At 40.7% G+C, this 128,099-nt stretch overlaps 6 protein-coding genes across 9 annotated transcripts; 4 read left to right on the top strand and 2 right to left on the bottom strand.

Moving 5' to 3' along the window:
- Positions 1-21,040: 21,040 nt before the first annotated feature.
- LOC146570238 (uncharacterized) lies at positions 21,041-25,316 on the bottom strand. Its single transcript, XM_085283145.1, has 3 exons — positions 24,399-25,316; positions 23,883-24,113; positions 21,041-23,295 (listed from the first exon to the last, which is right to left on the bottom strand). The coding sequence occupies exons 1-3, from the start codon at positions 24,589-24,591 to the stop codon at positions 22,343-22,345; spliced, it is 1,377 nt and encodes a 458-aa protein (XP_085139271.1). The 5' UTR covers positions 24,592-25,316; the 3' UTR covers positions 21,041-22,342.
- Positions 25,317-30,530: 5,214 nt separating this feature from the next.
- Positions 30,531-36,257, top strand: LOC146570237 (uncharacterized). The gene is made up of 2 exons (XM_085279419.1): positions 30,531-31,718; positions 35,843-36,257. Exons 1-2 carry the CDS (start codon positions 30,811-30,813, stop codon positions 36,255-36,257), a joined length of 1,323 nt encoding a protein of 440 aa, XP_085135545.1. The 5' UTR covers positions 30,531-30,810.
- Positions 36,258-41,102: 4,845 nt separating this feature from the next.
- LOC146570236 (carbohydrate sulfotransferase 1-like) lies at positions 41,103-55,637 on the top strand. Of its 2 annotated transcripts, XM_085283150.1 has the most exons (7): positions 41,103-41,466; positions 42,492-42,694; positions 42,800-42,877; positions 44,000-44,213; positions 44,305-44,531; positions 52,562-52,779; positions 53,954-55,637. In XM_085283150.1, exons 2-7 carry the CDS (start codon positions 42,530-42,532, stop codon positions 54,288-54,290), a joined length of 1,239 nt encoding a protein of 412 aa, XP_085139276.1. In that variant the 5' UTR covers positions 41,103-41,466; positions 42,492-42,529; the 3' UTR covers positions 54,291-55,637. The 2 variants fall into 2 exon arrangements, with proteins under 2 accessions (XP_085139276.1, XP_085139275.1); XM_085283149.1 differs by having other exon boundaries at positions 42,492-42,877.
- Positions 55,638-57,863: 2,226 nt separating this feature from the next.
- On the top strand, positions 57,864-69,684 carry cfdp1 (chromatin remodeling protein CFDP1). Its single transcript, XM_085283151.1, has 7 exons — positions 57,864-58,092; positions 58,874-58,997; positions 59,235-59,460; positions 59,933-60,042; positions 61,666-61,797; positions 66,633-66,791; positions 68,514-69,684. Exons 1-7 carry the CDS (start codon positions 58,023-58,025, stop codon positions 68,602-68,604), a joined length of 912 nt encoding a protein of 303 aa, XP_085139277.1. The 5' UTR covers positions 57,864-58,022; the 3' UTR covers positions 68,605-69,684.
- A 3,006-nt stretch (positions 69,685-72,690) lies between these two features.
- bcar1 (BCAR1 scaffold protein, Cas family member) lies at positions 72,691-119,206 on the top strand. 3 transcript variants are annotated; one of them, XM_085283147.1, is made up of 8 exons: positions 72,691-73,345; positions 101,362-102,072; positions 109,957-110,106; positions 110,817-110,912; positions 112,726-113,100; positions 114,363-115,232; positions 116,500-116,589; positions 117,630-119,206. In XM_085283147.1, the coding sequence occupies exons 1-8, from the start codon at positions 73,334-73,336 to the stop codon at positions 118,173-118,175; spliced, it is 2,850 nt and encodes a 949-aa protein (XP_085139273.1). In that variant the 5' UTR covers positions 72,691-73,333; the 3' UTR covers positions 118,176-119,206. The 3 variants fall into 3 exon arrangements, with proteins under 3 accessions (XP_085139273.1, XP_085139274.1, XP_085139272.1); XM_085283148.1 differs by lacking the exon at positions 72,691-73,345 and adding an exon at positions 86,229-86,579; XM_085283146.1 differs by lacking the exon at positions 72,691-73,345 and adding an exon at positions 93,052-93,241.
- A 162-nt stretch (positions 119,207-119,368) lies between these two features.
- Positions 119,369-125,056, bottom strand: LOC146570233 (uncharacterized). The gene is made up of 7 exons (XM_085283152.1): positions 124,565-125,056; positions 123,707-123,761; positions 123,095-123,291; positions 122,739-122,796; positions 121,286-121,401; positions 120,877-120,987; positions 119,369-120,259 (listed from the first exon to the last, which is right to left on the bottom strand). The coding sequence occupies exons 1-7, from the start codon at positions 124,709-124,711 to the stop codon at positions 120,146-120,148; spliced, it is 798 nt and encodes a 265-aa protein (XP_085139278.1). The 5' UTR covers positions 124,712-125,056; the 3' UTR covers positions 119,369-120,145.
- Positions 125,057-128,099: the final 3,043 nt, after the last annotated feature.

Genomic DNA, 128,099 nt, shown 5'->3' with positions numbered 1-128,099 from the left:
GTGGCGTCTTTGGTACAGGGACGAGGCATGATGTCTTCCACATCACCGGGACCCTCTGCAGACTCAGACTCAGCATAAACAGTTTATGAAAGACTCCACACAGCTGGGGGGCACAGGTCTTGAGGACAAGGGGACTCACTCCGTCTGGTCCAGCAGACTTGCCTGAGTGAAGTCTCCTCATTTGCATCTCAACCTGGTATTGAGTGAAGGTGATGGGTGGGGGAGGGGTGTCAGGAATCTCACAGGAGGCAACATGTGAAGAGAGAGGCTGGCACAGTGGTGTGGCTCTGGATTCCAGGCTGACTACAGGTGAGGTTGTGGGGGTGGGAGCAGACACTGTGGTGTCGAATCTATTGAAAAACAGATTCAACTCATTGGCTCTATTCTCACCTCCCTCAGTTCCCCTGCTGTTGGTTGGCCTGAATCCAGTGATGGTCTTCATGCCCCTCCACACCTCTCTCATGCTGTTCTGCTGGAGTTTCCACTCCACCTTCCACTTGTAATGATCACAGTCCTAGCTTTAACCCTAATAACACTAGGCAATCAGAATATCTAATTTTTGTTTTTTATTAATTTAATCTCCCTTGTCTTGGCAACCGGGGAACTGACACACATCAAAAACTATTCTATTTTTTTCTTTTTTCTTTTTTACCTTATCCCTATATTTTGGAGAAGGCCCTCTCTAAAATATAGGGATAGGCTGTGTTTAGGGTTACCAACTATGATCAATATGACTTCAGAGAATTACATGTTCACCAGGTATCATTGATCAGAACAAATCACTTATAATGGGTGATTGTAGAAACAGGAAAAGATCTAAAAGGATAGAACCAACAGTAAACCGTTTTTAAACATTCCTACCTGATTGTCACATAACTCGCAGAAAAAGCAGCATCACTGTCACCACAGAACAGATGAGTAGACCTACAATTACTGCTGCTGTCAGAGGTCTGCTTCCTATCTGCAGATGAAGGGTAGATTAATTCCCTAGCACTCTCTGATGGACAGTAGCTGAAAGAAGAGACAACAACCGCTTGACCCTGGCTGACAGAAACACATGTCAACACTCTGCTCTCTGTCCTCAGCTCCTCCTTCTCCACCCCAGCCACTATTTCTCCTCTATCTTTTTTATTCACCCTTACCTCCCCCTCTACCCTACCTACCCTACCTTTTTAAACACCTTTCCTGTTTGCGCTTCTATTTCGGTCACCTCTACTCCTACAACTATTTCTGCCTTTCATATAGATATTATTTTTTTTATTTCTACTTTCCTCCACCTCCATGTCCTCCCTATCCTCCTCCTCATGTATCAGAATCTGAGATTCTGTCTGATGCTGACAGGTAACAACTAATTACAGATAATCATCTAAATGGACAGTAATTAGTTGAAGGAGGGAGGGGTTGGAGTTCTTCTTTACAATATTGTGAGTTGGTGCCTAGCCTTTGACTTGCTTTGGTAAGTCCATCACCTAGAACCACCGTACATATGTACTTAAACACATGCATGCACACTGCTTTTATTATGTTACTTTCATGCTTTCAAGAACATTGTGTAATTTCATTTGGCAATTCCAACATTCACATAATGTTAAAAATGCCAAATGCCTGCTTTTACAAATACAGCTATAATGTTGCGCAAAAAAAAAAAATAGTTGCAATCAAGGAAAAATGGCAATTCTTTTGGATTGACTGATGACTTTCAGTGACCAAGCATGCTGACCTTCCCATTTCAGATAGTCATTCATTTATGTTAGCATTAGCTGTCTTGCCAGCTCAAGCTAGCTATTCAAATCTTCCCTGACATGGCAGACAGCAAACTACCACTCAGAATGTGTCCCTGTAGTTGCGATATCTCAGGATCAGACACCTATAATAGTAACGTGCCTCATCTTCAACACACCCCAGCACTATTTCCACACTGAGATCATGTGAACACTCTCTCTTTACACTGAAAAGTTTTTGCCAATGATGACTTCAGCTGAGGCGCCAATGATTGAGGCAGCCACACTGGACAACAGTTGTGGTGACAAGATAAATGCTGTCTTTCCATTGCTGGAATATGCTGAAGCAGCTGTGAAGCTGTGATTCCTCCGAGTGAGCCTCAACACACCTTGTATCAGATGAGACAATGGATTCTTCGCACCCTCTGGCAAGGTTTCTTTGGGACAAGAGACTTGTGGAGATAATGTTTTCTCCATTGGTAACCTTTGGTAATAGGCTGCGCAAAGCAAATGCGTAACTAAGCATTTGGTGCCAGTATTCTCCAAATGCACTGAAAACCCATTTTGGTCTTCAAACCCTTTTCAAGGAGCAGCCTCATTTGAACATCTTGAAATAAAGGAGCTATAGGAGGAGTGAAGTGTGGGCCCACACACCTAGGCAGTGTCAGTCAGATGATGTTTTCTGTCAATGCAGGAGTCTGCATAGTCCTAGTTATCTCACTATGGAGATGTGGTTGAAAGAGAACTTGAAAGTACTAATCTTGTAACCCCTGTTCTTAGATAACTTCATTGATGTGTCTTTCTAGAATACTCTCTTCATATAAAATGGGGAGGAGGTCATTCAATACTACAAGAGGCAAACTCCTTTTATAGGGAAAGCAATAGCTTTGCCTTGATAAAATTAATTTCAGCACACACAAATATATCAACAGCAGTGATCACAAAACGGTGTATAACTGAATACAGTAGTGAGATCTTTAACCAGGTCTTCCCATTAACACCTGACCTGTCCAGAGGTTCAGTCAATGAGCTCATCAATAGCTTCAATGTTAAAATGTTAAATGTAATGGACACTATTGCTCCCATTAAGGTGAAGGTTATCTCTGGAAGGAAAAAGTCTCCATGGAAAAACTGTAGGAAAGCTGAGCGCAGATGGAGAAAAAACAAACCTCCAGGTTCATTATGACATCTATAAAGAGAAACTTCACAATTATAATTTACAACTGAGGAGTGCAAGAAGGTCCTACTTCTTTGACATCATCACCAAAAACAGTTGACAGGCTAACAAACCCTCCTGTGTCAGTGGCAGCTGCACTTCATTCAACCATGGCCTGCAATGACTTTGCCAAATTCTTCACAGAAAAAATCCAAAAGATTAGACAAGCAATTGGTACATCAACAGCATATTCAGGATATGTACTGTGTCCACCGAAAAACTGTTTAAACGCCATCAAACAGTTTCACCCTATTAACAGCAAAGACCTGGAGGACATCTTAGGTCAACTGAACTCCTCCTCTTGCTGCTTAGATGTCCTGCCAACAAGTTTTTTCAAAGAGGTCTCAAAGACTTTGGAGTCAGACCTGTTACAGATCGTCAACTTTTCTTTAATATCAGGCGTGTTTCCAGAACCACTAAAAACTGCTGTAATCAAACCTATACTGAAAAAGGACAATCTTGACAAGACACAAATGAACAACTACAGGCCGATCTCAAATCTCCCATTTTTAAGTAAGATCATTGAAAAAGCAGTTTCTTAACAGCTCAATTACTTCTTAACACAGAATAACTGCTATGATGCCTTCCAGTCAGGTTTTAGACAGAACCACAGCACTGAAACCGCTCTGACCAAAGTGTTTAATGACATATGTCTGAATACAGACAGTGGAAAAATGTCAGTCCTAGTTTTACTGGATCTCAGTGCAGCATTTGATACAGTTGACCACAACATATTACTCAAACAACTGGAGAACTGGGCAGGTCTTTCAGGAACTGTACTAAACTGGTTCAAAACATATTTAGAAAACAGGAAATACTTTGTATCAATAGGTAACTTCACATCTGAGCAGACAAGTATCACATGTGGAGTTCCCCAAGGTTCCATCTTGGGACCCCCTCTGTTTAACATTTACATGCTCCCACTGGTACAGATTATAAAGAACAACAAAATAAACTATCATAGCTATGCAGATGACACACAATGTCACCAGGAGACCGAGGCCCTGTACAGGCTCTTGGTAAATGCATTGAGGAAATCAATGACTGGTTGTGCCACAATTTTCTTCAGCTAAACAAAAACAAAACTGAGGTAATAGTCTTTGGCGCCAAAGAAAAACGATTACAGGTCACCAGAGAACTTCAATCTATACACCTAAAAACCACAAACCAGGCGACCACAAAATTTGGGTGTAGTGATGGATGCAGACCTGAACTTAGAAAAACACATTAAGACAATAAGAAAATCAGCTTACTATCACCTCAAGAATATTTCAAGGATAAAAGATCTGATGTCTCAACAGGACCTGGAAAAACTAGTCCATGCATTCATCTTTAGCAGGCTTGATTACTGTAACAGCATCTTTACAGGTCTACCTAAAAAATCAGTCAGACAACTACAGCTCATTCAGAACTCTGCTGCTCGAGTCCTCACTAAGACCAAAAAAGTGGACCACATCAGTCCAGCTCTGAGGTCTTTACACTGGCTGCCTGTCCGTCAGAGGATAGACTTTAAAGTTCTGATGCTGGTCTATAAAGCTCTGAATGGTTTAGGACCAAAATACATCAGTGACCCCCTGACCCAGTATGAACCTTCCAGATGCCTCAGGTCATCTGGATCCGGTTTTTTATCAGTTCCCAGAGTCAGAACCAGACATGGAGAAGCTGCATTCAGCTTTTATGCTCCTTATATCTGGAACAAACTCCCAGAAAGCCTCAGATCAGCTGAAACACTCAGTTTATTTAAATCTAGGTTGAAGACTCACCTGTTCTCAGCTGCATTTGAATAAAACACCAAATCCACACTTTTAAGCTTAAATTTCAAAACTTACATTTTAACTACTGATTTTATCTACTGTCATGCTTTGTGTTTGTTTTTGTTTTTAATGTCTCTGTAAAGCACTTTGAATCACCTTGTTGTTGAATTGTGCTATATATAGCCATTTGTATCTAGAATCAGTCAGCTCTCTTTTTTGGTCTTGCACCTCATTGAAAACAAGTTCTGTTTTTCTTTACACTGGCACGCCAAAAATAAAGACTTACTTTGGTTTGAAACATTTAATTCTACTTCCTAATCAGATATAGCAGGGACCCACAACTTGATCAAAGCATAAATATAAGTCAGGCATCATAACAGGACAATTCTTAAATAAACATTGTATATAACATGAGAGTTATTATTATCAATCACATTAGAGAGACTGTGTGAATACTGCTATAAAAAACTATCTAAAAGAGTGTCAATTGTGTACCTAGCTAATCAAGGTTGAAACCCTGTCTCTTAAAACATGTTCTCATACAGCTGAAGTTCATTCTCTGCAATCGCTTTCTGAAGCCCTACAGTAAATACTTCATTTACAAATTAACACAATTTTAATAAAAAATTAACATGGGGTAATTTGAATCTTAAAACAATCCAAAGGTATTTGCTGAAATAGGCTTAGAGAAATTTAAGTATATGATCATTCTGTAGTTTGTCGTATTGCTTTGTATTAGGTGATTATTGGTCAATCTCGAACCTTCCTTTTATCTCAAAAATTCTTGAAAGAGTAAAACAGCTAATTGATCATCTGCAAAGAAATGGTTAATTCAAAGAGTTTCAGTCAGGTTTCAGAATTCATCCTAGTACAGAAACAGCATTACTGAAGGTTACAAATTGTCTTCTTATGGCCGCTGAAAGTGAACTCATATCTGTGCTTGTCCTGCTAGACCTCAGCACACCATTTATTACTGCTGACCACAATATTTCATAGATTAGAGCAATATGCTGGAATTAAAGGTGCTGCAGTGTTTTCCATCAAATCTATTTAATAGACTCCAGTTTGTTCATGTAAATGGAGAATGCTCTTCAACCACTAAAGTTAACTATGGAGTTCCATGCTAGGACCAATTCTGTTTTAATTATACATCCTTCCCTTTAGAAGGCAAAACATACTTTTACTGCTATGCAGACTCAGTGCCAAGCTGAAGTAAAGACAGTGTGTTACATTAGCAAGCTATTGCTACTGAGCTTCAGTTTGGTATACTTTCAGATGCAACATGTACCATTGTGCCTGCTGCAGATTGTCCTTAGTCCTTAACAGTCCTTTTTCCTTCCTCAAAACACTTATTAATGCTTCCACAACAATTTTAGTATGTTCCTACATCCACGGTGCTTATTAAGGGTTTAACGCTGGTTTGTCTTGTACGGTCCATTTGCCATCCTTCACCAGGTACGAACAATAAATGGTCCATTTCCTGAATTGTCTCTTGTTGCTTACTCTTTAAGTAAAGTCTCCACCTTCTCTTCCAAAAGGTTGAAAATTCCACATCCTTCTAAAATGGGCCCGGGAGCCACCGCCAGTCCCCTCTGGGGGCTTCCCCAAACCTCAGCTCAATTTATGTTAAAGCCATTCACCTTTATCTACTAAAAGCACTGTCAAACTTTGAGGACGTTGGCCCACCTAGTAAAAGAAAGATTTACAAATGTATGAGGTGATTTGTGTGCAACTTTTGAGGACTCACAAGAACATACGCCAGTCCACACACAAATACGAAGCAAGTTTGCTGGCACGTTCAACTCCTTTTCAAATGCATGCATCCAAGATGGAAAAAATAGTGATTGTTTATGTAATAATTTTGATATTATCAGTTTCACTGATAGTATTATAATTATCAGGAATTGCATTTTTGTTTATTAAAATTCATAATGACATTTTCTTCCTTTGCAAGTCAGAAAAATAGAAATTTAGTTTCAATATTTAGATGGTAACTGATACTGATACTTAAGTAACACTTGTTATTTCCCTGGAATAGCTGTTGGATAAAAACACTGTTTGGAATTAATGCACAGCAAAATTGAAGGGCATACGAACAGAAACCCTTCCCTCCAACAGACAAAGAGATGGGGGAGGTCTTTGTCTGTTGGTTCCTTGTCTATTAGAGGGGACGTCTGTATAGTTGTAAGTTGAGAAGTGGAGTATTTAACTATTTTCTTCTTGATAGTCTTGCTACAAAACATTTGTTTATTTATTTTATTTTTGGCCTTTTATTGACAGAGACAGTGAAGACATGATATACGGCAACACAAAACATTTGTTGACACTTGCCTTTCTGCCTTTTATCACCTTCCTTGTTATTCTTTTTCACATAGGCTAACTGAAATTGTAGACATGTTAGTATGTATAGCAGCTTGAGCAACTTGGGGAGATATCAATCCATCCATCAGCTATATCCATCTTTTTAAGGGTTGTAGACTACGTAAGATTATGGTAAATGGCCTGTATTTATATAGCGCTTTACTAGTCCCTAAGGACCCCAAAGCGCTTTACATATCCAGTCATCCACCCATTCACACACTGGTGATGGCAAGCTACATTGTAGCCACAGCCACCCTGGGGCGCACTGACAGAGGCGAGGCTGCCGGACACTGGCGCCACCGGGCCCTCTGACCACCAGCACTAGGCAACGGGTGAAGTGTCTTGCCCAAGGACACAACGACCAAGACTGTCCAAGCCAGGACTCGAACCTGCAACCTTCTGATTACAAGGCGAACTCCCAACTCTTGAGCCACGATCATCATGTCATATACTGTGGACATGATGCCAGTCTGTCATGCTTACATCCAGGCCTGTTGCAAACCTACATGTGACAACTAACCTTTCCTGCATGTTTCTGTGCTATAGTGAGGCTGATCCATCTGGAGAGAAGTGTTCAAACTTGGGAGAGCTCTCTCCCTCTCCTTTGCCTCAAAAATGTTACAAATGCGTACAATATGATGCACAAGTAAGTATGATGCATGTAAGATATAAAAATGTGCAGTTATTTGTGCGTAGCGCTTGAGGACTCACAACCACACACTCCAATCTACACGCATACCAAGGAATCAGACCACACCTAAAACCTTTACAAAAGTTTGCATCCAAACCTAAATAAATACAGTAGTGATTATTTATGCATAAAGTGATTACCCACAATTTATGCAGTTGGGTTTTTTTTGCTCATTTGAGTCATGCCTTCACTAATTTGTTCCTGAAGCGTGCCAGCTCTAGACTTTTGTCCTCTCTTAAATTTTTATTTTGCAATTTTTTTAATGTACTTTTCATCGTTATATACTGAAATATTTTGTGTTTTAATTTTATGTCAGATAGAATTAAAGAAACATATTTAGTTATATTCATACAGCTCTTTGCACTGTAAGCCTAATGAAGTCAGAGATCTGATGTATTTTTTCTATAAATATATATATAGAATCACCACGTGATCCCCAGTCAGTCAGTATGATTTAATATGTAATATTAATGTCATTTACACCTCCTGGATGAAAACATGCAACAGTCACGCTAAAACCCATTTCATATTACTATCAAGACCTACTTGAGGTCAAATTGTACCATTAATGTAAATTTACTATCAGTAGTAGTAGCTGAAGTCAGTGTTGATTTGGATTTATATATCAGCATTTACAAAATGAATAACATTTATAAAATTAACTCAAATCATTTTGACAGAAAGCTTTAATGATTAATTCACCCAAGCTATAATAATCTTAATGTAATCCTGTGACATGACCTATTACATGCACAGACAAAGCCTGCAAATTACAGTGAAATATTCCTCTGTGTGTGTGTGTGTGTGTGTGTGTGTGTGTGTGTGTGTGTGTGTGTGTGTGTGTGTGTGTGTGTGTGTGTGTGTGTGTGAGAGAGTCTGTGTCCTAGGCATGCCTTCAGGCAAGCTTGTCAAGTTAAAAAAGTTTCTTTTCTGTAAACAGCCGTCCTTTTTGTCATTTTCATAGGTGTGTCATTCCCCCATTGATAAAAGCTGGAGACCAGGAAGCTGAGGGGGGAAGCACACCTGTGGGCAGTTTGTGTATTTGTGCTGTAGATGTGCTTTGCTCTGATGGGAGCCCAACAGGAGACAAGCAGCAGAAAAGTTGAGTGCATTATACATGTTATATTATGCACATTATACACGCAGGTAAATAAGCAACAACACTGTAATTCATCATCTCAACAGCTAAGCTGCCTCCTGCTAACCATTATTATTGAGATATGTGATGGGAAGCAGCCTTTAACAACTCTTGTAGGATTTTAGTGAGAAAAAAAAAGCCTTTAAAGAAAAGATTCTGGGAACTCGGAGAGGACCAACCCCCATCGATGCCAGGTTTGATTAAAACAGGCAATTTCAGAACATTCAGGTCTCACCACACCGTTTCAGATCAACACATATAAGAAATCAGTTGAATTGGCCAGGTGTGCTAGGTTTAACTAGTTGTTTTGCTAAGAACACAAATACAAGTTTTAAAAACCCATGTAGGCATCTGAAATTAACCATACTGCACAGTCCTCAAGCTCTTTAATTCTCTACAGTGTTTGTAATATTACATCTATACATTTTAATATACTTAATGATGTAGGCCTTGTTAAAAGTTATATTTTTATAGCTATGTGCTCCTATCTGTACTACTTTACTAACAGTTTTTTCTTTATTATTTTTGTTTGATTGCTTTACTGCACAGGTAGAATTATGTGGCGCCATCTTCATCCATTTTTTCTTTCATTCTTTGTGCCGTGGTGCTCCTGACACTGAGAGTCATCATTCATCTTTAGAGCTGTGACATCTTCTGTCTCAGTATGATGGGTGATCTCTCTCCTCACTTCAATGACTATTATCTTTAATTTGCAGAGTCTCAATTAACAGCTTATTGCAGGTCAGTGATTAACAATTAGTTGATTTTTTTAATGCAGAATATTTACAAGGAGGCTCACAGTGGTGCCCATAGCTTTAATATGAACAAAAATTTAGAGGCACAAACTTTTTTTTCCTTGCTTAATTTTATAACATGTTAAATGTTAGACATTTTCGCAATTAAATAATAATATTATATTGCATGATTTTTTTATTTTTGTTTTTTTAGATTCTTTTTTTCCCACATTTTTATCTTTATTGGATAGTGAAGCAGTAAAGACAGACACAAAAGTGGGGAAGAGAAGGGAAGGGGAAGACATTCAGCAAAGGGCTGCAGGTCAAACCCGGGTCTGGCCTCTCCACCAACGTGGGGTGTGGACCAAGCCCCATACTGCACCACTGACTCCCAAAATGCACTCAGCAGATTAATGTATAAACTAGGTGCATTTTATCACAACTACATATTCAATTCATTTCTATTTATAAAGTGCCAGATTACAACAGCTGCCATAAGGCCCTTCATATTTTAAGGTATATACCCTTCAATAATAGTGCTTGACTGTGCAACAGAACCCCTCAAATTAACAATATTGGAATTTTTGTGTGTCTGTAATGGTTAGTTTGTCATTTGCAATTTACTTGAATCAAAATGATATAATGCTAAATCATAAGTATGTTTGTTGTCCATGAATTCTTTTAAATATTTAATTAACTTTTAATTTTTTTTGCCAAAAAAAATTGGAAACGTAAAGCACGTGTTTTTATTACAATGTTAAGTTTCAGTACTTGTATTCTTGAACACAAAAACATGTTTTATTGGTAGAACTTTGGGCTTGATTAGTTCTGAAATTCGGCGTCAATAAAAATATAAATTTTCATTTTAAATGTGTTTTTTTTTTAAGATTTCTAAAATATATTTATTTTCTTGTTTTTATGAGAACTGTTAATACATTTGTTAAGCACTGTATTGTTTAAAAATGAATTTGCTACATTTTAATGTAGTCTGTGTGTGATATTGTTGTTACCTATGATTTTAAAATAAAATAATAATGCTGCTATGCTCTAATGAGAGAGGTCTAATTCTCAAGCTTAAACCTTTTATGTTTTCTAAGGTCTTCAGCAGGAAACTTGTTTGGTAAAAACATTGTAAACTGTAGGAACAGACATACCCACGGCACATTATCAACACGTAAAGAGTTGATTATAGTGGCTTTTTTCCTTTACAGTGTTGTTATGGAGGGACAAAATGCATAGTCTGCATCAATCCTAAAGATGGAGCCATGCCGCATCAGAGCGTAGAGTAAAAGAGATCGGTGTACACGGTGCCTCCTTACTGCACTGAATTCTTCGTAGTAAGTTTGACACCCACAGATGTTTCAGTTCCTGATCCAAATATCTTTCAGGACAATCAGTACATTTGCTCTGTCTTTGTGTTGCCTGCAGTTTAGCCTCTTTTAAAGCTAATGTTTCCAACCTGAGAACATGAGACTTTGGTATTTGGTATGCTCACACAGAGCGCGAGAAGAGCTCTCAGTCCCTCACTGCGTCTGGAGGGAAGGGGGCCGATGGGGGAGGGGACGTACGTACATACATCACACGCAGAGTTAATAGCTGCTAAGAAATCACATTTGGTAAATTGCATTGTGGCACTAACCTTTTCTGTAGTAATTAAATGAGTGAAGAGAAGAGGCTTGCCTTAATGAAGTCTGCAATTTACTATCACACACACACACATACACACACACACACGCAACAGAGTCTGTGAGAGATCATCAGTTTATGAAGCCTTGCAGAGTAGGATATTTTAATTTCTTGATAATAAAATGTAGCTGTTTAAGGGTTTTTTTTTTAGTTGTTTGCTCCTTGTATATGAAGAGCTGCATCTACACTCTCACGTGGATGTCCAGTGGGCTCTCAGGAAGTGATGGTTTCCACCAGAGTTATACCAATCCTTGATTTTGTTATCTGGATGAATTGCTAGTCAGAAAAATGCCTGAAATATGATGATGGCAGATTTAGACTGTAACAGGATTTCTGTGTTGGCACATACTCTCCACTGATTTTGTGCTGTCTCTGGGTCAGTGGGCCTCCAGCTGTCCCAGCAGCCCCTCAGCTGGTGTATGTGCTCAAGGTTTCAGTGCATGTGCAAGAGTGTAACCATATTGTGAGGGAACTGATGGCATGATTCACTTGGCATGAACCAACTCAGCAGCTTCCATTAGTTTGTTGTCAGCAGTAAAATACTGTGAAATACTGAACCACAGTTTCTCTGGATTAATTTGCTGAACCTGATTGGGTGTAAAAGTTAAGCAATGTAAACTCAGACTGTGATGGTATCAATGAAGCACACAACAGTTTTCTCACAGTCAAAATTTATTAATAATGAGTGAAGAAAAAGACCTAACCTGAACTGATGAATTGGTGCTCTAAACAAGGAATAACTGGAACAAAAGAGAACACTACAGGGATCTTTATTATGGCAAGCTGTCTGCATTTGCATCGCCCAAAACTGACTAACTGCATGCTGGTCTGTTTCTTGTGTGTGTTTATGGACTCAAATTGTCAATTTTTTTCATGTCAGTAAGGATAAATCTGTGAGAAATTTATTTCAATAGGAAATATATTCGTGTCAGAGCTAGTATTTTTTTCGAGAGAAACTGTGGAGAAATTACCATGACAACAAAGAAAGTAAAGCTTTAAAAAAAACATGGCAGCTCTTGTATTTTAACCCAAAACATGATTTTTTTTTCCTAAACCTAATCCTGTAGTTTTAAATTCTTGATTTTAACCTAGTCTTATTTTACAAATCAGTGGACTGGAAAGTTGTGTCAAGGCACATAAAAATAATAGAAAATTTGCATCCAGGAGCACGAATCAGGGGATTGTTACTGTTTCATTAACTACAGTGAGAAAACAATGAATATATTTATGCATATATTCACTGTAAGCCTATTTGGCATTGCATATTATTAATATTAGGGAAGACAAAATGTTTCAGCCAGTGTTCCCAGGCCAAATGTTTCCAACGTTACACAATAACCACAACCAGCTACATGAAAACAAAGTGAGCAAATGTCATGGTGATGCTGTGTGGCAGGCACAGCTGGAACCCAAATGCAGTACTCAGGTGAAAAGGTTTAACTGAGAGAGGCAGCTTTTATTTGCTACTGTTACAGAATAAATATATATTCTTAGTGCTTATTTTCTGTTTATGTTGTTTTAAAGAGGCCAGTATAGTAAAACCCCACTTTGAGTTATAATGTGTGCTAAAGGTCACAGAGTACTGTGTAAGACAGGAAACTCTGCACGCTTTGTGCAGGCCTGCAGAGTACAGGAAGTGAAACTGGGTAGAGTACAGCGCAGGAGTTGTTTTGATCGAAAATATGTGTGACTATGTGTGACGTATAACAGAACTATATTATATGCATTTGGCTTGTAATGCTTTAGATTTGCTCAGGATTTAGCCTGTGCTCATACCTTTCCAGAAAGGGAACAAAAACCCAAACACTAAATACAAGAAGAAAGAACATATCCTAAAACTGAATCTGAATCCTGGAAACTAGAACTAGGAACAGACTAGGAACATAACTGAGGAGCGCTGGGAACACACAGCTACAAGGGACAACACGACAACAGGCAGAGGAAGACAGAGGATAAAATACACAGACGATAACGAGTGGATGGGAAACAGGAGGGAAACACAGCTGAAACTAATCGGACATAATGAGACAGGGAGGAAGCAAAACTGAATACACGCAATATTGGACAAGGGACTATCAAAATAAAACAGGAAACATGAGACGCACACTAAGACGTGAACTGACTGAATACAGGGAACAGAGGGAGCAAGAGACACGACTGAGCACAGATGAACATCAGGAACATCAGAACTCCTAAGCACAAGAAAACTAAACACAAGTCACCCAGAAAGAAAATAAACTCAGATTATAACTTTGAGCAGATTCAAACTGTAGAAATACAGAAACACTGGGTCACAGACCCAGTACCATGACAGTAAATTTTCTTCTTGAAATACTTATTGCTACCGTTTGTCTGAGTTATACAACGAATTCGCAAACCAGACAGCAAAAGATGCAGCTACTCAGCTACAATCATCTCCCAAAGCCTTTGCATAATTCACACTCTGTTTGGATACACACCTTCAAAGCAACTTAACAAAAAGTTAACTGCTTATTACCTCTCACCTAATCTCATCTAACATTTAAAACTAAACAAAAAATCAGAAAGTATTAATGATGTTACTGTAACGTCCCCAGCCCTCAAAGCCGGCAGTGTGGTGGTGTTTACAGTGTGGTTTGTTACACAGAGCAGCTTTCCAGTCGCTCCCTGTTGTCCCTGTGCTCATCACCCTCCAGATCCCAGCGTTTTCCCTTACTTCCCAATGAGAGGTAGTGTGATCAGGTGACTGCTGTAAGATGTGATAGCCAACCACACCCTGAACTGTCTGCTCCACCCATCTCCTGCAACCAAGCACAAACCACACACCCCATTCGCCCATCTTAGGCCTGGAACTTGCTTGCTGACACTGGGAGAAAGTGGTTGCAAAGACGATGCTACAATAAAAGGCTTTTTACAGTTGCTTTGGTCTCTGCTTTGGCAGACTGCCACAGTAACTCGTACTTTGCATGAAAAACAATTGCTTACCTGACTACACTCACAGTTCTGACACACTGTGAAATTGAAAAAGTGCAACACAAACTGGAAACCGAAAAGTCTGCCCTCAAAGAAAAAGTTGTCTCATTGCTTCAGCCAAGACTTTTCAAAAGCTAAGTTTACTTTAAAGGCAAATAGTTTCTGCACTATTATGTAGAAACAGCAGATAGTAAAATTATTACATTAATACAATAATTCACAGATAAATACACTGTTGATTATCTGTGTCCTTTATACCCATATCACGTAAGTGTTTAAGAAACCAAAATGTGCAAATAAAACTTGAACATGACAAATCTTTTTTACAAAGCTAAAGCTGTGGCAGTCATGCCTTATCTTGGACTGTAACCAATCTTATATAACAGCTATTTAATCTGATATATTCAATAAATATTATATCTATATTATTCTTGTATTACACACCACCTCAGTGCATGTTTAATGAAAACATTTCAATAACTTGATCCATTTAATTCAAAACTGAAAATCTAATTGGGAAACTGCTGTGATAGCTGTTTATGTGTAAATCCATATTTGTAATTGTGTGCGTATATGTGTGTGCTTGTATGTCCAGTGAATAAAAAAGCATTTAATTGCATTGTTCTTTGATCAAGGCATGTTTATAGTGGGTGAAAGTTACATTAACCTTTTCATCAGCCCTGACATTTCCTCTCCTCCAAAATGGAAAATTAAAGACCATTGGAAAGTCATTAGTGAAATTTACTGCTTCTGTTGGCTGGTCAGCCATTAGAGAGGCTGTGGGACTGTTCACAATCTTCTGCCAAGTCACTTTTTATTGTTTAAAGGAGAAGTACATGTAGACAAAAGGCTTTTAAATATTAATGCAATTAAAATTATATATATAATGTGCACAGCAAAAAATGTCATCAAAGATGAATTTCAATTATTTTTCTTGTACCAGCCTGGGTGCTGTGTGCTCTGGGCAGTGGTGCCTACACTGTTTTTGGCAAGCAGACAGCCAGCAGTATCACATAATTCAACTCCATTCAATTTAGGTTAATTTATATATAGTGCAAAAATTACAAGAACAATTGCCTCGAGGCACTTTGTACGGAGGAAGTAAGAACAGGAACAGGAAGAAGCCTGTGACAGAACCAGGCTAAGGGAAGGGCGGCCATCTCAAAGCACATGCAAAAGCGAAAACAGTTCTTATATGACACATAATAATACACATACTGAATGAGGTAGCATCAAGTATGAGCTAAAGGTGCCAGATAAAACTGAGAGATTTGAGTGCATAGCACAGTGTAGCTGGTCAGTGCTGATAACAATTCACAGATGATCTAGCAATCTCATCTGGGATTTTGTGAGATTGGTGAAAAGATGCTGAGTCCATTTTCAGCTATTCCAATATTTATTCCAATGTTTATCAAGTCCTTGCACCTATTGAGAGCTACTGAAAACAACAACCACACCTATACGAGAAAACATCAACTAGAGAGCTACAAGCTTCTAAACTGACTGTTACTATGTGCAACTTAGGAACATAATTAGCACTTATTAGCACTAACTCAGAGTAACATGTCTTTTTATATTTCTGAAATATATTTCTTATATTATTTTATAAGTCCAGCTGGCACCTTCATGGATAATATTGTGATGGAGTTCATTTTGTAGCCCTTTTTTATACTCTGAGCACTCAAAACGCTCAGCTTGCCTCATTCACCCATTCACACAAACACTTTCTTCTATGCTCTTTTGATGTAACATTCACACACATTTATACTCCAGTGGATGCATCAGAGAGCAACTTGGGGTTAGTATCTTGCCCAAAGATGTTTGCATGCAGACTGAAGCAGATGGCAATCGAACCACCAACCTTACAATGAGTAGGCTCTCTATGCTGCTCTACCACCTGAACTGCTCTACTACAGCTACAGCCACGCCCACACCATCCACACACACTGGTAATATCACTCCAGTAGAGGAAGTGCTCTAAAAAGACGTTGCCTCTCGTTTTTTAAAATGCAGCAGATTTCAGGACTGGCCCATCTCTTCATGCAATGCTGGATTGTTGTTGCTCCTCTAGAAGAAATCAGACCCTGGTTTTTCTATGCATAAGTTGCTTTTTCTTCCTGTGTTTAGCTGCATGTTTAGCCGTTGGACTGTTTGGCTCTTCAGAACTAGTAGTACTGTCACCCAGAAAGCGAAGGATGTTTATCACTTAAAACTTATTTGTTCCCCACAGCTTGCAGCTTTTCCTTAGAAAGAAAAAACATATTGCACTCTTGCAAGCGCATCTCACCTCCTTTGTACTTAAAACTTACCTAAATACTTACCTTGCAGTGAATGTGATCAGGTGTTATTACACTCTGCTTGTAGAAAACCTGTTAAACTTGCCACTGTGTCTGTTTCTGAGTCTGTGTTTTGGTATGACAGTGTATCTATAACAAGAATAAAGTTACATTTTATCTTTTGACTTATTTGCCATAAATAAGAATTATTATAGTGCCTACTAAATAATGAAAGCATTGGTGAAATGTCAGCTACTGCTCCCTTTGAGTACTTTCACTGCTGTATTTGGCATTTGAACACTTCAGGGATACATGCATTCAGTGCATGCCCACATGTTTGAGTAAAATTTCTCAAGTGCCAAAAAGAGTTTTGTATTTTCTAATCAGTTTTTCTTTTTTTTAATTTAGATTTTCTGCATTTAATTCAGTTTATTACAGTTGGTATCTAGAGCAAATTCTCTCTGCTCAGTTAAGATTTTAGTTTCAGTGTTAATTTTCAATGATAATTGTATGAGCTAACTCAGAAGATCACAGTTCAGTGCATTTATTCACACTGACTGAATAGATTTACAACAAACACAATCCAACAAAGTGGCTAGAGATCCAGAGGGCCCAGGGAGTAAGGGAATCCACACATCTTGTATTTACAGGTCAAAATCTCAGTCAGACTCTCGGGGTTAGGATCACCACACCAATGAAGGGAATGGAAGGGAAACCAGCCAAGGAAACACATGGTCAGAATCCAAAGACGTCAGAAGCAGAACAAACACACAGCACCGCAAGAGTGCTGATATAAATTCCAAGGTATAGTATCACATTCATCTTTGCACCTGTAAGGTAAGAATCTGACTATTCTGTCTTCTTCCAATCAGATATCCCAGAATGACTGTGAAGAAATACGGGCAGATTGATATTTTAAAGCTCCCACTTTAGCTGGGGTGCTATTTGGGTGGACAAAACAGATCCTATCACAATATAACTATTAAAGACATAACTAGACACATGTTCAAGTTTTGTAAGCTATCCACTGGAGTGGGTAGCTCCAGTGGATACATTTTTGTTGGCAGGGGACTTACTGGAAGGCGGAAAAAAGACGACCCCACTTTTATTTCCAGTGGCCCTAATCCTCTTCCATACTTATGTTCTGCAATTTACAGTATAAATTAACTCTGAAAATTTAGGGTTAAATATATCGTTACATTGCAAAGTCTGAATTCTACTTCATGGTACAGACCTCTTTCTGCAAGAAAGCGGGAACAAAGAGCAAAGTGCACTGTAGTATAATGTTGTGCAATGCTGCCACCTTGTGGTCCAAGTCGAATGGAAAGTTGATTCAGCTCCAGCTTTAATGAAGCTTACAAACAATCTTCTTATAGCCTCTGACAGTGGGCTCATCTCTGTGCTTGTCCTGCTAGATCTCAATACTGCTGACCATAATAATTTATTACAGCAATTACGGCATGCTGCAGTTATTAAAGGTACTGTGCTAATTCAAGAGAGGTTGGACAGATAGTGAAGCCCCCCTGGCTTTCCTCTGTCATCATATCTGAGAAGAGGTAAAAATTCTTAACATCCAGCCTCATCTGTTAAGAATGATACCGAGCACTACTGGCAGATTTTGGAGCATGTTTTTACTCATAGAATATCATCTTTATTCTTAATCAACGATATAAATCAAAGTCTAAGTCTTTTGGTATGTTAAATGAGAAATAATTGTGAGTAATGAGATCAAGTGTTCTAATGTGTGAATTTTGATTAGTGTCTGCAGTGAAAAGATAAGACATGTGTCACCAACCAGTTATTAAACATGATCCTGAATAAGAGAAATGGTATTAAGCGTATTAATGGTTAAACACAAAATTATAATACATATGTGAGTTTGCTGGTGGTTAATTATGCTTAATTGCTTAATACTGATCATTTACACCAGCGGTCCCCAACCCCCGGGCCTCGGGCTCAGGCGTGAAATGTATGGTTTTCAGGGTTTTTATCGGTTTTCAGCGTTATTTTTTTATCGTTTTTATCGTTAACTCAGTTTTCCTGGGTCTTTTCACGTGTGTTATGAATAAATCTTCTTTTTTTCGGTACCGGTACTAGTTTTATTTTGTTGTATTTATCCGCGACTTAAAGGCCGGTCCGTGAAAATATTGTCGGGCATAAACCGGTCCGTGGCGCAAAAAAGGTTGGGGACCGCTGATTTACACTACAGGTCAAAAGTTTTAGAATACCCAAATTTATGCAGGTATTTATTGCAGTTCAAGTCATTCAAGTCCAATGAATAGCTTGAAATGGTACAAAGGTAAATGGCAAACTGCCAGAGGTTTAAAAAAGGTAAGGTTACCCAAAACTGAATAATAATGTACATTTCAGATTTATACAAAAAGGCCTTTTTCAGTGAGCACAAAATGGGTTAACAATGTAAAGCTGTTCTGCACCAATGGAGGTTAATCAGGTCTTGAAAGCTGTTGCTATTAATTCCTACAGGTGTTCCAACTTTCCTTCATTACTTGCAACCCCCTCTGTCTGCATAAAAGTGGTGTTGGAACACAGGTGAGCATCAGCTGAGCAGTATTGTACTGTAGAAAGTAGTGTGTTGGTCCAAAGATGTCGAAAAAAGGCAATTAACAATAGAAGAGAGACAGACCATCATAACATTTATTAAATTCCGTTCTTTTCATCATCCTAGTGCAAAGACAAGTGGAAGCAGACAAAAACAACAAACACACACTCTACAAACTTTACCAGAGTCATTTAGACAGCCGTTAGCACATGATTGTCCTTATGGGGACCTGATATGTTTAATATGCTGCTGAGAATATAGCCCAGATGAAGCGTATAGTATAGCTTTTATTTTGGAAAGAGCCATTTCTCTGTAATAAACTCTCTTTTCCAAAGATGAGTGTTTTCCCAATCAGATAGATTTTTTTTTTTTATTATTTTGTAGTTTCAGCAACATTAAATTTAAAACTGTACTTTTGAGTTAAAATATATATTTATAATTTTAATAAATAACAAATTAAAAAGGTATCAACATTTTTTTGTATCGAAAAAATATCGAACCGTGACACCAAAGTATGGAACCGAACCAAACCGTGAATTTTGTGTATCGTTGCACCCCTAGTATTTTGCCTGGCAAGGCTTTCAGAACTGGGGTACGTCTTCGTCTGCAGTTCTCAATTTTCTGGAAATGTAAAAATAAAGATCATTTTTTGAGCTTGACCACTCTGAGTCCAGTCTTTCTCTGTCGCCAAAAGAATTCAAAAGAACTGTGCACGTTAGCATATGCTACTTCCGGTGCGGAAACTCCTGTGGGGAGCTTTGTTTCCGGTGTCTTATTCGCGCCTGGTTTACAGTCCAAAATAAGTTAAGCAAATGAATGAATCAAGCGGCGATTTACATTTCTATAGATGTCTTGGGCATTTACCCAATATATCTGTAAATGATGTTCATCGACTTGTCGATATTTTTCCCTGCGCCTCAGAGCAAAAGAGAAAATGGATTCAAATGTTATATTTCTCAGCTGTCCCTCGTTTATCGCGGGTGTTATGTTCTAAAATAACCAGCGATGGGTGAAATCAAGTAGCCAATTTTATTTTTTGACGGTGCAAAACGTTTCGTGGACATCGTGGACATACAGTACTGCACTTCAGAGTCACACTGCTAACGATCGATGCAGCGATTCTGTACTGTACAGGAGAGACGTCACGGAGGAGATCGTCTGCAGCGATCAGGACGCAGGACACAATGTGACGTAAAAATAAGCATGCAAACTTGCACTAAAAAATCTGCGAAACAGCAGGTGAAAGATGAACCGCGTTAAAGCGAGGGACCGCTGTAATTTTGAAGGTCACAACATACCCTTCGTAAATACTAATGTATAGAAATCCTTACCAGCAATCATTCATTTTTTGTGGGGCTTTTTTCACGGTTTGTTAACATGCTGTGTAGGTGTGTACTTGACTAGCTGATCTCGACATAACGGGGAAACATCTGGTTTGACTATTCTTCACCTGTAGTTTGAATACTGAACATTTGCCTGTTTAAATCATAAGACCAGTCACTATACAGAGATGTGCTTCTGAATGTGAAATGTGTCTTCTGCTGCAGTGATGCAGTTCTGCTTGTGTTGAGTGATGTAAACAACTGATCGATCTAAACTCTTTAAACGTCAAAATTGATCATTAGATTTTTTATGACACAACAGTGGTGAGTGTTCCCACCTTCTCCTCTTTGTAACTTAACGCGATCTTTCCGTTTTCAAGTTTTGGACATGATTTTGGGGTATATCTTTGCAGTAGCGATTGACCGCAAAGTAAAGCTACCGGAAATGTACAACCCCACATCCGGTCTCAAACCAGGAAGTTAGCATTTCCTCGTGCACAGGGTCATTTACAAAGTACAAAAAACAATATAATCAGAAAATAAGCACTAAGAATATATATTTATCTTGTAACACACTTAAAAATGTAGGTGTTTCCTATAAAGAAATTGTAAAGAAAGTCAATGTGTCAGTGAGTACAGTTTCCTTCAACATCAAAAGACATCAAAGTGACCCAAAGTGCTTTATAGGCACATTTATTTACAGTCAGGTCTCCTATGAAGTGGTGACAAATTAAAGGGGAAAACAGTCAACAGTTGTGGGTAGTAGTCTAACATTTCAGTTCAAATCCTTCCAATATGCTCAGCTGAAATTACATCTGTGATTCCAATAGCCATAGCACATGACCCATATTTCTACACTCCATAAACCACGTGAGGTGCATCATCACCTGGAAAGACACCACTGTCGTCTGGAGAATAATGTTTTCGCATAGGATAAAGATTATCACTACAAAATAAAAAGGTCAGTACAAAACTATAGTAATGTTAATGTGTCAAATGACAAGTGGACCCAAACCATTTCAGCAAAGTGATACCATCCTGTAAAAGAGCTACCATCTATCTAATGGGCAAATACTCTTGACGCTTTATTACATACACCTTGCAGATATTGAGATCCATCAGACCAGGCAATGTTTTCCAAACTTCTATTGTCCGCTTTTTAAAATCCTGTAGCCACGGTTTCTCGTTTCTGGTTGATAGGAGTGGTACGTGTTGTGGTCTTTTGCAGCTGTAGCCCATCTGCTTCAAGGTTGGATGTGTAGTGCATCCAGATATGCTCTTCTCCATACCTTTATTCGAAGTGTTTGATTTTCTGTTACTTTCCAATCAAATTAAAACTGGCCATTGTTCTCTGACGTCACAGGCATTTTTGCCTGGAAAAGTCCCCCCCGACTCTGATTCTCAGTTTGAACTTCAGCGGTGCCCTAGCATTTTCAACAAACAAGCATTAAAAGAATGTAAAGAAAGCCGTGGCTAACATTTATGTTAGGAAGCAGTTGAACAGCAGTACCTAGTAAAATGACTTGTGTCTATTCTATTTAAACTACTCACAAACTTTTGACACATTTAATTTAGACAGAAGATGTACAAAAAAAAAGAACAAAACATGGAATAAGCTCATTGGTCCTCTGTGCAGACGAGCTTAAGAACAGAGTGAACTTCCTAATGAGCAATTGAATGGGCAGGTTTTGCAGCCTCAGCGATAACAAAAAAAAGTACCAGTAGCTTTGCACTTGTCTTTGTAACATTTTTTACATTTTATTGACCTTTGGGTCCATTAAAAAACAAAAATAAAAAAATATTTTATTTCTGAAAATTCTGTAGATAGTTGGTTATCATTAGTTGGAATGCCATTCACTTAACAGTAAGAAAAAGGTTAACAGTGTTCCTGGATAACAAAAGGACAAAATGAAACAAGCCATTCCTGGATACTACACTGGCTTGTTTACACCACTAATGTTAGGATTCTCTTTATGCATTTTCATATGTTGAATCAGGTGTGTTTTCCTTTGGAAACTTTTATTACAACTTGAACATGTGAAGCATTTGTCCTTGGTGTTCTGTGCCTTCGGAGATGCACTTTCTTCACGTTTCTTGGAGTCGCTTAAAAGTCGTTCTGTAGAACTGGTTCTCATACCTGAGTTTGCTTTGTGAAGAACAAGTTGTGAACCCTGGATAGAAATCTGTGCTGTTTGTGTACCTGTGTGATTATTCAGTTGCTGCCTACAGTTAGATTTCTTCTCAGTATGCATTTTTGAAGAACTTGCAACAAGAGCATGTTTAAATGTAACACTAGTTGAACCTTTCTTAGATTTATCGCTATCCATCAAATCATTATCACTGTCCTCAGTCTCAGTTTCAGATGAATCAGAAGTCTTCTCATCACTAACTGGAGTTGGATCTAATGTCTGGACAGGTTGTGAGTTAGCAACTCTATTACCTATCATTACTTTAAAATGGGACTGCTTTGTATTTATTCTTTTCCAGTCATCATCGCTGTCTTCAGTCTCACTGTCTGAAGAGTCGGAAGTCTTGTCACTAGCTGCTTCGGTCAGTGGTTCTGCTCCTCCACTGTCGTCACCATCACTCTCTACTTGCATATGTTCAGTGGACTGGCAGTCTGAAGACTCTGCGTTGTTGTGAAGCTGAGCCGACAAAGCTTCCTCTTCATCAGCCTCCCTCTTTACAGCAATGAATGGCAACTCTGTGACTGAATTCTCTCCCAGTCCTATACGTGTCTCTCTCTGGCTTCTCCTGAGTTCCTCCTGTTCAACTTCAGTTTGTGAGCATTCAGGCTCCTCTTTCAGAGCAGGTCTCCACTCGTGCTCCTGAGACGGAACCTCTTCATTACACTTCTGCTGCGGCTGATAGTCTCCACGTAACACTGGACAGAAATTAAAAGTTTTAGTTTGGTAGATAATACATCACCAATTATAATAATAATATATCACCTCTATGTGTGTGTGGGGGGGGGGGTCACTTTTTTATACAGGGCCATGTTTAGATTTTTTGTAATAAGCACCTTCATTTAGAAACTGCATTTTGTGTTTACTTGTGTCATCATTGTCTAACATTTACATTTTTTAGATGATCTGAAACATGTAAGTGTAACAAATTTCTTTATTCGATGTATTGATCTCGTATTTTAACCAATCACTTTAGTAACAGTAGTATCACATTGTCACTAAGGTTAGCTTCCCGAGTGGGCCTTTTGCTCTATCACACCTACACACAGACATACTGGGGGCCGTTTAAGTTCATGGGAGACGTTAAACACATAGTGAGACTCCTGCTTATCAGGGATGTAAATCTATAGGTGACAGCTAAGCAAGAAAAAGGTTATAATTCTCTCTGTGAGGGGGAAGGTTTTAAGGATGGGGATGAAGGTATAGCTGCTTTGTAGTGCAGATCAGACAAATGAGCTAATTACTCTTCTCCTGCTGTTACATTTTATTAACAAATTAAACTTACATTTCACAAGGTATGGAGAGCTGACCTCCGACTCCTCTCGGCTCTCAGTCTTTAAAGGGATAAAGCCAAAAGAGAACGTCTCCACTCCTTGAAGTTGCTCTCCCTCATGGCTACTCCACATTTCTTCCTGTTCCTCTTTGATGTAGCGAGCACCTATGTGCTCATGGTTCAAGCTCACTCCCAAAGTTTGTTGTTTCGGTGCTGTGTCTATTTCCAACGCCGGCTGGGATTCTGCAAGAAACGCAGATACAAACAAATATTTGGACAGCACTTTTCTGCATGTGACCTTCCTATAAAATGCATGCTCTCGTGTTATGGTTAGATTTTGCTCCCAAGCAGTCAGACTTTCTTGTAATTTTTGTTAAAGTGCTCTTGTGATGATGTCTTTATTCTGATACAACTTACACAATCTCAGCGACGTCTGATACTTGATTTCCTTTTACCCGTTAAGACTCAACTATAGCAACTGAATTACAATCAAGCAACGGGAGCAAACCGAGGACACGCTGCACAGACCTGTGTGTGGTGAGGGAGCTCCCGGGGTTTTTACGGATTCCAGCAGCCTGCGCTGTCGCTCTGTTTCCTCCACCAAGCGAGCCACATTGTCTCGGTACTCTGCAAAGGTTTTCTCAAACAGTCCCACTATCTCTTCAGCCACTGCAGTCAGCCGCTGATTCACCAGCAGCTTTATTACTTCCACTTCGGACATTTCCGTGCTATAGGCGACGGTGTCGTTTGAGACAAAGTTAAAATAAAAAACGAGCTAAAAGCGTTTTTTTTTCTGGAGAGAAAGACTCACTGAGAAAGACTGAACACGCAAAGAAACACTGACGGTGACTTTTTGCTGTATGATAAATCAACTTCCGAGTAAAAAGAGCGGGGCAACAACGTTTAGTAGGTGCCGGGCGCCATATTACTCCAGCAGCTCTTTCTTCTTCTGTTGGATTTCCGGTAGTCTAACGAATCCAAAGCCTAGAGCTGCCCCCATCAGGCCATTCGTAGAATTACAAGATGATCAAATCCTGACATATGTCTGGTACTATGCAAAAAACCTAAATATTGATTTTATGGGTCCACAATGATCCAAATTGAATACTGATCTAAAGGAGTAGTCTGTAATGTCCACTCTGATGATCAATGCAGATAGTTTCTGTCTTTCACATGTCCATTTTCTTTCAGGATGCTTTCTCATCAATGCCAACCGATGATTCAAAGCACTCATTGTTACATGGAGCAGATGGTGTTTCTGTATCTTGATAGTCTTTTGCAATGAAATGTAATCACACCCTTTTCATTTTCCCATTGCTTCTGCTGCAGAGCTGTTACGCTTTCTACACTCTGAAGTCCCTGTGTCTAATCTGAGGTCAATACCAATCCCTTCCATGCCAGTTCTACTGATTCTCTGGCTTTTTCAAGCCTGTACGATAGAACCAGGAGCTTCACCTTTACATCTGATCAAGCGACAGGTAGTTTTTCTTTAAGTCTCATCAAAACTGAGCTGAAATCATCACTCTTCTTAACCTGACCTCCTGCACCCACTTTAGCTAAGTACTATTAACAGAAACTACTTCAGCTGAGCTTTGTGATGTCGAGGTCTGGGATGTCAGGCAAAGTCTGATTTGCCACTTCATCATGGGCCACTTTGTATAAATCTGTAGGTGAGATACCCAGCTCCTTCTTAACTTTTCCTCCACCATGGACACAGAATTAGAATTTGCTCCTGTGTTTTCTAATGTACTGAGATCGTTTTCTGGTGTGGAAAGAATCCATGTCAAAATCACTGCCCACTGAATTTGAAGGGCTACAACCAACTTTAGCATTTTCTAATAATACTATGTTGTTGGATGTTGTGGTTGATGTCTCCTACGTTTGATTGTGTATCACATTGCTGTTTTTCCCTTATTGCTTATTCCTGGTGGTGTTTATCTAATTTCTACCAATAAAGGTGGAGGTGTATGCAGGGCCCCAAAGCATAAAACTGGGGCTTCAGCCTCAATTACATTCAGTCTTTTTAAATTAGTTTGAGCTGCTGTTCCAAAACATAAACAGCTAAGTCTTGATCCAATTTCTGATTGCTGCTATTTGCTTTTCCCAAGTGAACCTTCTATCAAAATAAACTTTGATTCACCCTCTTTCTCAAGGTTTCTATATACATATTTCTTTCTATTCAGATATAAGCCATGATATGTCTGTGAAGGTTCTCAGTCATCCAGGTCATCGTAGTCGGGCTTGGAAAGAAAAGCGTCTGGACTTCTTTAAGTTTCCTTGAAGATGTTTCACCTCTCATCCGAGAAGCTTCTTCAGTTCTAAGAGCAACTGGTGGGGAGTTCCAGATTTTAACCCTAATGGGAGTGTCCCCAAGAGTGTTATGGACTCAGGATGTGAGTGGGCGTGAAGATGTCTGGGAAGGGATCTCAAAACTGGATTATAGATCGCAGACAGTTAGTGTCATAAGCCACCGCCTCTGTGGTCATTCACAGTGGACATAGATGGCTTCTTTCACTCCTCTTTCAAACCAAAGTGTGAAGTGTGAACACTGACATCCTCAAAAGAGTGACCATTGTCCTTTAGATGCAGTTGACCAGCCAAATCTTGACTCTGCATAAACGCCATGCATTTCATAATTATTAATCTCTGTCTTTATTCCACAGCATGTCTTTGTCCTGTCTTCGTTCCCTCACCCCAACTAGTCATGGGAGATGGACACCCCTCCCTGAACCATATTCTGCTGGAGGTTTATTCCTGTTAAAAGCTTTTTTCCTTCCTGCTGTCACCAAAGCATCTGCTCATAGGGGGGTCATATGATCATTGGGGTTTTCTCTGTTTTCTTTGTTGCTGTGGGTTATTTACTGTACAATATAAAGCACCCTGAGGCAACTGCTATTTATTTTTGGTGCTATATTAATAAAATTGACTAGAATTTAACTGACAGTTGAATAGAACATCTCAATGTCCGCCTGGATGAACTGGAGCAGGTGGCTGCAGTGAGGGAAGTCTGGGCTTCTCTGCTTACCCTACCCTGTGTGACCCAAACCCACATAACTGCCAAAAAATGGGTGAATGGATGGACCTTACCTGAAATTAAAAATCATCTAGGCTCAGTTCATTAATCATGAGATGAAATATCCTCATGAACTGTCCAGTTCAAGAGGATAGTTTTCTTAGCGATTCATGAGGCAGTAAGGACTATATGTGATGTACTTGGTTCCGTACCTAATTTGCTTTCGTCACCTAAGATGCACAGCTTGGGTGATGTTGGAAAAAAAGAGATTTAAAACTAGTGGACGATGTTGCCTGTCTGAGATGTGTTTGCAGTAATGCAGTTTCCTGAAGACTCTTTATTGGATTTTGACAGATCTGCGTTCTTTGTTATATACTTGTATTCTGAGGGGATAGTTTGTTATTCATATCTCGGAAATATATATAACCACATGTTATATGTATTCTCTCCATAAATGTTATGAATATGTGCAGATCCATAAACCTGTACGGATTCTGTTTATCACGTAGATATAAACTACACATATAAAAGCTAGTAGTCAGCTTTGTACGCATTTATGACACATGCCCTACTTCAATATCAGCTGCAAGTATGATGAAGAATAAAGAGCTACTTGCGCATTCATTGATCTTTCTAAGCCATATGGAAACATGAACCACAGAGGCACTCTCACCCAGCATCCCCAGTCTCAACTACAAGCCCTCCTTTCTTATTTTTTAATCACCAAAGCATTAAGCTTCATAAAGGTCTGGTCTGTGTTTGATAAACAAGTGCAAGTGTAGTTAAATTAACACATGGAAGTAGGCAAACTCTACACAGTGATCTAAAATACTTTTTCTTATAAATATACACCCACAGTTTTCCACCTTGGTCCCACAGGCCAAAGACTGTGTGGCTCGTGACTCGGTGGATTAGCTGATGACTAATTTAGCCGTAGGTGTCGCTCTGTGATGGGGTGCTGGGCTGTCCAGAGTGCACCCCGCTTTTCTGCTACATCCTTCATGTGCTGTCTGTTATTTCATACAATAAATATTAGATAAAATGTTGCACAGCAGAAATAACTCCATGGTAACTGTTCGGCATCTATTCTTTGAACAAACACAAACGATTGTAATTATTGGGCGTAAAAATGATGAAGCATGCAGAGGTGGCAGAGAGGGGGTGGTGGAGGCTAGGTAGAGCAGGAGAGGGAGGGTAGCTGTGGAGTATGTGACGTCTCACGACCGCGGTAAAGTGAGCCGTCATTTGTGAGCCGCGGTCAAGCCAGCCGCCTCCTATCCGCCGCATAAATTTCCTTGCGCTTTTACACCAGTCTTTACGGTAGCGCCTTTTCGCTTTATCTGCCGATTGAAAGCCTATACCCGCGCACACGTGCACGCGCGCGCACAAATTACAATGTAACGGCCCGATACAGTCAATACAATTATGGAAATGTCAGAAATTCATTAAAAATCATCCTGAGTAGTTGATGTACAACTTTCAACACATCCCCCCTCTGGGACACCTACTGTACCTGTGTGCCAAGTTTCATCCAGATTTACTGTAGAATTCCTCAGAAATTAATGGAAACATTTATTCAATCTAATACAGCCAATACACTACAATTGTGTCAATTTTCAAAAATTCATTAAAAATCATCCTGAGTAGTTGATGTACAACTTTCAACACATCCCCCCTCTGGGACACCTACTGTACCTGTGTGCCAAGTTTCATCCAGATTTACTGTAGAATTCCTCAGAAATTAAAGGAAACTTATATTCAATTCAATACAGTCAATACAATAGAATTATGTCAATTTTCAGAAATTCATTAAAAATCATCCTGAGTAGTTGATGTACAACTTTCAACACATCCCTCCTCTGGGACACCTACTGTACCTGTGTGCCAGGTTTCAGCCAGATTTACTGTAGAATTCCTCAGAAATTAAAGGGTACTTGTATCCAATGCAGTCAGCCAATACAATTTAATTATGTCAATTTTCAAAAATTCATGAAAAATCATCCTGAGTAGTTGATGTACAACTTTCAACACATCCCCCCTCTGGGACACCTACTGTACCTGTGTGCCAAGTTTCATCGAAATTTACTGTAGAATTCCTCAGAAATTAATGGAAACATTTATTCAATCTAATACAGCCAATACACTACAATTGTGTCAATTTTCAAAAATTCATTAAAAATCATCCTGAGTAGTTGATGTCCAACTTTCAACACATCCCCCCTCTGGGACACCTACTGTACCTGTGTGCCAAGTTTCATCCAGATTTACTGTAGAATTCCTCAGAAATTAAAGGAAACTTATATTCAATTCAATACAGTCAATACAATAGAATTATGTCAATTTTCAGAAATTCATTAAAAATCATCCTGAGTAGTTGATGTACAACTTTCAACACATCCCCCCTCTGGGACACCTACTGTACCTGTGTGCCAGGTTTCAGCCAGATTTACTGTAGAATTCCTCAGAAATTAAAGGGTACTTGTATTCAATGCAGTCGGCCAATAAACTACAATTATGTCAATTTTCAAAAATTCATTAAAAATCATCCTGAGTAGTTGATGTACAACTTTCAACACATCCCTCCTCTAGGACACCTACTGTACCTGTGTGCCAGGTTTCAGCCAGATTTACTGTAGAATTCCTCAGAAATTAATGGGTACTTGTATCCAATGCAGTCGGCCAATACACTACAATTATGGAAATTTCAGAAATTCATTAAAAATCATCCTGAGTAGTTGAGGTCCAACTTTCAACACATCCCTCCTCCGGGAAACCTGCTGTACGTCTGGGCCAAGTTTCAGCCAGAAACTGCAGGGAACTTATGTTCAGTGCAAGAAAGGCTGAAAGACGACCACCACTGAACAAGACACACAAGCTGAATCGTCAAGACTGGGCCAAGAAATATCTCAAGACTGATTTTTCTAAGGTTTTATGGACTGATGAAATGAGAGTGAGTCTTGATGGGCCAGATGGATGGGCCCGTGGCTGGATTGGTAAAGGGCAGATAGCTCCAGTCTGACTCAGACGCCAGCAAGGTGGAGGTGGAGTACTGGTTTGGGCTGGTATCATTAAAGATGAGCTTGTGGGGCCTTTTCGGGTTGAGGATGGAGTCAAGCTCAACTCCCAGTCCTACTGCCAGTTTCTGGAAGACACCTTCTTCAAGCAGTGGTACAGGAAGAAGTCTGCATCCTTCAAGAAAAACATGATTTTCATGCAGGACAATGCTCCATCACACGCGTCCAAGTACTCCACAGCGTGGCTGCCAAGAAAGGGTATAAAAGAAGAAAAACTAATGACATGGCCTCCTTGTTCACCTGATCTGAACCCCATTGAGAACCTGTGGTCCATCATCAAATGTGAGATTTACAAGGAGGGAAAACAGTACACCTCTCTAAACAGTGTCTGGGAGGCTGTGGTTGCTGCTGCACGCAATGTTGATGGTGAACAGATCAAAACACTGACAGAATCCATGGATGGCAGGCTTTTGAGTGTCCTTGCAAAGAAAGGTGGCTATATTGGTCGCTGATTTGTTGTTGTTTTGTTTTTGAATGTCGGCGAGGATTCCGCACGGCACTCCCCTCCATTCACCTCGCGAATCTCCGCTCTCTTCCAAACAAAGTCGATGAATTACTGCTCTTAAACCGGACTAACAAGGACTTTGCACGCTCTGCTGCCCTCTGCTTCACTGAAACCTGGCTCAGTGAGCGAGTCCCAGACGCTGTCTTAAATCTGCCGGGCTTCCAACTTCACCGGGCGGACCGCGAAACAGAGCTCTCAGGGAAAACAAAGGGTGGTGGAGTCTGCTTCTACATTAATGAAGGTTGGTGTACTGATGTCACAGTGTTACAGAAACACTGCAGCCCACACTTGGAAAGTTTTCTCATCAACTGTAAACCTTTTTATTCACCGCGGGAGTTTTCTTCCTTCATGCTGGTCGGAGTTTACATCCCTCCACAGGCCAACGCGAACAACGCACTGTGCGAGCTGGCTGACCAGATTACTACCCTGGAGAGGAAATTCCCGGATTCCTTTACAATTATTCTTGGGGATTTTAACAGAGCAAACCTAAACTACGAACTCCCTAAATACAGACAGCATATAGACTGCCCCACCAGGGACAACATCATACTGGATCACTGCTACACCACTCTAAAAGATGCCTATCGCTCTGTGCCCCGGGCAGCTTTGGGACATTCTGATCACTGCATGGTCCATCTTATTCCAGTTTATAGGCAAAAACTCAAACGTGCCAAGCCTGTAGTCAAAACTGTGAAGAAGTGGACTAACGCAGCAAAGCAGGAACTGCAGGACTGTTTTGACTCCACTGATTGGACTGTTTTTGAAGCTGCATCTGAGAACCTAGATGAGCTCACGGACACTGTGACATCATACATCAGTTTCTGTGAAGACGTGTGTGTGCCAACAAAGACCTTTTGCACATACAACAACAATAAACCATGGTTCACTCCTAAACTCCAACATCTTCGCAAGGCCAAGGAGGACGCTTACAGAAGTGGTGACAGGGTCCTGTACAAGCAAGCCAGGAACACACTGACCAAGGAGATCAAAGCAGCTAAAAGGATCTACTCCCAGAAGCTGGAAGAACGGCTCTCAGCCAACGACCCTGCGTCAGTGTGGAGGGGCCTGCAGGAAATCACCAGCTACAGACGCCCCCCACCCACTATTGAAGCAAACAAAGACCTGGCCAACGAGTTAAACACTTTCTATTGCAGGTTTGAGACGGACAGACTCCCACGCCCCACCCTCCCCTCCCCAGGGACATTGCTTCAGACATTGACGCCCAACACACCTTCCACCTCTCCCCCCTTCACCCTGCCCCTCCCCAATCAAGACTCAACGACCACCCCCACCCTCCCCAATCCAGACTCAACGACCACCACCACCCTCTCCAACCCAGACTCAATGACCTCCACCACACCTCTCACCCCCCTTTCCTCCTCCCTGAAACTAAGAATACACACTCAGGATGTGAGCCGACTATTCCAGAAACAGAAGCCCAGGAAAGCCCCCGGACCAGATGGCGTCTCACCCTCCTGCCTCAAAACCTGTGCTGAACAGCTGGCTCCCATCTTTACTCGCATCTTCAACAGATCCCTGGAGCTGTGTGAAGTTCCCTCCTGCTTCAAACGCTCCACCATCATCCCTGTTCCCAAGAAACCCACCATCACAGGACTGGATGACTACAGACCTGTCGCCTTGACGTCTGTGGTCATGAAATCCTTCGAACGACTGGTGTTAGCCCATCTGAAAGACATTACAGGCCACCAGCTGGACCCTCTGCAGTTTGCCTACCGGGCAAACAGGTCGGTGGATGATGCAGTGAACACGGGGCTGCATTACATCCTGCAACACCTTGACTGCCCGGGAACTTATGCCAGGGTCCTGTTTGTGGACTTTAGTTCGGCTTTTAACACCATTGTGCCTGAACTTCTTTCCTCCAAACTCTCCCAGCTCAGCGTGTCACCAGCTACCTGTCAGTGGATCACCAGCTTCCTGACAGACAGAAAGCAACAAGTGAGGCTGGGGGAGATCACCTCTGAAACCCGGTCCCTCAGTATTGGTGCCCTCAAGGATGTGTCCTCTCACCACTACTGTTCTCCCTCTACACTAACGACTGCACCTCCAATAACTCTGCTGTCAAACTCCTAAAGTTTGCAGATGACACCACTGTCATTGGCCTCATTCAAGATGGTGATGAGTCTGCATACCGGCAGGAAGTTGAGCGGCTGGTACTCTGGTGCAGTCAGCACAATCTGGAGCTGAACACTCTTAAGACTGTAGAGATGACAGTGGACTTCAGGAGACATCCCTCAACTCTGCTCCCCCTCACCATATCAGACAGCCCTGTGTCGACTGTGAAGATCTTCAAGTTCCTGGGTACAACCATCTCCCAGGACCTGAAGTGGGAGACCAACATCAACTCCATCCTCAAAAAGACCCAGCAGAGGATGTACTTCCTGAGACAACTGGGGAAGTACAGTCTTCCACAGGAGCTGCTGATCCAGTTCTACACTGCGGTCATTGAGTCTGTCCTGTGCTCCTCCATCACAGTCTGGTATGGAGCAGCCACTAAACAGGACAGGAGCAGACTGCAGCGGACTGTACGGGCAGCAGAAAGGATCATCAGCACCCCCCTGCCCTCCATCCAGGATCTGTACCTCTCAAGAACCAGGAATCGGGCAGGGAAAATCATCGCAGACCCCTCACACCCTGCACACAGACTTTTTGATCTGCTGCCCTCTGGCAGACGGTACAGAAGCCTGCAGACCAGGACCACCCGACACAGGAACAGTTTCTTTCCCCTCGCCATCTCCCTTCTTAACAGTTGACCTGTCACACTGCTCCCACTGCCAGACTGCAACTGCACCTTATGTACATTTTGTAGTATTCATTCCACCTCATTCATTTCTGTATTTTATGTATATAAGGTTAGATTCGTTATTTATAGTTGGTTTACAGAGCTTTGTGTATGTATGTGTAATGTGTATATATAGACACTTGTGTGTGTGTGTGTGTGTGTGTGTGTGTGTGTGTGAGATTTACATTGCTGTGCTTGAGAGCCACCATCTACCGGAACCAAATTCCCTGTATGTGTCTGCACATATACAGTGGGGCAAAAAAGTATTTAGTCAGCCACCGATTGTGCAAGTTCCCCCACTTAAAATGATGACAGAGGTCAGTAATTTGCACCAGAGGTGCACTTCAACTGTGAGAGACAGAATGTGAAAAAAAAATCCATGAATCCACATGGTAGGATTTGTAAAGAATTTATTCGTAAATCAGGGTGGAAAATAAGTATTTGGTCACCTCAAACAAGGAAAATCTCTGGCTCTCACAGACCTGTAACGTCTTCTGTAAGAAGCTTTTCTGTCCCCCACTCGTTACCTGTATGAATGGCACCTGTTTGAACTCATCATCTGTATAAAAGACACCTGTCCACAGCCTCAAACAGTCAGACTCCAAACTCCGCCATGGCCAAGACCAAAGAGCTTTCGAAGGACACCAGGAAAAGTATTGTAGACCTGCACCAGACTGGGAAGAGTGAATCTACAATAGGCAAGCAGCTTGGTGTGAAAAAATCAACTGTGGGAGCAATCATCAGAAAATGGAAGACATACAAGACCACTGATAATCTCCCTCGATCTGGGGCTCCACGCAAGATCTCATCCCGTGGGGTCAAAATGATCATGAGAACGGTGAGCAAAGATCCCAGAACCACACGGGGGGACCTGGTGAATGACCTGCAGAGAGCTGGGACCAAAGTAACAAAGGTCACCATCAGTAACACACTACAACGGCAGGGAATCAAATCCCGCAGTGCCAGACGTGTTCCGCTGCTGAAGCCAGTGCATGTCCAGGCCCGTCTGAAGTTTGCCAGAGAGCACATGGATGATACAGCAGAGGATTGGGAGAATGTCATGTGGTCAGATGAAACCAAAGTAGAACTTTTTGGTATAAACTCAACTCGTCGTGTTTGGAGGAAGAAGAATACTGAGTTGCATCCCAAGAACACCATACCTACTGTGAAGCATGGGGGTGGAAACATCATGCTATGGGGCTGTTTTTCAGCCAAGGGGACAGGACGACTGATCCGTGTTAAGGACAGAATGAATGGGGCCATGTATCGTGAGATTTTGAGCCAAAACCTCCTTCCATCAGTGAGAACTTTGAAGATGAAACGAGGCTGGGTCTTCCAACATGACAATGATCCAAAACACACCGCCCGGGCAACAAAGGAGTGGCTCCGTAAGAAGCATTTGAAAGTCCTGGAGTGGCCTAGCCAGTCTCCAGACCTCAACCCCATAGAAAATCTGTGGCGGGAGTTGAAAGTCCGTGTTGCTCGGCGACAGCCCCAAAACATCACTGCTCTCGAGAAGATCTGCATGGAGGAATGGGCCAAAATACCAGCTACTGTGTGTGCAAACCTGGTAAAGACCTATAGTAAACGTTTGACCTCTGTTATTGCCAACAAAGGTTATGTTACAAAGTATTGAGTTGTATTTTTGTTATTGACCAAATACTTATTTTCCACCCTGATTTACGAATAAATTCTTTACAAATCCTACCATGTGGATTCATGGATTTTTTTTCACATTCTGTCTCTCACAGTTGAAGTGTACCTCTGGTGCAAATTACTGACCTCTGTCATCATTTTAGGTGGGGGAACTTGCACAATCGGTGGCTGACTAAATACTTTTTTGCCCCACTGTACTTGGCCAATAAACACGATTCTGATTCTGATTCTGATTCTGAGATGTATATTTGTGAATGTGGAGATGTTATATTGGTTTCACTGGTAAAAATAAATAATTGAAATGGGTATATATTTGTTTTTTGTGAAGTTGCCTAATAATTATGCACAGTAATAGTCACCTGCACACACAGATATCCCCCTAAAATAACTAAAAAAAAAAAAAAAAAAAAAACTACTTCCAAAAACATTCAGCTTTGATATTAATGAGTCTTTTGGGTTCATTGAGAACATGGTTGTTGTTCAATAATAAAATTATTCCTCAAAAATACAGCTTGCCTAATAATTCTGCACTCCCTGTAGGTCTGTTGACAGAGCTCTGTACAGGTCTGCTCGAGCTGACCTGAAAAGGGGTCCCACCTGTCCAGCAACAACACATGGCATGGAATAATAGACATCATAAACCACAGAGGCAGAACTGTGAAAACAGAAAACCTGAGTGTGCAGCTAGCAGAGGACATAAACAGCTTCTTTGCCCGCTTTGAAACACCACAACAGCAGCATTCATCTGCCTCAGCCCTGCTCCCATCCTCATCCTCACCTGGTTCCTGCACCGCTCCATTCACTGTAACGGAGCACGATGTCAGATGAGTGTTCCTAGCAGTGAACCCCAGGAAGGCGTCCAGACGGAATACGTGGTAAAGTGCTAAGACCATGTGCCCACCAGCTCACCCTCATCTCCACCAGAATCTTCAACCTCTCACTGGATGAAGCAGCCATCCCATCCTGTCTAAAATCAGCCACAATCATCCCAGTACCAAAGAAGTCTCCCATCACCAGCCTGAACTATTATTGCCCTGTGGCCCTCACACCGGTAATCATGAAACTAGTCCTTCAGCACACCAAGGATTACCTCCCCCCAGAATTCGACCCCCACCAGTTTGCATACCGTGCAAACAGATTCACAGAAGATGCCATCACCCTCCACTCGGTGCTGAGTCACCTAGAACAGCGGCAGAGCTACGCCAGAATGCTCTTTGTGGACTACAGCTCACCCTTCCACCACTCGCCCATTGAGAGCCTACTAACTTACTGCATCACAGTATGGTACAGCAGCTGCACTAAGGCGGATAGAGCCACCCTCCCAGCATGTTTGCAATGAGTAGGAGATGCTCTGTATCTCACTGTACAACTGTATAGTGACAAAGGTATTGGGTTCTTTTCTAAAAATTGCTATAAACAGAGGAACCCAAACTGATGAAAAGTGGTGAATATTTTTTTTCAAATGACTATTTTTAGTGGATTTTTGATATAGAAGCAGAATGACAGAATGTTAAAAGAAGTTACTTTTAGTCATTCTAAGCTGGGCATTGCATTCTCTGGCTGTTCAAAGCCATGGAACTTTAGACTTTCCAAGCAAATAATGATGGCCATACTGATGTTCTTTAAAAGTACATTTTACTTTATGTTCATTTTCATTTTTATGATGTTTCTATTTTTACATAATTCCTCCCACATAGCAAAATTGGTATGGCCTGGATCTGTCCCACACAATGTGCTTACACATGGCCTGCGTACCGCAAAGAATGACGGCCCTATGGTGGCCCAGAGGTGGCCCACACATGAGCCAGCACAAGGCCAGTTGCAGACACACTGCTGGCCCTGTGCTGGCCCAGAACAGTTTCAGCTCTGGCCCCAGATGTCAGCCTAATGTGTACCTTAGCCATGTAAGCCATGTAATAACAACATGTGCTGGAACATAATAGTGCAAAAGTAACATGACGAAACTCTGTTCAGACAGTGAATGGACTGATTCTTATACAGCACTTTTTTACTCACCCATATTACTCAAAGTGCTCTATACAACATGTCACATTCACCCAATCAGGCCAAATGTGGCATGCCATCACATAAACAGTGCCATCTTACCATGCCAGAAGTCAGCCAGCAGTGCCGGCTTGACACCAGATCCAGGCAAGACCCGTCTGCTATGTGGGATGACTTGTTCTTTTGGCATTTTAGTTGTGGATTGTGTTTGGACTGTGTCTCTTGCCCTTTCAGTATTGTTTCCTTGTGCTTCTAAGTGTCCCTTTGTTTCTTTTTAGGTTATGTAGTATGGGTTAGAGATATTTTGTATGTTGTTTTTGTTTAATAAATCCGCCTTTTGGATTATTCCCTGATGTGCCTGAGTTCTGTTATTTAGTGTCACTTTGAAAGGACACACAGCCAGCATTTACATAGAATTGTTCTTTAAATTTTTGATAAAGATTACAGTGAATTGAGATGTAACTTGGCCCAGAGGTACGGTAGGACGCCCAGAGTAAGAAAGTGTTGAAAGTTGGACCTCAACTATTATGGGTGATTTTTAATGAATTTTTGAAATTTCCATAATTGTAGTGTATTGACTGTATTGAATTGAATAAATGATTCTATGTTTCTTTACCTTCTTTTAAATGTACAAAGATGCCTTTTGTCTGCCCTTTGCCTATGGTTAGATTAGTTTAGAATTATCTTTTTAGACTTTCTCAGCAAAGACATACTGTTTTGGGACATATTGTTTTAGATTGTTTTATCTCTCACAGCCTTCTCCCAGCTCTCTGCTGACGAGACTAGCGCCACATATGGAGTTGTTTATTTTATTTGTTTTGTATTTTCTTATCCTGTTCTCACTGTCTTTCCTATAAAAATTACCAAGCCACTGTGCATGGTGTGAGTTGTTCTTAGCAGCTCACCCGTGTACACGTTTGATAAAGAAAGTAACTTTGTCTCATTGTGTCTTTATTTCTCCTGGGTCTTTTACAGAGTTTTCCCCCAACATTTCTTGGTCCTTCGAGCCGGAGTCGAACCAGCGACCTAAGGATGTGTTCCGTCGTCATGAGGTGGTGGCTCTTATCAACTGCAGCGGCCCTGACCATGGCCGGGCTCCTCACCTTTGCTTCCATGAGGGACAACAAGTCACGCTATATGGAGAAAAGGCAGACACTGTATGACAAAGGAAAGTACACCAAGTTTCCCCATGGCTACGCCACTAACTTCTGGTGGCAGTTTATGAACACTACAGCTCACTTGAATAACAAAACTGACTGCTATGCATGTACCCATATGCCCCTATCCTCACAGACGTCTGGCCTGTGGCCGTACAGCATACCTGAAGATCGCAGTTGGTGCCTGTTGGGCCTGGCAACACATCCAGGCTACGGTACTCTTTGGTCCAAAGCCAACTACAGCATCCCAGCGAAAGCAACCTGGAGGTCATCATCACTCACAAACGTGAACTGTTCCGGACAGACATACCTACTGACCTGGCCCCAAGTCTCAGACCAACTGCCTGATGTAATTCTACTGAACAAGCTGAACGCATCACAACTGCCAGTATGTGTGATGAACAATGGATCGCGGGCAGTGGGGGAGCTGCCTACTCACCTATCTACTGGATGATACTACAAACAAAGACTCAGTACCAGACAGGATGTGCACGGACGGCACCAAGCAGTAAAGGAACCAGAGTTTCGCATCTGAGGAGGAGTGAAATTCTTACAGAGCTTGATCCCCGGCATTGGAGTTGCCGAGGTGCGGGATCATGTGGAAATCAACCGATATGCTCTGCTACGACACATCAACTTGACTAAGACCCTGGGAACCGCCTTAGCAGGAGAACAGCAGGCCATCAGAACGATGGTGCTGCAGAACAGACTGACACTAGACCTGCTAACAGCATCACAAGGAGGAGTTTGCAAGCTGATCGGGGAAACATGTTGCACTTTTATCCCTGATGGATACGAAACTGGAGGAGACATTTATGAAGCTTTGCAGAATTTGACCGCTCTGCAAAAATATGTCACTGAACACACACCTGGAGCAGCTACAGCACAAAGCTGGCTGGACTGGCTGTTCAGCGGTTCATGGCTGGCTGCTGTAGCAAAGCCATTTTTCCTTCTAGGTCTCATCATGATAGCACTGCTCATATTAGTGTTGTGTGTGTTGCCATGCCTAAGAGTAATGATTTCACAGATGATAACAACTACAATGACTGCTTATGTTGCCGTGCCTGAAGAAGAACAACATCCCGTTGCAATTCTGTTAGAGGAGAACTTGTACTAGCTGCTAATAAATGACGTGGTGATTAAAAATGACTTGTCAAGTGATCATGCACTGATTAAAACATTAGTAGGTTATGCAAGTTTTCATGCTTTTATTTTTTTGAAGTCTTGACTTTTAAACATAAAGTTTTTCATTTTTATAACGTTTTCATACTCTTATTTTTTTGAAGTCTTCAGTTTTAAACATAAAGTTTTCATTTTAAATATGAAGTTTTCATTATTTTACATATAAAGTTTTCAATTTAAGGTTTGCATCATTTTAAAATATAAGGTTTTCATCCTTGTAATTTTTTGAAGTTTTCATTTTACATATTAGGCTTTCATCATTTTTAAATATAAAGTTTTCATTTTACTTTTCATCCTTTTATTTTTTGTAAGTTTTCGTTTTAAAATATAAGGTTTTTATCCTTTATTTTTTGTAGTTTTATTATTTTTTCTTGTTTATTCCACTTGTTATTTCATTTACTATGATTTTCATTTACTATGTTTTTCTTTTTATTATTTTCTTTTGTTTTATTCTTTAGACCAAATGACTGCCATTTCTGCTATGCTGACATTTTGAAGATTTTGGAAATTAAAAATTGCCTAAGATACTTAATAAATAACCTTCATAGACAATTGTTGTATACATTTAAAATAAGTTAAAACAGGAGGGAATGTTACAGGAAAAATGATTCTATGTTTCTTTACCTTCTTTTAAATGTACAAAGATGCCTTTTGTCTGCCCTTTGCCTATGGTTAGATTAGTTTAGAATTATCTTTTTAGACTTTCTCAGCAAAGACATACTGTTTTGGGACATATTGTTTTAGATTGTTTTATCTCTCACAGCCTTCTCCCAGCTCTCTGCTGACGAGACTAGCGCCACATATGGAGTTGTTTATTTTATTTGTTTTGTATTTTCTTATCCTGTTCTCACTGTCTTTCCTATAAAAATTACCAAGCCACTGTGCATGGTGTGAGTTGTTCTTAGCAGCTCACCCGTGTACACGTTTGATAAAGAAAGTAACTTTGTCTCATTGTGTCTTTATTTCTCCTGGGTCTTTTACAGAGTTTTCCCCCAACAGTTTCCATTAATTTCTGAGGAGTTCTACAGTAAATCTGGATGAAACTTGGCACACAGGTACAGTAGGTGTCCCAGAGGGGGGATGTGTTGAAAGTTGTACATCAACTACTCAGGATGATTTTTAATGAATTTCTGAAAATTGACATAATTCTATTGTATTGACTGTATTGCATTGAATACAAGTACCCTTTAATTTCTGAGGAATTCTACAGTAAATCTGGCTGAAACCTGGCACACAGGTACAGTAGGTGTCCCAGAGGGGGGATGTGTTGAAAGTTGTACATCAACTACTCAGGATGATTTTTAATGAATTTTTGAAAATTGACATAATTCTACTGTATTGGCCGACTGCATTGGATACAAGTACCCTTTAATTTCTGAGGAATTCTACAGTAAATCTGGATGAAACCTGGCACACAGGTACAGTAGGTGTCCTAGAGGGGGGATGTGTTGAAAGTTGGACCTCAACTATTCAGGATGACTTTTAATGAATTTTTGAAATAAACATAATTGTAGTGCATTGACTGTATTGCACTGAATATGAGTTTACTGTGATTTCTGAGTAATATTACAGTAAATCTGGGTAAAAACTGGCCCAGAGGTAAAGTAGGTGTCCGAGAAGAGGATTGTGTTGAAAGCTTGGCATCAACTTTTAAGAATGATTTTTAATGAATTTTTGAATATGCAACCAGACTGTCACGATGGCTGTATTGGGCTGTTCCATTGTAATTTGTGCGCGCGTGCGTGTGACTGTTCACGCGCGTGCATGTGTGCGCGAGTCTAGGCTTTCAATCAGGATATAAAGCGAAAAGGCGCTACCGTAAAGACTGGTGTAAAAGCGCAAGGAAATTTATGCGGCGGATAGGAGGCGGCTGGCTTGACCGCGGCTCACAAATGACGGCTCACTTTACCGCAGTGTCTCACGCAGGCTGCCGATCGTTTGTGATGCTGTGGATTTGACGGGCTTTCATTCAAACATTCGTTGAGATCCTAATCATAATCTCTATGTGGTCTCTGCTCCGATCCGTGATGTTTTGATACCTGCTGTGGATCACAGACAGGAGCAGCTTGGTTTCCTGCCTGGCGTCTACATCGTGGTGTCAGCCCTCCGCCCTCCTGCAGCCGAGAGGCAGCTGAGCGCTCCATCAGGCCGCGGGGAAACCACTCTGTCTCCGGTACTCAGGGATGAGGCGGGCCCGTGGATGTGGTGGGTATGGCGGCATGTCGACAAGGGTTAATATTCCGCTGTGCTGTAACAAAAAAGACAGTGTTAGCCAGCCTCTTTATTAAGAGGCGCGTAATGACAGACTGGGGTAGCTCGTACAATGATGTGTAAACACATAATATCACTGATCTGTTGTTTCTAGCTTGAGATATGCAGCACTATTATCGAGCCTTCGGATATTTATGAAGCAATATATGTTGAATGTTCAGTGTGAAAGATATGTCACTGTATATCACAGGCCTTTAAAAGAAACTATGAATCTCTTCCAACAGTAATAAGTACTCCAGAACTATTAATGCTTTCTAATGAGTGCACGAAACAAAAGATGTCCAGCATGCAAATAAGGCCATACAAAATTAAAGGGGATGCACAGTGGTTTATGCTCTTAAATGGACTCACTCAAGTTTAACTGACTTTTTGTTATGATGATTGAGCACTCCATTTATTTCTTTTTACTGTAGTTCCAATATATTAAAACAACAACAACAAAACAAACAAACTTTTGGCTGGATCATACCTTTGCTTTCTATATTGCAATAATATGAACGATACTGATCATTTTTGACCGGAGAAATTTCTGTCAGAATTGCAAAGAAAGTTAGAAAGCTACTAGTAAAGGCAAGAGTCTGATCTTTGAGAAAGAAAGAAAACTTGAGCAGCCTGTCCATGAGTATTAACAGCAATGCAAGTTGGCTATATTTGATCACTTGTGTTTGTTTTTTACTCTTATTTGTTATTGTGTCTGAGAGAAAAATGATATCTGCCATCAAACAACTGCTATTTTCATTTTCTTTACATACCTAAATATATATTTTTCACGGTCTCAATGTGACGTCACTTTGTTGGAATCCAATTTGTGAAATTCAGAAACATCTGCCTTCAACTCAAAGTCAGCAATTGGCTACTTTAGCAAGCATTAAGACAACAAATTTGAGACTTTACCAACCGTAAGTCTTAAGAGCTCTTTGTCTCTTGTCTTCTGTCTGTTGTGTTTCCTTGTGTTGCAGACAGTGCTGTGGGATCCTGATAAACCAGTCCAATCATCATGCAGTGTTCTTGGAAGTCCATGGTATTGTTAGCATTGGCCTCCATAGCCATCCAGTACACAGCCATCCGCACCTTCTCCAGCAACCCCTTAAGCTTTCTGTGCTCTGTGGGCCTGGCACCTTCAGGTTTGACTGTCAACTGCAGCCCCAAAGAGTTGATGCAGGTGGGCCAGGAGACACCCGTGGACTTGGATCATAGCTGTGATAGAAGCCCCTCCCATGCTAATTCCTCCCCTTCTCTCTCCAATCCTTCCTATAATGTCACCAAGAGAACCCACATCCTCATTCTGGCCACCACACGGAGCGGGTCCTCATTTGTGGGTCAGCTGTTTAACCAGCATCCAGAGGTTAGAAATTATATAGTTTCTGTGACCTGTCGGATTATGATGAAAAATCATGAAGTCATGCCCTTTCTGATGCTTTTGAGTCAGTGGTTTCTAAATGCACAAAGAGCCTTTAATTTAACAATCCAGACAAAATGTATTTGATTTCATTAACATAATTTTTTGTCTACATATTTAATAGATCTTACATCTACAATAACTTCAAGTTCACAAACAGAACAATTAAATAAAAATAAACTTAGAAATCTAAACACAAACTAATTTTTAACAGATTTAAAATGATTTCTAAATGAGTTTTTAAAGGTTACAGGATCAGCACTTTTCAAAATAAATTCTATGTAATTAAAACATTTACTACAGTAAAGCATTTCTTCATTACATATTGCAGATAATGTGAAAGGAGAGTCAAAATGTCAAGCATGGTCAGAATTTGAACAAGCATACCAAACTTTGTTCAAGCAGTTTTGTAAATAGACCAGCAATGAATTTATTCAAATATATAAATACAAAGCAAAATCAGCGTCAAAGGAAATACAATTTACAAACTCAAAAGCAATTAAAAACTTTCAAGACTGAGGATGTTAGTTAAAAGTGGCGGTAACGTATGGTTAAATTAAGGAGCATCGTTAATCACGAAATGCAGAAAAAGTATGCTTGTGTTATAATGTTTGGAAAAATCAAGCATATGTTAGTAAGACACAGGTAGAAATACAGACTGACATCCTGGTACTTCATGTACCAGGATGTCTGGACATATTATTATTAATCCTTTATTTATCCAGGTAAAAAATCTCATTGAGATTAAAAATCTCATTTCCAAGAGAGACCTGGCATCATAGCAACAAAAGTCACATACCACATATTAAACCCATCAAGAGACTGATAATCTACAAAGTGCCTGATCAGTATTTATGCAGCTTTAGACTTCAGAGGATTCTCGGCAAATACACATGCTAATTAGCTTAGCAACTAGAACGTGTCTGAAATATTACAAAAACCACTGACTTTATGACGTTTCTGTATTTTGTTTTTAAAGAACCGCCAAAATCTAAAAGAAAATTCTGGTGTGTAGTGTTTTTGTGTTTGGAGTGTGCTTTAATGGCGATATGCTGTTTTTCATAACAGGTCTTCTATCTGTTTGAGCCTCTGTACCATGTCCAGTTGGCACTGCTTCCTCGGTTGGCACAGAGCCGAAACCTGGCTGAGAGGAGGGTCATGCTGGGAGCAGCTCGAGACCTGTTAAGGTCTCTGTACCATTGTAACCTCCACAGCCTGGAAAGTTACATACAACCCCGTCCTGCTAGGCACTCCACTGACAAGCTGTTTAGACGAGGAGCTAGTAAGAGACATGAGTCTGCTACTTTTGCATCTGTTTTTGCAATCCAGTTCCTGTCTGTCACAGTTTTTGTATGGTACGTGTCCTGTCTTAGGCCGTTCTCTGTGCTCCCCACCTGTATGCGAGGCTCCACTGGGCTCGAAGGAGCAGGTCCTGGTGCTAGCTGATGAGGGGGAATGTGTGAGAAAGTGTGGGCCACTAAATGTGTCGGTGGCTGCTGAAGTCTGCAGAGCAAAGCGCCACGCAGCCATCAAGACTGTTCGGATTCCCCAAGTCAGTGACCTCAGGGCGCTCATTGAGGATCCAAGACTCAACCTGAAGGTAGAGAAATCATTTAATTGAAAGCATTCTACTTAATTCATAATGAATTTTAGTAATGCAGTTTGTATTCTTTCAGATCAGAGGCTTAAAGACTTGAGTAAGATTAAATGATGATTATGACAAGCCACTTAATTTAGACTTGATGACAGAACACAGACTCGACCTCTTGACATAAAATAAATTCATAAATTGAAAAATATCAGTGTTGTGCCTAGTTTTCCCATTATGAATAATTAAAACACAGTTTGTCTTGTCATATCCAGCATATGGCCATTTTTCAGCCTGTAGCTGAGAAAAGACATGCTAATGATTTTTTATATGCTAGTTCCTGTCGGGTCAGATTTAGTAAAGGTCTGCATCAGTGAAGAAAAATGTGTTTTGGCTTTAAAACATTATGTAAAAACAGCTACTGCTGGGATTGATGAAAGGCACTGACAGGTTTGCAACTGGAAGGCATTGACAAATATTTCTGTGGTTAGCCTTAGGGTATATACTAAAACTTGGGGAGGAGAGTATTTGTTTAAGTCACACGAACACGGTGGTTTAGCAGAGGGCAATTTACTGCAAACTGAACCATATTTAATACAGGAAGAAAGCGTGTCTTACTTTGCACCTGATGTGGCTAGTCGTGTGATACCTAACTGCATGCATTTATGTGGAACCACAGGAATAAATGTTATAAGAACACATGCATAAGTGGCAAAGGTTGATTCCTCAAAGCTGTGATCGTGGTACATATTTCTGGTCTTTATTGCAATTTTATTGTAACAGAGAACTGAGGTTGAGATGGTTTGGATATGTGCACAAAAGGCAAAATATTGTAAGTGGGAAGTTGCTGTGCAAGAAGAAGAGAGGAAGACCCTGAGACAAGATCTGTGGATGTAGTGAAGGAGGACGTGCAGAGGCTTGGTGTGATGCAGAAGATTGTTAGAGAGACGAGACAGAGGCAGATGATCTGCTATGGCAACCCCTAAAGGGAATAGCTAAAAGAAAAAGTAGACCAAAACTTAACGTGAAGTGTTGGAAAACATAAAAATTCTTGTTCAGCTGATTCTCACTGAGACAAGAGAACAATGAATCTCTTGACCGTGTTTGTAGTGTTGGTTCTCTTTGCAGTGTTTTTTGCAGACATATGACAAATAATATGGCTTGTTGTGTGGTTAATTCAACAGTACTAACAGACTGTCCAAGACATCTGCGCTCCTGTTTCGGTGAGTGAAATAAGAGCGGGGTGGTTTGCATTTTTGTTAATGAAATCAAATCAATACTGTAGTAAAATTTCAAATAGAGTTTAGTATAGTGTTAAAATGAAAGAGATTTTATATTAACATACGAGGGCAATCCCAAAAGTAATGTCTCCTACTTTTTTAGGAAATACAAACAACCGTTCATTTTCTCTTTTACATCATTTTAAAGGTTGGAGAATTATTTAATTTTCTACATAATCGCCATTTTGGTCGATGTCTGTGAAGGTTCTCGGTCATCCGGGTCAACTAGTCTAAGGAGCTTGGAAAGAAAAGCATCTGGACTTCTTTAACTTTTCTTTTTGTAGACGCTGTGGCACTTTTAGAATGCCCATGTCATACCAGCTCGCCGCCATGTCTTTCAGGAAGCACTGAACCTCATCTTTCACCTCTTCGTCAGAGCAGAATCACCTTCCGCTGGCTGTAAACTCTTTACACCACTTGCAAATGTTTTTGACATCCATGCATGACTGTCCATACACTTCCATCAATTGGCGATGAATTTCAACCAGTTTAAAGGAGCCAGCTGAGGTGGTTCGGGCATCTGACAAGGATGCCTCCTGTGCGCCTCCTGGGTGAGGTGTTCCGGGCATGTCCCACCGGGAGGAGGCCCCGGGGCAGACCCAGGACACGCTGGAGAGATTATATCTCTCAGCTGGCCTGGGAACGCCTTGGTGTTCCCCCGGATAAGCTGGAGGAGGTGGCTGGGGAGAGGGAGGTCTGGGCCTCTCTGCTTAGGCTGCTGCCCCTGCAACCCGGCCTCGGATAAAGTGGATGAAGATGGATGGATGGATGGATTAAAGCCTTTTGCATTCAGAAATTGAATAACTGCGCGAACTTCGCACTTGGCGGTAGCGTTCAACGGGAGCTCCATTTTCAAGGGCTGCCAAGCCATGATTGAGCATCCCAGCGAAGCGGCGCATGCTTGTTTGGGAGTGGAGGAAGCACCAATCACAACAGTGTGGCCCACAGCCGTACGAACAGTTTCTCTACGTCCCCACCGCTTTAGAGACCTTACTTTTGGGATTGCCCTCATATAAATCATGGAAAACACTGTAATATTGAAATAATGACAATCCAAGGTTCTCCACAACTACATTTTCACCAGTTAATGACAGACTTTACTAGTGATTGGATAAGCAGACCCATTCAACAAAGACAGATGTGATCAGAAGCTGAATATTTATTTGTAACTGGTTATTGTATTGGCAGATTGTGAGATGGCACTTAACAGGTCTTTACTAACTGAGGACACGGTAGACTGAATGATGGATGGTTAGATGAACAGTCAATGCTACTCTAAATTGGAATTGATTAAACATGTGGTGTCAACAGCTGCAGTCCCTCAGAATTACCCTAAACATGTGTAGAGACACATGGGCTTAATGTACCTCATTCAACCTCACAGGGCAGTAAAAACATTTTGCCAGTAGCCTTAGTTTGACCTTAATTTATGTATGTTATGTTAAAACACGCTTTTTATTCAAGTTACCACTGTGGATGGTGGCCTCAGTTTGTTATTTTGTCTTTTTTGTGTCCAAATAAATCATGGACGTCAGAGCTACAACAAATTTACGACTTTCCAACTGTCATGACCTCATCTGTAGAATTAATGAACACTCCTTTCAGTGGTGCTCTTACCTTTGTATATAAAGAGAAAATGTCTGGCAGTTGCACACATTATTGTCACAGATATTTCTCTGCATTTAGTCCATCCACAAACAAGATAAACTTCTGCTACTGGTGGGGATGATATCACCAATTTCTTGGGATAATGAGACATGCCCCCTGTAAGCCCACCGCTCATGAAAGGTCATCTGATTATGGGGGTTTCTCTGCATTATTATAGGGTCTTTACCCTTACAATGTTATTTTGTGTTTTATAAGTAATAAGTAAGTAATATGAAATTGAACTTTTGAATAGAGCAGATTTCATGGTTGCATTAGTTACCACAAGTCACCCAGGGCCTGGACCACCACCATGTTTAACTGTTGGTATGATGTTGTCTATAGGTGTTACTTTTATGTCACATGTAATGAGACTCAAAGCTTTCAAAACATTCAGCTTTTATCTCGTCAGTCCACAGAATATTTTCCCAGTAGTCTTGGGGATCATCAAGATGTTTTTTGGCAAACGTGAGACGAGCCTTTGTGTTCTTTTTGGTCAGCAGTGGTTTTCTGCTTGGATTTCTCCCGTGGACGCCATTTTCCCTCAGTCTTCTTCTTACTGTTAAATCATGAATTCTGACCTTACCTAAGACAAGTGAGGACTGCATTTTTTTGTTATTATTCTGGGTTCTTTTGTGACATCCTGAATGAGCCGTCAAAGTGCTCTTGGAGTAATTTTTGTAGGAAGGCTGCGTCTGGGAAGGTTCACCAGTGTTACAAGTTTTCTCCATGTGTGGATAATGCTCTCTAATGGTTTTGTAAACCTTCCCAGACTTATAGATGTCAATGATTTTATTTCCCAGCTGTTTCTTTAGATCGTGGCATGATTTGTTACTTTTTGAGAGCTGTTATCCTATTTTACTTTGTTGGACAGGTTCTATTTAAGTGATTTCTTGATTTATCAGGTCTAGCAGTAATCAGGCTTGGGTGTAACTAGAGAAATTGAACTCGGGTTTTCAAATAATATGGTTATTAACAGTTAATTTGTGTATAACTTTCTTAGGGATTTAACGAAGGGGCAATTACTTTTTCCCAGAGGATCAGGAAGCCTTGGGTAGCTTTTTTTCCTAAATAAATGGAATTGTGATTTAAAACCTGAATTTTGTATTTACTCTAGTTATCTTTGTCAATTATTAAAATGTGTTTGTTTAAAAGTGTGTCAAATATGAAAAAAACAAAGCTTCTCTAATGACAATGTAGTTTGGGGGAGACTTTTTTATGACAATGGACATACTAGCAAAACCAAATTGCACTATAGGGATACTTCAGATACTTAATTATTCTTACTTACTAGAGGTCTGTAAGTAGTTGTGAAGATGGTGGGGGAAAACTTCTCATTAACACATTTGGATCTGGATCGTCCTATAAGTTAGAACTGAAAAGGAACAAAAGAATAAAGAAATTTAGAGAATGTACAAAATGTCATGCCTAAAGGCTTTTAAAAAGAGTTTCAAAGAGAGAACATGGTCAATTAAATACAGAGGACAATCAGAAATAAATTAAAATGGGCAACAAAATTAATTGCGTATGCAGGCCTGTGAACTAAATTAAGGTTGAATCCTTGAACAGAGGCCACTGGACTTCTATAGCTTCCTTACAATATGAATTCTGATTCATATCGTAAGGTTACGAGCCTCGAATAATACAGAGAAAACCCCAACAATCAGATAACCCCTCTGAGCAAGTGTTTTGGCAACAGTGGGAAGGAAAAAATCCCCTTTGACAGGAAGAAACCTCCAGCAGAACCAGCAAGTTTTAAGCCTAATGTTAAAATTAGAGAGATTGTCCGTCTTCTGAATCTAAACTGTGAGCTTGTTCCACAGAAGAGTTGAATGGAAGCTGATGGGTCTGTGTTAGGTTTATATTGTGGATTGTCATTTATGCTTAGAAATATATACTCATATATGCGTAGAGTTTTATAATCGATTGCATATCGATAGGACGTCTGATCCTTAGCAGTCTGCAAAGACTCTGTGTGCCTCCCAGAGCACTCTGGCATACACACACACACAACTTAAGGTCATGAGAGAGGTCGTACCTTCTCTTACTGATTTATGGTATAGGACAGCGGTCCCCAACCTTTTTTGCGCCACGGACCGGTTTATGCCCGACAATATTTTCACGGACCGGCCTTTAAAGTGTTGTGGATAAATACAACAAAATAAAACTAGTACCGGTACCGAAAAAAAGAAGATTTATTCATAACACACGTGAAAAGACCCAGGAAAACCGAGTTAACGATAAAAACGATAACAAAATAACGCTGAAAACCGATAAAAACCCTGAAAACCATACATTTCACACCTGAGCCTCAACTCTCGAAGCCCGGCACCAAACGACTCACCCAGGGGTTGGGGACCGCTGGTATAGGAGGACACCTACTCTGTATCTGTTTAAGTATAAGAGCCCTTTGTTTAGGTGGAAAGCTGGACTCCTGGCACCAGCTTTGGGGAGTCTTCACAGGGTCACATCTTGACACCCCCCACCCCCACCCCACACACACACACACACACATACACATACACATATACCTACACGACACACAGACAAGGTACTCTATGTAAGACGTCATATGTTAATGAACCTATGCATAGTCATGTAACCGCAGTAAGGAGCAATGTTACGAGGGAGCAGACGAGAGCGACTGGGGTTCAAGCGTCAGGAACAGCGCTCGTCACAGTTCTCTCCCTCGTGCATGAGATCAAACAAAGAGCTCTGCTTGGTGTCCAATGCTTTTTGCTGTTGTAGTAGAATTGTCTTGTTCCAGCGGTGGGTCTGTGCCAGGCAGACCCAACAGTCTGCCTCCCCTACTACTTTCAAATAAGCTAGGAACCACAAGTAAGCTAGGAGTCTGAGAGCACTCTATATGGGTGATATGGTACTTTGACCTTTTTAAGATAAGACTGTCCATTTACATGAACAAATTGAAGTCTATTAGATAGATCCACCACAGCGCAGTACCTGTAATACCAACAGAATGGTATTACAGGTCAACAGTACTGAACAGTGGCACAAGGTAAAGCAGGACAAGCAGAGACATGAGTCCACTGTCAGAGGCTATAAGAATATCATTTGTAACCTTCACAAAAGCTGTTTCGTGCTGTGATGAGCTCTGAAACTTGACTGAAACTCTTCAAATGAACTATTTATCTGCAGAGGATCAGATTTACAGCAACTCTTACAAGAATTTTTTGAGATAAAAGGAAGGTTGCAGATTGGCCTTATCACGGTCCCTCAGTCCTGCCTGGCAGACGTTGTCAGGGTTTGTTTTTCTCTCTCTGCTTCAGTTTCTATCTCTCCTCTCTTCTATCTGTTATCACGTGTTGTTGTCTGTCCTATGGGGAGGTACTGATTTTGGGTTCCTACACTTGGCACTATACACCTGGGATAATCAACCACTTCTGGCCTAGGATCTTGTCAGCAGCCACTGCATAAGGTTGTGGTCGGCTGTTATTCATTGCTGTATTGTTGAACTACCTTGTTAGTTAAGCCTTGGTCCTAGCTTCTATTTTATACGTGTGTTTTTGCCTCAAAGGATCTGACCTTGTCTCCTTCCTCTGCACAGACTTTCCCTGGATTTCCTTCCCTGGAGTGGTGAGCCTGCCCGTTTTGAGAGTGTTGTACTGGACAGAGAATTCGATGTTTTGAATACCTGTTTCCCCTTGGACCCCTTTAGCTGCTTTCCCTTGCGCTGTTGTATATAGCGCATTTTGGTAAAACACTGTAAATAAAGGGCACTAAACTTTAATTCGTCCAAATCCAGCATTTGAATCTACTCCAGCATTCATGACAGGCCTATAATTAGCCAACACAGCTGGGTCAAGTGATGGCTTTTTAAGTACAGCATAAGTACTATCAGCGTAAGGACTTGTGGTGGGTAGCCGATTGTGAGAGATTGGTCATATTTAAGATTGAAGCTTTAATTAATGGTAAGACTTGACTAAGACGGACTTGTAGGAATGGGGTCACATTGATGGTTTTGCGAAATTACTAAAGTTAACTAAGAAAGACCAATTGTAGAAAAAAGGGCTAAATATATCTAAATGGTATTGAAAGTAGCTGTACATGTTGTTACAGCTGTGAGATTAGGAGTAATTCTTTTTCTCTAATGGTTAAAATTCTATTTGTGAAGAAATTCATGTTGTCTCTTGTTTTGGTTAAAGGAATGCTTGGCTCAAAGCAGTTCTGATTTTTTCAGCATATCTACAGTGCTGAGGAGAAATACGACATTTTTAAGCACATTGAGGCAACTTTTGTTGTGAATTGTCCTTTGTTGTGAATTACTGACCTCTGTCATCATTTTAAGTGGGGGAACTTGCACAATCGGTGGCTGACTAAATACTTTTTTGCCCCACTGTAGCTTGCTTATGATTAGCTTAAACCAGTCTGCGGATCCTTTAAATCACACCTTTTAAGGTGTGATTTAAAAAGTGAGTGAGTTTATTTACATTCTGATAAGGAATCTGATAACGAATTAAAAGCAAGGATGCTGTTTTCAACCTCTACAAAAATGCTAAAGTCGCCCAATATAAGTATATATCTGAATTGAACACTAAATCTAAAAGTCAAAGCTGAAGTTCATTTAAACTGATGCATTCCTCTTGCTTGTTTTTTTTGACAAATAATTATGTTGATCAGTTATCAAATCAGTTAATAAGAAACTCATAATGAGACCACTATTTATTAATCTACATTTAATCTATTTAATTCTTTATTACTGCAACTAAGAATAAAATGATTAAGTACAAATAAATTTACACCTGTTTCCAGGTTCACGAGCTGCACTATACAAAAAGGGATCAGTGCTGTCTTTCTTGTTATTATCTGTGCTTCCCACTTGATTTGCTGGGAACCACCTAGCTACCCAGTGGGTGAAGGATGACCATGGCATGATATGTATAGCTGTTATGTGGTAGTTTAGGGGAATTTAGGAAAAATCTGTAAATATCACAAGTGGTATCTCAAGCCCAAAACTTGATGAACAGTTTACTGCACTGCTTTATATGCAATGTTAGTTCCTGCCCCACCACATGGCGTTAGCACTAACATATACTGCAAATATACTGGTTTTTGCCATTTGAATGGTTTATTCCTACTGAATATGTTTATCCTTCTTAGGTTGTCCAGCTTGTTCGAGATCCACGTGGCATCCTGGCATCTCGTATTGAGACCTTTCGGGATACTTACCGGCTGTGGCGTCTGTGGAGGGCAACTGGACGTCGACCCCACAACCTGGACCTAGGACAAATCAACACAGTGTGTGAAGATTTCCTTCGCTCTGTGTCTGTAGGCCTGGCAAGACCCACCTGGCTCAAAGGGAGGTACATGTTGCTGAGGTGAGAAGAGGATAATCATTTACACCAGGGGTATCTAACTCCAGGCCTTGAGGGCTGGTGTCCTGCAAGTTTTAGATGTGTCCTTTATTCAACACAGCTGATTTAAATGGCTAAAATGCCCCCTCAACATGTCTTGAAGTTTTTCAGAAGCCTGGTAATGAACAAATCCTTTGATTCAGGTGTGTTGACCCAGGGTGATATCCTCCTTCTACCAAGAAGAGAAGAGAGGTGTTTATTTAAATTGGTTGGTTTCCTGGCACATACTAGGCTTTTAAGCATAGTTCACAAATTTTCAATAGGGTATTTGGCTTTGGGAAGCTACTCCAGAAGCTTAATGTTAGCCTGCTATATCCAGTCCAAAACCAGTCTTGAAGTGTTTGGGATCACTGTTGTGTTGAAATACCCTGTTGTTTCCAAGTTTCAGCCAAATTTCAGAATGTGTACATAGATAACAGTGACGATAACACCAAGACTTCACATGGATTTACCTTACTAGCTGATGTGCATGTGGATGAGCAGACTGCATTTGGTATTGGGTGCAATTACAAGAATTTCCTTTTTGTCTTTTTAAGTTTTACTGAAATGAGGTAAACGGTGCTAGAGCGTTCTGTAGACCTAGACCGGGGGTGTCCAACCCCAGGCCTCGAGGACCAGTGTCCTGCAGGTTTTAGATCTCACCCTGGGTCAACACACCTAAATCAAATGATTATTTCATTACAAGGCCTCTGGAGAACTTCAAGACATGTTAAAGAGGTAATTTAGCCATTTGAATCAGCTGTGTTGGATCAAGGACACATCTAAAACCTGCAAATCATCATATGTGAATTCATTTATTCATTGATGAAAGCTCTTGAATAAGGGAGCAACCAAAAGTAGCTTTTTAGTATACCACAAATGTTAACAGGTCAGGTCTTCAACTGAGGCCTCGGGGAAACTGCAATGACACTACTCATAACAGGTCAAAACTATATCTATATACTATCTTCTGTCCAGATTCAGGTCTTATTTGGTTATTGCCTTCTTTTTAGTCAGAATGTTGTTATATTTGTTTTTGACAAACAAATTCACATTGACATGCTAATGCTTAGTATTGTTATTTACTGCGAGTGATATATTTTCTTTGTTCGTTATTTAAAAAAATAAAATACTCAATGGCACTTTCTTCCTTGATCAGGTATGAAGACTTGGCCAGGTTTCCTCTTCAAAAGACAAAGGAGCTCTATAGCTTCCTTGGTTTGGTTCTAGACCACAATGTGGTAGACTGGATCATCAACAACACTCGGGGCAGCAGTGGTCTGTCATCCTGGCAGAAATTCACCACAGTTCGGGATTCTGCAGCGAATGCTGAGAACTGGAGGGTTAAGCTGTCTTTTGATATGGTGGTTTACACGCAGACTGTCTGTCAACCACTTCTGGGGCTCCTTGGATACAAGACCATCTTCCATCCCAGGGAACTGAGAAATCTTTCACACTCTTTGGTGGAGGACCGGACGTTCCTCCCTTTTTTTTAAACGAATTACAAATATAGTTAACTGAGGTTTAGAAAACCAGCAAGACTTGACAGAACTGTTGTAAGGGAGAGACTGTGTAGTCACAGCTGTGGTCACTCTTGTCTGTGATGGTGGAACAGTTATCCCTAGATCTATTCAAAACTAAAAGTTCAATAAAACAATCAGAAATGCTCTCCTTTACATTAGTGTTTTCTAGTGACCTGGAGAGTTCTGGCAATCTCTTATTGTTGACTGCCTAATTTATTGATTTATTAATCTGACTGATTTTCTTTATTATTTTTCATTTAACTGCTGAGCCATTACCTACCTCAGTTACAGCTACCGCATCAAAACCCCCAAAATACTGTTTGGAATATATTGGCTTCATTGTGGCAAAAATAATACAGCTAAATAATTTAACCGACAAATGTGTAGCCTGTTTGTACCTGGTTACTTATTGTGTTTAGCCCTTAATCACAGTCACATGGTCACGATCACTGCAGTGTGATGGTGAACAGATGGGACTTCTCTATCATGTGGCAATTTTCATTTGTTTTGTTTACCTGTTTAGAGCCTTGATTTATTTTGGCAGTGGTGGGACTTCTATTTTTGAGCCCTGGTCACATCAGCTGAAGGTTCTGGCATGCACACTAAATTCCTTTGTCAATTGCTATCTTTAGACAAAAACGTTAGAAAAGTTTGACCAATGCCAAAGAAAAAGAGCTCTAGAAACAATATGGAATTCCTGCCCAAGAGTTAGGATCTATTGGTCAAAACTGATTTTACTATTCTTTATATTTTCATCAGTGTTTACCTGTTTAGAGCTTTGCTCTGCAGCTACAAATGGCTGCTAGCTTTTAAGAAGGCCTTGGTTGCTAATGACCTGAAGTGTGCATTTGAGGGTTAAGGGGTCAGTCTCTTAAACCATTCTTCTTAATAATGTCCTCGCTGTTATAAATGTCTATTCTTAGTTTGATCGGTTTATACAGAGCAACATTTTTACCGTGCACATTTTGAAGGACAGTGCTGCAACACACATCAACTTTTTTCCCTTGTTATTAAAAATCTCAAAATATGATCGATTTTTGATCTTTAAATGTCAAAATATTCTCACTCGTTAATAATGTCGGTCTTCTCACTAGATAAGTTGTCGTACAACAGTTTGTATATACAACAATAGCTTGAATGTGCCACATGTCACATTTCCCACATTCACTACACACTAGACACAGATTCTACATTTAATTTCCAATCAATTGTTAAAATTACCTTGAATTAATGTATGAAGTCATTGTTTGTGCAGCTACAAACTATTTTAATAAGTTTTAAGTTTTAAATTAAACATATTTGGATTTTCTGGAATAAGAAGCCTCATTCTTGTTTCAATCACATGACAAGCTCTTAAAAGTAATCCATTACAAGTTCAGATGACTCTTGTAGCATATTTCTGATTTGTTTCCACAAGAATATTTTTCTGGATTTCAAATCTGCTTGTAATTTTACAGTAATAGTATATATTGCAAGAAGTGGATATGGCAGGTTAGGTACTACATTAAACCAAAGATGGCTAATGTCCTTATTTTTAGAGCGTTAACTGTCTTCACATTCTTATAGATCCTTTAAATGAAAAGTTTGCACTTCTGTACCCAAATCTGGAAATAAAACTTGAGTCAAATCAAAGCATGTAAATATGTTATCAGTTCTTCTAACCGATGGGTTCTCATTAGATATTGATTGTGCTTAAAAGAAAATGCTAAAATGTCCAACAATTAATGTAAAAATTGATGTAAAAAACCAAAAAGTTTTGTTAGCCCTGCGTCAGGCTGGCGACCTGTCCAGGGTGTACCCCGCCTCTCGCCCTATGGTAGCTGGGATAGGCTCCAGCCCCTGACAACCCTGAAAAGGATAAGCGGAAGAGAATGCAAGTTTGTTTTAATGTGGACATGAAACAATACGTGTATAAAGGCTAATTTACACCATGGAGCTCTTCATCTTGAAACAGTCACTGATTTAAATTTATCTATGAAGCTGGATTTTAGGAAATAAATCTTCAGGTTAGAGCCACTCTTGTGCTGGTATGAACATCACTGGGTTGGTTGGTTGGTTGCTGATAGACTGATAGACAGCCCAAGGGAGACACGTTTGTACTCCTCCTGGTTGCAACAATAAGCGATGAGAAACCAAGGATATACTGTGCACTTTCACTCTGTCTCTTTAGCAGTAAGTGGTTCTTGGTTGTTTGCTCGCTGCATAATGGCAAAACCTACACACTGAACCTTCAAACAGAATTTCACATAGGCCAACTGTCCCAGACTACATACTTGACATGCAGAATGTAGTAAATGGGAATGGAACCACTAGCTTTCCAACTGGTAGATAACCCACTCTAGCGCCTACACCACAGCTGCCCTATATTAAAACATGGATGGCAAAAAACATTTAACCGATGTTTTAATTATTGGTACTGAAGCCCAGAGAAAGAAACTGTCAGAACACCTACAATCACTGGCAATAAAAACCTCCAAACAGTAGGCGTCATCTTTGACAAGGATCTTAGTTTTGAGCAACACAGACGTTTAACTGAAACTAAGACAGAAATGTAACTAAGGATTTAGATCACCTTAAGGTTATTGCCAGAGTACAGTTCCCCTCTCTCTAGCTGATGCAGAGACATTACATGCTTTTATTTCCCCTAAAATTGATTACTGTCATGCTTCACTTTCTGATGGTGGATACAAGACTTGGGGACTTGAGGAATGGGCTTCCTCCAAAGGGTGGCTGACTCTCCCTTAGAGATAGGGTGAGAAGTTTGGCCATCTAGGAGGGGCTCAGAGTAGAGCTGCTGCTCCTTCACATCGAAAGGAGCCAGTTGAGGTGGTACGTGCATCTGACAAGGATGTGTCCTGGGAGCCTCCTGGGAGAGGTGTTTCGGGCTTGTCCCACCAGGCAGACCCAGGACACACTGAATAGATTATATCTCTCGGCTGGCCTGGGAACTCCTCGGTGTTCCCCCGGGCAAGCTGGAGGAGGCTGCTGCCCCCCTGACCCCGGATAAGCGGAAGAAGATGGGTGGATGGTTTGATCCTTGGCTGCGTCAGTCTGCATGCCAAATTATTCTTGGGCAAAATTGAACCAGTGCTTGGGTGGGGTGTGAATGTATATGAATGTTAGAATGTTAGTGTGACCGAAAGCACTTAGGTGTAGAAAAAAAAGTCCTTGTATGAATGGGTGAATGAGGCACATTGTATATGGAACTCAAGTATCTTCTTATACACGGATTGAGAACTGGGAAGAAGAAATAATTATCACTGGATTGGTGATCCAGGGGTTAACAGCCAAACACAGCTGGATTATGTATTCACTACAAGCAGCCAGAATCTGTCCAGTTTGTGATGCTAAGAGCAGTCTTCCTGCAGAGGTTTTGTTTCAAGTCTTTGGCCAGCTAGTGACATCTATGAAGCACACAGATTTAATACACGGGGTTTGTTTCGTTCCGTTTTCCCCGCCTGTCTTCTGTGCCGCATTTCAGTCCAGTAGGTGGCGCATATGTTCCTTAAGATAGTTTACCAACCGCCATTAAACCAGAAGAAGAAGAAGACAAACCGCCGAAGAAGAAGAAACAGAAGTCATTTTGTATTTTCGTTCGTTTAACATGTTTCAGGTGTTCAGTTTATTTATGCCCGTCACAGAGTTTTAAGGGTAACGTTTGTACTTTGCATCGTTAGCGAGGAGGAACTTATTAGCAGTGACAGCATGATGAACTATTCCGACTATGACTCTGATGGATATTCGTCGAATGAAGATGCAGACTATGTCCCATCAGGTGAGGACTGTAAACACTATGGTGAGGTTTCTGCCATTCAGTGAAGAAAAAGAAGAACCTTAAGTATCATTAACTGAGCTGCAAACGACAGGCAGAAACATGGTTACTGACACTGATGGTTATTGATGGCTCTCTTTCCCTGTGTTGAAATAAAGCATGTTAAAGCTGAGAAATTCTTCGAAAGCTACGAGTGCTTTTTTTGATTCGTTTCCATTCAACTGTTTTCACATCAAATCAAATTCAGATCCAGACGCAAACACTCACAAAATAATGCACACAGCCTGAGTAGCACGTGCAATAGTGCAATACAGTAGTTACAAAAAGCGCCTTACTCACCCTCTTTAGTACTTGTGACTTGGAGCCCTAAAACATGGAGTTGACATCGCCATGGCAGCTTAAAAAAAGCCTGGATTATTGTAGACTTTCTAGTAGAAAAACTCAGACTGCAGCTGTTAATCTGGAAGCTCAGTCAGGTGTGAGATTATACAGTCCAAACAGGCAGATGCAGTCCTGATATACCAAGATGAAGCCTGAGTTCTCTTGGTGATATGGTTCAAGTCATAATTTTCACTTAAAAAATAGTGCTAATCAGTCAAATCAGCTGTGTCAAAACATGCTGAGTTAACTCTCATTGTTAGCTTTAAATGCAGTTTCACATCCACATTGATTAAAAAGCCTGATGAAATGATGCCCTCTTAGTACAGTTAAGTTGATTTGATTATTCTTGATATTGATCTTGTTATGCATCATTTACACTGCTTCCTGTACTTTTTCACCTCAGATGATAACCTCAGCGAGGATGACATAAATGAGTGTGAGAAGGAGGACCCTCTTCATGAGGATGACAGTGTGCCCCATTCTGAGCCCATCAGCAAGAAAAAAAAGAAAAAGGACATCAGTGTGAGGTAAGAGGTTTCGACAGCACCGTTCAATGAGAGGACAGTGTTTCCAAATGGAGAAAATGTAGTTAAATCTGTTTGTGTTCTCTGATGGCGGGAACACTGGACCATTTTCATTCTTTGAAAGTAAAACTTTTTATGGCTTCATAAAATAGACTACAGTTGATGTCCAAAAAAAGTAAATGTCATCAGATCCTCATGATCTTGAGTTTTAGTCGCTGGTGTCACTTAAAACATTTACAGAAAGAGAAAGAAGAGATTACTGAAAGTAGACGACAAAGATGAAGATGTTGGTGGAGCTAAAGAGGCGGATAACCCACAAGAAGAAGTGAAAACACCCACTAAGGCAAAGGCTCAGGATGATGAGGCAAAACAGAAGAAAAAGTCAGATGAACTTTGGGCCAGTTTCTTATCTGACGTTGGATCCAGACCCAAAGAGTCTGCACCACAGTCGGGTACCGCACAGAAGGTAAATATCTTTGAAACTTCGATATTTCATTTTGCCAGGTTTTTAAATGTGTTCGAATTTAAAGCTTGGACGATTGCTTTGATTTGCATAAACCACCTTTGAGACATGAACACTTTTAGTCATCTTATGTCCAAAATATCTGTGTGTGGGGGTTTTCAAATTGAAGCTGAGCTGAACAGACTTTGATTCGATACCAATTTGCACCACAAGATGGTGTAGTAACTCAAGTTGGCACTAGTCTTGCCCAACAGCAAAGGAAGATGAAATCAGGGGAGAGACACTTGTGGGCTCTGTAGTTTGGGCACTGTGAGGCTGCTGTTTTGATCTGGTCTCTAACTGGGAAAACAACTTGCAAAATATCAAGTTGATTAAACTCACATTGGAGCATTGTTGTGTTGAACAGCATTGTTCTCTGTGTGTCTGTTTTCTATATACTTACTTTCTAGTATCGTTCTTTTGTTTTTGTCTTCAGGATGATTCCACAGTTTCCAAGACTGTTTCTACGGTGACTGAAACGAAGTCGTCAGGTCCTGCTAAAGTCACCATCACCAAAGTTTTTGACTTTGCAGGCGAGGAGGTTCGGTAAGCTTCTGTTTTAAAAGCATTTGCACACTAATCAGCAGGTGGACACACACCATCTGGTCTGATGGCAGTGTAGTAGGCGGATGTCTCAGTTGGTAAGAACAGGACCATTTTGTGAATGAGCGTCGGCTAAACTCTTATCATGTCCACACAGTCCAGAGATGTGCTTAGTTTCTGACACTAGTAAAACTTGAAAATACTGTTATTTAAATGAAGAAGTGTGGTACAAAGATTATTTGTTTTTGTTTTTTTAAGCAGTGGTTATTTGTGAACAGTAGCATTCCAGCATTATGCCTTAATCTGGTTGTCATCATATTAATGCAACATTTCAAAGTGATAGGGAGCCCTGAGGCCTGCATTGTGAAGCAGTATTTGTAGTTAGTAAGGTGACTTCAGTTTTGACCCCAGAGTTTTAAAGGCTATATTGCTATGGTAACAACACAGCACCCTATATCACAATATGCTCGAGATATTAAGGAGTTCTCTTGAAAATGATATTCCTAGAATACAGTTGACCTCAACTGCAGACAATCGAAGGATTTCAAGTTTCTTTTCTTTAATGAATATGAAGAAAGTTGGCTTAGAAAACACAGTTTTGTTGGGCTGCATCATTGTGCTGTTGGATGTCTTTTCGTGATAGAGAGAGGAAGCTGCAGCTTGACCATAAATTATATGCTGACTGAGCCATGGAATAAATAAAAGCTGCTTTGGCTGGATTTTTTGATACTTTCATCTGTACACAGGCTCCAAATGCTTATAGTTCTTACAGTCTTTTTGGGGGGGGGGGGGGGTTGTTAAGCTGCAAATATGAAACCCTCCTGCTGTTGGCCCTGTTTGCTCTATTCAGTTTTGACACAGACATCTTGTTTATGTGTCTCCAGTTGCTTAGAGGCATTATGGTCATGAAAGCGTGCCTCGGACTCATGGAAAGGTTAGTTTTGTGTTTGTGCGCTCTGGTGAAACTCAGCTACAGTGGTGTGTGACGTGATGGCAAAGTGTACTGTAGTCCTAAGTCTTTAAACGGGCAGTGGAAGACTTGATTTTTAATGACTTTCAATCAGAATCATGGATTTGAGAACATTTTCTGTTGTTATTCCGGCTTTCAGCCAACCACTGAGAATTTTCTAGCATCTGTGCTGCGCAAGTACTCATGGAACTTCTAAAGTGCATCGTTTAACTCCCTGTCCATCTAGCACAGTATGGGCTGATGGCAGTATGCTTACATGCCTAAAATTTAAGCCCAGTTTGTGCACAAAGATTGGGGGAAGATCCTATATCATAAATTACTCACAGACTATTCATGAAGATTCCTTTAGCCTGCATTTATGTGACTGCATTGTTGAGTCTATATGTAATACCTGGTTTATCCAGCAGTTATTATGTTGAAGAACACGGTGCAAGTCTTTGCTCTACATGTTTCTCTTGTATGCATGAGTCTAATCTCACTGTATCACACACTACTTGCACGTTTAAGACCTGGAACTCCCTCTGTTTTTGTTGTTTAATGATGTTTAATGGAAAGGTGTGCTCCATAGGCTTGCTGGATACTGAAGCAGTTTTTATCTGTCTGCATGTTTTTTTTAATACAGTTTAACAGAATACACATTTGTCTCCATCTTTCAGGGTGAATAAAGAGGTTTCAGCTGACTCCAGGGAAGCAAAGAGTTATCTCAAGAGCCAGAGCATCAAAGAGGACGAGAAGAGCGACAAAGAGAAGATGTCATCACCCTGCTCTCCACCACTCCCTGGTTCCAGGTACACAAATACTACTCTAGGATTATTACTGCTGCAGGATTACTCTACCATTTCCATATCATTGGATATTTAGTACCAGTGCACGAGCGTGGTTGTTGCTTAAAAAATGCTGAAAAATCAAGATTGGTTTGAAGAAATAAATGCTAAAAGTTTGTACTGTAAAACTGCACAGTCGGTGTGGATGGTTGCAATGAGAATAGGTGAGTCCGAAAAAATCTAGTGTGTAAAGGCCTTAAGGAGTGGAAAAGAAATTGTCAGTCCATCACGGGGAGTCCCCCAGCAGCCTGAGCCTATAAAGGAGGATTCTGTACCACCTGAATCCAGTCTTAAGTGCTCTGCTTTATCAAAAAGGAAAGTTTTAAGTCTAATCTTACAAGTAGAGAAGGGTGTCTGTCTCCTAAATCCAAAGTGGGAGCTGGTTTCACAGGAGTGGCGCCTGATGGCTGAACACTCTGTGTGCCATTCCACTTTTAAATATCCTAGGAACCACAGGTAAGCCCACAGTCTGAGAGCGAAGTTTTCTATTAGTATAATAAAAAACTGTTGTTTTTAAGAATTGTGATATAGCTAGATATTGTTTAGGTTTGGTGACTTTCCTCATATTATATACATTCTGGTCCTGTGTCACCTTTCGGCATCACATTCCTTGTTGCTGATCAGTTTTTATCCCTCAGCCACAAAAGGCTCATGGAGTATTATTGTCACCCGGCGGGCGACGTGGACGCCCAAGTTTGTGAAGGTGATAACTCGAGAACCAGGCAATGTAGGACTCTCAAATTGACACCATGGCTGCATCTTCTAAAAATCTTGGGCGAGCTTGAATCTCAGTGACCTTGAACTCAAGGTCAGAGGTCAAGTTATCTGAGAATCTTGTGAATGCGTTAACTCAAAAAGGAAGTCACCTAGGACTTTCAAATTGATAATACACGTGTGTCTGCTAAGATCCTGAGGAGTAGCACTGGTGTTCGCCAGGATTTTTGACGTAGTCTTCACACTCCCGTGAGACTGGTTTGTCCCAGCGCACCCTTTGGGTGAGACAGGAGACCTTATACGTGCTGTCATCCCACCAACACTCTTCTGCGTAATCAGTCTACAGTGGGGCAAAAAAGTATTTAGTCAGCCACCGATTGTGCAAGTTCCCTCACTTAAAATGATGACAGAGGTCAGTAATTTGCACCAGAGGTACACTTCAACTGTGAGAGACAGAATGTGAAAAAAAATCCATGAATTCACATGGTAGGATTTGTAAAGAATTTATTCGTAAATTAGGGTGGAAAATAAGTATTTGGTCACCTCAAACAAGGAAAATCTCTGGCTCTCACAGACCTGTAACGTCTTCTGTAAGAAGCTTTTCTGTCCCCCACTCGTTACCTGTATGAATGGCACCTGTTTGAACTCATCATCTGTATAAAAGACACCTGTCCACAGCCTCAAACAGTCAGACTCCAAACTCCGCCATGGCCAAGACCAAAGAGCTTTCGAAGGACACCAGGAAAAGTATTGTAGACCTGCACCAGACTGGGAAGAGTGAATCTACAATAGGCAAGCAGCTTGGTGTGAAAAAATCAACTGTGGGAGCAATCATCAGAAAATGGAAGACATACAAGACCACTGATAATCTCCCTCGATCTGGGGCTCCACGCAAGATCTCATCCCGTGGGGTCAAAATGATCATGAGAACGGTGAGCAAAGATCCCAGAACCACACGGGGGGACCTGGTGAATGACCTGCAGAGAGCTGGGACCAAAGTAACAAAGGTCACCATCAGTAACACACTACAACGGCAGGGAATCAAATCCCGCAGTGCCAGACGTGTTCCGCTGCTGAAGCCAGTGCATGTCCAGGCCCGTCTGAAGTTTGCCAGAGAGCACATGGATGATACAGCAGAGGATTGGGAGAATGTCATGTGGTCAGATGAAACCAAAGTAGAACTTTTTGGTATAAACTCAACTCGTCGTGTTTGGAGGAAGAAGAATACTGAGTTGCATCCCAAGAACACCATACCTACTGTGAAGCATGGGGGTGGAAACATCATGCTATGGGGCTGTTTTTCAGCCAAGGGGACAGGACGACTGATCCGTGTTAAGGACAGAATGAATGGGGCCATGTATCGTGAGATTTTGAGCCAAAACCTCCTTCCATCAGTGAGAACTTTGAAGATGAAACGAGGCTGGGTCTTCCAACATGACAATGATCCAAAACACACCGCCCGGGCAACAAAGGAGTGGCTCCGTAAGAAGCATTTGAAAGTCCTGGAGTGGCCTAGCCAGTCTCCAGACCTCAACCCCATAGAAAATCTGTGGCGGGAGTTGAAAGTCCGTGTTGCTCGGCGACAGCCCCAAAACATCACTGCTCTCGAGAAGATCTGCATGGAGGAATGGGCCAAAATACCAGCTACTGTGTGTGCAAACCTGGTAAAGACCTATAGTAAACGTTTGACCTCTGTTATTGCCAACAAAGGTTATGTTACAAAGTATTGAGTTGTATTTTTGTTATTGACCAAATACTTATTTTCCACCCTGATTTACGAATAAATTCTTTACAAATCCTACCATGTGGATTCATGGATTTTTTTTTTCACATTCTGTCTCTCACAGTTGAAGTGTACCTCTGGTGCAAATTACTGACCTCTGTCATCATTTTAGGTGGGGGAACTTGCACAATCGGTGGCTGACTAAATACTTTTTTGCCCCACTGTAGCTCTGGTCATATTTGCGTATCTGCAGATCATCATCATTATTTAAAAATCACTGAAGCTCCCAAGACCTCAAGCCTGTGCAGACTTGATCCAGTGAGAGCACAGACGGCTCCTGTGACCTGTATGCAACAGATTTTGTTGCATGTCAAACACACATCTGGAGTAGCACTAGTGCCAGCTGTGCTTCACCTCACCCCATTCAGATAACAGTGAAATCCAGCTACACTATCCCGCTGTATGCTCTGCAATGCATTTCTGCTTTTTTCCATTTGCAACTTCCAATACAATAGTATTTCCAATACTTTTTGTTGCCACGGTAATAAGTCAGCTAAGGATGTGCACATCTTCCACCCCAGACACAGGAAATCATCTTCCAGCTTACAGGAAGTATGGTGCTTTACAAGCCATTGCCTGTTTATCTCAGCTGTGTGTGTGTGTGTGTGTGTGTGTGTGTGTGTGTGTGTGTGTGTGTGTGTGTAAAAGGGAACACAACAGGAAAGACCCATTAGCACCACCCCATCATCAGTCCTTGTTAAGGTTGTGTAGTTATCATTTATTTGTAGATTCAGATGATAGTGTTGGTATGTGCTGTTATATAAGCTGGCAGTAATAAGTGTGTGTGTGTGTGAGAGAAGTCTGACCATAGAAGCTGTTGGTCCTTCATAAATTAATTTCTGCAGTATGCTGTCTGTGTTTACTTTTTAGTCATCCAGGTCATGGTAGTGGAGCTGGGAAAGAAAGAAGTCCAGTTGCCATGTTTCCAACCTCCTTAGACTATATGAGATACTGTACTACACTCAGGGGCCACTGCATTAACTGTACCTGTAACACAAATAACTAAAATGGGGGAGAAAGATGTTGCAAGTTACAGCTGGGCAATTACTCAAAAATGAATTCATTCTGTTAATAATTGCCCCAGTCTGTGTTTATGTACTGTCCTCATAAAACTATAAGAGTCTGTGTCCAAGTTCAGCCTGTGATATAGAAGCATGGCGAGAAACTTGAAAACCAAGCTGACAGTAGGGCTGTTCGATATAACGATATATCTCAGATGACGATATAAAAATGTCTATCGTTTCATTTTACGCTATCGTTTGTTTTGTGGTGTCGCAAAATAAACTGTTTACAGCAATATTTTTTCATCATTTTGATGGTCACTGTAGTGGCTATATTAATTTCTTAAAGTTCTCTCTTTCTCTTATATTTAATATAACCACACTACAGACGGACAAGCGCCTGTTTTTATGCGTTGTCATTAGCAACAACGATGGTAACACCATCGCATGTCCGCTTGTTTATTTTCCACATAAGCCTTTCACAATAAAGCTCAAGATCCTGTTGAGACTTTTCAAAATAAACTGAATTATGTGAATGAGGATGCAGGCGAGAAACAAAAGAGCCGTCAGGTGGTAAAAAATAAACCTTAGACTCAAACGTTAGAACAGGCTTTTCCTCGCAGCACGCCGTGTAATAAATACTCACAAAGGCTGTTACAACTTATGTCTAAAAATGTATCGTTTCATGCATCGGTTAAAACACTCGACTCCAGCTACACGATGCCCAGCTGGAAACACTTCACGCAAGTCGAGCTGCCCGAGATTCACAGAATTTACAGAACGTGTTACATTTTTGTGATTTATATCGTTATCGGACGATAGATGTCTTATATCGGGATATGAGATTTTGGAAACACTAGTCAGACTGCTGTTGGTGGTGTAATGGTTTTTATAATGGTCATTTTGCACCCTTTGCCTCTTAGTATCTAGTATCAACTGTGCATTATTCATCTACAGTATTGTTGCTGACCTATCACTGTCTGTCCCTTTAGTGTACCCAACACACTCTGTAACAAAGTTTAAATCATCTTAAACTAGTTTCTTAAACATGATGTTATCATGTCAATATGGACCAAAATCTCTGAACAATGTTTCCATCAGCTTTTTGAATCAAAATAGTTTTTCTTTTCTTTTCTTATCTTTTCTTTTTCAATGTTTTTATGTGTTTTTTGTTTGTTTTCATGAAGCCACATCTGCAAGTTTGTTATGCAACCTTAATGACAGTTAAACTGACCTTGAATTTCAAATCTTAAGGGTGTGAATTTGGTGGGTCACCTAAAGGCTTCTCTTTCTGATTTCAGTACTAAGCGTCCAGCAGGCATGTCAAATGTCCTAAGTCGTATTGGGGGAAAGAAGCAGAAAATGAGTACATTGGAAAAGTCAAAAATGGACTGGGATGCTTTTAAATCTGAGGAGGGCATCACCGAGGAGCTGGCTATCCACAACAGAGGCAGAGAAGGGTAAGAGAGTTTCAGCATGTGTGAAGTAATGTTCACTGTGGTCCAGAGGGATGTTCATCAAAACTGGATGTTGTCATTATTTTACGTGACAAAATAATTTAGTAAGATTTGTATATATTTATTTATCATACTTGAACTGAACAAAAAGAAAAAAGGAAGTACGCCTGTCCTACAGACATATCATTAAGTAAAACAACCTTAATAACGTATTTAATATTTAATAACAGCTCATATTTCTTTAGACTCCTACTGATGTTATCAAACTCCTTCCAATAATTATTAACTGGCTACCACATGCTTTCAAGGTGGCTGTAGTTAAACCATTTCTTTAAGAAGTCTTTCCTCAGCCTCATCTTAGCTAACTATAGAGAAATTTCCAACCTTCCTCTTATTTTCAAATTCTTGAAAGACTAGCTGTCAAATAGCTAACTGAGAATTTGCAGAGGAATGGTTTATTTGTGGAGGGAGAATCTGCTGGTTGCAGCAGATGACTTCCCCTCCCTGAGCCTGGTTCTGCTGCAGGTTTCTTCCCTTTAAAAAGGAGTTTTTTCTTTCCACATTCGCCAAGTACCTGCTCACAAGAGGTCATTTTAGGGCCTTCACCTTACAATATAACATTCCTTAAGGTGATTGTTGTGATTTGGCACTATATAAATAAAATGAAATTGAATATAATTGTTCTTACTTATCATATTGGTTGTGTATTACTTCTGTGCCAGTAAAAAAAAAGTGGAGATGTCTGCTTGTGCTCTAAATGGGTCGAGATCATGTACTTAATTTTATAGCATGGTAAATAAACATAAGTTATCAATCTTTTGCATGTTAACAGCAAAAACGCTTCAACTTTTAACAGTTGCACAAAGATAGCAGGCAGGCAAGTATGACTCCATTTTTTTAAATTTTATTTATTTTTTGATCGCAAGGTGTGGAAGAAAGTAGGTATGAAAAGAAGTACCTGGTACCAGGTGCCATCACCTAATGAAAAACCCTAAAAACCGTGTTGAGCCAATCTGAGTAGGTCCTAGTGGAAAAGGTTGATAAGTGTTGTGAGGATCTCATTTCTGCTGTAACATTATAGCGTTGAGTTAGTCCCTAATGAGGCTGACCATAAACATTAATCTTGCATTTCTAAACAAAGCAGTCGGTTCATTTCAGCACTGACCAGCATTATACCAAGAGCAGTGCAAACTGGCATCTCAGCAATCAGTAGATCCAGTAGTGAGTGTGTGAATAGTCTGCCAACCAAAACAGTACAGTATGTTATACTGTATTTTTTTTTTTTTTACAGTTATTACAGTTTGTTTTTTAAAGATGAAATACCAGAGAGAGTTAAAAACAGATGCTCTGTTTACTGACATGAGGCATTTTCATTGTGTTCCACTGTCTTTGTAGAAATGTGAGTAATCTGGCTGCCTATAAAACAAGATGCATCCTCATCTCATCAGGCTGTGAACATGCAGAGTGAGGCAGCAGTGATGAGTCACAAGATGACTTTTACAGCTGCACACTTGTGCCAGTTGCACACTGTTCTACTAAACTCTGCCCCTTTCGTTCACAATGAATGAGCTCCCCTAGTAGCATATATGCATATATGTGCAATAGAGCCACCCTAAAACACGGGGGTGACACTGTGCTTCTTTAGTAAATGACAACAGCCTGCAGTACCTGGATTGATAAAAGTAGGTCTGATGTTTCTGTTCTTTTCTGTTTGTGTGTGCTTAGGTATGTGGAGCGGAAGAATTTCTTGGAGCGTGTCGACCACCGCCAGTTTGAATTGGAAAAGGCAGTACGACTGAGCAATATGAAGCAATGACACAGACTGACAACACACACTCGCACAGAGAACAATTTTTTTTTTCTTTCCTGCAGCTCTCTTTCTTTCTCTAATGAGACAGGTGCTGTTGTCCCTTTACAGTGAGCTCAAACTACTGTTCTCGCTCGAGTCTATTTCAGGCCCGGTATATTAATAGGCTCCGTTTGTATGGAGGAGGGTTGCTGCGTGTGCTTCCATCCTTGTGTAACCAATAACGAATCTCAGACCTTAACACTGCATCCCTCATGCTTCCTCAAGTGGCTGATTTAAGACCTCAAGGACGGATTAAAAACCACACTGGTTTATTTTTCTTTTCTTTTCTTTTTTCTTTTTTTTTTTTTTTTTGCATAATTTCTCTCTGTTATTGAACTTTCATACCCCTCAGGATCTGGGAACATTACACCATCTATAGTGTAAAACCTGACAGGCCAAGAAGCACAAGGACTCAGACGATCTGTCTGTCTTGTTAGGGTAGAGGCTGTAATTATGTATCTTTGTTGGTGCCGACCAAAACCACAAACACAATAATTTTGTTTTCAGTGAGCTCAAACCTGAGCCATGCAGTAGTGGTAATACTCACCATATTGATGACTCCAAAATAGCTGAATCATAATATGGTACGTTACAGCTGCTGTTTATTAAAAGAAAAAATGTTACTTCATCCATAAGACCGTTAAGTACCTCAGTCTGCTGGCTGATTCACAGATCAAAGTGTACTTCGTAGAATTTCAGTATTAGTAATAGTATTTTTTGTTTGTGATAAGCAAACGTATCCGTTAGGTTCAGTGGACAAATAGCTGCAACAGAAAGTGAGACTGATTGGACGTTTCTGTGTTTCCTGGTCCTTGTGTGTGTGTGTGTGTGTGTGTGTGTGTGTGTGTGTGTGTGTGTGTGTGTGTGTGTGTGTGTGTACACACGTACCTCTGGTGTTTTATCAATTAAGGAAAACTGTTTGAACTGTCTTATTGCTTTCATCAATAGAATCAGGATAGTTTTGTGTTTAACATTATTCAGATTATCATGGAAACAAATCTGTATTTTGCAGAGTTTGAAGCTCATTATAAAAACCACTGTGTACAGTTAGCAGTTTGTAGTGTTACTGATTTACAAAAAAAGGCCTTATTATTAACACTGCAGACATATGACATTTAAATGTTCAAGAAAAAATAGTTTGCACATCACATGTAATGATTCTGCACATATAGATGAACAGAGTGAGTCTTTTCAGTAGAGATGCACTGATCGATTGGCTGGTTTTCAGCTGATTGGCGGTGACCGTGAATGTGCGAGTTCTGCCTTTCCAAAAGTGTAGCTACTGCATTCAACAACAACAAGTGCAGTTCTCCCACCCACAGCAGTGCACACACTCAAATCAAAATAAACAAGTCATTTGATTTCATGCCAGTATTTTTAATGATCCAAAATGTAGTAATGATTAAATAACATGTGGTTGTCAGTGTAGCATCTGAAGTTTTCTTATTTTCACAGCTCTGCCAATCTGTGTATTAACACTTTCAAAGTCTTCTCTCACTATTTAAATAGATTCAGCTGAACTGCAGGTTGTGGCAGCTGAAAGTAAAACTATTGCTCTGCTGAAGCTTCTGATGATGACCTCTGAAAGATGCTAACAGTGTAGCTAACAGCAGTAACCAGAAAGTGCAGGTCTTAAAGAAACTGCAAGTGGGATTACTGCAGCATAGTTACAGCTGTGGTAACCGGGCCACTGCGTCATGGAAGAAGATGAGACTGAACCAACATTGCTGCAGTCATCTTGAAATACCACTAGCAAGCACTGCTAGATTTAAAGAAAAAACTATGTTTATGTTTCTTCAGAAACACTTAAATCCATGTAAATTTAGAGAACAAGAACTCTTATTAAGGATTGGTGCTGATATTAGCAGTGTGTAAGGACAAACACAAACAGCTGGGTGAAACACATGTTAAAGCTTGGTCCAAAACATTTGTAGCTGACCTTTGAACTTCTGGCATTCTCCACAGCAGCTTCCCACATCACTTACTTAAAATACACGTTGACCTCGTGGTCAGTGACTGTGAACCCCACATCAAGCACTGCACATTGCTTTGTGAACTTGCTCCCTGAGACACTGATAGACAAGTGTTGAGCATTGCAAATTTTGTGGAAGGTGGTTGGTTTGCCTCAAGATGAAAGCGTCTGAGCTGTGATTTTGGTTATTTGTAGTTGCTGTGAGTCACTGGAAATTAGCATACGGCGCAGCATGTTTACACACTCCAGACAAGAAGTAAGATGTTTCAAGTTTAAGCCCTTGGGGACTGAGGCAACCGCTTGCAGTTTCTGTTGAAGAGTGGGAGGTGACTGTCCATCCATTCATCCTTCCTTCTTTCGCTTATCCGGGGTCGGGTTGCAGGGGGAGTAGCCCAAACGGAGAAGCCCAGACCTCCCTCACCCCGGCCACCTCCTCCAGCTTGTCCGGGGGAACACCAAGGCGGTCCCGGGCCAGCCAACAGATATCTCTCCAGCGTGTCCATGGGTCTGCCCTGGGGCCTCCTCCCAGTGGGACATGCCCACAACACCTGGCATCCTTGTCAGATGCCCGAACCACCTCAACTGGCTGGTCAGTCACCTCCTTTCACTGCTCCTTCACATCGAAAGGAGGTTCACTGACCTATTAACTAAAATCAAAAAATCCAAACTATGGAAACTTATTGAACTTGATGTTGGTACTTAACGAAAGCAGAGGTGGGTGTCAACATGTAGGTATACCAATAATACAAGCTTTATAGAAGTGCACAGGATTTTGAGGAGTTTGGATTTTTTTTCGCGTATAAGAACAAAAACAGCTATAGCTGGTCACATGACATTCTGAAGTCAAAAGTTAAAGATTGCTTGAATTTGAAAGTTAAAAAAAAAACTAAACATCCATAGAAATCAACTGAAACAACACAGCAGACAAAGCATTTTATTTCATTCATAGACATGCTCCCAATTTGGCTTTGATTCTGAATTTTATCTGTAAGCCCAAAGACTAGTGGCATTTCTCCCATAGCCACCGTTCATTAGAAGAAAATCATAAAATAGTCTAAGTCAGCAACTTTTGGCACAAGCATTATGTGCAATAAAAATATATTTTATCTTTTCTCTTCTGCATATCCAGTTAAGTGGCTTATCCCAGCTGCCATAGGGCGGGTGGGGGACACACCGTGGCCAGGTTGCCAGCCTGTCACAGGGCTAGCACAGAGAGGCAGACGGCTATTCACACTCAGTTTTAGAATCACCAGTTAACTTAAGCGCATGTGTTTGGACTGTGGGGGGAAGCTGGAGTACCTGGAGAGCACACATGGGGAGAAGATACAAACTCAGCACAGCAAGGCCCCGGCCAGATGAATTCGAACCCAAGACGTTCTTGCTGTGAGACAACAGTCCTAACCATCGTGTAATTCCTGAACATGAATTCAGTTCCTGCATTAACACCATATTTGTAACATGAAGCATGCAGAGGTATAGTTTCCAAATCTAGACTGTAGCCCAGGAGTGGATGAGTGCATGATGGGGGTTTTATTGTTGTTGTTTTTTTAGAAAAAAGATTTAAACTTCTATGATCCACACATTTATTTCTTATTTTCTACATTCTAAAGGCAATGTGTAAATTTGATCAGGTGAAGATCATCAAAGTGTGTTTTATTTGATCCATCTTTAAATAAATACAATAAACTCAAAGGTCTATTGATTGTCCTATGCCAGTTTTTGTACACTAATGTATTCTCTTATTCTAGCAAAGCAGGTACTATAGCTGTGGTTTGGTTTGGTGATCATCTTGGGGTTTCAGTAAGCAGAGATCAGCACAGCTGTTTTTGAGTCTGGTGTTTCATGAGAGATTTAAATGCATGGACCTATAATGGTGATCTTGTTAAATGAATGTTTTCATTAATTAATACTCCATCTGTTTTCTTATAATTGAATTTGATACAAAGTACCCATCTCCTGAGAAAGCTACCCAATAACGGATGATTTTTCCAACTTCATTTCTTCTTCTTAGCCAGCGGGTTCTCCGCTGTCTGCATGTTTCGGGCTCTGTACCAGCAGTGCGGTGCTGTTGGTGCTGTATGTCATTCATACTGCCAAAGGCCAGCAGCACGGCTGGTACAGCAGTTGTCTATATCGGTTATCGGTGGTAAATGGTCACGAAGACGCGGAACCGCTGTAGTCTTTTCTTGTATTTCTGGAAACACACCCCAGCATACCCCAGAGGGTAGCACGCATGTATCGTAAATGTAGGCCGGTCCCTTTAAGGCAGCGCTGGATGATCCGTGCTGGAGGACGGCGGTAGACCGGGACAGGCACGGCTCTCCTCCCGGTGGATAACGGCACGGACCCGACAGCACGCTGTTCTGACGAATGTGCGCGGTCCCGGTCCCTGTGGCCGAGCGGAAGCTTTTCTAAAGATATCCTTGAAGGAATCTGGGACAGAGAAGGGAGCGGCAGGAGACGAGGCGGAAGCCGGCTCTGCTGACACTCAGGCGGCAGCACAGGCTTTCATGCTGCCGCTACATCCCGCACTAAAACACTCCGGTCTGAAGAAGCCCACAGCCGCCGTGTCCGGCCGGACCTTTGCCTTTTCTTTGGAGCTAACTATGGACGGGATAACGGAGGACTGACACTTGGAGAGCTAGCAAGAACAATTGGTAGTGCTAAATAAATCAGCAGCAAGCGACGAAGCACCGAGCGGTCTAAAGCAGGAGCACCAGCAAAATGTCTGTTCCTGTGAGTATGTCAGCAAACACGTCGCTGCTCGTCTCCCATGTTTCATATTTGCCGTTTTCTGTGGAGCAGGACGGAGCACGCATAACACTGACAGCTGTCTCACTACAGCACACACCCAGTCACATAGCTGCTGTTAGCCTGGCACCGATTGAAACAGCTACACACTATAATTAGCAAATATGTAATAAGCATTTCTAATTCATAAATGGACTGAGAGCCTATGGCTGATGAGGCTAACGTTGAGTGTACCTTTAACTAGTCTCTGCCTGCTAGTAAAGGACAGTGACGAGCCAGTGTGCCGGAGCTCTGTGAGGCCTGAGCCTGGCTCTGTGGTGGGCGACAGTTTGTGTGTGTTTCTGGGCTGGACACACACACACACACACACACACACACACACACACACACACTTGTTGTAATGCATGTATATGTGTGTGTGTTTTGGGGGTGGACACACACACACACACACTGGTTGTAATGCATATATATGTGTGTGTTGTTGGGTGCCAGCTGCATTATTTGGATGTTGTAGCGGCGGATGTCAGATGGCCCTGATGGAGCTGTGCTGCTGGTCTTTATCGCATTCCTTAAGCTCTCATTTAAAAACAATTCCTGGAGGCTTTACCGTGGGCGCGTGAGTACGCGCGCGCACGCGCCAGTGCTGTACGGTGGCTGTTTGCCAGAGAGTACTCAGCAATGCACATGCTCTTACTTTAGTTTGAATTGTGCTGCTTCCATTGTTAATGACGCAGGTTATTAACACCGGTGCTCAGTGGTCCTTTTAAAGAAGTAATGCGATACTTGTTTTCCGCTTGTATAAAGGAAATCTTTGTTACACTGCTGTTGTGTTAATCTGGAGTGTTGCCTGACATCCACGGTGACATTTTCCTGGCCTATTTGCAGCGGGACTGCACACCTAAAGGTGGTACAGATGATACATTCAAAACAAAAATTTGGTGTATATTAAAAATCTGAATTGACAAAACAACAATGGAAAATTAATACAATTAACAAATTTACTTCATTCACCTAATTTCTGCCCACTGGTTTAATTTCAGCTCATTGTAAGAGTCATGACTTTTTCTTCTGGTGAATGCAGGCATACAGAAGACCAATAATATCAATGGAGCTGTGGACATGTTATATTACTGAAAGTTTCCTAACAAGTGTTGCTCAGAACATAATGAGACAGAGAAAAGCTGACCGGGCCTGCAGGTCGTGTCAACTAAGCTGTCTAAAGTTTTTGGTTGCCTCCTTGTTGCCTCCACGCAGTGTAGCTCTGATGCTAGCTAATGGCTGGTGTGGTAAACACGGACTAACACAGAGGTGAGATGAACAGATCAGCACTCTTGTTGTGAAAGTCTGAGCCGACATTTTGAGTCAGGGTTGGACCAAAGTCTCTGTGTTAAATGGATTGGCTTTTATAGAGTCCTTGTTTTTTAGCTTCAGTTCTTTAAAAGCACTTTACACTACAAACCAGAGCAGAGAATGGGGTCATTTAGTATCTTTCCCAGGAACACTTTGGAAAAACAACCTTTCTATTAGATTACACAACCAACTTCCTGATCCACTGCTCACTCCACACTGTGCACTCCAACAATACAATGGTGTCATTTGAGGTCAATAAAGCTTTAGGTAGTTATGATACCACAGTACGATATAGTTAAATCTATATACATATGTACATATTCATAAGTAAAGTATCCAAGGATTACCTCCCTTTGTGACAGGTTTTCAGCGCGTGCCTGTAGTGAATCACATCCTTCTGTTGTTAATGTCTTAATTTCTTTTAAACATGCAATGATGATCAACATTAGTCACGTCCTGTTATTTATTGTTATATTTTGATAGAATAGAATAAATATTTAGGGATTACATAATCTTTTTTCTTTATTTATCTTTACAGTAGATTGTCAGTATGAGACAATATAAGATTTAAACATTTCCAATTTCTTAGCAAAACATCCAGATCTCATAAAACCTAACAGCAAACAAAAATCACTCATCAGAACCAAACAAATACTAACAACACAATGTTTATTGTGTTTACTGAAGACTTAAAGATAGGATGAGAGTGACAGGTGAGCAGCAGTGATGTGAACTGACAGCATAATGATGATAAGTGTGTTTCCTTAAGAAATGCATTGCTCAGTAATCAATATCACACATTTCTCTGAGTAATACAGAAGTCTCGCTGTCTTAGATGTGGAGAAATCCTGTTATTTAGAACACATTAGCGCATCACATCTGCACAGTGCAGGTTTCTTTGGAACACTTATGATTGCGTATGTCATTAGGCATGTTTTTAATGTTATTATTTTAAGTCTCCTAAGTAGTTTTAATCAGTTATTACAATTATTATAATGATTTATATGTTTTTAATTCATTTCTTCTCATTCAATTTATTATGTAAGTTATTAATAAACTTGAGAAAATGAATAGCCCCGCCCCATCAGCACTTAGATTAGATTATACATGTGCAGTTATTGCACAGAAGCAAGGAGAAGAAAAGATTCCAACTACAAATATGTAAAATAATCATATTCAAGCACTATAATTTATTTATTTATTTAAAACCCAGACCACTGGAAACATTGAAAATCCGATCTATCGTAGATAATACCTGTAGCATTAATGCAACATAGAGCAGGTTCATCTTAAATGCAATGCAATAAGTCTGTTAATCTAGATCTATATGTCTATGTGTCAGTCTTAATTAATAACTTTGTTGTCACTATGTTGTTTTTTGACAAATGAAAGTCAAAATGTTGATGTATGGAGGTGGCAAGAGTTTAAAAAATACAATATAGTAATATAGAAATAGTGTATTATATAGTATCGTTTGTATAGATATTAATATTTTGTTTATGTGCAGTTGCATTTTTAAGTAAGTGAATGCATCCTCATTTACACCTTCAAAGATTCAGGACATTGTGTTAATTAGCAGTTCACATTGTCACATTTAGTGTGCCTGTTCAAATAAATGCTTAATGAAAAGCACTTTAAACAGCCTAATTATTGCTTTCAGTGCTCATTGAGACTAGAAGGGCAGACTGGAGGAGAGTCATGTCAAATGCCAGTCAAATGTTGTGATTTAATAGCGCACTGTTTTAGCTGTTCAGCTGCAATAGCTATTTTTTTGTTGTTGTTGTGTTTTTTTTTTTTTTTTTACTAATTCTAGTAAACCAAATGATCTGTCTTACGTGAACAAGGCTCACCTGCTGGTATAGTCTAAATTCTGTCTCTTTATATCTGAAAGTGGGAAATAAACTCCCCAGTGTGTGTTTATCTCTCTCCAGAGACATTAGTAAGATTACTCAACATAACTAGGCTTTCTTTGAGTTAGCTGCCTTCATAAAACCTGAAACGAATTTAATGAATCATTCTGCTTCAAAAGAACAAATTCAGCAATGTGTGACATAAAACCTGAGCAGCACCAAGCACGGGTAGACTTTCTGTTGATGAGTAAATCTCAGAATGCTACTTGCCACACTCTTGGGTAAATGTTGTTCCCAAAATAGTAAAGATGAAAACAACGTTGAGTCCATTACCCTGTTCTGTCCTCTAGCTGTGCCAGACAAATGCACACACAAAGCATTTTTTGCCGGCAGTATTCTGTGAAGACCCACCACTACACAGCCTATAACTCTGATGCTCTGTCTAGCCCCCTAGCATGTGGTCTCTGTGTAGTAGCTTTTACCAGTCTCCTGTGAGCTACCATTAGGCTAATGTAAAAAAGCAACTATGTGATAGTATTTACAATGAGTAATCCAAAGAAAACCCTCTGACAAAAAGTCTGTCCATCCAGCCGTCTGTCTTGTTCTGCTTATCCGGGTCTAGTTCCCAGGGGCAGCACTCTAAGCAGGACTCTCTCCGTCGGCCACCTCCACCTGCTCTTTTAGGAGGACAGTGAGGCATTCCAAAGCAATCCAGGAGACAAAATATCTCTATTGTGTCCCAAGTCTGTCTATGGACATTCTCAAAACACCTGAACCGGGAGGCATCCAGAGTGTCCTGGCCAAACGAGTAAAACACCCGTTTGGCCTCTTTTTTTAATGTGGAAGAGCAGGGATCCTACTCTTAGCCCCTTCCAATTGACTGAGCTCCTCATCCTCTTTAAGGGTAAGCTCAGAAAACCTTTGACGCAGATTTATTTCTTCCACTTGTATTATAGGTGAGGGTGGAAAAGTAGGTATCACTCAGCTCTGTCTTTAATACAGTGGACCAGTGCAGTGTCCAGATCACTGTGGATGTTGGACATGAAGTCACGACTCTGCTTGTGACCAAGACCCCAAGATATAGATTGGTTATCATAAATAAAACGATGAAGTTGCAGAACGTTTGTAACCATGAATGCAGAAAGTGTCTTTGTGCTGTGTGAAACTGGAGCCTTTCCTTTTCACATGAAAATGACTTTACTGTTCAGGTATGTAGAAGTCGAGCACACTTTGAGAGGACTTCTAAACTCAATGGTACTGTCACCATGTGCAATCTGTTGCTAAGCATGTGTTTCACTATTGTGGGAAATGCAATACCCCAACAGTGCCATCATTTTCCACTCATAATTTGGTTCAAAAGTTAAAATTCAACATCCAGTATTAATGTGTGCATTTCTTTTATTGAGAACATTTTCTAACTTGTCTGTTAAAATTCAGACTATGTTGGATAACATGAATAATTTATTAGATAATTAGATTTTTGCAGTTTGAATGAAGTTGATTGAAGTTGAATGAAGTTGACTTCCTGTTGGCCTGATATAAATGAAAAACGGGCCAAAGAGTCTATGCACACATTGTAGAAGTGGAGAAGATATGAAAACCACCAATTTTCTCTTCATCATATCAAATAACTCCACCTACAGGTCATTAAAAGAGGGACATTGGTTTATGTTAGATTGTGTCAGAAAGACAAGGGTTGAGTCAGTTTTTGTCGTCAATGGCGAAGGCAGAAGTGACACACAATGTCTGCGCCATCAGTGTCTTTACAGTCTGAGTTGTGATGGGTTTTCAGAACAGATGGTGCTACTGTGATGACAAGAGTCAAGGGACAGCGCCTACATCATCAGAATACACTGTGTGATACAGCATTTTAACCAGTCTTCTCTGATTTCTGCCATTTTTTTATGTGAGGTTCCAGACAGTAGCAGACCTCCTCAGTTTTGCTCTGCACTTACTGAGTCCACTCTGTAGGGCAAAGCTGGCAAACAGGTCAGGCTTCTTAGGTATACACCCCAAGTATCCACAAGACCTGAACTTGATGGGTAACACACCGATTGCATGTCCTGGATTCTTGAATCCCTCTAAGGTTGCTGTTGAGCCTTAGGAGCAGGTAGTCACTCAGTATTGCTGTTCTCCAAATGTGAGAGTTCTGTTTACAGACCAAATGCAGTATGTCCCAATTCAGAACAGTTGTGAAGTAATCAGCTGGTCTTTCCTCTGGTTAGAAATCCATCCATGCATCTGTTAGACAGTGCTAACCACTGCACCACGATTCCTTGAATTCTTGAATTTCTATCATTGAGGAGGACTTTCTCTGCTTATGTAGTGCGCAAACTGTAGGTGTGGAGAGTGACTGATTGGCTACTTAGAGAGAGAAAAGGTCCTTTTCCCTATCTAACTACAAACACACACGCACACACACCATCTTAAATCCCACCTTTCGCCAGATCTTAACATCCTCTGTTGAGATGTTTGCTATGAAAAGTGCAAGTGTCATGATGAAATGTGATGTGTGACAGTTGGGGACAGGGCTTTACGTGACGGGAGATACTGCAGTTTTATTTCTGATTTATTCTATGTGGAAAGCCTTTTCATAAGATGGTAATTTAGATGTTCATCTATCTTTGAAATCTTAAGTTGTCTTAAAAAAATAACTGTGATCTGTGAAAAGCAAGAATAGGAGTGTGCAAGTTTATTTTGTCTAGCACAAACTCTTCAGGCTGTCTGTCCATTCGTCCCATTCTTATAAACACGGGATCTCTTGAGCACTTTCAGTGAATTCTGCAAATTTAAACCTTCGCTTGGACTGAAGAAAGAACTTGTTATATTTGGTCAATGTGACCAATTGTTCTGCTTTATGAAGCTGGATTTGGAATTATCCAGATAGTTTAAGGCTTATACCCGAGTTTTTAGTATTATAAAGGGACCGTCACTTCTTACTGTGGCGCACCACTGCTCCAGAATAGCTTATCTTCCAAATTAGAGACAACCATGTGGGAAATCACATCTTTTTTTCTCAATATTTTTTGCCACTGTTTTGTTCTACAAGCCTGAAAACATAAGATCCTAAAACAGAACACCTCTATTTGTTCTTATGGACCTTATATCAGATTTGCATGTACTCTCGGTGTTATGTTTGATGCTGTTTTTGAAACACCACCGTGGCTGCACTTGAAAGAATGAAAAATGTTGTGTTGAAATAAAAAATCTTAAACACAGTTAATGCTGGAAAAGACACTTGGAATAGGTGCAAGTCCACCGAACCAGAATTAAGTGTGAAACTGCAGCTCTGCAGGGCAGCTGTAGTCAGGTCAGCAGTGATAATTTTAAGGTTACTAAGCAGGAATTCTCCTATGTTTTACCTTTGCTATAATAAGGATCATTCAAATTTTTAGACTGGTTTTGTAGACCTCTGCTGGAATAACAATTATAATCCATCACATTTTCCCGTGTCTTAACGATAGAGTAATGATACTCTGTTAACTTGCACAGACAGAAGCGTTGCCAACTTTCCTTTCTGGCTTCAAATAGGTTAAACTTTATTAATATAGTAGGTGTTGTACAACTAAACGCTAATGAAAGTGAAAATGTAAAATGACTGGTATTTATGTGCTGCTCACTGATGCTTTATTTTATGCACTTGGGAAACTGTCTGTCTTACATCCACACTCAGAGTTAGTGTGGACGATGTCTTCATTTCATTGATGTTGTCAGTCACAGAGCTGTGAAGGGGACAGGCAGGGTACACCCCGGAAATGCCGCCAGTCTACCACAAGAGAGACAACTGTTTATGCTCAGATTCACACCTTTGGACAATTTAGAATTACCAGTTAACCCATGTCTTTGCACTGTGGGAGGAAGCTAGAGTTCCTTGGGAGAACCCACACAGAATGACCTAAGCTGGCCCGTGGGTTCAAAATCTGAACCTTCTGGCTGTGAGACCACAGTGCAAACCACTTTAGCACCATGCCACCCCACCTTTCTGCCAAAGGATCTTAATCTGTTCTTCCCTTCTACCTCTACGCACTGGTCCATGGTGTGGGATGGCATTTGTGAAGACTAAATTGCTTGGCTTGTGGTTCACAACCAATTCACAGAATAGGAGCTAGACTGATTGAACTCATAAATCTGGTTGTGTGTGTGTGTGTGTGTGTGTGTGTGTGTGTGTGTGTGTGTGTGTGTGTGTGTGTGTGTGTGTGTGTGTGTGTGTGTGTGTGTGTGTGTGTGTGTGTGTGTGTGTGAGAGAGTCCAGCCAAGTTTCACTCACCCTAACTGCAACTTGGTTATTATATAAATCATTTTTCTGTACTGATCATGTCTGTACTTCATGTCTGATTTGCCCCCAACAAAAAGAGGAGCTGACGTAGAAAGGGCAGATACACTTTTGGTATCAGTGATGTTAGTCAGATTCACAGCAATGTCCAGTTTTTTTAACCACCTATCCAATTCAGTGTCACTGTCATAGCGCACCGAGAGTACAGAAAGCTGGTATGCTATGTAGCAGCTGGAATGGTAAATGGTAAAAATCCATCCATAATCCAGGTAACTCTTATTTTCTGAACGATACAGAATAAAGAGCAGCCAGGCTACGCTGCTAATTAGGCTGCTGTAAGGGCAAGAGGTCAGCGAGGCAGCCTGATGCTTTAAAAGTCATCAGTCAAATGTTAGCATCAGCTCTAAAGCCAAGAGGCACACAGAGTCAGGTGAGATGGTCGTTTTCATGTGGTGTTTGCTTCTGTGACGTCTTACAGATTTATGCCATCCTAGCAGTATGCAGTAGAAAGTGCAGAAAACAGACGAGTACTCTGCTACTGCATACTGGGGCAGAATGCTAATTAGCCTACTTTACTTCTGATGGCCTATAAAAAGACTGCACAGCCCTGGGAGAGCTTTTTGGGACTTGTCTGTCGTCTTTCTTTTCCTCTGTAATGTAACTATGTAAATGGATCTGTTTATTTGCTAGAGTTATACTTCCAGTCCTGGGTTAGGGTTAGGTAAGGCCTGGGAGATTCGTTTTAGTAAGAATTCCTGGTCCCAGCGGGTTATTAAAACAAGGTATCTGAGATAAACAGATTACTCTTTACATTCATGTTCAGTATTAAGCTCCTTTTAATTTCTTGCAGTGTAAACCTGGCAGGTTTTCCTCTTCTGAACAAATTCATACACGCACACCTTTTAGCACAACTCGAGCCAAGATGACTAAAAGAGATGTTTCAAAAGACCTCAAAAACCTTTCCAGAGGAAACAAACGTTTAGGAAAAGAAGAAAAAATTAGTATGTAGAACTTGTGGAAGGAGGGTGCCTGGAGTTGTCTCTTCCTGCCTTGGCTGATGCAAGTTTTATGTTACAGTACAAGAATGAATCATCGTTGTGTTTGTCAGCAGAAACAGGTTAGACGTGGAAGAACTCGGAAAAAAGTTTTGTTTATTGTATGAATGACAAAGAAGGCTTCCGCTGACTGAGTGATTCGATAAACTGTGGTTTAGGTATTTAAATGCCGTTTTGAGACATCTATTATTCACCACCAAAATATTAAACAGCATGGGATAATTTCAGTGCTTTGAAATGTTTTCAGAAGCATTTTTGACATGCAAATATTCAATCTTCAATATTAATGCACAGGCTTCTATGATAATGACTAGCAAGTAGTCAGTAACAACAGGGTAGCAGATACATTCACACTGTAAGTCCCACTAGCACCCCCTCCAGTCAGCTGTCGTTGCACACAGTGATTATAAGGACTGTGCAATGCTGGAAATCAAAGTGATATCTTTTCTTATTATCTTCAAGCATGTCCAGCAGGGAGACGGAGGCATGCCACAGAACCATCACATTATTTAGAATTTCTTTCCCATTCATTTTTAGTAATTGCTGAAGGTAAGATCAGGAGGAACCACAGTCAGTACAGCTGGCTACTTTAAAGACGTGATATCCTTGAAAAATATAACTGGTAAAACTAAACGGGTGTCATCAAGTCTGTTTGGGTGCACTTTTTACAAAGCAGACAGTGTAGTTTTTTAAATGATGTTACAATGAAGAGGACATTTTTTTTTCTTCCACCTCTACAGTTCAGGAACACGGTGGGTCTGAGGCCCATCGCAGCTGTCACATGAGAGGAGGTGGAAAACACCCTGCACAGGTCACCAGTCTGTCATAGGGGTGACACAGACTGACAACCATTCAGCAAATATACAGGAAGGAACACGCACCCTGCACAGACAGGCTGTAGCTGGCTGGTGGACTGGAATCCAGGACCTTCTTATTATGAGACAACTACTGTGATTGGAGACATGTTAAAAGTTGCTGAAAGTAAAGTATTGCTGGGCAGGTAAAAAAACATACTTTGCATGTAATCAGTGATACTGGAGACAGTCAGTGGACTGTTAGTAGTAGAAACGAAGCAAATTTTTTCATACTCATTATGTCAGAGGACAATATTTGAGCCGGACCTGCATGGAGTTTCCCATAAATATGGACCGTGTGTGTACGTGCTGGAGTTCTTGGCTTGTTTGTAGCTCAATGTACTGTCCTAACTGTGTGTAGGGTTTTGTGTGTGCATTTAAATTTTTGTTCTTTTGGGGGTTTTTTTTGCACATGCAAGTGCAAGTTTTTTGTCCAACAGGTGATTGGTGAGAAGATGCATATATAATCATTAAAAAGACTGACTTCTGTGTATAAGTATACAAACTGAACTGTAATGGCCGATGTATTGCTATCTGCCTCTCATCCTATAGGCAGTGTGTAACGCTGCCTACAATGGTTGTTATTGTGCCTCGCTGTCAAAGACCTGATTGTCAGACAGTAGAACAACGAGTTCCCTCTATCAGGAAAAAGTCTGTGCTATGAGGCTTATAGAATAGGAAATATATTTTTGAAGGTTTTAGACAGCAGTTCATTGAACTCGCTACTAGACATGAATGTACTGAAACGGTTTTGTTCTTTTTTTCAGTTAAGAGTTTTGGTATGCCTACTTCTCGTGCTACAGCCACTCTATAAGCCAGTATCACGAAGTATGTGATGCTCAGCTCTGATTACTACCTTTAAATGTGAAGGACCAGGTCCTTAAATCACAAATATCTAGTGATGTATCTGCCGTATTAGACCAATAACTGCTTGAAACATTGGGTAAACAGAGCGTACTACTACATAGTACTACTCTCTGCTCTATGTAGTACATTTCCAGTGTTTGGAGGGTTTTTTTACTGTTGCACAGACAGTTTGCGATCTAGGACACAGTTTTATGATAATGGCCCAGATGGCTGTAGATGGCTGTAACCGAGTAGTGAATAGAGTGTATTGACACCACACAGTCTGATACTGAAAGAGACTACAGTTGACAAAAAAGACTGTTGACCTCCAGAATAAAAGCATGAAAGACGTAACGACAAAAGTCTTTTAGACAAAGAGCTTTTTTTAAAAACAATTTCACTTAAACTTCTGCTGTGAGTGCGCTGACGCTGATTACATTACTCTGTTTGTGTGGGCAGAGCAAAGTGGAGGGGTCAGTGGGGATTTTTGAAATGAATGCTTGTGATATGGACATAATTTTGTTTATACATCACATAGATGGAAACAAAGCCGTGTGTGTGTGTGTGTGTGTGTGTGTGTGTGTGTGTGTGTGTGTGTGTGTGTGTGTGTGTGTGTGTTCACATTGTCTTGAGCAGGACAAAGTTGACACTTCTGCTGGCTCATAGATGATGTTAGCTGCTCCAGGGGCAGTATACCTGCTATGTTTCATATGCAACTACAACTTTCCCACCTACACGTTATCCCACTCTCTGCTGCTCGCCCAGCAGCCGAGGGTAGATTTTGTGTGTGATTTTGAATCAGAACAGTGATCTGCAGTGTGGCTATGCAGTCAAAGAAAGAATGTTCCTGTTTCAAACCTGCTGGCTAACGCGGGCCTCTCTGTGTGGAGTTTGCATGTTGTGATGTTGAACGTAGGTGTCAGTGTGAGCATAAATGGTTGTCCATCTCTTTGTATTTTCCATGTTATAGACTGCAGACCCATCCAGAGTGTTTCCTGTTTCTTGTCCCATGGCAGCTGGGATATGCTACCCTCAAATGTATAAGCAGTGAAGAAAATGGTTGAATAATGAGTTCTTTCTCTTAATTTAATTTACGCTTGCGGTAAATTAGAAAGAACTCCCGATCTGTTTGGCTGAATGTAGGTTTTGGGTTTAACCTCCTAAGACCTGAACTCTATCATGGCATGTGTTTTTTTAATTCTCTTTGCTTTTTGGGCTGATTGGCACCTGATGAATGTAAAAACAAAGAATTACCAGATGTTTTTTAATGTGAACATGTGAACATGGTTGAAAATTGGTGTGATCTTGTGACCTTTGCCCTAAGCCTTGACGAATCTTTTCATTGACGTATTTGAAAATCTCTGAAAGAGTGCTTTCATTATAGAGATAGTTGTACTTGTGCTGACTTCTTACCTTGCATCTTAGAAGAGGATCGATTTTTTTCCGGTGTAGGAATTGCTCAAGGATACATGGAGAATATATGCCTTCACAGAAAGCTTCTCTATGGGTGTGTCCCCAGATGATTTATTGTCTATGGAAACCGACAGTCTTACAAACTTTATTACTTTATTATTACAGGTTTATTACTTTCAGTCCAGGGTGTCCGATAGGCCGTTCAAGGAAGGAATGGTAGACTGACTCCTGGTCCAGATCTCTTGGAAGCCACTCCAACTAAAAATATTAAATCCACAGCCATGTGGAACTCCTGATCTAGTTTTGAATTGACATTTTGTAGTGCTAAACAAACATTATTAGTAAAAGTTATGATAGTTTCCATATGCCTGTCCTGTACTTTTTCACCTGTTTTTTCAAAAACAGTTCTTGATCGATGGTAAAAATAAATAAATTAAAATATTCCCATTATTTTTCTCTTTTTTTCTTTCCCCATCTCCATCTCACTCTATCCTTAACCTCATCTTCTGTCTCATTTTCATTACATCCACTAACCTTCTCTTTTCCTCCTGCCTGGCAGCTTCATCATCCACTGTCTGGTATAGCCACCCTCCCCCTTCTGCACATCTCCATACCACCTCAGCCTTGTTTCTAACTTTGTCTACAAAAAGCTGAACCTGAGCTGTCCCTCTGTTTTACTATTTTCTATCCTGTCCCCAAATCTGTATACTCCTAGTGCCTTTCCCAAGCCTGAATAAATGGGGAGGGTTGTGACAGAAGGGGATGTGGCATCAGATCTTTGCCAGGTCAGACGTGGATCAAAAAGGAAAGTAGTTTGTCTCTGTGTCCTTTATTCCGAATTTATATTTTTTCCAATAATGGAAAAACATTCTTTAGAGGCAGGGAAGTGCCTGCAGACAATTGGAACATCCTTTCAGATTTTTGGATTATAAAGGGTTAATTGATTGTCACATCCACTGAAATACATTCATGTTAGTCATTAGCTCTTTAAGGCTGGGTGCCAAAGAAATGCCAATCTGACAGTAAAGACAGTAAAGCTATGGCATGTTCCCTAGCGCCTGTGCATGAGCATACCAGAGCACTGACACGCTTTCTCAGCTGGGAGTAAGGACACTGGGAGGGCTTATTTGCATGATAAGAGCTCCTCAGGCCAATAGACTGAGTGGACAGAGGAAATATCATGATTCAGCAGGAAGTGACGTGTCGGGTTACACACTCCGCCCTCTTTTCCACAGCAAAGACAGAGAGATCAAGGCAGAAAGAGGGGACGAGGAGGGTACAAGTAAATGAGGCAGGCAGCGGTCTCATTCTTGCTGTGTGAGATCACACAGGGGCATTATGTGGAGATCTGCTTGACTGTTGAAAACAAGACTGGACAAGACAAAAGAAGAGATACGGAGAAGGAAAATAACAGGGAGGGTTGGGAGAAGGACATAGGAAGGAAGGAGGGTGAAGGAGGGGACTTGGAGGAGTTTGGAGATCTTTTGGATCTTGTTGCACAGAGTCTCACAGGGCTGAGCTAAAGCCCTGCCTCGGAGTTAGCACAGCTGCCTTGCTTGGGACAAAATGAACTATCTGGTGAGTGTGTATGAGAGTTTGTTTTCATTCAGAATCACAGCCCATACAGCATGCTGCCTCTTTAAGGTGATCCTTTTTTTCTAGCGTTTGTCTTACTCCTTTAGTTTCAGTGGTTTAGTGTGTTTTAGCAGAGCATGCTATACCCCAGCTGTGAAAGCACTGTGAAGGAGAGCGAGCGAGACTGGATTTAACATTTCTTCAGTGGACCTACCTTTTGTTGGCTCTCAGCAGTGTGTGTGTGTGTGTGTGTGTGTGTGTGTGTGTGTGTGTGTGTGTGTGTGTACACAGCAACATTTCAGGCATGCCATTGCATAAATAAACCTTGTAAGTTATGTGCTTTAAGAAAAAAAATATCCAAAGTAAGTTAAATTTCACACTTCTAAGTTGGATTGCTGAATATGTATTTCAAAGTATAGCAAAACATAAGTCACTAATGCTTATAGTTGTTAAAGATACAAAGCTACTGGTTCTTTTAATCTTTTTTCTTTGAGTGCGTTTTTGGACAGAATCAGAGCACACAGAGCCGCCATATTCACCACATTTAGCTGTTTGGTTTTTCCACTATCCTTTCCACTTACAGCCAGAAGCACAGGCTTATGTTGAAACAGAAGCCCCAGTGGACCTAGAAGGAGATTTTGGGGGGCTTTGTGACTGAAAAGAAAGAGAAAAAAGAAGAAAAAAAGGTCAGAGAGATGTGGTCTGTTGTTTTTCTTACTCAGAGGAAAGTAGGGAGAAATGTAGGTCTTATGGCCAACTGACAGTCAAAGGCGATCCCTTGGTTGAGTTAAGTGAGCAGAAATCAAGGCAGAACAGGATGCCATGTGCTGATACAGAACATGACAAAGATTTAGCTCAAACAATGGGGACTTGATGACTGGAGAGACAGAATTATGGTTTGATAGGGAGGGGGGAATTTGTTTGATAGAAAGAAAAAGACTGCTCCTTCCTTGCTATTGTTTCTGAATGTTGGCAAGTACACAGTAAGGAATGTTGCACATAGTTAAATACTGTAGAGCAGATTGCTGTGTTTGTAACGAGTAATTACCTGCCAGTAATTAGTGTGTAATCAATATGAAATAAGATTCCAGTGTCGTGTGATTTAGATGTAAGTCTCTCAGACCTTTTCCACTGACTCCACGAGCCTGCCCTGTCCTGTTAGTGTGTGCGTGTGTGCTTTAACATATTCACTTTTAGTGAAAAATAAGGGCTGGAGACAAACTGCATTAGCATGAGCTAACCAGCAACCACAACAAGATGAAGATGTGTTTAAGCATATAGCCCTCTTGGACTGTATACTGGAAAGCAGCCTTTCTGTGCTTTCAGATATATCACACAGTTAAGTATATAAGGAGCCACAAAATCACAAGTGGTATATTTAGTGCAACCAATCAGTGATTAAATGGATAAGGAATAATGAAATGTTTGGAGTCGCTCTGAGACCACAGCATTTATTAAAGTCCAAGAATACAGTCTCTTCCTAATGAAATAAAACATCATCGTTTTTGAATCGGTTACGCAGATTATTTAGGTTTTGATACTATTTTGATACTAAATGAAAAATGCATAAATGGCTGGTTAAGTATTAAACAATTGATGGATTACGCCTTTTATTACTTCATAAATATCATTAGTAAGACTGTGTTTATTTTTATAACAATTATATTTCAGTTTAAACATAATCTACCATGTAAAAAAGTGTGAAATAGGATTTAAAAACATATTAATGCGTCATCGTTTACCAGAATTTGGTGCATATGGTGGATTGTCAGAAAGGTTAGCGAACACTTAAAGCTCATAAATGTCTTTAGAGATTATAAAGTTTGTTTTATTTTGATGCTAAGATTTTCACTGGGAGTGGGCAGAAAGGAGAGGATTAGAAACGAGTGCGTCAGACGGACGGCTCCGTTGGAGTAATTTGAAGACAAGGCTGAGGTGGTTTGGACATGTGCAGAGGAGGGAGAGTGGGCACACTGGTCAAATGATGATGAAGAGGGTGCTGCCAGGGAGGAGGAAAAGAGGAGGGCCTCAGAGGAGGTTCATGGATGTAGTGAAGGAGGACATGCAGACGGATGGTGTGACAGCGAGGGATGAGTTGGAGGCAGAGGGACTGCTGGAAATACTTAATGTGGTTGAGGTGCGATAACCTCCTGTATAAAACATGCAGCAGGAAACAAATGTTTCACCCACTGTCCAGTGATTAATATTAGCAGTGATTTCTGAACATCCTCAGCAATCCCTCACCTGATGGACTTAGAGAACAGTGGAAAGTGGCTGAGTGAACACAGGAGATGGATATTGTTCCACCCCCACTCCCAACTGCAAGTATAAAGATAGTATTATAGTGCAGGATGATACGGAGATGCTCTATTATCATCATGATTAATATTACAAGTGTAAGGCACTATATTTGTCACTGATGCCTCACAGCAAGAAAGTTTAAGTTCAAACCTCCAACCTGGTGGTCTGGCTTCCACCCACAGTCCAAACACCTGTATGTCAGCTTAACTGGTCATTTCAAGCTGGCCTTAAGTGTGGAAGTGAGAGCTGTCTGCATGCCTTAGTCCTTCCTCACCCAGTGCAACAATGCGGCGTAGTAATGTGTGGATGGTGCTGTATGTCACATGTTATTCATTACAACTGTATTAAAACTCAATTTACCCTTATGGATTGAAATATACATATAAACATATAATGATCACTATTAAGATTTGCCAGAGATCTTTACTGAGTCAGCCCACACCTCTGTCAGTGTATTCTGCCCTTACTGATTGAGTCATCCAGGCCTGACTTACAGCAAGAATTTCCCTCTGTCTCCTACATGACGCTTGACACATACAGCAACACCATCTCTGTCTTAAACATACCCAGCATCTTTTGACTTTTGGTGATTAGGTGTCCGCCCTCATTTACCAAATCTCACATAGACTGAGCCAACAAACACAGCAGTCTTTAGTGCTGTGCTGGATAGATGCTATCTTGTATTTCTAATAAGTCGAGGGTTGAATCCATGTCACTGAGATGCTGCCCATATACCAGCCAAATGGATCCCTTCTTCTCATGGAACCTATTATGCCTGAAGTCACGGTCCTGTATCAGGGAAATACGTCAAATAATCACAGTCAGAAGTCACACTGTGTTAGCTATGTACCCAGTTGTGGCTGGTCTGTATATGTATTGGTAGGAGTTTCTCTTTCAGATTGCAAAAATTGGGCCGATTGCACTAAATTGAACTGGAAAAAAGCAATTCTTCATTTGGGTCCAGCATCACTGTGATAGTTGCGGCTAGGATTGTCAGTCTGTTTGGAGTTCTGTGCGAGATGATATCAGAATTAGCACATATTGGCATGGGTGGGCTGCTCTAAACTTTGAGTGCAGTACCAAAGCTTTGGCCACGTCCTGCAACTCTTGACTTAGACCTCACTCCAAATGTTTAACATAGTTCTAGTCTTAAGTAATACTAGTATTTTGATGAAAACTAACCTGAGGTGATTTATACTTTGTATTAAAGCATATCCTCTGGATGTATTTTGTGACAGTAACTAAACATCAGATGAGTCCTCCAGGTTGATGAGGTCTGAGGTGCTGATATTCAGCCCCTGGTTTAGTCTTTCTGTATCACAGTCAAGTGAAGTAACAAAAATAACTGTTGCTGACAAAAATAATTCCACACCAGGAAACAAAATAACATTTTTACTAGTTAATATTTTGCTGACTGTCTGTCTGTTTAATTTGATCTGTGTGGTTCAGAGCAGCAGAAATCACTTTATATACTACATACATCACTGGAAATGAATCAAGAAACTGACTCAGTTCTGGAAACTGGTGACGTGATATTACCAACAGTGTGTATGCCCAGAATAATCTGAGTAAGATTTAAGTCCTCTCGGCATGCTTGGTTAATCCTGTATTAGCTCTGTAGATTACTGAGGAATGTTGATGTGCACATTTTATTTTTGAAAACAGAACAATGTGAATTCTGTCGGATGGTGTGAAAACACTTATTACAAGAATATTTTGGCATAATATTAGCAGGCAACAATGCTAACCAGAGCACCACAGCCATGCCAGGACTGGGCTTAAGATCGAGTCATTGTGGTCTGTCTGAGTACACCTTCTTTAAATACTTGTCGTGTTGGTTGGAGCTGTGTTTGGATCATTGTTCTGTTGAAGAAAAACTTGACTTTAGTCAAGTGACTTGAACATTACACTGGAAGAACTCATTTCTGAACCTTTCTTCCTGTCTCCCAATACCAAAGCACTTTCAAAAGCAAATGGATGGATGGATCATGAAACAGCCATAAACATATTAGTCTTTTCTCTGAAGTTGGGTATTTTAACAATTGATGGAGATGGTTGCCTCGATTGGCCATTTGACCACAGTTTTTTGCACTTACTGATTAACTTTATTTTCTCGGTTGGAGAAGAAAGTGCTTTTTTTATGTTGAGTTAATATATACCTGCATGTCTACCCTTGGTTTCACTTTACAGTAGAGAGCAGTTAGAGGACAGTCAACAAGCTATGAATTACTGAATGTTTTGAATCTGCTGCTGGGTGCAGAGTCTTCCATAACATATGTGAGTGATTAAACTGTGACGTCAGCACGGCGCTGTAACCATTTGTACTTGCACTCCTTTACTATATCTGTTGCTTCTCAGAAAAGTTCACCGCCTTCAAACAGTCAAAATAGAAGTCGAGATATAATTTTTGGTAAATCCTGCTGTGCACATGGATGAAAGGGATTGCATAAATTTCCAGTTAGATCCTGTGGTTGTGAAATTAGTATTTTAAACCAAATACTTTTGGTTGATGTTTCTGTGGCATTTCTGGGGAGAGTTTTTCTTTTTTCTTAAATTTCAGTTTTTTAAGATGATATTCCAATTTACTCCATCACTGCGATGTCTTGAGTGATGAAATGCAGTGTGTACACACACACATTCCTCTATTGTATATTCTTAACAAATCATAGACTAAGTCACACTTACAACTTACTCTCTTCTATAGACAGAATTAAGAATTTACCTGATTTTTTTAAAACACAAACATCAAAAACGCTACTGGTATGAACTTTAGTTCAGTTAAATCTCTTCAGTAGTAACACACTCCACGTGACTTCTGACTTTCAGATTCTTGCAACCTCTGTTTCTCACTGTTGTGTACAAAGAGGAGCTGTTTTCAGCCAACCAGCTATCTGTTATGAATAGTCTGCCAGCTATTTAAAAGTTCCTACCAAGATCATCTGTCATCAGGTTAAGCAATATCTGGCCACACCTGTGTGAGCCTGTCCTGTTCTCCAGGCTACGAAATCACTGCTGTTGTTTCTGTTGTTAGTCATAGCCTGAAGGCAGACATTCTTCACTTGCTAAAGCAGAAGCCTGCTCTAGAAAGCAGCCGGGGCTGCTTGGAAATCCACCTTTGGTTGTACTCAGACTGAATAGATTATTAAATTGGCATATTTAACCCTTGTATGGTGTTCGGGTCTGTGAGACTCGTGTTCAGTTTTTTTCAAAAGAAAAATTAAACAATTAATTATTTTTTCACGTGTAAATGTGTTGTGTCTTTCCACTCACTCCACTTGATTATAACTGATTTATTTATAACATTTTATATAAAAGAAAAACGAGAAGCACATTAATTCATAAATGTGATCTAACAAAGGTAAAGGGAAAAAATTAACCATGTTTGCTGTTCATATGTCTTGTAATTGGGATGAAGTAAACATCTGTTGAGTAATTTAACATAAAATTGTTTGATAGTGTTAATTTGGAAAGCCAAAACTCTAGCGGGTCCACCAGACCCATGAACACTGGCTGAGTAACAAAAATACGAACACCACACAAGGGTTAAGGGCACACCCCAGAAATCAAAAGTTTTACTGAGGACTTCCCAAAAATGTCATTTACATGACACGGATGACTGTGAGGCTTAACAGAGGTCTCCCAGAAACACTAAAAACATCATGCTCCTGTTTTCACAGGGTTAATTGATCTCAGTGCATAAAATCAGTGGAGAGTTCCTTTTTACGCAGTATCCTTTTTTTTAAGCATCCTTCTTTTCAGATTCTTTAATCTTTAGTGTTTAGTGATAAGCACAGCCGGTTCCATGTCAAATATAAGAGAACTCGGCGTTTACTCCAAAAAACATATTTGGCGCATCGAACACTACGGCTCCTCACTAAAATGAAATAATATACAGTTTAACACATTACTGCAAGAGGAGTAATTCACAGCTTTATGGCAGATGACTCAAATATAGAGCCTTTTCCTTTTGTTTTGGGGCTGTGCACACGTTGTAAACATCACTGCCCTGCAAGACACACTTTCCAGCTTCATCTAGATGTTCAGCTGGCTGGTGGGGTATTTTTTTCTGCTGGTACAAATCAGCCGTGTACGCACAACTATTTCTCAATAATAGTTTGACATGCCAAGACAGGAAAGAAGGAATGGGGGAGGGAAGGCCAGACTGACGGTGGAAGAGAGGAAGGAAAGAAGCAGATGTTTGGAGCGAGAGATAGACGGGCAGAAAGAGGGACAGCAAGAGGAAGCCGTGTGGGAGAAGAGAGAAACGGTCAAAGAAAGGAAAATAGGATTGCTCTGCTGTTTTTTGTTGCTTTGTCAACTTCAGGATGAAATGCAGTGTGGCTGCTGTGCCGCGGGAATGTGAGGTAACAGAGGAGTTGTGTGTTTGTATGTGGAGGCTGTGGAATGCTGTCTTAAGTGGGACTCTGTGTGCGTGAGTTTGTGTCGGGGGCGGGGACAGGGGGGTGTAAGGACAGTTTGTTGGCAGGTTCTTGCTTGCTTCACCGATAACAGGCATATACACAAAAAACAAACAAACAAACAAAAAAATCCCAAATGTGCTTTGGCTATAGAACCACACACAAAACTCACCAAAGTCAAAACACAGTTAGTGGAATTTGCATAGTTCCACTAACTGTGTATCGTTAGATACAGTAGATCGTCCTTCCATGACCCTCATGCATTGCAGGACCACACTGTCATTTCCTTACCACATACATGCCTGTGTCATTTCTTTGAGATTTAAAAAAGTTCAGGGGAGGAGGGGAGGAGGGGCAGCCGCCTGTGAGCACCTGGGCTGTGAGGGCAAACAGAAAGACAGAAAGGGAGTAGAAAGATAGAAAATGACAACCACGACTAAACAAGGTACAGTTCAATTCAGTTTCCTTTTTATAGCGCCAAATCACAACAGCAGTTGCCTCAGTACTTATTATTACAATAATACAGAGGAGCACTTTGGTGACAGTGGGAAGGAAAAAAATCCCCTTCAACCGGAAGAAACCTCCAGCCGAGTCAGGCTCAGGGAGGGGGTGAGGTGAGGGAGACAAAATACGTGCTGTCGAAGAGAGCCAGTGAGTAATAACTAACAGTTAAATGTTTAAACACACGGTGAGTGAAAAGGGGTGAGAAAATGAGAAACACTCAGTGCAACATTGGAAGCTCCCAGCAGCCTAAGTCTATTGCAGCTTAACTATGGGAGGATTCAGGATCACCTAATCCAGCTCTAACTATATGCTTTATCAAAAAGGAGAGTCTTGTCCCTTAACTTTAAGTAAGGGAGTCAATGAAGAGAAGACAATATAGGAGAAATCTGCTCTCTCTTTCTAGTCCCTGTCAGGACTCTTGCTGCAGGATTTTAGATCAACTGAAGGCTTTTCAGGGAGTTTTTAGGATGATGAATTACAGGAGTCCAGTCTAGAAGTAATAAATGCATGAACTGGTTTTTCAGTATCACTCTGAGACAGGATGTTTTTAATTTTAGAGATGTTACACAAATGGAAAAAAGCAGTTCTACATATTTGTTTAATATGCATATTTAAGGACATATCCTTGTCAAGGACGACTCCCAGTTTTCCTCACAGTGTTACTGGAGGCGAAGGTTATGCCATCCAGAGTAAGAATCTGGTTAGATACCATGTTTCTAAGATTTTCAGGGCCGAGTACAATAACCTCAATTATACTTGAATTTAGAAGCAGAAAGTTAGAGGCCATCCAGGTCTTTGTGTCTTTAAAACATCCCTGCAGTTCAACTAATTGCTGAGTGTTATCTGGCTTCATGGACATATGCAGTGGGTCATCTTTACAACAGTGAAAATGTATGCTATGCCTAAACAGAATCAGTCCTAGCACTGAACCCTGTAGAACTCCATAATTAAACTTCATGTGTGAAGAGGACTCTCCATTTGCACAAACAAATTGGAGTCTGTTAGATAGGATTCAATCCATTGCAGTGCAGTAGCTTTAATACTTACAGCACGCTGTGATAAAATATGTGGTCGACAGTATCGAACGCTGCACTGAGGTCTAGCAGGACAAGCACAGAGATGAGTCCACTGTCAGAGGCCATAAGAAGATCATTTGTAACCTTCACTAAAGCTGTTTCTGTGCTGTGATGAGCTCTGAAACATGACTGAAACTCTTCAAATAAACCATTCCTCTGCAGATGATCAGTTAGCTGTTTGACAACTATTCTTTCAAGGATTGTTGAGATGACAGAAAGGTTGGAGATTGGCCTATAATTAGCTAAGACTGCTGGGTCAAGTGATGGCTTTTTAAGTAACTGTTGAACTACTGCCAGCTTGAAGGCCCGTGTTGTGGAAAAATTGAAGGTAGTTGTACATAATGGTATGTCTGTGAGATGGTTATGAGTAATTTTTTCTCTGATGGTTAAATTTTAATTGGTAATAAATAAATGAAATATTTACTAGTTAAGGTCAAATGGAATGTTTCACTCAACTCAGCTCAGACTTTTTGTCAGCCTGTGCTGAAGAGAAACTGAGGGTTTCTGGGGAGAAAACAGGAAGGTTAACTCGCCTTGCTGAGCCTCAGGTTTCGAATCCACAATCTGCCTGAACCTTTCTGTGTGGAGTTTGCATGTTCTCCCTGTGTCCATGTCCCCACTCTCACCTTATGGCCGATTGGACTGACTCCAGCCTTCCTGCGACCATGAATAACCATGAATTCGATAAATGGGTGAAAATAGACGGATGAATAGTACTGTAGGTAATTTATTTGCCAAGGCTGCAGTTCTTCTGGAACCGCATGCCCACAAATGTTCCAGTTCATCCTTAAGCATAACAAGCACCCAAAAAGCTAATGTAGCTGTCATGGAAGCTCTGCTCTGACCTGTTGATAAGAAAAGAGTCAAAGTAAGAGTCGGCTATAGAAGTACTTAGCATTCAAGGTGAAAGATCAAGGGCTGATAGAGTTGGGTCTGCGATTTGTTTGACACAGACAGTTTTTGTAGTTTTGCCCCTGTACACCCACACGGTGGATTTGCAGTTAGTCAATATGTGACTGAAGTGCAGACTTTCAACTGTAATCCGAATGGTTTGACAAAATGTTTTCATTCACTACTCAGGAACTGAAGCTAGTTACATACACAGTGGCTCTAAATTAACTGGACTTGCCTGACAAGCAGTTTTATGGCTGTGTGAGGCCAGTTTTCTTCTTATTTCATGTCAAATGAAGCAGTGATAACTGAAGCTGATTTGCTATAAGAGTGAGAAAAGCAATCTTATTCTTTTTAAGAATCTACATAAACACCTGGCTCTGTTAACCCTTGTACATGTGGAAAGCACAAGATGATCAACAAAGCTAAGAAACAATTCCTGAAAAGCATCTAATCATTATTGTCAGACTAATCCAAAATGAATCCCTTTAACCAGCTGACCTGCCAATGGGACAAAATGTTATTCAGCAATTTATTGAAGAACTTAATTCTAAAAATACCCAAATTTGTATTTCCATTAAGTGCTATCCTTGTGCATGTTCACATTTAAATCACTACAAACAAACAAACACTACAATCAAATTTGAAATGAAACCAAAACACACTGAAGGGTAAAATCCAAATAACATTCCCGCTCCTATTCTCTTCTGTCAGGTGGAGTCATGTACAGAGACAAACTTGCAAATGTTTTATCACCATCTTTACACACGCACATACAAACACAAAACAAAGGCACACAAAAACACAAAAGAAACAAAAGAAAGACTCATGCTAATAAATGGTCTCTAGAAACTAACTAAATGTTAGTTACATTTTTGGGAAGTCCTCTGTAAATCCTTCGATTTCTGGGGTGTGCCCTTAAATATGCCAATTTAATACATTCAGTCTGACCGAATACAAAGAAAAGTGGATTTTCAGCCGTCTGCTTTCTGTCTCTGTGGGGACACATAGGTTTCCTAGCCTCTGAGCCTAATCTTAAACATCATAACTAACATACTATATTTCTAATCTCATCTCTCAGATTACCACGTAGAGTTCGTGGCTTTCTGGAACTGCTCTTTTGTGTGTGTCGAGGACAGGTCAGGTCTTGTGTTTTTTGTTTTGTACATACTGTGTGTGTGTGTGTGTGTGTGTGTGTGTGTGTGTGTGTGTGTGTGTCAGAGGAGCCATTACTTAAAAAGACACATGAAAACGTAGCAATGAAAAGGCATGAGTGTTTGTTTTTGTGGCTGTTCTCAGTACAAATGTATCTGTAGCCATTTTTCTTTGGGGAGATGAAGATTCAAATCAAACATACTATTTACTAAGATTTGAAGCTAACGATTTATAGCTGTTTGTGTGTTAACACAGAAAAAGAAGCAAGTCTTAACTTGGATGCAATGGTTAGAACTACCACGTAATGACTGAGGGGGAGGGCGCATAGCTCTGAGCGCAGTACTGTGAGGGAGTAAGGGCACACTGTGTAGTGCAATTAAATCAAGCTCTTGGTGTGGTTGGTTTGTGCAGATGTGAATATGGCATGTGTAGTGATCCAGAGTACACAAACAAGAACAACTGATCTGCTTTATAGAACTTGAGCTGCCCAGACAAATACAGATGTTAGGGCTAAATTCTCTGTGTCACTAAATGGTAAATGGTCTGTATCACTAGTGCAGAACAAAGCACGCTCTCCTATATTTACTTGATGTTGTTGTTGATTTTGCTAAACACACATCTGGCCAATAGACTGAAAGTTCTCATGTAGATTGTACTCATGCATTTCAATATATATTCCTCTAGACTGATATATATCTCTTCTGTTTGCTATTTATTCCTGGCAAATAGCAAACATATAGCAAACATGTAGCAAACATATATCTCTATACTGTTTACATTTTATGCTCATACTATATATATGTATATGTTTTTCTTTTACTCCTGCACAGTTGGCGTGGAGCACCCATTATTTACATGTACAAGGACAATAAAGGGCTATTTTATTCTATATTCTATTCTATTAATAGAGAGCCAATGTTGTAACTTTAACTTTCACATACGTAAGCAAAAACAAAACAAAAATAATGACATTACTTCACCTAGCTCTCACCTATCCTGAGTCAGAAAAGGGTTTGAGAGTTTTTTCTCAGTTAGCTGGACATTGTTGACATTTTGCTGCTGGGCTTTATCCCCTGCTGTCTGGATAATGTGATTAGTTCCCACTGTGTTCTTATTTCTCCACACTCACAGACTGCCCTGCAGAGTGCATGTACAACTGTCTACTTGATAGCTTTCTCACAGTTATTAGCAGACAAGGGTGTTCGAGGCTTTACAAAATGTAATTAAGCACTAAAGTGTAACTGTCAGAAGGTAGTTCTCTTCACTCTGACCATGCTTCACTCCGGCCAGTGTTTGAGTGCTTCACCCTTTTTCTTTTTTTGCAAAGACCTGGTGGTTACCCCTCCTGATCAAGCTAAGCCGGCAGCATTCAGAATACTTGAGGCGTGTCATTGCTGCTGGGCGACGCACTGTTGCGTTACTGTTGTGCATACAGGTTTATCTCCCAGTCGTCTGTGCAAAATGCAAAATGGAAACCATGATGGTATAATGGTTTCCATTTTGGGGCGTAGAAGACAACGGACTCGTATATTCCATTTCCCCTCTCTGTGTACAAAACAGTTAGGTTGACAAGTATTGGGGACAATGACACAATTTTTGTAATTTTATCTCTATGTGAATTTCCCATCTCTGAGACTAATAGAGGCTATCTTATCTGAGCTTAGCTTATCTGAGCTTAGCTTAGCTTAGTTTATAAACAAAACACACTGGATTTGAAATCAAGCAATCATGATGTCATTAACATGCAGAGTTTTGTCTTTAATTCAAGTGGTTTAACAAAGTTTTTCATTCAATTTTGGGAGTTAGAAACATTTTTATACGTAGTGCCTACTTTCATTGACCTGCAGTTTCATGACCAGGTGAGGCCTGCTTGTAACATGACAGATTAAGCAGATGAATGATCTGGAGTTGATTCGAAGTTTTGATCTCGATGCAAGCGGCGACTGAAAAACTAGTAGCTAGTGGCCAAGTTATCAATCCTTGTACATTCTTAAAAAGTAGGAATGTACTGCTGGTGGTCTGGATGATCCATACCTAAAGCATCACACAGAAGAGAAATCACTTAAGACTGGATCTCAATGAATGAAATATTCAAATCTTAGTAATTGTTGAGAATAAAATGATTTAAGAACAAAGGACTGATCAGGTGGTACTGTGGGGCAGAGCTGTGGCCAAGCTGAGTTACAAGTTTAATGGTGACACAGTGAATTCAGTGAATGAATCTTAGCATCATCAGCTTAAATGCAAAGTCACGCACACCCCCAGTCTTATAAATACAAACACTGTACAGTGAATCAAAGATGAGAATGCCTTAAAACATACAGGACATCACTTCTCCAATGAATAAAATAACTGTGGTCAACAAGCTCTCTTGAAGTATTGAACTGTTAAATTCGGCAAATTGAACATAATATCACAAGAGTCCTGCTCTATCAGAGTTGTGACAATTGAACCCGAGACTATCCAGTGTCACACAGTTAAGCTGTTCAGTTAATCAGAGTGCATCATTCTTTAAAGTGAACCTCCAACAGCCACGTCAAGGAGCAACAGTGAGGGGGCAGTTTGAAATAAGAACACAAATAATGTCATAATATCTTTGAGGAAAGAGCGGGTTAATAAAACAGTTAATCGTCTTTGTATCACAGCAGTCATGTAGGTTAGTGCAGTTTAAAGTCCTTCACGGGTGATCGGCAAGCCGATGATAAACCGGCACAAAATGTAATAAAATATTAAGCACGACAGCAGAGCAGGAGGTAGAGGATCGATGCCTGCAGTGCAGGAGCTGCAACAGACTGGTGACCAGTGCATGATGTAGCCTGCCTCCCATTATATGACAACTGGGATAGGCTCCCACATATCCCAGAACTGGATAAGTACTAATAATTAAATCCACCAGTAAAATATATTGAAAAGAGAAAAAAAAATCATTAGATTTCAAGTGTGTCAAGTGTGTTTCTCTGTTGTTAAGAGCCTCATCTAAGGCACTGAGTACACGTCCAATGCAGGAGAAGGAAAGTCCAACCATAAATCCGACTGCCAGCGACATGGCCTCATTTAAACACACACTGTTATGTGGTCAGGGTGGACTGTGTGTGTGTGTGTGTGTGTGTGTGTGTGTGTGTGTGTGTGTGTGTGTGTGTGTGTGTGTGTGTGTGTGTGGTTGGCCTTCAGCCAGCACAGGTTGTTTCAGTGTATGATAGCTGGGGTGGGACTCAGACAGAGGGAGGAGGAGCGGGTCGACGTCAGACTGAACGACAAACATTGGTTTCGAAGGGGGAGGTGTTTCTGTTTGCACACTGACTGTTCTCACAGTTGTGTGTGTGTGTGTGTGTGTCTGTTGTGTGTGTGTGTCTGTATTGCCGTGTTAGTAGCATTCAGTCAAAATGGATTTTGAAATGTATAATTGGAAGCTTAAAAAAATGTAAACTACTCAGATATAATCATTTATTAAAGTCAAGGTCCACTCTCGGATGATTACTTTATTCTTATTTTTATTATTATTGTTGCTGGGCTGTCGTTTATGCTTTACCACTTGCTTTGCTGTGAGTTCATAGTTGAAGACACGCAGTGACATCTGTATGTCTGCGTCTCTGATCAAGTGTGTGCAGTGGGAGACTTTACAGGCAGGCTGCTCACACACTTAGAAGTTAGGAGTGGTACTTGTGTTTCTTTGCCTTTTTTTCCATTATTTTTCTTTAATTTAATTGGGTAAGCACAACTTCTCATACCTAGACCCAGCATATATGTGAAGTTGATTTGGTTCACTAAATATTGCGAGATCTGCCTTTAAAATCCCAACTGCAGGTTGGGTCCACAGAAGCTATTAAGGTGGTTTATGGCTTTCCGTGGGTTTGTCCTGATTAAACAACGGATTTTATTTCTGATCTAAGAGTAACAATACTTCCACTTCCTTTGGCCTCACTGGCTTCATGGTAAACCACATGCAAAACAAATTACAGTATGGCTAAGTGCTGTATGGTGAACTAGCCATAGCACATCAGTTGTAGAACTGTCTGATCTATATACCAAAACAAAACATTGTTAAATAGAATAAACCTTTTTTGCATCAATAGTTAAAAATCCCTTAAAATTTATGGCTCTGCTCCACTTGTTACTGCTAAACCAACTCTTAGAACTGTTTTTAGGTGTTATTAGGTTTACATGTATTTGCTGAATTGAAATTGTGACTGTGCTGTTTATGTGAACTACCTGAACAGGTGCTAAATAACATGAATGAAACTGATGAGGAGACGGTGCACACATCCCTGAAACACTGTAACTGTGAAGAACATAGACTTTCAATAGACACTTCTGTGTTTTATATCCCTGATGTTACCAACATCAGGGATATAAATATCTTACAGTCCTGCTTTCAGAACAATAGATTTTCCCATTGCTGTATCTAAAGTAGACTTTATTTTATGTTTCCCTTTTCTCCAGAACATTTTGGCCAAGGCGTTGTATGACAATGTGGCAGAGTCTCCGGATGAGCTCTCTTTCCGCAAGGGCGACATTATGACAGTCTTGGAGCGTGACACACAGGGATTGGATGGCTGGTGGCTCTGCTCACTCCACGGCCGCCAAGGCATTGTCCCTGGCAACCGTCTCAAGATCCTGGTTGGCATGTACGACAGTAAACAGCAGCAGGCCATCCCTTCCACACCAGATCCAGCTGTTTCCTGTCCCACCTCGCAAGTCCAGAGACCCCTCCACCCTCCGAGTGCATATCCCAAACCGACACCTCCCCTGTCATCCATTGCCTCAATGTCTTCCTCCGGGTTTGCAAACAAGACCCTCCCTTCTACTCAGTACACATCCATGCACTCAGCCTACTCCACCCCTAGCCCTGCACAACCCAACCCTGACTCTGTCTACATGATGCCCCCCTCACACAGTCCCAAACCAAGCCTCCAAAGTGTGTACCAAGTTCCCTCCGGTCCAAGTGGAACTTCTACACAAGCCCAGCCAGGACCACCCAGCAAGGCCTCAGCTCAAGGTCAGAGACAGCCTGGTAAAGAGATCTATCAGGTGCCACCTTCTGTAGGTCCAGCACCAGGTCAGGCAACAGCTCCAGCCGGCCAGGATGTGTATCAGGTGCCTCCCTCCCTGGATAGGAGGAACTGGGATAGCAGCAACAAGCCACTTGGCAAGGTAAGGATGGACAAATAAGTTAATATACAAAGAAAGGAAGCTCATCATTAGACAAGGACATTAAATATCACTGACTTGAGTTCTGCATGTTTTATATGAACCACAAACAGTTAAAGATTCTGCTGTCGACACTGCCTGTACAGGTGTGCCTACATTTGTGCCAAACCAAGAAGATTCTTCTTCTTCTTCTGTGCTCTGCAATAAGGTTTGCTAACTGTGTGGTCCATCTGACTGTTTAGTGGAGGTCGTTTAGTATGCTTGGGCTGATCAGACCAATTTAGTAAACTGAATGAGAATATAATTTACACCTATGATGTGTAACGGTGATGCAGTGACACTACTGACTGGCAAAATCGTCTGCGTCTCCTCAAGTTTGTCAAAACAGCAACTCATCAACTTGAATTGCAGTTAGGTGGTTAGGAAGTTGCACAGAGTCAAATCTGGTGACTGAGGCTGTGGCCTGAAAACCTGAATACACTATGAGTGAGCAGAGCAGCTGACGCTTTTTGAATGTTTTTTCTATAGTTATCAGGTCATTGCACTGCAACTCATAATTATTTTTGTATTTTTTTCAGTCCAAGTTGGAGGCCTATAGTGAAACTGCAGATGGACTCAAGTAGTCAAATGAAACTTCAAATGAGAAATCTAGGTTTATATTCTAAACTAGCATGAATGTTGTCTTTATTCTGATGTGATAGGAGGAAAACCTGTGTGTGTAGTGTTTTGTACCTGATGCACAGGAACACGTGTTGTCACAGAATTGAGATCTTAAGGTCTTTCAAAGTTTTTCTTTGGACATTTGCTGCTTTTTTCACTCATTTTAATTGTGGCTTATTGTTAACAGTGACCTATGAATCACCTAAGCAAAAAAAGGCAACTCATCTCACCTCAAGGGATGAACCAGTGTTGCTGCTACAGACAACCAACAGCCAATTTAAATTCTAGCTTTAGGCTCTTTGTTGTTAGCAGTAAAAAGTTGTAATTTGGTTCCATTTCTTTAGTTGAATCTACAAAAAAACACCAAAGGTATGGTTTGTAGTGTTTGCTTTAACATTTTGACAAAACTAGAAGAGTGAAGAACAAAATAAGAAGTTTCAGACCTAAAAAACTTTTTACAGCAGACAAACAGTATCTGAAAGTCGTGTTCTTAAGAAGCAGGAAAAATCCAGACACAAGAAAAGGCAAAAGTATTCCAAATTACTCAAGAACTAGTCTTCAATCACTGGGAACAGGAAATGAAGTGATGAATCCAGATTAGAAATTAGATTCGATTAGAAATGAATGTTTCAAATCATAGTCACAATCATAGGAGGTCGTCAGCAGTCCAACCATGAGTGAAACGTGGTGGAGGATCTGTCCCGGTTTTGTGCTGCCCTTTTAGCGAGTGGTGTGGGACATCTTGTCAAATTTGATGGAATTATGAAAACAGAAAAGTGCATTTTTATGCAACACGAAGAACCATCTGAAAAGAATCTGATGGGCAGCAGCTTTAATTTTCAGCATGACAATGATCCCAACCACACTGACAATGCAGTAAAATCATTTGGGGGAAAAAAACAAAAAAACACACTCAATGAAATTCTATCAGTCATGGATTGGCCTCCCCAGAGTCCGCAGCTCAACATTTTTGAAGCCGTGTGGAATCATCATATCATTGTTACACTTTTATCTAGTACCTCAAAAAATTAAGACTCACTCAGTGTGTGGAGAAGCAATGAAATAAAATGATTATTAATAATGCAGCTCAGATATTGTGGTTGGATGACTGTGCATTTTACTGCACCAGCAAATGACAGGCTACTGTTTGTCTACTCTGGGGAGCACCCAGGACAGTGTGCATGCATGCATGCATGCGTGCAAAGGTCCAGCTGCTCCCCTGCTTTTTAACACATGGATTCATCTGTGGTCCTGTGCCTGTCTGTAACTGCTTTATAATTAATGAATATGCAGGACTAAACTGCATTTAAAAAAAAAGCTCTTTGTTCAGTTCAGGGAAATGTTGTACTGTGTTCTTAGTGTCCTACTAAGAGTTCAGTACTTTTCTTCATGAATACACAGTCATAGAAAATCCTCACAAACAGCAGTCTAGGACCCAACAACTTGATATGATCTTTCAGAACAAGGTCAGACAATCCATGATCCACCCAGCAAGTTAATATCAAGTTAATATAAATGACCTTAAATATCAGTGAAGTCAAGTGTTTCAAATAGGTGTACCTAATTAAAGTTTGTGTAGGCTTTAATAACAGAAGCAAGGCATAATAATATATTAATATTATCTACCACACAATTAACCAGATTCATTTGTGAAAGATACATATGCCATTATATAAATAATGTCATATTTATATGGGAAATAAAATTGTCTTACACTTTGGTGATCATTTCCAATTTTTCAACTAGCTCTTAAACTTTGGTCTTACTTACATTTCAGTGTGCTGTAAGCTTCAAGTGGGATATGTTTGGATCAATAAATCTTTGTCACTTCGTGCTTTGTTTCCCTTTTATGTTGTGAAGGCAGCTGAGACTTTAGAAGTCTTATTTTCTAGTGTGTGTGAAAGCAGACTGAGCTCCTATAACAACTCGATGCTGTAGATTTATGTACAAAATGTACAAAACCAGCTCTCAAAATTAGGATTTTGTGAGAGTAAAGCTTTGAATGTGAGCAAACCCCAGAGCCATGTTATGAGCGGTGCATTACTATCCAAAGTTTTTTTTTTTTGTTTTTTTTTTTTAAATGACATCAGAAACAGCAGTATGCGACATTACGTGATGGCAGAGCTTCAGTTCATCCTTTGTCATTTTTTTTTTTTTTTTTTTTTAATAAATAGGACAGGGGGAATGAATGAGAGAAAGAGGGGGAGAGAAAGAAAGAAAACCAAAGGGGAGAAGAGACGGTGAGAAGGGGGGGGAAGAGAGAGAAAAAAAAAAAAACTCCTGGGTCACCTGTATGGAGAAAAAAAAAAAAACAAACAAAAAAAACAAACAGAGGAGACAGCAAACAACAAAGAGCAACATAATAATAGAGAAAACAAAGCACCATCACAATAAACTAGCTAGCCATAGATATCAATATTTACTAAATAATAAACGATATTGTGCAGCACGCAAGATAGACAGCGCACAGTGTGCTTTGAGGTAGCAGCCAAGAAAGCTTTAGTCCGCGTCTGTGAATACCCATGTGTGCATACCTGTGTGGATCAGCATGCTTGCATTCCAAAGGTTTCTCCATGTAATGATCTGCTAGGGAGTGTGGGGGGGCCACAGCCCCGTCCTCCAGGGTGTGAAGCGGGTATGGAGGAGATCAAAACTCCAGACATCCAGAGGCCCCCAGAACACAAGAGACCATGGAAGACCAACAGAGGGGCAGCCGCGCCACTGTTCCAGTAAGAGCTGAGGAGAGTCCCAGATGAGGGCTCGCCCAGCAGCCGCGGAGCAGAAGTCAGGGGGAGTTGCAGTGACGCGCCCGTGAGCTCCGCCGGCCCCCAGCTGCGCCTGAGTGACCGAGCACCCCACCTCCAAAGGGGCCCGAGCGAGCCCCAGGCCCCAGGCCCCGACAAGTGGCCGCCAAGGAGTGAGCCGGTGTGTACCCGGACGCCCACCCCCAGACACAAAGAACCACCAACACACCGACACCTGAGGGAGTCCGCCACCGGCAGGGGAAGTGGTGGTGGGTGGAGATAGGCCTCCAAACCTTGGAGGGCCTGAGGTGTCCCCAGAGAGGTGTAGTGTTCATTGTAGTGTTGATGCATATGTGTTCTAAGGTGCAATTAAAACCCAGGAGGGCATGGAGCTACCTGCCATGGAGCAGCAGGTAAGCGCATAGTCCCTCCTGCTAGCCCTCAATGACTAAGTGTATTTAAAATTGAGAGGTGGGCAACGACGTCAGGGGTGAGGTATACACCCTGATGGTAAATTGGACTCCGTGATTGTGCCCACCCCCAAGATCCTATATGTATGTGTAATGAGAGTGTGACTAATGTGAATGTCTAAGTTGTGGGATAAAATTGAGGCAGAGGCAGCCAGAAGGGGACAGGGGGGGGGGGGGGGGGTAGCCTCCTCTGCACCCTGGTGACATACCCCCACTCCAAGGCCCTGCATGTGTGGGTGGTTGTGGAGGAGCGGGAAGAGGGAGGCAGCTGGAGATGGGGAGGGAAGGAAGGGAGGGGCAGGTACTATCCAAAGTTTTGGAATGACACATTCACTTATAGCTGAAATTTTAATATAATGCACACATTTGGCTTTGTAATATAAATAAAATTACAGCAGAAATAGAGACTGACTATAAAGTACAAAAACATTCAAACTTTATAAATTGTTAATAGGTATATGGGCAAAGACAGAAGAGTATGGACACAGCGATCCCCTTCTTTATGGACACGAAAAGTATGGCTATACTATGATTAATATGTGTGGAGGCAGGAAGTGGAAATCTAAGTATATCCTGGATCAAGGCTATCAGTTCTTTCCTGTTCTCTCCCTCTGAATCTCTTTGTACACACAGACCCAGGATATGACTTAAGAGTGTTAGACACTTCAGATGTAATAGACTGAAACTATTAGAATTAGACCAATACTGAGCTGGTATAAGCAAGGGCTATGAGTCCTGTGTTGTACTCCAGTCTTGAAGGAGTTTCCAGAGACGCTGAGCACTTGTTGGTCCCTTTGCCTTCACTCTGCAGTCCATCTCATCCCAAACATCTCAACTGGGTTTAGCTCATGGCATGTTGCTGCAGGATGCTGTGGTGGCCATGTTGGTTCAGTGTGCCTTCAGTTATGAATAAATCCCCAATAGTGTCACCAGCAAAGGTGACAATATAACCTTATTTAAAACAAAAAGAAAAAGAAAATTCCTTATACTTGGAACTGCTGGAGACTGTTGTGTATTTCTAAAGGTGCTCAAAATTTGTCGGTAACAGCCCATCCAATCCACAAATCCACACATGCAGAGAGATCAAACTACAGATGTCTTTAAACTGAGTTATGTGTTATAATGAGCAATGACACAGGGAAAATGTATTGAGGAAACAAAGGTGCAACAAAGCAGAGAAAGTCATGTCACCCACTGAAATCCATCAGTAATTAGGAAACAAACCTGCCATTTAGTGCAAATTAATATCAGCTGGTTCAGTCCCAACTGAAGGCCTATAAAAGGGTGTCTCTTTATTACCAAGGTGTTCAACAAGACAAATGTGCAGAGACATTCTTGATAAAAAAAAAAAAAATCTGCTCTTCAGGCCTTAGTGGCTGACATGTGGCGCATTAATGTGGCATCAAATAATATTTTAAAAAATGTACCAGAAATGATGTCATAACTACTCCATCCAACAATTTAAGACAATGTAACACAAATATCTGAGACAAGTGTCAGATATATATACTATTTAATGAGCAGAGTTCTGGGATATTTTTTTGCATATTTTATTGTGAATCTCTTTTCTGAGACACACAGTAACACAATGGAGAACATGGTGAGAGGCCAGGACAGATTACAGTGTGGAGCAGCTGAACATGTCCACTAGCTCAAACAGACCACACAGACTTCCATCTGGACCTTGCCCTGTTTTATCCACTGCATCTTTTTAGATTCTGCAAAATAAGTGGTCATATAGATTTGAACATTTTTGATTTGAACAGTTAAAATTGCCCTGTATTTGATGCAGATACCAAGATTTCAGTCTGCTTTTCCTTCTAGCAACACACTGGTTTCTTTTTATGCAGTCTTTGCTCTTCAGCATAAAGCAAAGAGCAGGAAAGAGAGAAAAGGGAAAGAAGGAGAAGAGGAGGGAGGGGCATTGCTCGAGCAAAGGTCATCAGTTGAACAATGATTTCTGGGATGAATCATCTACATGGCACAAAAGCCTAGCTTGTATCACACATTGCCCCCTATGAGTTTATGTCCATTTAGGCATGCAAAAGAATTCCCCTTCAGTGAGTCATCATAGCTGAATTTGTGCAAAGGCATTTTATTGTTGGTCAGTGTGATCTGTGATGATGGGGACAGTGATTTAGGTGTCCATGAGGGTTTTAGGACAGTACATCTGAAAGTAGCCACTGAACAATATGAAGGAAACCTGGCAACATGCAGTATATAACTATTGTTCAGGAGTATGTTTAGGGGAAGCTGCCGACCTCTGTTGGTGCAGGGTAGATCTGCTGTTAGGTTTACTCCTGTTAACTACATAAGGAAACATCCTTTACAAGTGTAAAGCATCAGTTTTACTGTCAAGGTTCCACAGGGAGTGGACTCAAACAAAGGACCCAGTAACCTTTATTTAGATTTCCTGCTCTGGTCTAAGATATGAATGTCAAGGATAGAAAACAAAGTAAATAATCCAACTCTCCAGAAAGCTCACAGGGATGAAACACAAAGAAGAAACTCCAAACAACTAAACAAAATGTCAACAGAAGTTGGCATAGAATCTGAATATAACCAATACAGAACTATAAATATCTGTGAGACTTTTGGGAGAGGAATGTTGTCCCATTGTTAACAAGCACCTTAAGTCGACTTAAGGAAACAGCAGGGTGTCTGATTCGTGTTCAAAAATGGCTTCTTCGTCTGCTTTTGTGGATGGCACAGTGAACTGTGTTCACAGGCTATGATTTCTGGAAGTGTTCCTGAGCCCATGCACTGATTTCAGTAACAGAATCATGCTTGTTTTTAATGCACTGCTGTCTGAGGGCACAAAATCATAGCATCCGGTATTGATTTTTGACCTTTTTTCCCTTGCACACAGAGATTTGTCCAGATTCCTGGAATCTTTTGATGATGTTATGTATTGTAGACGATGAGATAGTCACTGTGAGGAACATTATTCTGAAACTGTTTTACAAATTATAGATGCAGTTTTTTGCAGATTGGTGAACATCTGCCCAAATTTATTTCTGAGGAACTTTGCATGTCTAAGATATTCTTTCATGTTACTGACGTCTTGCTAGTTAGCCTAATTAGTTGCAAAATTTCCCTCCAGCTGCTTCTTTTTAGTGCCAACTACCTTTGCAGCCTTTTGTTGCCTCCATCCCAACTTTTTTTTGACATTCTGCTGCCATCAATTCAATTCAGCTAATATTTTTCATGAAATATAAAATGTTGTAGTTTAAATATTTGGTATGTTTTCTATACTCTGTTGTGAATAAAATATTGGATTTTGGGATTAGCTGATGCTGCTTTTATAGATTTCACACAGGGTCTCAACAGGTTTCAAATTAGGTTTGTAGCAGTGTCTGTTACTCAAAGTCAGTGTTCTCTAACCTTGAGTCTGCTACTGCTGTTCTTGAGTGTTTATAGCGGAGCAAATGACATTTTTTGGTTCAATGCTGATGTTTTAATTGTGCCACTTTATTCAGGCGGTATGTGTGGGGCTCGGTTTGTTCTGATATATCCAGCACATGGAAATGTTGTGGAAATAAAGAGGAACGAATGGAGGAGGGAAGGATGAAAGGACAGCAGAACGGTGCTTTTGCTGTGCTATATTGAACAGCTGTTGTGGTTTCCCAGCCTGGCTGGTTGACTCTGTAGTCAAACCACATAATACACAGTTTAAACAGGCAAACAATGGGGCACTCCGGTTCCCACGACAACTATGACTGAGCCATTGCACTGTTTTTATTGCCCCATGTGCATCTGTGTGTCGGCAGCATGTTTTGATGAGACTGAGCACCCTTTAGTGTCTGTTCATTCAGTGTAAAGAAGCAGCAAACAGATAAGGGGTTGATCTTTGTTTGTGCTGAAATATTTTTGTTATATGCATTTAAAGATTTTCATGGTCTGAACTGAATATAAATTATCTCTGGCTGTGTTATCAGATTAATGTTTGTCATACAACTACAGCTCTCGGCCATTTTTGACTGACACACCTGCCTCTGTGCTTTTGCATTCAGGTGGTAGTTCCTACCCGTGTTGGACAGGTGTATGTGTACGACGCAGTGAAACCAGACCAGGATGAATATGACGTTCCGCCCAGACTTCAACCTCCAGCTCAGCCAGACATATATGACGTGCCGCCCACCCGGCAGCAATACAGCACACAGGTGAGGCTGCTCATTGTATGTGTGTGTTGTTGTTATCACACAGAAGCTATCACACGTTTCCAGGCAATCATCACGGTCCTTCAATTTTGCTTTAATAGGTTATTAAATAGGTTATTAAAATGGAATTAAACACACACACACACACACACACACACACACACACACACACACACACACACACACACACTATAAGTCAGTATATAGAAATTCCAATGCACAGATTTTACTCCTTTATTCCTAGCAGGTCATTATTTTGTTAGCAGTACTACTACAACAGTAATACTGTTGTATTACTCACTGGTTTGGCTGGACATTCATTTGGTTTCCACAGACTCAGTAGTAACTGGCCAAACTCCTGATGGAACTGATGGACATGAGCAAATTCCCGCCCTTAAATGCTCTGCTAGGTCTTTAGCTGCAGCTGTCTTTAGTTGCTGTTGTGTGTGGGTCTCTTCATTTTTGTCTTCAGTAACAGAAAAGTTTCTTTGTTTGGCTGAAATGAGGTGACTGACTTTGCATTAATGGATTTCTTTGCCTCAACAAACTCATGAGTAACTTTTTCAGTGGCTTCCTTCACCCCACAGCTTCAAACTGCAAACAGTTACATTCTCTTGCTTTGAAATGAGCTCAGCTCAGTCTGCAGCAACTATAAGTAATTATGATGCTATTTATTTATATAATAATTATGTCTGTCGCTTCTAAATGTTTAGGTGTATGACACTCCTCCCATGGTGATGAAGGGTCCCTCTGGTGGTCAAGATATATATGACACCCCTGCAAGCAGTGAGAAGAACCCACAGCAGATGGTAAGGATTTCGATTTGGGAGTTATCATGTAATATAACCATCTTACTGTCTTTCTGTAATTGTTTGATGCTGTGTTTGTGTGTACATGTCATAAGATATGACATAATCATTGGAAATGTACCCCCATTGCATCGACAGGGAAATAATTTTGGTAGTTTGATAACCTGTAGTAGACGTGCCGTACATTTCTGCAGTATTCAACTAAACAAAGTAGCTTGCACTTCACTCAGACTGGCTGTCAGTGCTGCAGAACTTTCTGCTGAGCTCAGTCCTGTCTGCGTGTTCAGACAGGTCGTCCTCCAGACTCTGCTCTTTACAACAGTGGTCCCTTTAAAACATGATATGGTAAATAACAGATAAAACCTGTAATATTTAAAACATAACCTTTTCAACTCATCTTTGATGGATGTCAAACTGAGTGGCACAGATTTCCCACTAGCAACAAGACTAACTGATTTTGAGTTACGATTTGTTTAGGAAATGACGTCAGTGTGTCACTGAGTAGGCAAATCAGCAAATGAAGTCTAACTTAGTGAAAATAGTTCAGTTTTGCTAAAACAGTGATTGATTCTATAAATGTTTTTACGGCACTGCACTGGTTTCAGAGAATTCTTTTCTTTTTTTTAAAAAATTCTCAAATTGTCACCAGTGTAACTCGTTGTCTTCTGTGTTCTGTTGGCTCTTTGACTCACATTCTGCAAACTGTATTTTAACTGTGCTGACCTTTATTCCATATTGCACCACAGGTAACAATGGAACTAGTTGGAACTAGATTAGTTTGAGGAGTGCGGCTGACATGAGCCCACTTGTACCAGAAACCTTCTTCTGTTCATTTGAAAGTTAATCACAGCATTCTGCATACTTTCCAGCTTGACTGCTCACAGTTTGAAGAGTGTTGCTGTCTGCCCGGGTGCAGCTGTTAGCAGGTGGCTGTGTAAACCTTACAACGAAGAAGCAAAAACAGAGCACCCAAAAACACAGTAATAAAAAAAGTATGCAAACAAGCATGAGTAGCAATCAAAGGCATCCTGTTAAAACATCTTTAATTTGTTTCTAATATGGATGCTAACAAAATGTAAATTACCGCCTCCTGACTGAAGAGCTGCATCTCTAAAAGTAAGATGTCAGGGTCATGATGATCGTGCGATATTCTCACCACTTATTATTATCTTACAAGAATGCTGCAGCCATGCAGTTCAGGTCTGCCACTTAACCATGTTTATAGTGGATAAAATTAGTCCTGAGGATGCCAGGATCAGGCCAAATTGTCAGCCATCTGATCTGATCTGATCTAAGACATGAATCCATACATGAAGAAGCAGGCCCTGATGTCTGTTTCTGGGATTACAGGAACATGCAGAAAGCATGGAGGCAGCCTAAACCTGCAGAAGAGCCACAAGAAGCTCTGTGCACGTTCAAAAGACAACTTGTGGATTTTGAAGACTTTAAAGACTCACTTCAATTATTGATCATATCGACAGATTTTTTTTAAAACTGCAATTTGTTGAAAGCAATTTGTTAAACATTATTCACTTCGTTATTTTTTAAAGTACTTTCCTCAAAGTGCCTAAAATGTGTTCATATTACTATATGAAATCATGCACCACGTAGCACATACCATTACAGTTGATTAATTAAATCTGTTTAAAAGTGTGATTAACACTAATCAGTGCAAGGAAGAGATGAAAGCAGTTTTATTCACACATTATAATAATAAATATGACACTTGTCTTTCATTTCATTTCATTTTTATTTATTTTAATGAGATCTTTATAAGATAAAGTGTTTTTACAAGACTTCTCTGTCGCTTCAGGTTTATGACTTCCCCCCATCAGTGAGTAAGGATGTCAGTGATGTTCAACCAATCAGAGAGGAGACGTATGATGTGCCACCTCACTTTGCCAAACTAAAGCCCCAAGTCCCCATCACTCCGGGCCCGTACTTACACAACAACCTCAGCAGCAATGATGACGAACCGCCAATTCCAGAGGATGTGTATGATGTCCCGCCCCCAATCCTGACTGATAAGCATTATCATAGGGACAGGAGTGGGGCCAGTCAGGCCCCTCAGCAGATCTATGACATCCCAGCTGTACTGCGTGTTGGCCAGGATGTCTATGACTTCCCCCGGGAACGAGAGGAGACGGGGGAGAGGGCTGAGCAGAATGTCTATGACGTGCCCCCACAGGTATGACAGCTACAGGGCCGGCTTGTTTAATCGCATGAAATCAAGTTTGTGTAAGATGTTCCATCATCATCATCATCATCATCGTCATCGCTATGCAGAGAGCACTGCTGGCTTTGTGACTCTGGCAGTGTGATGCTGTTGTGCTATTCAGACACACAGGAGCTCGCTCTTCAGTTAATGGTCTCGACAGCTTTATTCATGCAGACCCACAACAGTGACAGACAGAGCCGCGGTGCTTGTGTGATATTAATCACATGCTTCGTTGAACAGTATGTTAAGTGGTGTATAATATATGAGGTTGAACTTGTGGTTATTTTAATAACTACTTTAATAATTCAAAAGGCTGCATCCTATAAGTAGCTGTGTGAATGCAGCGATACACACACACGCACACACACACACGCACACAAACTGTCTTACTTTTAAAATGAAAATGAACGGCTCCAGCTGCTGTATGATGCTGCAGTTATGATAAACTCAGGTTTATCTCACCAAGAAGCTCAACATTGTGTACAAACCCAGGAGTTTAAACATTAGTAGTGTGTTAACCTGACCTGAAAACATAGTCTTCATTGAAGGCTTAACACAAAATAGTGTTTCAGTTATCGTTTATTCATTTTAGGCTAGAATTAATGTGAAGTTGTAGAGCCAAGTTGATAACAATTTCAGCGAGCTAAGTAACCCAAAGATGTATAAAAGACATGTAGTCATATGTTGCATGCCTATAATGTGATGTGACTAGGTCGGACTTATTAAGGCTGCCATTATAAGTCGTGCCACGGCTGCACATTCATGCATGAAGCCTACACTTAAGATGCCATCAGATTAAATGAATAATACACCCCACTCTTGGCAGTAAATCCAGCCGTTATTAAAAGCTGCTGTTTAATCCAAGCTGTGACTGCTGTTCAGCTAGCGTCTCTGCTGTCTGGCATTGCTCGTGGTTTCTAATGAAGGGCTGCTTTGCAGGCCTGCTGGTTTTCACAATTTTGTAATTGTCAGTTTAACTGTGGATCGGTTGATTTTTTTTCTACTCCTCAGTCATTTGCAAATAATTTTCTGTTTATTATTCCTTTTATTCTCTCTGTAATAACGTGTATGTATTATTTTATTTATCTATTTATTTAGTCTTGTTTCCTTGTAAAAAAATAATAAGACCATCAATGCATGATTGTTTTACTGATGAAACTAACGCAGTTAGCTTAGCACACAATCAGGAAATGGGTGACTTGATTCTAATGCTACGCTAATGTGTTTTGCAGGTTGTACGTGATGCCCAGTCAGCCAGTGAAGAGCTGTCCATGTCTTTCAAGCGGCTGTCTGCCTCAAGCACAGGAAGCACAAGGAGCAATCACTCTGCTTCTTCATTAGATATGGTTCCTGTCCGCGACACCACCTCGCTTCCTGCTCCTGGCTCCATTCCAGGGAAACCCCTGGTCTTGGAAATGGATCAGGCCATGGAACGTCTGTCTCGTCTTCAGCAAGCTGTTGAGTCCAGTGTTTCCTTCATGATGTCATTCATCACAGGCAACTGGAGAAGCCCGGCTCATCTTGAAGGAAACCTCCCAGCCATTCATCAGGCTGCCGACAGGGTGCGTACCACTGTCCGAGATTTCTTAGAATTTGCCCGAGGCGCCGTGGCGAATGCTGCCCAGGCCACAGACCGCTCACTGCAGGCCAAACTGGGCCGCCAGGTCGGGAAGATGGAGGAGATCTTCCAGAATTTGATTCGACATAGTCAGAGCTTAGACGCTATTTCTTGGTCACACGCAGCACTCACAGCACCACCGCCGGGAGGGGATGACTTAGATCGACTGATCATGACGGCGCGAGGTATCCCTGACGATGCCAAGCAGCTTGCTTCTTTTCTCCATGGCAACGCTTCACTGCTCTTTAAAAAGACCACTCGCCAGCAGCAAATGCCTCTTCCTCCTATCCCAGGGGAGCTTAGTGGTCACACAACAGGATCTGGAAGTGGAAGCTATCAAGGAGGGGAGAAAGTGAACATTCAGTCACGGCCCCTTCCCTCCCCACCAAAGTTTACTGCTGCAGAAGAAGAGGAAGGTGTGGAGAGACCATATGAGACCACAGAGGAAGGATGGATGGAGGACTATGACTACGTACATCTGCAGGTACACACAGACACAGATTTGAGCCCTTTACAATAACAGGAATCACATATTAGCTTGGCAGTGTGACTGTATGTTTACATTAGCACATTTAGAAAATCCGCTCAGATTTGGCACTGATTGTACCAGAGCTCCCAAAGCTCCACACATCTGAAGCATCTGCTAATGATTCAGTTATAGGAGGCTGGTGGTAGAGAGAGACAGCCTACGTATATAAATAACATAAGCAGAATCATATCAGTTCACCATTTTTCCTGCTTCTACAGCAGCTACTCACTACTGCTGGCTTGAGTGTCCCAAGAGACTTACTGTTTCAGTAGTCGTCAGGTCCAGTCACTCGGCCATAATGGTTTCAATCATTGTTTGGTCTTTAAACTTGTCTGTTTGACTACAGGGACTTAATGTTTGCTGCACTTAATTCCTAAAACCCCCTGCATGTCCAAGACCATCACATGAAGCCTTGCTATGCGTCATGAGTGTTTCCCTGCAGAAACGAAGTGTCAAATCACGGCTCTGCGTAAAAAAAGTCTCCTCTGTAATTGCAGCTTTAACTGGTACAAGCGTGTGAATGAATCTGAGTTTTCTGTGAGCAGCTGCTCTCCATTTCCTAAAACGCTCTGTGGTTTATGGGTGTCACAGTGGTGCAGTCGTTAGCACTGTCTCTCCACCAGAGAGAGAACTGGGCTCATGGCAGATTCCTACCTCTCCCTGAGCCCAGTTCTGCTGGAGGTTTCTTCCTGTTAGTAGGGAGTTTTTCCTTCCCACTTTCACCAAGTGTTTGCTCACAGGGGGTTGACTGATTGTTGGGATTCTCTATGTATTACTGTACGGTCTTTACCTTACAATATAAAGTGGGTAGAGGCAACAGATGTGATTTGGTGCTGTATAAATAAAACTGAATTGAATTGATCACACTTTGGTTCTGACCACTTACACAGCCATGACTTAAGAATTATTCTTTACTGTGTTTACTATGTCACATTGTTTGAAACAACACTTCCGGAAAAAATACCAAATGCTCATTAAACAGTGAAAACATTACAAGTGAGGCTGTAAGACTGTACTACACATTTTCTAATCAAAGAAGTCTCTGACAAGTATTTTAGCAAGACTAAGAAAAATATAAGAGGGAAAATGGTGCTCCAGCACTGATCGATCACTTCCTGTTTGTCACCAACAAAGACGTGTTTTAGATTGAGTGGTGTGTGTGTCTCTATGGGTGGGTGTACATGTAGTGTACTAACTGTGTGTCTATATGCTGATCTGTCAGGGAAAGGAAGAGTTTGAGAAGAACCAACGACAGCTGCTGGAGAAAGGCAACATTATCCGAAACAATAAGACACAGCTGGAGCAGCAGCAGGTACGTGTCTGTAGGACACCTCAGTGTGAGGACACCGGAGGAGCTGAGGATCAAAACACCGAGCTTCGGTGGACCATCTGCTTCTCCTCGCGAGCTGCCTCCTGTCTCCTACGCTACACCTCTACCTTCACTGTGCCTTACTGGTTCTTACATTTCTTTGACAAAGTCAGACCAAATAACAGTAAACAAATAAACTGCTTCAGTGGTTCTTAATAACTGAGGGACAAATGACCTCCAACACCAGCTCTCACACACACACACACACACACACACACACACACACACACACACACACACTGTACATTTGTTACAAAGCTTTGAACTGTGTATGAAATTCTTTTGATTTGGATTTGGATTCATCACTACAAGCGACCCACTGGAGGTGGGAGTGCGAACTTTCACATGGCAACAATGAACAAAGGAAACCGACAATTCAATTCAATTTTATTTATATAGCGCCAAATCACAACAAAAGTCGCCTCAAGGCGCTTCATACACAAGCTTCGAACACAACCCAGATTTCAGAGCAAACGCCATTGCTCCAAATTGTTTACACTACAGCCTGCATTCATTTAATTATTCATTATTTATTATACTCTGTGCACTCTCTGCCTGCAATTTAGACTCATCAGTTAATCTAACCTCCCTGATTTGTAAGCCAGAGTTATGGAGGGCCGTGAAAATGCAGAGCAAATGTCACACAGAAAGGCCCTAACTGAGCAGGACTGCTTGCTGCTCCAGCAGCCAGCAGCGTTGGCCAACATGTGATTTTTCACTTTTAGCTGTTGCTTGCTGAAATAGAAAACAGTACGAGTTTTTAGTGGCAGCTTTTCTAGAAAGTAAAATCTGTCAGAGTTTGGTGGCTTAGTGTTTTGTTCAACCCAGAGCTTTAGTATTTAGTAGGTCAGTATGAACAGAACAGGCACAAATCTCAGAGAGGACTTTTGTTGGACAATTTAAAACAACGGAAAGAAATTCTAACTTGTTGTCATTGCAGATTCTAGTTATTAACTGTGTCTTCATTCTTTATCATCTTCCAGATTAAACAGTTTGAGCGTTTGGAGCAGGAGGTCAGCCGGCCAATCAACAACGACATGACCGGTTGGGTTCCATCCGCACACAACTCTCTGGCAAACTACCTGGCCCAGAACGGCTCTGGAGGCCCCGCCTCCTCCAAGTTGTGCCACGGTGACCGTCAGCTTATTCTCTTCTATCAAGAGCAATGCGAGCAGAACGTCACCACGGTGACAAATGCCATCGATGCCTTTTTTACTGCTGTCAACTCCAACCAGCCACCAAAGATCTTTGTGGCACACAGCAAGTTTGTCATTCTCAGCGCACACAAGCTGGTCTTCATTGGTGACACGCTGTCACGCCAGGCCAAATCTCCAGAAGTGAGGGCACGGGTAGCCCAAAGCAGCAACAGCCTCTGTGAAAAACTCAAAGACATTGTGATCAGTACGAAGACAGCAGCACTTCAGTATCCTTCCCCTGGAGCCTCCAGAGAGATGACAGAGAAGGTGAGGGAGCTTGCAGGGTGTACTCAGCATTTAAGGATGGTTCTGGGACAGCTCTTAGTGATGTAGAGGCAGAGGGGGAGGAGGAAAACAAACCAAACAGTGACTGAAATATTCCAGAACCTCGGAGCAGTGAATCTTCGCAGTAACACTGGGCAGACAACCCTCTGTACCCCATACAGCACTAACTAGGAGAACCTGGAGTTTGCTGGATCACAAAGTGCTGCACAAAACCCTGAACACCCTTCAGGTGTGTGAGGAGTCCCGTGTGCCTCTACAGGATGAGGCTTGCTATCTCTTACAGTCCTGGCATGCATGGAAATCCTGAGTGATCCTGTCCTTGGGGTCTGGGACCCTGTTTCGGACCGGGAGCACCAATTTTACTCCCATCCTTCGCTTCCTCCCTGTGCTGCCTTTCACTGGGACCATTTCATCCCATTTCCACTCTGCACTTTTTATTCTAGACAAAAAAAAAAAAAAAAAAACATTTTCTCGTCAGTGGGCTGGGCCATAGGCTGTAAAATAATCAGTGTAAATATTTAAGTTACCTATGTATTCAGAAAATCAGAAAAAAGAAGACTATAGCACTTGCAGTGCATACACGTAAGAAAAGATGGGAACATAACTGTAGTTTTTAGACAGAACATCAGTAACTGTCATATTGCTATACCGTATAATTAAAATGTAATATGGCTCTGATTCTCGATCCTAATATAATTATTGTTATGGATGTGTAAATTGCAGATGATATGTATGACTCTGTGTTGTCGAATGTCGGAATGCTTTTCCATCCCCAATACAGGCAAACTTTCCAAACCCCACACAGGAGCACGCCGTGTGTGTCTGAGCCGTCTGAGGCTTGCTGAGTTGTCCACTCTGCATCCGGTTCCCCCCGAGCACACAACGCTGCTGCCAAAACATGCCGACATAGCCGTGCAGGTGCGGGACTGCAGATGCGATTATTTCCACGCCATCTAAGATGTTTATTTTAATTTTATTTTATTTTTGAAAACTGTATGTATTTTTTAATAGGCATGTAAAAGTCAAAAGGAATGAGAGTTTAAAGACAGCAAATGCAATTAAACCTGCATTTCCTTTTCTCTGGTCTCGTCATATTGTGTATTTTTTATTATTAAATAGTTGAAAATGATACGTAGTGTCAGACTCACTACTGGAATTACCTGAGAAAATGCAGGCAGTTTGCACAGGTATCTGTTTTGCCATAATTTCCTAATAACCAAAGATGATCTCAGTTCTATGTATAAACGTCAAAGGTCTCAGTCTGCTACACGTGGTCAGCTATCAGATTTCTCTCTCGGCAAGAGAAAATTAGTAGATCTTCTTTTTTTTTTTTTAAGGTTAAAGGAAAACTGTCTCGTTATATTTTTATGACATTGAAGAAAGACTAATGGGAATGTGACAGGTTGGGAACAAAACCGGTTTATCACTTTATTACAGAAGCAAACATGTAGAGTAAAATTATTTCCCCAGCTGTTAGCACTCATGTTTATAATAATATCTGTTACTACAGAGCATTTGGAAGCCACAGCCTTTGTGAAAGACAACACAGACGCCTTAACAACCATCTGAAGTTCAAATGTTGTTCATTCCAGTGCTAATTTTCTCTGTATACCATCATTTCTATGCCACCTCCAAACTATAAACTCTGCTTACTGGCTGAAATGCTTATAGAGATGTTAATATGATTAATGAATCTTTACATATAATACTGTCTGAAATTTCAGATTAAATTTTATTCCACTGTAGGAAATTATTGTCTCCCCGCAATGAAAACAGACAAATTTCTAAGCATGGCCAGATTATAGATCGTGAAGTCATTTCATTTCCTCTCTGGTGAACCGTGGCCAGCAGTTCAGTTTGCAGAAAGCTTCTAGTACATGTTAAAAAAAAGAAAAGAATAAAATTAATTAAAAAAATCTCCTCCTCAATGCTTTATTATGTTTATATTCGTGTATGTTTTTTCTCATTTGAATTTTAACCTGAAAACATTGTCTATTAGCCTGGTTTTGACATGACGGCTACCAGGGGATGGTGTTGCCCTGCCAGTCCAGAAGCATCCCGCTGTCTTTGTTGCTAAGTGACGATATCACACTAAGCATGCCAAGTACGCTGTCCACGGTGGTCAAAGGAGCCTGTGGGAGACAACAGACACACAAAAGAAGAAAGTCACTGGAAAGGAAGCGGCTGGATCAGAACAAGCTTTATGATTTCTAATATGGGGAAGGCTAACAAGCTAAACGCTAAAAATGAAGTTTATTTTTGTTTGCAGTTTCAAGATTAGAGATTTAAAATGATCATTATTGGAGAAAAGGATGGTCGTGGTGTGGTTGTTAGCACTTTCATCTCATATCAACATTGATATTATGTAAAATGTAATTGGATTATCAAAAATAAATCAGAAAACAGAATCGGTGAGTGTTTCATGCTGTGTTTGTCTTTTTATTACTAAGCTGCTCTTACTTACCCTGAACTTACAATAATGCATCCAAATGTATAAATCTCAGAGCTAGTACAAGCAGTGATGTAATGCTAGGACTTACATTACGCTTGTCTAGTGAAACGTACAACGATATAAGGTTTTACATAAGCACAGTACTTGTTTGACCTAAAAGAACTTTCTGGAATCTGTAACAGAGATTTGGTGGGTTTCAGCAAATGTGATTGTTTCATATGAAAGCTGTTTAAAGGAAAACCATAATGTTTAAATGTATTCACTGAATAAAGTATTTTAAAGTTTTCATCACGTCACCTTTTCTCCTCCCATCTCAGTTTGGACCCAGCCTGGGTGTATGGCTGTCACCACTATATTGTGAGTCTTGAAGTCTTCGGCTTGACAGCGAGTCAGCATGTTCAGTGCTGCCTGATGACAGGAGAAACAGCACATTTCTTTATTGTTAAGCGTAATACAAACATATAAGTATTACACTTATTGAAATTATTATTAATTATTAATCAATACAGGTGTCTAAAGCCAAACAACTGAACCACATGATGCTTTAATTACTGCGTGTCAAGCTCCTTTCACTGAATCTGGTCTATGTCATTGAATCACAGTTACTTATTAAAATGTTAGTAAAGAAAAACTCTAAAAGATAAGCACAGACAGAATAAACAAGTTTAGGAAGAAAGTCAGGATATTTGATTCTTTTTAACAGTACCTTGCTTATTCTATAAGGATACATCTGTGCTGCTGAGAAGGTCTCTGGACATTTCTCTATGGATGAAATAGCTGTGGAGATGTTGATGATGGCTGAGCTGCAGGCAGTTTTATTATCTAAGACAAAGTGGGACAAACAGATTAGCATCATGACTGGGAAACGAAAAGAACTGTGTGTGTGAGGATAGTTTGCATCTCTGAACCTGCACCAACCAACACGTTCTGTGATGCAATCCACCTGCGAAAGAATTCAAATCTATTTACTTTTGTAAATGTATTAATGCAGAGAAAACGCTCCACTCTTCTTTAAGTATAACTGTCTAGAATTCTGCATATTCTGTCGTATTTTCTAGTCCTATTCAGGAAAGGATCTGGCGAGATTACACCTCTCTGCTGACAAACTGTGTGTGCCCCCAGAAGATCCGGAGTGGCTTGATGGATGGATATAACGGTTGTATTAATGTCTTTCATTCATTGACAATTGAAGAATATTTAATTTCTTTGCTTTGAGCAAATCTTGGGTTTTTGGATCGCACTATGAAGCTCCGTCTGCTCAGTGTTGCAGCATTAGTCTGAATGTGAGCAGAGTGCAGCCCTGTACTCTCAGTTCATCCTGCTGCTTCTATCAGCAGTCAGATAATTAATAAACACCAGTGACCCACTTCCATTGGCAGCCATACGTGCCCATGCCGATCATGAGCTGTTTCTCTCCTCCACACTTTACTTTTCCATTCCGGTACAAAATAATCGCCATTTAAACGTTACTCTGTCTCTCTTCTACAAGGTGTCTTTGTCGTGTCTTCCTTCACTCATCTCCAACCAGTTGCAGCAATTGGTTGGCCGCTGCTCCCTGACCCTGGCTCTGTTGGAGGTTTCTTCCTGTGAAAAGGGAGTTTTTCCTTCCCACTGTCGGCAAGCGCTTGCTCATAGAGGTTGTCTGATTGTTGGGATTCTCTATGTATTACTGTAGGGTCCTTACTTTACAATATAAAGTGTCTTGAGGCAACCATTGTTGTGATTTGGCAATTGAATTGAATTGAACTGGCTTTAGGAGGTGGATAACTTGCAGCTAGGCAAATCTTCAACTCAGCTTTTTGTAAATTGGATATAATCTCATATTAACTCTTATCAGGCAAGCTAATCCCATTACTTTAATATGAAAGCTCAAATGGACCCCTGTACTGCCAAGCCGGGGTACCACTCACACATTTACAACACATTATTTCGTGCCTTTGAATTTTGCTTGTCATGCACACAGGACATTTGGGCTTAATTATTTTGCCTGCTTATAATTCAAAGTTATGGGGATCAAATCACTGACCTTCTGACCAAATAACCTAGTCACAGTTGCAGTGAGATGGAGCATGAAACCATAAGTATGTACTCACTCCACTGAGTGTTTTCCCAATGATGGTATCCTACATTCAACATAACATGAAAGAACAGATACATACCATTGCCCTTTGCAGAAGAATCCCTCTGTGCTGCTTTTTTCAGGAGTGGAAGAAACATCTGAAAGTACAAAACTTACAGTTTACATGTGTGAAATTATAGCACATTTAAAAAATAAAATAAAATGAAAGATGTGAAATAAAAATGTGAAACTCCCATCAAATATGTTAAACCTAAGAAATGAGTCTGTTTCAAAAATGTAATGTAAGGAGTAAAAAGTAGAGGTGTTTGGGTAAAAATCTGGGAAGTGAAAGTACAATGTTCTCAGAACATGAAATACTCAAAGCACAAATACCTGAAAATTCTACTTGCGTAACAAAGTATTTGTACTTCCCACGTCTGCAGAGAACAAACCAACCTTTGCAATGGTAAATGGTCCAACCACATTGGTTTCATACACCTCCATCATGTCGTTTTTCTTGGTAGCAGATAATGCTCCTGACAAGGCCGGTTTCCTAATACCAGCATTGTTGATAAGGATATTCAACCCAGCATCCCCGATCTGATCTTGCACAGCCTGCACAGCAGCTGAGATACTTTCCTCATCTGCAACATCTACAGGTAGATGTATAGAAATACAAATCATAATGACCAAGGTCTTTTGAATGTCAAAAAAAAACTGTGGAAGATTATGAGTTTAAAAAAAAGGTTTCATTTCTATGTATGTATTTGCCTTTGAATCTCAGATTCTCAAGTGAATATTTCAACACTTCCATTATTATGTGAGAGGCCTGATGAGATTAAAGTAAGGCACTATCAAAAACCTGAGTGCACCCGTAGTGGGAAGGTTCTCAGATTTTAATAACTAAGTTGTAAGTAAGAAATCAGTGCATAGACTCAGCAACACTTCCAGAATTCACTGTCTGTGAGCCTCCAGTGTTTTAGTGTCATAATTGGAAATGTTTCAGCACACATTTGGAAATGGTGTTGGAAGTGTATGCAGAGTTAAATGAAGGCGGATTGTTTTTACCTAGCTTGATTATAGTGATCTTTCCAGGATGTCGGGTGGTTAACTGTCTCAGTGCCTGAAGGGAACAGAAAGAATATATATAAATATTTATGTTGTTATTCCATGAAATCACGTCTATAGCCAGTGACTCACAACAGAAATGATTGATGTGCATACAAATCTAAGGCTTGTCCTCAGGAATTCCAGATTCCAAAGCAACAGTGTAAGGAGAACGTGTATGTACAGTTAAGATGTTAACTGTCAATAGCAAATGTATTGTCCAACAATCTGTGACTGAAGGGAAATAAATGAACAACCCGGAGAATGCAGCAACACTTAAATTGAGAACACAACTAATGCACACCGATTTGTTGCAGACCTTATATACACTTTTCACTGTTTCGTAGTGATCAAAACTGACATATCAAGTTGCCTTCAACAGCTTTGCTACATCTTTTGCTTCTGTGCTGAAAATGGAGCCTGCGAGAGAAGTTTTGCAGCCAGACCCCCGTAGAGTTAGCCGTGCTACACCGTCACACTTTGAAACCAAATGAAAGATGTTTATACCAAATTTGTTGACTAGTTTTAGACTATTAGGTTAGCTTAGGCCTTGTAAAATGAAAATGGACCCCTCTTCATACTTTCATGACTTTTTTTATGTTGTATTCTCATAATTACAAGTTATCTGCAGATGCTGACAATAACAACATAACAATTTATTTACAATACAAAGTTGTGTTGTTGTGATTTGGCACTATATAAGTAAAATAAGTGAAATGAACAGATGATACACAGTCAACCTTCACATGTGTGCATGTGAGGGTTGCTCTAGCAGTTGATGTGAGAACCACAAGAAGCATTTATGTGTAACAGTCTCACCTCAGTTCTGCTTCCTTCAGGCTCTCTGGAGCAGGCATAGATGTGAGCCTCTTGTCCTGTCGTCTCTGCCAGCTGTTTCACCAGCTCCAAACCAAGGCCTCTGTTGGCCCCTGTCACTAAAATGTTCCCTTTCAGTTCCACTGGCATGTTGGCTGATCCGCTGGTCAAACAGTAGCTCCTGCCTGACTATTCTTTTGAGAGTAACTGAGCATGTGTTAGAGTGTGCTGCCGCTGTTGCACCATTTGAAAAAAAAAAAACACCTTGTGTGTGACAACATAAGGTGGCTTGCAAAAGTATTCGGCCCCCTTGAACTTTCCCACATTTTGTCACATTACAGCTACAAACATGAATCAATTTTATTGAAAGACCACGTGAAAGACCAACACAAAGTGGTGTACACGTGAGAAGTGGAACGAAAATCTTACATGATTCCAAACATTTTTTACAAATAAATAACTGAAAAGTGGGTGACTGGGTGTTTTGTCACCTATTCCATTACTACTGCCAGCCAACACCAGAAAACCTATAGATTTTTATAAGCCAGTTTACAGCTTTTTCTTTTCAGAGTGCATAGTTAGCGATAGGATTTAAAGTATCCAAATGATGTACATTAAAAATTATTAAAAAGACTGTAATAGTGTCAAGACTATAAATATGTGGAAAGTGTGAGGTTGACCACTGCTGGAGAAAGATGAAGTTACCCAATGGCCAAACACAAAAAAAGAAGAAATGGCCTCATCCAGTCTTAGAAAACACAGTTTTGACAGAATCTAAAGTGAAAGATGTACACTAATGAAAAAGGGATCATCTCAGTCCAAAGACTTAAGAAGACTAATGTTTAATTTGTAATATTTATTACAAGATTACAAGGTAACATTATTATTATGTTCTTGTCAGTGCATATGCCCAAAGGTTGGATGTCCGAAGAGAAAGAGGAATTCTGGAGTAAGCTGGGAGAAAAAAGTTGTGGCTTTCTTACCTAATGCTCTCTAGTGTTTCGCCAGCAGAGCCAGATATTTTCTTCAGACTGTTCAAAAATAGCATTTATGATGAAATTGCTGAAGGCACAAGCTTTAAAGACAGGACAAGCAGTTTTGAAGTCAAATCTGAATCTGTCGTCAGAAGTTTATTAATAAATTTCAAAGTGTTTTCAGCAAGGGCACACAGTACACCCGGCCTGGCGAGGCAAAGCTGGAGTGTCGGACTGCAGCTTGTCGGTCTGGTGACTCAAACGGGCTCTCCTCCACACTGTCCTCATTTATAAAGTGCTTTACAAAGCTGGACATTACAGCTAACAACTGGAGTTTCAGTGCTGCTAGCCAAATAGGACGAGTCAATTACTGCCAAAGAGACAGACAGTGAAGGTGGAAGTATATCCTCAGTGTCTTAACATAAAACTCATTGTTGCAGCAAGTGGGGCAGCACAAATGTAATCCCCTTAAAGTGATGTTAACTAATGTAAGTGAAGGAAACGGCTTCCAGGGCCTAATCCGTGGATCGGCTTCCTCCGAGGCGTGGGCGTCTATCAGCAGAGATTGTACCTTCACCTATCAGCAGAGATTGTCCCTTAATCTGTAACACAGTCAAATATATTCTCAAGTAACATTCAAGCATGCCATTCAGCGTGTTAGTACGAGCTCGGGAGCATAATGTCCTGAAACGACTCCCATCAGTTCATCTGCACGTAGCTGGATTTGAGCAGACAGTATGTCTGAACACCTCAGACTTCATTCGGCTGCTTCTGTCCTGTGTCACATCATCAATAAACACTAGTGTCCCAGTGCCACTGGCAGCCATACACCCCAAACCATCACACTGTTTTACAGATGATGTGATTTGGATCGTGAGCTGTTCCACACCTTCTCCATACTTTTTTCTTGCCATCATTCTGGTCGAGGTTGATCTTGGTTTCATCTGTACAAAGAATATTTTTCCAGTACTGTGCTGGCTTTATTAGATGTTTCTAGCAAAGTCCAATCTAGCCTTTCTATTCTTGAGGCATATGAGTGGCTTCCCCTTTGCAGTGAATCCTCTGTATTTACTTTAATGCAATCTTCTCTTTATGGTAGATATGGATGTTGATATGCTTACCTCCCAGAAAGTGGTGTTCATTTTTATGGCTTTTAGGGTTTAGGGATTTTATGGCTTGATCCACCACAACTGTGTTCTGTGGACGTCCAAGTCTTTTTGCATTACTGAATTCACCAGTGCTTTCTTTCTTTCTCAGCATGTACCAAAATTCAGATTTTCCCACTCCTACTGTTGTAACAATTTCTTTAATTGTATAAACAATGCATTTTACTATTGCAATGTAATGTTTATAAGGTTGGGGGAACCTGCAGTCAGCTGAGACTGAGGAAGTCACTTGGGTGAGTAATGAAACATTTCATCCACTGAAAATGTTACATCCAGATTAACAGAATCAACCTTTTGGGATTTGGATGAAAAAACTGTTTTTAAATGCTCCCAACTGTGGGTCACCACATGTACATGCCCAAGTTGTGACTGGGTTGCCCCGAGCAAATAACGTATTGCCAGACCCCGTAAATTTTACCTTGGTAGTCATCAGCGACAGCTTGGAGTCTGGGGCCTCAGGACTCCAACAACTGGAACAACTGGACTCCAGCCAGACTCATCAGTGAGCATCAGTAATCTTTTATGGTGTTCTCTGCTGGGGCAGCAGTATCTCCACTGGGTAAGGGAGAAACTGAACAGGCTGATCAAGAAGGCCAGCTCTGTTCTGGCATGTCCTCTTGACCCAGTGGAAGGATTCAGTGACAAGACGATGCCACTGAGCTGTCATCCCCATCACTCCCAACCCTGACAGCACGGGGTGGGAGTGACGGTGCACCCACAGTGTGCAAATTGTACCAAACTGCAAAATACTTAGCTATGCCTCTAATGAAACCTCTGCTTGCTCTGTTTCACTTCTGCAACATCAGTCTTTCCACAGGTAATACCCATATGTTGATTCATGGTTTTCATCAGTTTTCAGACTACTGCAGCATATTTTAAAAGGGGTTATGTGCTGTAAAAGACAAAAAAAAAAAAAAAGTTATTCTTCTCCGTATTCAATCCTCAGGTACTGCTGTGATGCTTACACCTATGACTAAGTCCCACTTTGCTAGGTGCACTTGTTCAACTTTTCATTAAATCAAATATCTGATCAGTCAATCACATGGTAGCAACTTAGTGGATTTAGACATGTAGACATGGTCAAGACGATCTGCTGAAGTTCAAACCAAGCATCAGAATGTAGAAGAAAGGGGATTTAAGTGACTTTGGCCAAGACATGGATGGTTCTGCCAGACAGGGTAGTCTGAGTATTTCAGAAACTATTAGTCTGCTGGGATTTTCCCAAAGAAATTTATAGTACAAAAAAGTACCATAAAATATTCAGTGAGCAGCAGTTCTTTGGTTAAAGAAGAGGTCAGAGGAGAATAGCCAAACTGCTTTGAGCTGATAGAAAAGCAACAGTTATTCAAATAACTACTCAACCAAATTGCAACCAAGGTATGCAGAAGAGCATGTCAA

This window comes from Mchenga conophoros, linkage group LG7 (assembly GCF_057382185.1).
Source record: "Mchenga conophoros isolate Kocher_MC1m ecotype Shallow Benthic linkage group LG7, M_conophoros_male_GT1.1, whole genome shotgun sequence".
Lineage (NCBI taxonomy): Eukaryota > Metazoa > Chordata > Actinopteri > Cichliformes > Cichlidae > Mchenga > Mchenga conophoros.
The sequence above is the reverse complement of the archived record's forward strand: the minus strand, read 5'-3'. Positions and strand labels throughout refer to the sequence as shown.

What these genes read in the sequence shown, in the direction of transcription:
- LOC146570238 (XM_085283145.1), bottom strand. Translation starts at nt 24,591, where the DNA reads ATGTCCGAAGTGGAAGTAATAAAGCTGCTGGTGAATCAGCGGCTGACT. An exon ending in AGCTCCCTCACCACACACAG is followed by an intron (nt 24,114 to 24,398) that starts GTCTGTGCAGCG and finishes CGTTTCTTGCAG; the next exon opens with AATCCCAGCCGGCGTTGGAA. An exon ending in CTCTCCATACCTTGTGAAAT is followed by an intron (nt 23,296 to 23,882) that starts GTAAGTTTAATT and finishes ATTTCTGTCCAG; the next exon opens with TGTTACGTGGAGACTATCAG.
- LOC146570237 (XM_085279419.1), top strand. Translation starts at nt 30,811, where the DNA reads ATGCTGGTCGGAGTTTACATCCCTCCACAGGCCAACGCGAACAACGCA. An exon ending in ACCTCTCCCCCCTTCACCCT is followed by an intron (nt 31,719 to 35,842) that starts GCCCCTCCCCAA and finishes CATCTCCACCAG; the next exon opens with AATCTTCAACCTCTCACTGG.
- LOC146570236 (XM_085283149.1), top strand. Translation starts at nt 42,530, where the DNA reads ATGCAGTGTTCTTGGAAGTCCATGGTATTGTTAGCATTGGCCTCCATA. An exon ending in ATCCAAGACTCAACCTGAAG is followed by an intron (nt 44,532 to 52,561) that starts GTAGAGAAATCA and finishes TATCCTTCTTAG; the next exon opens with GTTGTCCAGCTTGTTCGAGA. An exon ending in GGGAGGTACATGTTGCTGAG is followed by an intron (nt 52,780 to 53,953) that starts GTGAGAAGAGGA and finishes TTCCTTGATCAG; the next exon opens with GTATGAAGACTTGGCCAGGT.
- cfdp1 (XM_085283151.1), top strand. Translation starts at nt 58,023, where the DNA reads ATGATGAACTATTCCGACTATGACTCTGATGGATATTCGTCGAATGAA. An exon ending in AGTCGGGTACCGCACAGAAG is followed by an intron (nt 59,461 to 59,932) that starts GTAAATATCTTT and finishes TTTTGTCTTCAG; the next exon opens with GATGATTCCACAGTTTCCAA. An exon ending in TTTGCAGGCGAGGAGGTTCG is followed by an intron (nt 60,043 to 61,665) that starts GTAAGCTTCTGT and finishes TCCATCTTTCAG; the next exon opens with GGTGAATAAAGAGGTTTCAG.
- bcar1 (XM_085283146.1), top strand. Translation starts at nt 93,203, where the DNA reads ATGAAATGCAGTGTGGCTGCTGTGCCGCGGGAATGTGAG. An exon ending in GCAACAAGCCACTTGGCAAG is followed by an intron (nt 102,073 to 109,956) that starts GTAAGGATGGAC and finishes TTTTGCATTCAG; the next exon opens with GTGGTAGTTCCTACCCGTGT. An exon ending in GGCAGCAATACAGCACACAG is followed by an intron (nt 110,107 to 110,816) that starts GTGAGGCTGCTC and finishes CTAAATGTTTAG; the next exon opens with GTGTATGACACTCCTCCCAT.
- LOC146570233 (XM_085283152.1), bottom strand. Translation starts at nt 124,711, where the DNA reads ATGCCAGTGGAACTGAAAGGGAACATTTTAGTGACAGGGGCCAACAGA. An exon ending in GACCATTTACCATTGCAAAG is followed by an intron (nt 122,797 to 123,094) that starts GTTGGTTTGTTC and finishes TTGTACTTTCAG; the next exon opens with ATGTTTCTTCCACTCCTGAA. An exon ending in TTCTTCTGCAAAGGGCAATG is followed by an intron (nt 121,402 to 122,738) that starts GTATGTATCTGT and finishes ACTTTGTCTTAG; the next exon opens with ATAATAAAACTGCCTGCAGC.